The sequence below is a fragment of the Oncorhynchus gorbuscha genome, linkage group LG16, assembly GCF_021184085.1.
Source record: "Oncorhynchus gorbuscha isolate QuinsamMale2020 ecotype Even-year linkage group LG16, OgorEven_v1.0, whole genome shotgun sequence".
Classification (NCBI taxonomy): Eukaryota; Metazoa; Chordata; class Actinopteri; order Salmoniformes; family Salmonidae; genus Oncorhynchus; species Oncorhynchus gorbuscha.
In genome coordinates, this window is record NC_060188.1 from 25,216,568 (window position 1) to 25,338,515 (window position 121,948).

At 44.0% G+C, this 121,948-nt stretch overlaps 4 protein-coding genes across 13 annotated transcripts in view; 3 read left to right on the forward strand and 1 right to left on the reverse strand.

The window, feature by feature from the left end:
• Nucleotides 1-11,399, forward strand: part of LOC123999354 (serine/threonine-protein kinase 17A-like) — a 16,435-nt gene extending 5,036 nt beyond the window's left edge. The window contains exons 2-7 of the mRNA XM_046305018.1: nucleotides 1,571-1,783; nucleotides 6,885-7,029; nucleotides 8,020-8,146; nucleotides 8,275-8,323; nucleotides 8,498-8,677; nucleotides 9,403-11,399. Of these exons, the coding sequence (XP_046160974.1) occupies nucleotides 1,571-1,783; nucleotides 6,885-7,029; nucleotides 8,020-8,146; nucleotides 8,275-8,323; nucleotides 8,498-8,677; nucleotides 9,403-9,688 (1,000 nt within the window). The 3' untranslated portion in view covers nucleotides 9,689-11,399. The remainder of the gene's footprint in view (nucleotides 1-1,570; nucleotides 1,784-6,884; nucleotides 7,030-8,019; nucleotides 8,147-8,274; nucleotides 8,324-8,497; nucleotides 8,678-9,402) is intronic.
• A 10,192-nt stretch (nucleotides 11,400-21,591) lies between these two features.
• On the reverse strand, nucleotides 21,592-46,988 carry LOC123999207 (V-type proton ATPase 116 kDa subunit a1-like). 4 transcript variants are annotated; one of them, XM_046304745.1, is made up of 22 exons: nucleotides 46,661-46,988; nucleotides 45,001-45,174; nucleotides 42,982-43,060; nucleotides 42,767-42,864; nucleotides 42,524-42,664; nucleotides 41,745-41,827; nucleotides 40,567-40,693; nucleotides 40,224-40,306; nucleotides 40,000-40,093; nucleotides 37,219-37,431; nucleotides 35,771-35,921; nucleotides 35,266-35,405; nucleotides 34,560-34,729; nucleotides 34,353-34,443; nucleotides 34,081-34,199; nucleotides 33,627-33,843; nucleotides 33,377-33,484; nucleotides 33,155-33,265; nucleotides 31,176-31,193; nucleotides 30,496-30,613; nucleotides 30,203-30,374; nucleotides 21,592-22,721 (listed from the first exon to the last, which is right to left on the reverse strand). In XM_046304745.1, the coding sequence occupies exons 2-22, from the start codon at nucleotides 45,115-45,117 to the stop codon at nucleotides 22,628-22,630; spliced, it is 2,544 nt and encodes an 847-aa protein (XP_046160701.1). In that variant the 5' UTR covers nucleotides 45,118-45,174; nucleotides 46,661-46,988; the 3' UTR covers nucleotides 21,592-22,627. The 4 variants fall into 4 exon arrangements, with proteins under 4 accessions (XP_046160701.1, XP_046160702.1, XP_046160703.1 ...); XM_046304746.1 differs by having other exon boundaries at nucleotides 42,536-42,664; nucleotides 46,661-46,986; XM_046304747.1 differs by lacking the exon at nucleotides 31,176-31,193.
• A 6,400-nt stretch (nucleotides 46,989-53,388) lies between these two features.
• On the forward strand, nucleotides 53,389-75,157 carry LOC124000620 (caveolae-associated protein 1-like). The gene is made up of 2 exons (XM_046307135.1): nucleotides 53,389-54,243; nucleotides 72,203-75,157. Exons 1-2 carry the CDS (start codon nucleotides 53,740-53,742, stop codon nucleotides 73,052-73,054), a joined length of 1,356 nt encoding a protein of 451 aa, XP_046163091.1. The 5' UTR covers nucleotides 53,389-53,739; the 3' UTR covers nucleotides 73,055-75,157.
• Nucleotides 75,158-77,924: 2,767 nt separating this feature from the next.
• On the forward strand, nucleotides 77,925-104,572 carry LOC123998591 (signal transducer and activator of transcription 3-like). 7 transcript variants are annotated; one of them, XM_046303569.1, is made up of 23 exons: nucleotides 77,925-78,140; nucleotides 87,589-87,738; nucleotides 93,183-93,519; nucleotides 93,618-93,699; nucleotides 93,890-94,023; nucleotides 94,886-95,037; nucleotides 95,284-95,442; nucleotides 95,677-95,769; nucleotides 95,900-95,959; nucleotides 96,076-96,105; nucleotides 96,227-96,320; nucleotides 97,092-97,139; nucleotides 97,293-97,376; nucleotides 98,437-98,535; nucleotides 98,717-98,852; nucleotides 99,038-99,090; nucleotides 99,193-99,287; nucleotides 99,541-99,680; nucleotides 99,846-100,064; nucleotides 100,246-100,288; nucleotides 101,160-101,222; nucleotides 102,490-102,587; nucleotides 102,707-104,572. In XM_046303569.1, exons 2-23 carry the CDS (start codon nucleotides 87,611-87,613, stop codon nucleotides 102,763-102,765), a joined length of 2,406 nt encoding a protein of 801 aa, XP_046159525.1. In that variant the 5' UTR covers nucleotides 77,925-78,140; nucleotides 87,589-87,610; the 3' UTR covers nucleotides 102,766-104,572. The 7 variants fall into 7 exon arrangements, with proteins under 7 accessions (XP_046159525.1, XP_046159528.1, XP_046159529.1 ...); XM_046303572.1 differs by having other exon boundaries at nucleotides 102,731-104,572; XM_046303573.1 differs by having other exon boundaries at nucleotides 93,923-94,023.
• Nucleotides 104,573-121,948: the final 17,376 nt, after the last annotated feature.

The following is a 121,948-nucleotide window of genomic DNA, read 5'->3' on the forward strand; positions in this document are numbered from 1 at the left end:
GCCCTAGCAATCCTCACTAGGGCTGGGAAGCAGTGAGAGTGAAGAAAGGGGAAGGAGGAACAGCCCACAGGGAATGGGCTTGTGCCAGCTAACATCCAGGAGGAATAGCAGGCTTAGGTTTACAGTACAGCCAGCCTGGAGGTAAGATGTAAGAAAATGACCAGCACCAAGTTTACACTCCCTCTCCATACAGACACTGCTTTTAATAGCAGAACTGTAGGGATACCATTGTCTACCTGTGCAGTTTTTATGAATGGTTGCCTTTCACTGCCAGGCTCTGTCTGGCCAAAAACATTGACTCTAAAAAAGTGTCTGTATGTCAAGTAACATGGCAGAAACAGTTGTCAGTTGAACCAGGGAAGCGAGGGAAGGCCAAAATTCACTAACAGGGATGCCAAATGATTTGGTAAGTGAAGTTGCGGACTCAGTTTTTTCAGAGGTTAGGAGGACTCTGCTGTGGCCTCCTGGACCCACTTCTCCCCGAGTCCAGCGCCAGGGAAGTGGGTGGTCCTGGTCCTAGTGCAGGGGCTGCCATGTTTGCTGGTCAGCCTGCACAGGCCTTTGTGTGGCTGTCCGAGGAGATGTAGGGTCCTGCTTAAGGTCTGGGTGGAGGCGTTTGGGAATTCCATTTGTCCCCCGCTGCTGTCAGCTGTAAGAATGGGAAGTGTACAAGGCTCCGTTATCGCCCTGGGATAGTGTTTGTAGAAGGATGGACACAGTGGGGTGATTCTACACATTGGATTTCCTGCCCACACCCGCAGCCTGACCCACAACACCTCTGATGAATCCATCAATGTATGCAGCAGCAAATGGAATGCTCAGATGGTATTCTAGAATTGTGGTTGTACGTTCCTCTTTTCTTTTCTCTGGGGGTGGGGCTTGTGGACAGACAAGCCCAGCTGTTGCACTCCTCTCTTTATGTTGACTTAAAGAGTGCTATTAGTCTTATCACCACTCAGGAGTGACAGTTGGGGCCCATCTCCTGCCCGTCATGGAGCTTGTAACGCCAGGGTAGTGGGTTCGATCCCCGGGACCACCCATACGTAGAATGTATGCACACATGACTGTAAGTCGCTTTGGATAAAAGCGTCTGCTAAATGGCATAAAAAATAAAAAAAAATAAAGGAAGAGGAGAGAAGGAAATCTTACTACACTGATGAGGGAGCCTATCACTTGGTGCTCATCATCAGTCCTACATTGCATAACAATAGTTGATTAACTCCATGTGTATCCCTCTGTTTTGTAATACCACTCAGTCCACCTCTTCATTTTCCTTGGTGGTCTTTCAGTGGCCTGTGCATCCTACCTATTGTAATCTGTTTCACTGCACTGCATTTATTTAATTTTTTGCTTTATTGGTTGTGTCATAATTGTTTGGAGCTCTCAGTGCTGTAATTGCTGTTTATCTCTCCCATGATTACTCCCTGCAGGTTCATGGCCAGAGTCAATCAGATTTACCGATAAAACATTGAAGACAACCAAATCAAATGTGTAAGCCGCCTGTAAGTGAAACTGTTAATTGTGTTTCTGATTATTCAACATCCATTTCCCCCACTCTATCTTTTCCCAGGGGAAAGTTCGCTGTGGTGAAGAAGTGCATTGAAAAGGCGACAGGGACGGAGCACGCTGCCAAGTTCTTGAGGAAACGTCGGAAGGGCGAGGACTGCCGCATGGACATCCTCAACGAGATCGCTGTTCTGGAGTCAGCCAAGGCTAACCCTTATGTGGTGGCGCTGCATGAGGTCTACGAGACCAACTCTGAGATCATCCTCATCCTCGAGTGGTGAGTAAACTCGTACGCGTCAAAACGCAAAGACCATGGAAAAAGGTGGTGTGCACAGTATGTGAGTGTGTGTTTGGACCTCTGCACCGCCCTTCGCTCATGTCGCCAGTGATGGGAGAAAATGCTGGTGATGGTAATCTAGAAGACCCTTTAAACGCTCCGTACATGTTGATGCTCCACCACAATGCAGCACTGGCAGGAAAAATGGGATGAAATGATAAGGTTCCTAATGAGGGGGAAATGAAAACCCATTATGCGCCATTTACCGAAAAAGCATTCCGTCTCTGCAGGTTTCTCTCTTTCTGCGTAGTTTCGAGAGGTTTTGATGCGGTCGCCTGAGTAAAAATGTATTCTGCTCATATAAAACATGGGATTTTTTTAATGTCCTCTTTGTTTCAAAACCGCATGAGATCTTGCGTGGACAGGATGTTGAGTGGCGCAAATGTCAGAGCGTTGAATTTGTTGAAAAATGGTAGATTACATCTCCAGTCTAACCCTCACACGTCAACTTCCTGTGTTTGCACTCTTACTGCTGAGGATGCAGCTGCGTGTCACTCAAGAGTTTCTCACCTTTAAAATCAGCTGCACGAACACGCATGCAAACACACGCAGGCCTGCTTGAACCTTGTAACCTTATAAGGAAATGACAACTCCCCTGTGGTTGGTCGCTGTGCTCACAGCCACATCTCTCCGATTCTTGTTACCTCGCCTGACTGATTGTGTCAGTGCTTCTATAAACAGACGGACGAAGATGGACCAAATTACTCAATTTTGAAGATTCTTGAGAATAAGTATTTGTCACGTTATACATTTTAAGGAAAAACTAGCATCAGTCAAATTATTCCATCATGCTTCAAAGCATCCATTCCATCCAAACACAGGTGAACCAGTCAGCATCTGAGCTGCATCCATCTGATCAACAAAGTAATGAGGTCAGGGTGGAAGGAAAGACTGTCTGGTCTGGTGTAATATCCTTTGACTACTACCTAGCGTATGTGTCATGGCTGTCCTCCGTGACCACTCTGGTCTCATTCTAATTAGGAGCCAGAGATGGTAACAAGCATTGTAATGATCCCCAAGCCCCATTACAAATAGACAACATCCCACCAACCAGTTCATCTAGAAGACCAAAAGACTGTGTCCCCTCCTGACCCTGGTGGGTGGTTTATGACCAGACATCTCCACCCATTCCCGTCCTAGACATAGAATTCTCCCGCAGAACAAAAGGTTCCCTATAGTGGGGGGTGGTGGTATGTGCTTGGCCTTGGACCCTAGTTCGAAAGAGGAAGCAGAGCCACTATTTCCTGCCTGCAGGGGCAGGCACTGGTCCATAGCCCTGCACTAGCTGCCAGATAACTTTGCGCTTCCTTGTGCAGTCGTCCTTTGTCTGTCTGGAAGTTTTGGAGATTCTTCTAGGCCTATGTTCATCCAGATCCCAGTAAAGGTTATGGTTCCTAGTGAAATCCCCTACTAACCTGGTAATCTGCAGCCATTGAGATGCTGTTGCAGCCTGTATGACTGTGAACTCTTTGCCTGTTAAAGGGCTCTCTGACCTCAGCGTGGGCTAGCTTTGCTGCAAACCAGAGAATAATGTTCCATTTCCTGTGGGTTTACATAGAAGCAGTTAGTAATGCTTCCAAAAGTAGAAAACACACACACACACACACACACACACGCATACACTCACACTCATACTCACACATTGGTCTGCACATAGCCACAACCACATCCCCACGCAACGTATGAGAAATGGAGCGAGAAACAAACTTTTCCTCATCAGTAAGTCTAAACCCAGTCTGTGCGAGCACCACACATAATGACTAGTCTAACCGAAAATGCCACTTTTAATGAGAAATGAACCTGCGTCATCTTTGCCTAGAACGCATTCTGACGGTTTAAACATAATGGTTTTCTGTACTAGGGGCACAGTCCATGGCCTGCTTCTGATGGTGGCGAATAGTTGCATGATATTATATATTATAAATAAATGTCTTCAATGGTTCTCCAACAAACATATTAGATTTGTCATCTGTGTGTTCCCAACTCTCTACATGTCTTGTCAAGGAAACCCATGATGTTACCAGAGATCAAACAACCCTCTAGGATGAGACTAAACATCTTACGTTTTTGTCATATTGACAAATACAGTATTGTGCAGGTGCATTTCTAGAGGTCTACATTATATGTGGGAAAATGAGATGAACCAAGTCACCCGACGTTTGTTTTTCAAGGTCAGTGTATGCACGGTGACGGTTTTGCCCAACCCTCAGTCACTACATATTTGTTTATCTGGCAAACAATATGTTACACGTTTTGTGAATACTGTACTTAGCCGTTTCACCTCAGAGTCTTTGAACTCATGACACTGCAGTAAACTCTGAGGTAACTTCAGATAAGAGGAACTCAAAATTCTAACCAATTACAGGCAATCGGATAGTCTTGGGAATGGCAGTCGGGTCCACAGATTGCCCGGCCAATCATAACCCGAGAGCAGCTTTAAAGCTTTACAGGGTATGTTGATGAAAATGTAGCACTTTGACTCACTCAAGCTTGATCTTTCAGCGCTGACAGACTCATTCCTGAGGTTATTTTTTTCTAGAACAGTTTTTCAGCCCCTCTGTAATTGGGAAGGAGGATGATGTTTTTTTTCTCCCCCTCTGTCCTCTTAATTCTGCTTTCATCCTCAAGTGTAACTGTATCTGATGTTTTTGTGTGGGTTTTGAAACATCTTACTTACATAATGCAAATTGAAACCCTCACCTCCAGTCCATGTCAGCCATTTATCTTTGTCACTTCAAAATGTATGCAGTCCTCTAAGTAAATGGATTATATACTTTGACACATCTCCACTGTCTAACATGGACTGCAATATATTCTTCAGAATCTTTTTAGGAACAAGTAAAAGTGTTTTTGAGGATGAGGGCTGTCTAATAAATTGTATTTCAATTTTCTAAATGGAAAAAGCTCCTTGAACAACTGTTTGTACGGAGTTCTCTTCGTTCTAGTAAAGGTTTGACACATAAAGTCTCCTGTAACGGAGGATGAGTGTTGTCACAGCATAGTCTCATCTAAATGATGACAACTCTGCAACCAGAGTCTATGTACTGTGCCGAGTACACAATGCAGTCAACACACAGGCACTGTGAGAAGTGATCAGTAGTATGCTTTGAGGTTTGGTAGCTGGCCAGCAAGAGTAAAATGCCTATTCCTGGAGATCTTAAGCCCAGACTAACCAAGTTAGCCTGTGAGAATGCAGCCAATATTGTGAAGCACATACGTAAATACACACTCTGTCCCACATCCTCTCATTGGGAAGTCATGGCTCGTCGGTCTTCAGCTCATTCTCAAGTAGCTCTTTGCCCGCCCTCCGCCCAACCTTAATGTTCTGCGGGTGACGGCTACTGTGAATCTCTTTTGATGGGACTCTGCACAGTTATTCTGTCTTAAGTGGAAGGGAAACCATTCCATGTCATCTGTCTGCTGACTGACAGTGGGGAGACTGATCCACTGAGGCATAGAGGGAGAAATGAGACCATACAAACATGATGGCAGGAGATGTATCAGATCTTTCCATAGTGCTTGGAGGGTATGTCCTCAGTCCATTTAATTTCTACAGGATGGCTCTTGTTAGTACTAAAAGCCTTGTCTCCTCCTCCTAGATGAGAGTTTATTGAAGTATTTTGGAGGGTATTTTTGTTTTCGCCTTTTGGTAAATAGTTAAAACGGGGAAAGGAAGGGGTGGGATAATTTAGACCTATTTGAGTCAATTGTATTAAATTGAGACCCAGCACATGGAACAGACGAATGATGAGTGGCACAATCTCTCTTTTTATCATGTTTGTTTTTTTTTTTAATCATGCAGTTGTCAGCAAGCATAAATCAAAGCCATGCTTCCAACGACACACTGATGTCTCTCATTTCCTCTATCCTAAAACTGGTCAACTAGGACTGCTATGCATATTTGGTATACATGTGTACTGTAGGGACTTTGGTCCCCTTCTTTTAGTAGTCTTCCACCAACACTTTTTTTTGGGGGGGGGGGGATCGATCAAAAGACGGCCAGCATTAAATGTGTGGAGCCCCAAGCGAAAGGGGATTTATATGGTGCAATGATGGATATCCAGAAAAACACAATCTCATATTTCCACAGCTGAGGACAGTAAAGGTAAGGATGCAACAGTGCGGGGCTACCCAGGGATTAGATGGTGTGGTTATGTAACAGTTATGCCCGGGCCATGGTCACAGATAAAAAGCATGTGTGCTGACTAAATCCCCCACACATGGCTGTGCTATTTGGCAAGCGTCCTCTCTCCAGGCTTTTCATCTGCTTTGGAGTAACATCCAACATAAATCTGCCATGTCCCGGGCTGCATTGCTTACCACTGTTACACAAGCATGACAAGAATTGACAAACCGGGCATTTACCTTAACAAAAATCAGATGTCAGCATTTTAATTTGTTAATTGGCCTTTCTATTTTCTAAGTGGATCCCAAAAAATAGGACAACCCCCCCCCCCCCCCCCCACACACACCCTCAGTGTGCTGTCACTGTCTCAAGTCTTAGGTAACTCTTTATTATACGACAGGGATCTCTAGTTCGATAGATTTTGAAATTCTTTCCCCTTCGTTTTTTGTTTTTGACTTGTCTGATCTGGAATGTGTAACTCTGGAAAGCCTTATCCGGGACTGGCACTGACTGATATGGGTCCTCGTATCTCGAGTCAAAGCTGAGGTCAGGGAGGCACCATTTTTTTTCTTCTGATTTCCGTGTGGGAACGTCGGAGTGCCACAGACAGGAGTCACATGCTTTGTGTGTGGATGTGGAGCACGGACCCTGTTCCCAAGCCCAAAGTACAATAACCACAGGGCCAGTTGTGTAACACTTCAATGTGTATGTGATAACGGGATAGGGGTGGGATTGGCATTTTCGCCATGTTTGAGTTGATAGTTGTACAAATGCAGTGATTTACAGTGTAAGGGTGTAGACTTCAAGAGTGTAAATGCTCAGTAAAAACTACAGATATGATAAACATGTACTGTTTGTTGTTCATCTCATCACTATGGGTCTATTTTGATCCTCCTTTGCCGCTGTGTTTTCCAGTGCTGCCGGCGGAGAGATCTTCAACCAGTGTGTGGCGGAGAACGACGAGGCCTTCACAGAGAAGGATGTGATCCGGTTGGCCAGACAGATCCTCACCGGCGTGGCCTGTCTGCACAGCAACAATGTGGTCCACTTGGACCTGAAGGTCAGTAGAGAGCTCTTCTCGGAACCCAAAACCAAATCCGCTACTAGTTACGGCTGTCAAAGCGAGACTAGTGAAGAAAACAGGACACCCCTGGAATGGGAGACTGTTTCTCAACTGGCATATTTCTCCCCTTCAGCAATGAGAACCCCTTAATGTGGCAGAGCATTAACTCTTCCTGTATTCTAGCAAATAAAGACGCCCATCCTAGTTACTCTGTTAGCTTTTAACGAGTGACCACTGTTTGTATGTGAATGCTGCGTAGTTTTTGTCCTGTAGTTCCTGCTCTTACATATGAACCCTGTCAGGGTCTGGTTTCTCTCTAGAAGTTATTTTGTAAATACTGCAGGGTTGTGTAACAGAAGACACAGAACAAAAGCTGGAAGTCTTATAGGTCTGTTTTATGATGTCAAAAACATTTGTATTGTTGATAATGATGAATAAAAAAACTGTTTTGGAACATGTTAGAACTTGGCAGGCAGGTTATATATGAAGATGGACTTTATGAGCAGGTTGTGATACAGCCCGGGATCGAACCTGGGTGTGTAATGATAGCTCTAGCGATGCAGTGCCTTAGACCGCTGTGCCACTTGGTCCCCCAAGATGTCCTGGCCAAAGGCCCCCAGGTCAGGAATCTAGCCAGTATGACCCAGAGGTTAAGCATCGTATATGATATAGGAGCCATCTAATGTGATAGGCCCTCCAAGACATCCCACCTTTCCTAGGAATCCTCTAATAGGCTAAGGGGGATAAACCTGGTTTAGGGATATTGAATCTCTCTGAGGCTGTACACTCTGTGGGTTTGGCTTATTCATGTAGAGGTAGATTAGACTCTTTAGTGGAAGGCCTTGAGGCTCAATGACTACTCAACTGATTAACTATCTATCAAGCATGGTATATGACCTCTGACTGTAAATTCACTTACCACACACTCTTTGGATTTGGTCTAATTTGGATTTGGTCTAATCTGTCTATCTCGGTCTCGCCCCTCAGCCCCAGAACATCCTGCTGACCAGTGCCATCCCACTGGGTGATATCCGCATCGTGGACTTTGGCCTGTCCAGAAGCATGGACAGTGTGACAGAAGTCCGAGAGATCCTGGGCACCCCGGAGTATGTGGGTGAGTGAGTCCTGCCTCCTGGCTTCTGCAGTCAGATTATATCAATAAGGAAGATAGATAAGCAATTCTAAACCTCAGTACTGTAAAATGTTTATTAGGACTAATTTGCATTGTCCATGCTATTCCAGCTCCAGAGATCCTGAACTATGAACCCATCAGCATAGCGACAGACATGTGGTGAGTATGAGCTAAAGAGACCGTGTCAAGCAGATATCAGTTCGTGTCTTCAATACATCTTGGTTTTTCCAGAAGCCATAAAATATTGATCACCAGCCAGCTCCACAGTGGAAATGTGAGAAAAATACTTCCCCATGTCTTGTAGTCTGACACCTTTCCCTCCTCATCTCTCAGGTCCATAGGGGTCCTGACCTACGTCATGCTGACGGGCGAGTCTCCGTTCCTGGGGGACAACAAGCAGGAGACCTTCCTGAACATCTCCCAGGTCAATGTGGACTACTCCCAGGATGCCTTCGAGGGTGTCTCCTCCCTCGCCATTGACTTCATCAAGACCCTGCTGCTCAAAAACCCCAGGTGAGAAACAGGATCGGTTCAAGACTCCACACTCAATCAGTTCAGTGCCACAGCCCGACAGATATTCTCCCACATGTCCCATAGTGAGTTCAACACTGATTAACAGGTGAATGATGTCATTCATACTGCTGTTTGCAGCACATCCTCGTTAAGTCTCCCGATGCGCGGTAACGTATATTAATAATTTAACATAAGGATAATGGTCCTTGTTACGTTTCGACTATTAACACATTCTGTGTCACCACTGTCCCTATTTGATCAAGTGTTCCAGCACAGAAGGGCTAGATACTGTATGTCACCATCATGTCTCAATGACAAACAGCAGTAGTCTATCGCTGTGATCCAAGGGCCATAATCTTCACTCAATTTAATTGCTGCAGATTATCGGCAGTATAATTTTCTTTTTTTTTAAGTGGAAAAATTCCTGTGTGTCTGAGTAATCCCAAAAAGAGGAAAAGACTGGGATGAAACAGTGGGCTTTGGTGGTTTTTCCAAAAGACTGTGTCAGGGAAAGAAGAGTGTCTGAGGGAATGGGAGGGACAGGAAGTTATATAACTGCATATTTGTCACCTTTTTACCATTAGCTTTCCTTTACATATATTCACATTAGCTATTTCAGTTTTACTTTCAAAACTGATGAACAGAAGCTTTAAAGTCCTTGCTGCCTAGACATTGATGATTGATTGGAGATCTGACACGCATCCTCTCTGTCTGTGTGTCCACAGGAAGAGAGCCACTGCAGCGGAGTGCCTTAACCACCCCTGGCTGACTGGACCAGCTGACCTCTACACCCAGCTCCACGCCAGCTCTCTACCCTCATTGGACGAGCCTGAGACCAGCCAATCAGAGTCTGAGCCTGAGAGCCCGGCACCCTCCCCAGAGCTGGAGAGCATGGGTTCGTACCTGATATGCCCTGGTCAGGTAGACCTGAAGACAGGCCGCAATGCCTTTTCCTTCACTTCTGAGCCCTTCCCCGCACTGCCAGAGATCCAACAGGAGCTCATCTGCTGAGGAAGGGCTCCACTAGACACTGTGTGTAGTGACTGACTGGACTGCTGTCACAGAATGGACACTGTCTGGAAGCCAGTGAGACCTGGTCTGGTCCTACGCAGGGCCTCCAGCTCTGTTAGACTCTGTATGTGTGCTGCTGCTACTACTGCGATGGATGTGTGATATCTGTCTGAGCTCAGCTGACCGTGTGCAGTAAATCCATGCGTGTTTGATGCATGTTACCCTGTGCTGATAGTGTGCTGATGCGTGGCGTCTGGTAATGAGCCACACTGACACACTTTAATGCATCTGCAGCGAGGGTACTTTAACTGTATGAGTGCTGTGAATGGAAGGAGTGGGCCAGTTCTTTGTGCTCGGCTATGAAGACTAGAACAGTGGGACTGACTTCATCCATCACTTGGTCTGGTCTGCACTCTCAGTGAAGGAAGTCCTGCTTTGTCCCAGGCTGGGTTGATCCCTTGTTGGCTCTCACCTTGGCTGCCCTTCATGTTCCACTCCCTCACCGACCTTTGAACCAGGACTTCGCCTCTCCTTTGTGAGGATGTAACTGCTGAGAGGAAATGACGTTGGCCAACAGGAAGTTGGAACCACTTTGCTTTTTGTTGAGGTCTGAACCTTGTATGCCTTTCATGATGATGTTGATTATGAAGGATGCCAATGATGTTAGACAGATGTCCCTAGATGAGATGCTGCCTACGCATCAAAGGAAAACTGACTGACTGTGTTAGGGGAGTGCCCTCACAGAAACCAGTCAGAAGGGTTAAATAGTCTTCTCTGATTTTGTTTGTGTTCATATGACCACTTCAGGCCTCCAAACATAGAAAGCCATCTCAATCACCACATCTAATTAAATCACATCCTTTGTTTAGTGTAAGGACATCCTTTGTTTAGTGTAAGGACAATCTTTGCTGTTCAATTTAAAGCACTTTTTATTTTAAAAATGAACTACACAAATGATCAAAGTATTAACCAAAGTCTTGATGAAATGGCTCAAAAAGCACAGTTTAGTTGAATGACTAAGACACAAATGTACATGGCCACTTCCCACCATCTGTTAATATATTTGCATCACCCGTTTCCACCAAGTGCCATATAGTTCACCTGCTGTGTTGATGTTTCTGTTTATTCTTATGAGATTTTTGTTGTTGTTGCTATTGTTGCACAATTTCCATGTACTCCTGTTTAAAATATCAGTTTGCCATATTGGATATGTCACAATATATTTCCCTTCAGGCTTTGTGAACAGTTGTCTTTTTGAAAGGAAGTGACTAGGATTCAATGATGTCATAATTTTGAATTGTGGCGTTTAATGACAGTTCAATGAATTGCAACCAATTGAAAGGCTTTGAAGAAAGCTCCTTTGGATATGTGGTGTTTGAGAGTGAAGAGAAATTACTCTTGAGGACTTCTCAAAAATTACTGAAGTGTGTATTGTTTGATAGTGTAAGAATAATCTGTAAAATATTTTAAGATCCATAATGTGTGAACATTTTAATAATTATTGTATGCCTCTCCTTTTTTTTCTTTTTTTAAAATCTCGACTCTGTACTTGTGACTTTCATTCCTGGTTACTGCTCATGAATTTCAGGCAGGTTTGCACTTGTGTCCAGGTGGACGTTACATTGAAATTAATAAATGTTGATGGCATTCCTCGCAAAAATGTATCAAACAATAAATGTACATTTTGTATTAAACTATTCATCTTGATGAATTTACTTCATTGTGTGGTCTGTTTAGGCATGGAACAACCCCTGCTTGGCTTGTTCCCTCAACCACAAAGCTTAAGTCTGGTCAGAATGCATTTCCTTGTACAAAGGACCGGGGAACCATTGAGACTCATTATAACCTTATTCTCCTCTTGTGTGCTGAATATCAAGTCTCTCCACTTGAAATAAATTCCTCAAACTACAGTATCTTTAGTTTACACTGAAGACCATTTCCCAAGTGTCTGTCTTTCCTGTTTTTGGTACTTTTGTTGGAAACAAGTTAAATGTAGCAAGAAGAGCTGATGGGTTTCCAGAAATATCTAGCTACTCTTCACAGGAAATACCAGTGTCACTTAAAGGGACATGCTGCACACGTGTGTGTGTGTGTGTGTGTGTGTGTGTGTGTGTGTACACACACTGTTTAACCTTCTGCAAGGTAACAAGGGAGACAATGTCCCTGCATGCCAACATTCTGGATTCTTGCTTTAATGTGCTCTTCCGCGGAGGGTCGTCACTAAGTCCAGCTAGCTCCACTCAGGCCGTGTTGAGCTCTGGACAGACGGAGAGACGGGCCCTGCCTGGAGTGACCGTTTCCCTTATATCCTGCTCCTCAGACCTTTGGAATGCAAATGTTAGTAACTTTCCCTCTCACTTTATTCACCCGTGTTAATATAGCCTTTGTTTTCTCAGCAGGAGTGGCTCTGTTCTACACCATTGCTATTTTTTTCACACCTACCAACCCCATACACACATTCACACCCTCGCACGCACACATTATGCAAACCATGACAGAGGTAATAGTCATAGCCTATGTTGCTGGGTTTCACACAGTTGCGGGACATTGTGTCCTGATACCTGGAAGACGGCCATTGTGAGGATTTTAAAAATGAATTCAAGTGTAGTTCTATCAAGACCAACGCCTTCACGGAAGAACTACAGCTCAAAACCACTGGACCAATACAGATGAATAAAGTCAAGCTTCCATAGACCCTAAGATAACCTGCTCTGGAGGAGAAGCAGATGCAAAGGCTTTGGCATAGAGGTTTTCCTTTGGTTTATCAGTCCTGGCCATCTTATTCTACCATAGCAGGACATAAATTGATTCAATGATCTGTTACAGCATCTAACTCATCTCTGTTGCCCTTCCCCTTCACATCTCCAGCCATGATGTTAGTCGTACTCTGTGTGAACTGTGTTGCTGATGTACAAAACAAAATGTGGCCGTTCCGTTCGGAAAATGTCAGACGTCTGAATTCTAAATCGTTCCTGCTAAAAGCAGCCAGCGAGCTTTTTGTTCCCTGGTAACCAAGCATCCTAAAAGAGCAGAAGTTGTCACAACCTTGATCCCTGAGTTGAACATGTAACAGGGAATCAGAAAAGCAGAATGTGGGGAAGAGGAGGAATCTTTTGTCTTCCCATATAGACACCATTGACTGAACTCAACATCACCAGTTACAAAACCAAGATTGACCATGTTTGACAACAGGTTGGAATTAGGGATATGGACCACTGGACCGGTGTTCATTTGAATTGTTTGAGCAAAGAGCAAATACTATGCAAATAGAATGTTGGACTTTGTTCCATAAGATCATATCGATATGATGTCTCGAGAGATCTTCCTTATGAGATTAGTGTGAAGGCTGTTCGTATGAAAGACCAAGCCAACACATGGCCTTACCATGCTCTATTTCAATACTTAAGGACATTTAGCAGCTGACACCATGGGAATACAATGGCCCAGACTCTTTTCTTTTATACCCCTGCCTACTTCCTTATTTCTCTTTTTTTGTTTGTCTTTATCTGTCATGTTTCTCTGGTGCTCTTTCATCTTTCATTCATCCCGTTCTCTTCCATCTCTAGATCTCTGTCTTTCATCTTTCATTCACCCCGTTCTCTTCCATCTCTAGATCTCTGTCTTTCATCTTTCATTCACCCCGTTCTCTTCCATCTCTAGATCTCTGTCTTTTATCTTTCATTCACCCTGTTCTCTTCCATCTCTAGATCTCTGTCAGTCTTTCATCTTTCATTCACCCCGTTCTCTTCCATCTCTAGATCTCTCAGTCAGTCTTTCATCTTTCATTCACCCCGTTCTCTTCCATCTCTAGATCTCTCAGTCTTTCATCTTTCATTCACCCCGTTCTCTTCCATCTCTAGATCTCTGTCAGTCTTTCATCTTTCATTCACCCCGTTCTCTTCCATCTCTAGATCTCTCAGTCAGTCTTTCATCTTTCATTCACCCCGTTCTCTTCCATCTCTAGATCTCTCAGTCTTTCATCTTTCATTCACCCCGTTCTCTTCCATCTGTAGATCTCTGTCAGTCTTTCATCTTTCATTCACCCCGTTCTCTTCCATCTGTAGATCTCTCAGTCAGTCTTTCATCTTTCATTCACCCCGTTCTCTTCCATCTCTAGATCTCTCAGTCTTTCATCTTTCATTCACCCCGTTCTCTTCCATCTCTAGATCTCTCAGTCAGTCTTTCATCTTTCATTCACCCCGTTCTCTTCCATCTCTAGATCTCTCAGTCTTTCATCTTTCATTCACCCCGTTCTCTTCCATCTGTAGATCTCTGTCAGTCTTTCATCTTTCATTCACCCCGTTCTCTTCCATCTGTAGATCTCTCAGTCAGTCTTTCATCTTTCATTCACCCCGTTCTCTTCCATCTCTAGATCTCTCAGTCTTTCATCTTTCATTCACCCCGTTCTCTTCCATCTCTAGATCTGTCAGTCAGTCTTTCATCTTTCATTCACCCCGTTCTCTTCCATCTCTAGATCTCTCAGTCAGTCTTTCATCTTTCATTCACCCCGTTCTCTTCCATCTGTAGATCTCTCAGTCTTTCATCTTTCATTCACCCCGTTCTCTTCCATCTGTAGATCTCTCAGTCAGTCTTTCATCTTTCATTCACCCCGTTCTCTTCCATCTGTAGATCTCTCAGTCAGTCTTTCATCTTTCATTCACCCCGTTCTCTTCCATCTCTAGATCTCTCAGTCAGTCTTTCATCTTTCATTCACCCCGTTCTCTTCCATCTGTAGATCTCTCAGTCAGTCTTTCATCTTTCATTCACCCCGTTCTCTTCCATCTGTAGATCTCTCAGTCAGTCTTTCATCTTTCATTCACCCCGTTCTCTTCCATCTCTAGATCTCTCAGTCTTTCATCTTTCATTCACCCCGTTCTCTTCCATCTCTAGATCTCTCAGTCTTTCATCTTTCATTCACCCCGTTCTCTTCCATCTCTAGATCTCTGTCTTTTATCTTTCATTCACCCCGTTCTCTTCCATCTCTAGATCTCTCAGTCTTTCATCTTTCATTCACCCCGTTCTCTTCCATCTGTAGATCTCTCAGTCAGTCTTTCATCTTTCATTCACCCCGTTCTCTTCCATCTCTAGATCTCTGTCTTTTATCTTTCATTCACCCCGTTCTCTTCCATCTCTAGATCTCTCAGTCTTTCATCTTTCATTCACCCCGTTCTCTTCCATCTGTAGATCTCTCAGTCTTTCATCTTTCATTCACCCCGTTCTCTTCCATCTCTAGATCTCTCAGTCTTTCATCTTTCATTCACCCCGTTCTCTTCCATCTCTAAATCTCACAGTCAGTCTTTCATCTTTCATTCACCCTGTTCTCTTCCATCTCTAGATCTCACAGTCAGTCTTTCATCTTTCATTCACCCTGTTCTCTTCCATCTCTAGATCTCTCAGTCAGTCTTTCATCTTTCATTCACCCCGTTCTCTTCCATCTCTAGATCTCTCAGTCTTTCATCTTTCATTCACCCCGTTCTCTTCCATCTCTAGATCTCACAGTCAGTCTTTCATCTTTCATTCACCCTGTTCTCTTCCATCTCTAGATCTCTCAGTCAGTCTTTCATCTTTCATTCACCCCGTTCTCTTCCATCTCTAGATCTCACAGTCAGTCTTTCATCTTTCATTCACCCCGTTCTCTTCCATCTCTAAATCTCACAGTCAGTCTTTCATCTTTCATTCACCCCGTTCTCTTCCATCTGTAGATCTCTCAGTCAGTCTTTCATCTTTCATTCACCCCGTTCTCTTCCATCTGTAGATCTCTCAGTCAGTCTTTCATCTTTCATTCACCCCGTTCTCTTCCATCTGTAGATCTCTCAGTCAGTCTTTCATCTTTCATTCACCCCGTTCTCTTCCATCTCTAGATCTCTCAGTCTTTTATCTTTCATTCACCCCGTTCTCTTCCATCTCTAGATCTCTCAGTCTTTCATCTTTCATTCACCCCGTTCTCTTCCATCTGTAGATCTCTGAGTCTTTCATCTTTCATTCACCCCGTTCTCTTCCATCTCTAGATCTCTCAGTCTTTCATCTTTCATTCACCCCGTTCTCTTCCATCTCTAGATCTCTGTCTTTCATCTTTCATTCACCCCGTTCTCTTCCATCTCTAGATCTCTGTCAGTCTTTCATCTTTCATTCACCCCGTTCTCTTCCATCTGTAGATCTCAGTCAGTCTTTCATCTTTCATTCACCCCGTTCTCTTCCATCTCTAGATCTCTCAGTCTTTCATCTTTCATTCACCCCGTTCTCTTCCATCTCTAGATCTCTCAGTCTTTCATCTTTCATTCACCCCGTTCTCTTCCATCTGTAGATCTCTCAGTCAGTCTTTCATCTTTCATTCACCCCGTTCTCTTCCATCTGTAGATCTCTCAGTCAGTCTTTCATCTTTCATTCACCCCGTTCTCTTCCATCTGTAGATCTCTCAGTCAGTCTTTCATCTTTCATTCACCCCGTTCTCTTCCATCTCTAGATCTCTCAGTCAGTCTTTCATCTTTCATTCACCCCGTTCTCTTCCATCTCTAGATCTCTCAGTCTTTCATCTTTCATTCACCCCGTTCTCTTCCATCTCTAGATCTCTCAGTCTTTCATCTTTCATTCACCCCGTTCTCTTCCATCTGTAGATCTCTCAGTCAGTCTTTCATCTTTCATTCACCCCGTTCTCTTCCATCTGTAGATCTCTCAGTCAGTCTTTCATCTTTCATTCACCCCGTTCTCTTCCATCTCTAGATCTCTCAGTCTTTCATCTTTCATTCACCCCGTTCTCTTCCATCTCTAGATCTCTCAGTCTTTCATCTTTCATTCACCCCGTTCTCTTCCATCTCTAGATCTCTCAGTCTTTCATCTTTCATTCACCCCGTTCTCTTCCATCTCTAAATCTCACAGTCAGTCTTTCAGCTTTCCTAGAAGCTGCTCCCTCACACCTTACATAATGGGGAAATGATTTTATTCTTATGTTCCTGATTAAAGTTTCATTACGGTGTGATCATGTTGATGTCAGAATAGTCAAGAGGGTGGGGGGTTCACAAAACAATCCCTGCTCGGGTCCTTGGAGGGGTTAGGAGGCTCGGCTGCCTTAGGATACTCCCTCTCTCCACCCCACCCCCTTTACGCTCTTCTCTCTCAGGACCTGCTCACCTTTTAAATATCAGAACTTGTATCAGTTTGACAAGCTTCGTATGTGAACAATTATTAAGGCATTGTTAATGGTACAGCAATTAGATTCCAGTGAACAAGCCTGTCAATCTATCAATCCCTCGTCACATCACAGGGCATTCCATTCCCCAGGCCGACAAATGATCCAACTGTGTTCCAGCAAATGACTCTAGTTGCCCTCTAGTAGCTCAAGTCTAGCCTACAACATTGACAGTTCCTTGACATACCAATTAATCTGGTATGTGCCTGTTTGTCTGGCCCTCTCCAATTAGTTTACTTGTTGTGTTACATTCCAGCATTGACCTCAAGTATCTCATGTCATCAAGTGCAGTTCACAGGAGACTGAGAGAAGACTCACTGAGAAAAGACCCAGAGGTTCATATCTTTGTGTGTCATGGCCAGTAGTGTTTCCTATTGATAACAAGACCAACCATGGCACATGCAAATACTGTTCCTCTACTGTGTAGTGACGTTCTGCTTGTGTCCTCTGTAGATATCAACTAAGACAAAATAAAGAGAAAATTGCTTTCACAAGTTAAGTCACGCTTTGAAGAGAGAAAAATAAAAATGTTCAGAGAGCACTGAGCCTATCCTAACCACGGGTAATGTGTTTCTCATGGCGAGGCATTCTCAGCCAAGACATTGAATGCCTTTGGTTAAGCACAGATATTTATTCTTTCTCTGGAAAAAAATCTTAAGAACACAAAAGCATTTTAAACAAAAAGTTGCTAGGTCAGATGGCTGAGGTCTGTTTTTTCTCCGTCTGTGGCAACTGCATCCTGCCACAACATGGAAGAGGCAGGCAGCATTGACAGGAATGACAGGAATGATATTATTGAACTTGGTGATACTCAACTCAGGGGGATCTTCTCAACTTCAACTCAATACCTTTGAAAAGGCCACAATCAAAACAAGAGGCACAGCTAAGCCAGTCCTTATAGGGTTCATTTTCTGTGTGGTGGGTAAGCTCACTGACAGCAATAAAAATACTGCCAAATACAGTTGTTTGGGCGCACGCACGCACACACCCACAGTGAACTCTGTGGGCTCATTGTGACTCTACTAGCGTGTAAGGGAGTCCAGTGTTTCAGAGTGAGGGGGAACAGAACTGAATCTGGTGGTCTGGATCATTCAGAGCTCTTAGTCATTTCCATCCCGATCGCATGTACACTGTTCACTCTGGGGTTCTGGGGTCGGGGAACAGTCAAGTACACAACACACTCTCTAGCTGCTATAGGCTGATACTGTTGGTCTTTCCCTCCTCTCCCGGCCTCTCATGCTCCAACTGTCTTTCTCAATACCGCTCTACCCTGTGACTTCTTCTACTCTGCCACGCTTGTAGTTGTCAAAGAGGAAGGGAACAATAAAACTCTGGCTTCCTGGATTTAATTGCAAGCTATGACTTGCGATTCGTCAGTGACGTGACATAACATGCCCATGTGAGTTGAGGATCAGACTATTTACCATGATGTTTCAGCTGGTGGCTGGCATTAGCTGTTTTTGGTTCTGGTTTGGTGACATAACTGTCATTTTGTGTGTGCGTAAAGGAGAATGGTGACAATGTTGTGCTGCGTGATGATATGATGGCCACGGCAGCTGGTATTACTGGTTCTGTTCTGGGTGTGTTGATGAGGAGGCAGGGAAACCAATAAACCTGTGTTCTTACAATTTAGAACCAGCTGATTTATCAGGATATCATGGAAGAACTTGTTGGAACCCTCTAAGAATACTTCCAAGGTTGCTCGGGGGTCCACCGGACACCGTCATCGTTTCATTTGTGTCTGCAGCTTCTTCCTCCTCCACTCCACCGCCTTCCCTCTCTGTTGTTATGTAACTCACTCCCACAGAGGTGTGTTTGTGCATGCGTGTGTAATGCCGTCATTAGAGTCAGATGTTCATATTGTGAGAAACTTCCTGATGTAATCGGCCAAATCGTTGTGCACAAAAAAAAACAGCTGATAACAATGGCGAGGCCAGACAGGTCGTGGAAAAGTGTTTCTGTAACAATGTTATCAGAGCTCTTAGCAGTAATAACACTATCGCGAGGAAAAGACCCTAGCGCTCAGAATAGTGGGTTTCTCTGTCCCGGCCTCACCTGGGCGTTTAACATACCTAATGTACCAGTCACTCACGCGTCTAACACTCTCCTTTATCATCTCACCTGTCTCTCCGACTCTACCTTCTTACACCATCCGTCAGCTGTGCCAATTTAAGGAGTTTTTTCTTTAACCTGTCTCAGGATAAACTGACAGATGGTACATTATTTAAGTTTTTAAGAGGTGGCTACTGCTGTGGGGAAAGAGAGGGGCCTTCAGAGGAATGTCAAGAGGTAACAAGTCTTACAATTCCCAGGACAAATTGTCTCGTCTTTCCTCCTCTGTTATTCAATGGCAAACAAACAGGAGAGACTTGATTTCTTCAATCAAAGTTTCTGTTTTTAAGTCAGATATTTTACTTGAAAGATACGTTATCCTGGTCAAAATGGGTAACATGCTATGGTTAGTCCATGTTCCACAGTCGGGGTCATTAATGATCCTGTAATTCACAGATCATTTTACTCCCATTACTGAGTAATGCCTGTGGTTTATAGTGGTGCCTTGGATTAAAGCTAGAATAGGATTTCTCCATCATTTCAATGTGCCTGCAACTCAGACAGTAGAAGCAGATGCACATTGGAAAAACTAAACAATAACTGGGGCTAGAAATGATTGGATGTGTGTGCCGCCAGTTTTTCACCTCTAAGAACCTTGTGGTTGGCTGAGCACTGGGGTTGTCACCTCCAAGGTTCATTGGCCCCAATTGTGGGAGGGAAGAAAAAGTGCCGACCTAAAGAAAAGCATATGATCAATCGAATTCCGAGTCACAGATTGTGGTAAACAAAAACAAAAAGCTTCCGTAAGCCTGTCAAAAGTATGTTAAAGGGGTGTTAGAATCAGGCTAATGAGTTTAGCAAGGTACACAATGTTCCAATTCCATGCTGGAGTACACTGCCGTCCCTATAGACCTGTGTACTGTACACACAGGCCACACACACACACACAGACAGGCAGTGTACAGTACACACAAGTGTCTAAAAATAGACTGTGCAAATACTGTTATTCAACAGAATACTGGGCTTTGAAATGGGGGGGGGTGATACCCACCACAGAGCTGTGACTGTGCACATATTTGTTTCTAATTGATTATCACATCTTGAGCCTGTAAGTCCCTATATCTTACTGTACCTGGATCAGTGGATGTGAAGAGATTTGAGAATCAGAGCCAGTACAATTACAACAGCTGTAAAAGCATATTTTGACCCAGGAGAAATCTCTTGTAACCATACTAGAAAAAGAACATTCCAAAGGAGATTATTTGTGGCCAGTTAAAGAACACTGTATATTTTAATTTGGTAAAGGAGAAAAATAAACTCATCCTTACTTTCTGCTTTGAAACATGACCAACGGGGGGCTGGTGATGTAAACACAGTGGGGATTCTAGGTCTCTTACGCAAGTCAGCTCTTACTGCTGCTTATCCATGACACGCTGGGAAATAAAAGTTGCAACAAAAAAAAAGTACACCAAATAAACAACTATTATTACCTTGTGCTGTTATGACAGATGGGGGGCTAGTGTCGAGGGCCCTAGAAAACAAATATTGTCAGGAGAACACAGTGTTCCCTCTTGTCTGAGGACTACTGTTTAAAAGGGCCCTTTACAGTAACACATGGATCAGAACCACACTAGCCTCAGGGCCACACCATGTAGACAGAGACCCCATAGATATAGTTCAATTGAGGAGCCCCTCGACATGTCTTCCCTTGTGATAAACCAGGTCAGGTTTAATTATGGGATTTTTTTGGGGGGGGGGGCTTCATTTTCAAGCTGTCTTCCACAGGGCTAGCTGTGCAACAGGAGAAATATCTAGTGTGCACTTAAGATGTTTGGAGAAATAATATCATAAACACAATCCCCTGCCATTATAAATCTTAATCAGGCCAATCCATTATGCAATGAAAAGTGGTTTACTATAAGAAAATACCTATTATGTGAGAGCGGATGAGTACCTTGATGTGCTACAGTAAGTGCCCAGCCGTTTCTGGACTCATTTTCTTTGGTTAGCACGGAGCTTTAAGATATCACATTCCAGTACACATGTAGAGCAGGTCATTAAAATAATTGAGGTGTCACAGAGACGTTTTAGCTGATGTTAAGACCTTTTTACACATCGGATTCTGGTAGGACAGCCAAGGAAAAGTTTCCTTCCGTTGACAGCTAGTTTTGAAGAACAGAGCACTGTCTACTAAATAACATTTACCTTACTGGAATGATTCAAGGGAATAAGCTTTTACAGTGAGAATGTGTTTGGCTGCTTGACCAGTGATAACTCCAGTCCAATAGCTCCATCATGGGGACTACTGAGAAACTAGACACGGATGCTGAAAACCATACCTGCACTACACTCAGTAACCACCAGAAAGTGCCCTTGGCTTGGTTGTTGTCATCCCTGTATTCATATAGCCTGTGCTAAAACCTTGACGTTTGTGACTGTATATTGAAAGCATGCATAATGCAATAACCACTTGCCATACTACCCCCCCCAAAAAGTGTTGGAATTGAATGCAAGTGTGGTGCTAGCATTCAATTAATTATCCACTGAACAGCATCTTACACCCTTAAACACTCAAAAACCCAACATTAATTTACTTGATCTGTTAACTGCTCACTTGAAACATATGACCCTCCACCGATCCCAGCCAGAAGAATTGTAAAATGTGTTTAACCAGCTCTTTCCTGTTTAATGACAAACACATATAGAAAGATTCTCAATGCAACCACCATCATATACAGATTTAGTTGACGTCAATACACGGATCCCCTTTACATATTCCTGTTGTGTGGTTTGTCCTTCCCTCTCCCCTCATACGGCCTTACACTCATTGTGTAAACACTTAATGAGACAGGTGTGGAACAAAAAACGAATCAACACACAATGACCAATAATCTCATAGTCACAGATTATCACAGAAAATCCAGCTACTTTCTACACTTCAGAAATACTCCACACTAATATGACACGTGACAGACAGGTTACCCATAGTTCACTGCACATCACAGATATGTAGTCCAAAACAGTGCAGTCAGTATAGAACACATCAGGTCAAAATGGCAGAAAATGATAGGACGTGTCGAGATATACCTCTGATACGGCATCACATAAAGAAGAGTCATTGTATGGTAAAACGCAATCCCTTTAGACTTTTTTACAGTAGAGGTCGGTCTGATTTTATGTGCTGCAGAGAATGTGTGGGTGAACATTGTGTATTAATATGAGCAGCAACGTGAGAGGGAGATGTTGGTAAGGACAAGGGACAAAAAAAACAAACACTTAAAGACCTCCAGCCTTTACTGGATTAGAGCCTGGTGCAATTTTCTCTCATTTTCCATGGACATCTGTAGAATAACTCAATTTTAGACTACCGGAAAGCTAGTCCTCATTTACAATGATCAGAAGTGCAATTTTCATAGGGAGGTTCAAACACATCATTGGACAGGTTTCACGACAACAAAACACATTAAATAATTTATCGAACAAACAAAACAATCACGGCACCAGGATATGAAATACAGATGTGATTAACTTCAGATTTTCAGAAAGAGCTATTTTTATCCAAGATCCTGACCAGCGAGCTCAGAGTTAATCACACGGGTTCCTGTGCAACGCCCAGGGTGGGTGGAGTCTACCTTACACCAACATCACATTGGCTGTCAAGAGGAACAGGGAGGGTTTTGGAGCAGTGGTCAGGACAGTGTTCAGTCCTCAAACCTTCCCTCCAGAATGCTTTCAAAGGTGAACGGGAGGAACTTGAAGCCCTGGCCTACGTAGAACTTATTCTGGAATTCCACCCTAGAGAGAACAAGAGAGGCGACAGTTAACATCAGGCATATTACAATAAGAACCATCAGTCAATGCAAAGATCAATGCTGCACAGACATACTAGTCTAGCACCATCAACGGTTATACAAAGATCTTTTGAAAGTAAGTCTGAGGAGTCCCTTTAAACTAGTTTCTTTGAGGTGCAATATAGGTAGCCCTTAATGATTGTATCAAGCCAAAGCCAGATGGAGATGGCGAGATGACCCCTGCTCTCCATTCCACAACCTCCCTGTGTAACCCTTTGTATCACACCCACGTTAAGGCCTAGACCTGGTCCTCAGAAGTGAAAAACAACCCTCTTTCCATCTCCCCATTTATAAAATCTCCCTGCAAACTAACGGCTGGATAACCTTTCAATGGAGGAAGCAGACATGCTCGTCATTCCTCCCTATGTCTGGAGGTAGATGTTCATCTGAGTAGGCTGGGGCTCTAGAATATTCCACTAAAATATGCTTACAAGAGAAAGTAAATCTTTAGCGCCATTATGCTGTCCGGGGGTGTCCTCAGATGGGGCCACAGTGTCTCCTGACCCCTCCTGTCTCAGCCTCCAGTATTTATGCTGCAGTAGTTTATGTGTCGGGGGGCTAGGGTCAGTTTGTTATATCTGGAGTACTTCTCCTGTCCTATTCGGTGTCCTGTGTGAATCTAAGTGTGCGTTCTCTAATTCTCTCCTCTTTCTCTTTCTTTCTCTCTCTCAGAGGACCTGAGCCCTAGGACCATGCCCAGGACTACCTGACATGATGACTCCTTGCTGTCCCCAGTCCACCTGGCCGTGCTGCTGCTCCAGTTTCAACTGTTCTGCCTTATTATTATTCGACCATGCTAGTCATTTATGAACATTTGAACATCTTGGCCATGTTCTGTTATAATCTGTTATAATCTCTGTTATAATAGCCTGGTTCCTCTAAGTTTCTTCCTAGGTTTTGGCCTTTCTAGGGAGTTTTTTCTTAGCCACCGTGCTTCTACACCTGCATTGCTTGCGGTTTGGGGTTTTAGGCTGGGTTTCTGTACAGCACTGAGATATCAGTTGATATACGAAGGGCTATATAAATCAATTTGATATGATGTAGTCAACTAGCACTACTTTCCTTCAGAACATTTAAGGCAAAGAAACAAAAGAAAAAGTGATCGGGTTTGTGTTTCTATGAATCTGAGATCGTAATTTCTCCCTAGACTGAAAACTGATTTACAGTGAGCGCCAATAGTATTGGGATAGTGACAAATGTTTTGGCTCTGCACTAGAGGTCGACCGATTATGATTTTTCAACGCCGATACAGATTATTGGAGAACCAAAAAATCCGATACCGATTAACACTTATTTTAACAATATAATACATCAATAAAATCAATTTAGCCTCAAATAAATAATGAAACATGTTCAATTTGTTTTAAAAGTGCAATATGTGCTATGTAAGAAAGCTAACGTTTCAGTTCCTTGCTCAGAACGTGACAACATATGAAAGCTGGTGGTTCCTTTTAACATGAGTCTTCAATATTCCCAGGTAAGAAGTTAAGTTGTAGTTATTATAGGAATTATAGGACTATTTCTCTCTGTAGAATTTGTATTTCATTAACCTTTGACTATTGGATGTTCTTATATGCACTTTAGTATTGCCAGTGTAACAGTATAGCTTCCGTCCCCCTCCTCACCCCTACCTGGGCTCGAACCAGGAACACAACAACAGCCACCCTCGAAGCAGCGTTTACCCATGAAGAGCAAGGGGAACAACTACTCCCAAGTCTCAGAGCGAGTGACGTTTGAAACGCTATTAGCGAGCACCCCGCTAACTAGCTAGCCATTTCACTTCGGTTACACCAGCCTCATCTCGGGAGTTGATAGGCTTGAAGTCATAAACAGCGCAATGCTTGACGCACAAAGAAGAGCTGCTGGCAAAACGCATGAAAGTGCTGTTTGAATGAATGTTTACGAGCCTGCTGCCGTCTACCACCGCTCAGTCAGATTATATGCAACGCAGGACACACTAGATAAACTAGTAATATCAACCATGTGTAGTTAACTAGTGATTATGATTGATTGATTGTTTAAAAAAAAAAAGTTTAATGCTAGCTAGCAATTTACCTTGGCTTACTGCAGTCGTGTAACAGGTAGTCTCCTCGTGGAGTGCAACAAGAGGCACGTGGTTATAGCGTTGGACTAGTTAACTGTACGGTTGCAAGATTGGATCCCCTGAGCTGACACGGTGAAAATCTGTCGTTCTGACCCTGAACAAGGCAGTTAACCCACCGTTCCTTGGCCGTCATTGAAAATAAGAATGTGTTCTTAACTGACTTGCCTAGTTAAAGATTAAATAAAGGTGATTTCCGATTGTTATGAAAACTTGAAATTGGCCCTAATTAGTTCTGATTAATCGATCGACCTCTACTCTGCACTCCAGCATTTAAGTTGAAATGATACACACAAATGTCATACCCTCCACAAAACGCTAACTTCCCCTGTTATTGTGTGAGGCTTGCATGTCTTGGGGGTATGATATTTGTGTGTCTAACTTTCTCCATCATCATCATTATTCACAATTATCTGTAATTATGGTAGCATCCACATTAATGTAGAAGTGTTTAGAAACATATATTCTTATTTCCAATAAAAGTGATTACAAAACCATTCATTTCTATTGGGCACAAAATGATCTGAAACAACCAAAACAAACAGCGAATGCATCCAACAAGCTGTAGTCATTGTGTACTAGGAATATGGGTCCAAACGTTTGACTACACAAGTGAATTTGTCCCAATACTTTTGGTCCCCTAAAATGGGGGGGGGGGGGGTGTACAAAAAGTGCTGTAAAAAAAAAAGTGCTCTCTCCACTGGCTTCCAGTTGAAGCTCACATCCGCTACAAGACCATGGTGCTTGCCTACGGAGCTGTGAGGGGAACGGCACCTCAGTACCTCCAGGCTCTGATCAGGCCCTACACCCAAATAAGGGCACTGCGTTCATCCACCTCTGGCCTGCTCGCCTCCCTACCACTGAGGAAGTACAGTTCCCGCTCAGCCCAGTCAAAACTGTTCGCTGCTCTGGCTCCCCAATGGTGGAACAAACTCCCTCACGACGCCAGGACAGCGGAGTCAATCACCACCTTCCGGAGACACCCGAAACCCCACCTCTTTAAGGAATACCTAGGATAGGATAAAGTAATCCTTCTCACCCCCCCCCCCCCCTTAAAATATTTAGATGCACTATTGTAAAGTGGCTGTTCCACTGGATGTCATAAGGTGAATGCACCAATTTGTAAGTCGCTCTGGATAAGAGCGTCTGCTAAATGACTTAAATGTATGTAAATGTAATTTCTAAAATGTTTCACCTGATACAGATGAAAGTACCCTAAAATGGGGGGGGGGTGTACAAAAAAGTTCTGTAATTTCTAAAATGTTTCACCTGATATGGATGAAAGTACCCTAGAAATTAAAGCTGACAGTCTGCACTTTAACTACAGTCATTGTATCCTTTCAAATCCAAAGAGCTGGAGTACAGAATCAGTATTTGATTGAAGCTAAAATGTCAGAATCTAAAATATACCAAGAAGTGTTTAAGGGATGACTCCTCTCTCAGCTACTGGAGGAATCGCTTTGGCTGGATCAAATGGTTTTGAAATAGGAGCAAGTGGGTATGCATGTTAGCCACAGCTACATTTACTACTGCTATACATTTGACAGACGCCTGACATTACCATGGCAGTTCGAAAGCAAATTTACAACTGTGTTAGTGGCCACTAAGAAAAATAAGTTTGATTTATTTATTTAAAAAAATGTTATTTCGAAGGCCTCATGTCTTATTTGCCCTTCAGTGAGAGTGGAGCATTAGATTCCAATGTGCTGGGTAAATATAGTGATGAGGGTCTGTGTCAGTGCTGTTGAGAGGGTGCCAGTGCATGATCCCTTCCAGTTCAAAAGGGCTGTTCTGAGACACCAGATGTTTCTCCATGATGGAAAGCATCTCACACACACAATCCTCCACTGCTTTATGGGATGCAGAGATTCCAGGTTCCTGGCCAAAGAAAGAGCTGGAGGTGAGAGCTGGATAACCACAGCTCCCAGTAGCACCGGTCTGCTTAATACCAGTGGGACGGAGAGACAGGCCCTGTTTCCATTGAGACGCACACGGTTGTGGGCTCAGACGATGCCCCGAGAAACTAGAGCTAAAACGTCTGTTACCATAGTTACACCAGCAGGGGGCGCTACAGGGCTGAGCCACACCTCCATGCCCCCTGACAGAGGAGGAAACAACTGAAGACATGCTCCTTCCTTCACAGGGTGGATATCACAGGGTAACAGAATCATGGATTACAAAAAGAAAACCAGCCCGTCGTGGACGTCTTGCTTCCAAAAAAATTAAACAACTTCTTTGCGTGCTTTGAGGACAATACAGTGCCACCCACGTGGCCCACAACCAAGGACTGTGGGCTCTCCTTCTCCGTGGCCAACATGAGTAAAACACTTTTTTAAAGTGTTAACCCTCACAAGGCTGACGGCCTAGACGACATCCCTGGTTACGTTCTCAGAGCATGCGCAGACTAGCTGGCTGGAGTGTTTGCTGCTGCTCGCTCTTGCTGCTGGTGAGTCTCTGATCCACCTCTACGCAGACGACACCATTCTGTATACTTCCGGCAGTTCTTTGGACACTGCTAACAACCCTCCAGGCAAGCTTCAATGACATACAACTCTCCTTCCGTGGCCTCCAATTGCTCTTAAATACAAGTAAAACTAAATGCATGCTCTTCAACCGATCGCTACCTGCACGTACCCGCCTGTCCAACATCACTACTCTGGACGGCTCTGACTTAGAATACGTGGACAACTACAAATACTTAGGTGTCTGGTTAGACTGTAAACTCTCCTTCCAGACCCATATCAAACATCTCCAATCCAACGTTAAATCTAGAATTGGCTTCCTATTTCGCAACAAAGCATCCTTCACTCATGCTGCCAAACATACCCTTGTAAAACTCACCATCCTACCAATCTTCGACTTTGGTGATGTCATTTACAAAATAGCCTCCAATACCCTACTCAACAACTTGGATGCAGTTTATCACAGTGCAATCCGTTTTGTCACCAAAGCCCCATATACTAACCACCATTGCGACCTGTACGCTCTCGTTGGCTGGCCCTCGCTTCATACTCGTCGCCAAACCCACTGGCTCCATCTACAAGACCCTGCTAGGTAAAGTCCCCCCTTATCTTAGCTTGCTGGTCACCATAGCATCTCCCACCTGTAGCATGCGCTCCAGCAGGTATATCTCTCTGGTCACCCCCAAAACCAATTCTTTCTTTGGCCGTCTCTCCTTCCAGTTCTCAGCTGCCAATGACTGGAACGAACTACAAAAATCTCTGAAACTGGAAACACTTATCTCCCTCACTAGCTTTAAGCACCAACTGTCAGAGCTGCTCACAGATTACCGCACCTGTACATCGCCCACCTATAATTTAGCCCAAACAACTACCTCTTTCCCAACTGTATTTAATTAATTTTGCTCCTTTGCACCCCATTATTTTTATGTCTACTTTGCACATTCTTCCATTGCAAAACTACCATTCCAGTGTTTTACTTGCTATATTGTATTTACTTTGCCACCATGGCCTTTTTTGCCTTTACCTCCCTTCTCACCTCATTTGCTCACATTGTATATAGACTTGTTTATACTGTATTATTGACTGCATGTTTGTTTTACTCCATGTGTAACTCTGTCGTTGTATCTGTCGAACTGCTTTGCTTTATCTTGGCCAGGTTGCAATTGTAAATGAGAACTTGTTCTCAACTTGCCTACCTGGTTAAATAAAGGTGAAATAAAATTTTACAAAAAAAGACTAATTCAATCTCTCCCTATCCCAGTCTGCTGTCCCCCAGTTCAAGATGGCCACCATTGTTCCTGTTCCCAAGAAAGCAAAGTTGACTTAACTAAATGACTATCACACCATAGCAATTCACTTCTGTCATCACGAAGTGCTTTGAGATACAAGTCAAGGATCATCTCTTCCACCCTACCCGTCAACCTAGAACCACTTCAATTTGCTTACCGCCCCATTAGGTCCACAGACGATGCAATCGCCACCCAACTGCCCTCTCCCATCTTGACAAGAGGAATACCTATGGAAGAATGCTGTTCATTGACTACAGCTCAGCATTTAACACCATAGTGCCCCCCAAACTCGTCAACCCTGTGCAACTGGGTACTGGACTTCCTGACGGGCCACCGCTAAGTGGTGAAGGTACTTCGCTGACCCTCAACACTGGGGCCCCACAAGGGTGCGTTCTCAGCCCTCTCATGTACTCCCTGTTCATCCACGACTGCATGGCCAGGCACACCTCCAAGTCAATCATCAAGTTTGCAGACGACACAACAGTGGTAGGTTTGATAACCAAAAACGACGAGACAGTCTACAGGGAGGAGGTGAAGGCCTTCGGAGTGTGGTGTCAGGAAAATAACCTCTCACTCAATGTCAGCAAAAACAAAAGAGATGATCGTGGACTTCAGGAAACAGCAGAGGGAGCACCCCCACATCCACATCAATGGGACAGCAGTGGAGAAGGTGGAAGGTTTTAAGCTCCTCGGTGTACACATCACAGACTAACTGAAATGGTCCTCTTATGCAGGTGAAGAAGGAGCAACAGCGCCTCTTCAACCTCAGAAGGCTGGGGGGGAAAAAGTGGTTTGTCACCGAAAACCCTCACCAACTTTTTTCTCTTATTTTTTCGAGAGCATCCTGTCGGGCTGTATCACTGCCTGGTACGGCAACTGCGCCGCCCACAACCGCAGGGCTCTCCAGAGGGTGGTGCGGTCTGCACAATGCGTCACCAGGGCAATAAAGATCATCAAGGACAACAACTGTTCACACCGCTACCATCCAGAAGGAGAGATCAGTACAGGTGCATCAAAGCTGGGACCGAGAGACTGAAAAACAGCTTCTATCTCAAGGGCATCAGATTGTTAAACAGCCATCACTAGCACAGAGAGGCAGCTGCCTACCTACAGACTTGATATCATTGGCCACTTTAATAACTGGAGCACTAGTCACTTTAAGAATGTTTACATATCATATGTATATACTGTATACTACACTATTCTATCTACTGCATCTTAGCCGCTCTGTCACTGATCATCCATATATTTTATATATTCTCATCCCATTCCTTTACTAGATTGTGTGTATTAGGTTTTGTTGTGGAATCGTTCGATATTACCTGTTAGATACTGCTGGACTTTCAGATCTAGAAGCAGAAGCATTTCACTACACTCACAATAACATCTGCTAACCATGTATATGTGATCAATAAAAATGTGATTTGACCCAAGTCAACGAGTACTCCAGACTAGCAGAAGATGGAGCCCTCCACAGCTTACAGTAGCTGTTAAGTGCAGGGAAAGTTCTAGAGACCTTAGTTTGAGACTCCTCAGACATTGTCTATGTGCAAGAGATCAGTGTGTCTCTCACCAGTGCAGACGCAGTGCGTGCAGGAAGGCAGACAGGCCCTCCATGATGAGCAGGATGCAGACAGTGAGGACGGCGAAGGCCCCGAAGATGATGGACAAGGCAACGAAACCCCCAAAGCTCCTGGAGGACAGGCCAAGGTGCATCACCATGGTCCACAGAACCTCTGACAGCTCTGTTGGAAGAGAAGGAAATCAACTGTTTTTCTGTACCCTTTCAAAGAGAAACCAAAAAGGGTAGAGGGTGAGACACAGCGAGAGAGAACATGAGAGAGAGAGAGAGATTTATGTACTCACGTGCGTGGGCCAGGCTGAGGGCCCATAGACGTAGGTAGGAAGCTGTGTTGGAGATGCAGCCCAGACAGTATTCTATGGTGTGGATGGCCTGGTGCACAGCCACGTCCCCAAAGTTAAACTGGAGGAGGGAGAGAGAACACACACCCAGTATGAACCTCTAGGTGACAAGGACACAACAGTACAGGGACCAGGAGACCGGTCCAAATGAGGTCCGGGGCAATCTCTAACGACAGTAAAGTTCATGGCTAAACGGTACCACATTGAGGAAGACATTCACCAGATTAAAACAGCTCCAGAAACAGCAGCCTGACCCACTAGTCAGACCTCTGTAGCAGAGGTCTCCCAAGAAGCTCCTTCCTTACAACCCATGAACCAGACAAATGATGAGCTCTGCAGGATATGCCATGCTGGTGATGGTAGTACCACCTCATGATCGGGGCAGACAGGAAGCACTACTAGTCTAAGGGTGTGGCCAAGTGTGCGGCTGCGTGTTAGAAGAATCCCTTGAACACCCGGAGACAGCAAAAACTCAGACCACACACACACACAGTCAACAGCCTCAGGGGACAGAACACACACATGTAGGACAGAGATACACACGATCACACACAAGCAGAGGCATAGAGAGACTAGCAGGACATGCGCTTTGGGTAAAGGGATGGGGGGGGTGCTTGGCTTACCACTTCCTCCTCGGTGGCCTTGAAAGCGATTGACAACGAGTTAGGTTTGTTAGTGACAGGACATCAGAACACAGTGATGAGAGAAACAAGAGAAAACAATGACATTAAACATAGGAAGATGTATAATATAGAGAAGGTAATTAGGTGTTGCAGTCATCACAGGCATTGGATCAAAACTACTGACAAAGTTTCTTAAGTGGCTGCATAAAAACATTATGGCACTGGTATCTAGGTGATGCATAACCATTCCTCCAGAAGCATGCATTTGTGCATGCCTAGTACTGTGACAACATTCTACTGTGACATTTCCAGATATATCTATAGGCCTTTGGTCTTTGGCATATTGTTGTTGTGTGTGTTTGTGGTTGCTAGGGGAGACAGTGATGGGGAATGTAATGACCAATGGGGTTGGTGACCCACTTCTGACAGTGACAGCAGGTGGGACTGGGCTGTTTGGGTTACACCCTGCTCAGCCATTCAGGAAGGCTGGTTAGAAAAAAGGCTAACTAAAGCTTTAGCCTAGTTAACGGTAATAAGCCATTTACCATATCGCAGACCAAAGACGGTATTTCCCAATTTAACACAAATTAATGAATTACGCTCTGTCGTTTAGGATTAACACAGTTAGCGTAATTTGGATACTTGACCAGATGACCGGAGCAGTTTATAGGCAGGAATTCATTAAAGGTGGCCTGTTATAATGAGTTCCTCCATGTTAAAACAAAAATGCTATATTTACTGTTTTAGTTACTTAGCACCCTGCCTGCCTGAACACCTGCTGGCCAGAGGGAGGAGCTGCACAACTCTAAACACAAACACTGTCTGGTCAGTGAACTGGAAATACACTATGCAATTAATAAATGGCTTGAAACGGATTGCATGGTGATACATGCAACCACTGCAATTCATTCAGCCTTTTGTTAATGAGCCAGAGCTCACATTATCAACATGAGATGTAACATGGCTCTAAAACGTCTTGGAAATGAATTTTTATTTTATCTTTATTTAACTAGGCAAGTCAGTTGGGAACAAATTCTTATTTTCAATGACGGCCTAGGAACAGTGAGTGGGTTAACTGCCTGTTCAGATTTGTACCTTGTCAGCTCGGGGGTCAAGCTTGGTTACTAGTCCAACGCTCTAACCACTAGGCTACCCTGCCGCCCCAACATATTACAATTAAAAGATTTGTTCCTGCACAGCCCCGTCCACTGAGTCACATAGAGATCGCTTCTAGTCCATGACCTTAAGAGTTTATAGTGGCATGGACTGTAGACTAACATTGCTAAATAAAGTAACCTCCAATCAAATACAATTCCTCTCCACTTTAAAGCCAACAATGATAGGAGAGGAATCTGTTTGAGGCGCTTTGAAAGCTGCTCTATAAATCCTGGGTCCTGGAACCATAAAAGAGCAAACTGTTTGTAAACAGCCATAACTGCTTCCTGCGAGCTACAGAAACAAACTGACAGCTTGTCTGGTTTGAGGTTCACAGGAGCCTATTGTATCGTTTCATATGTTTATCAGAAACTCCTGAAAAGGTGAGGGAGAGAACACAGAACACTCCCACAGACTTGATTCAGTGTGACCGTTTACTGTCTAAACATTCAACTACATTTTTGTAGGTATTACAATAACGCACATGTTGAGTAATAAGAGGTGCTGGATTAGCTTTGTGGTCCGTTTCATTTGCTCCTGCCATATCCCACTTCTATAATGAATACATATTCTATGCTACTGTTGGTGAAGCAGGGAATATGAGAGCTCTGGTAATGTAAAGTAAATGGGTTGGGTTTCTATATGTGGCTGATGACTTCATTACTCAAGGTTATGCCATCTGGGCTCGGTCTGGATCATATTGCCTACAGCAGTATCTAATGGAGTCCGCCATTGGGCCAACATTATAATAGACTACTCTGGTCACATACTTCATATGTGCTAGGCCAACAGAGTGGAGGCTAGGGGGCATCCTGGTTTCTCACCTCATGCTCGTCGTTCTCCGAGTGCTGGGAGAGCTGGTCATGCTGGATGATCTCAGCCTGGTCCTCCGTGGGGCCGTTTCCCACCCGGATCCCTCCAAAGTTCTGGGTGCCCTGGAGGAACAGACAAAGAGGACGACAGGGGTTATTGCTGGGGTCACAAACTCTACACTCCAGATCCCAATGGAACAAGTGTGTGTGGGAGGGCAGATGTTACTACAGTACCAAGTTCTTCTTCCAGAGGTACTGTCGCCGCAGAACCAGGGTTTTCACTATCAACATACAGGGAACACACGCCAGGGCTATCAACACCAGCAGCGTCTGAATAACCATCTGTGGAGGGGAAGGACGAGAGAACGAGGGATGTTAGATGCGTATGAGGCGTCACACATTATCCCACCAGAAAATGGCTCCCTCAAATTGTTTTTTTTATAAAGGGCAGATTGACAGATGAAAGGATGGATGGAATGATCACCTGTCCTCTGTAGAGGGGTTGGTTGGTGGGGTCGTTATAGTTGAACAGGAACATGTTGATGAAGGCGATGAGAAGACTAGGAGCATTTCTGGAGGTGTGAGCGTCGTAGGCCAACCACTTATAGAAGACCAGGATGACCAGGTAGCCAAACAGACTGGCCATGAACACAATCTCTGGGATGAAGCCCAGGTAGATGTTCAGGGGTTTTTTGAAATACCTTCAGAAAACAACAAGACATGTTCACCATCAGATAAAATAGTCATGTAGACAGGAAACAAACTGTCATGGTTCCTTAAAAAGTTAGTTTGGGATAAAAAAAAAGTAAAAAATAAAAAAGCACCCCACCACTTATTTTGATAGACAGCAGAGGGATAAGGATGGGGAAATATAAACCCTTTCAAATGCATAGACAGTGCTCTAAATACAAGGACTGTAGCTTCTAAGCGTGACTCACAGGTGGTTGAAGAGACTGAGAGACACTCCAAACAGCATGTGGATGACCCCCAGGATCACTGACATCTTCATCTTGAAGGAGTTGAGGAAGGTCAGCTTGTTGGTGGCAATGTTCCAGATCTGAAGAACACAGTCAAACAGTTAGAAGACAATGAAATCAGGATGATAGAAATGTAACACATTACAATTATCAAAATAACACTTTTTTTAGCTCACTATCCAGCTTTATTGTAAGGGGATTTCAGCTTGTTGTCACAGAGACTGAGTACTCACTGGGTCAATGCCAATGGGGTAAGGTCCATTGAAGACTCCTCTTACTGCAGGGTCCAACTGTAAAACCTTGTTTTCATCCAGTGTCTGAAACCTGAGAACATCAAACATGGCATGAATCATCACTTCAGAGGGCACTGCCAACAAGGTACAGGAAGTAAACTAATCTAATCCACAGACAGTACGAGACCGATAGAGAGGGATACTTACGACCAGGTGAGGTTGTTAGCGCGGAGGTCGAACATGGGCCTGACGCTCCAGCCAGAGCCAAACAGGTTGAGGGACTTGGAGAAGCAGTCGTTGTAGATGATGCCGGTGTAGATCGAGAAGATGCCCATCAGTAGGATGATGTAGCGCCCAGCAAACACCATGCTGAACATCTACACAGACAGGAAGTGATACTGTTTGAATCCAACACCATGTTGAACATCTACACCCGCAGACAGGAAGTGACACGTTACACTGTTAGAATCAAACTATGGCCACGTTCTGTTGCAAAACACTGTAGAATGTTGCAGGCAGAAAAAACATAAATAGAGCCGAAGTGATTCCTTATTCTACATGTCAGAGGCATGTTTGTTCTACATATAATATTTTTATCAGAATGTTCCAAAATATTGCGTCCTGCTGAATGCGCACCACGCCGAACATCCGCAGACCAAAAAGTGATACTTTACACACGGTTAGAATCTGGTCTCAGTTACATTTTGTTTTAGCCATAGAGGATTTGGTTATTTATTCACACTCAAAAGTTAAACTGGCCATCATGATGACACTACAGTGTTAGATTCTATGGCCCTGTCTAAAGCAGAGAGGTAACCAAGCCCTGATTAGTTCCCAGTAATGGAGCTAGAGGCTGGATAAGGGGTGAGGGATGGAGCTGATGGGCTGATGGCAAGGGTAGTGATTTCCCTACCTCGTTGTCGTTCTTCTGGGCGACCAGGCGGCTCTCTCTCAGGACCAGGTAGAGGGCAGCGCAGGTCATGAGCACCCCATGGCCCAGGTCCCCAAACATGACAGCGAATAGGAAGGGGAAGGTGATGATGGTGTATGGGGCTGGGGACAGGGAGGGAATCATGAGCGTACACATTGTGGAATGGGAGAGTGAACCCACCCAAGCTCACACCGACACACGTACCAGTGATACACAATACAGCATGATCGACAGTGATGGGGTGATAATGGGGGAAATAGACTTGGCACCGGGGGTGAACATTTATCACCTGCTTTGGCTCAGTGATCTAGCCAGCTGGATACATATACATTATGTGAGTTATGAGATCCCTACAAAATAAAAGTCTGCTGCCTAGTGAGGTACATGAAACAACAATGCCTATCATTTGAACAATAGGTAGTTGAATGATAAAAGGGAAATAAAGGATAGCGAGAGAGAGGAGGTTGATCGTGTCAGATGTGGTTACCTGGGTTCATCTCGCGGTAGTTGCCGATACCGTAGGCGTCTACTATGTTCTGGAAGCCCGAGGTGAACTTGTTGGTCTTGTTGAAGGTGGGCGGGGTCTGCTTAGTCTGCATCCTGTTGAGGATGGAGGGGACGGTGGAACCACTCTTCTCCTGGAGACCAAGACAGAAAGACTGTCAGAGAAACACACTCAGAATGGTCAGGAGGACAACAATAGAGCTCTGTTAACCTCTCCAGGGAGTTGAGGTATTCAGCCCTACAAGGCATTGAGAACAGCAGGAGTTGCCCTGCCTGCTCAATCTCCCATGAATGTGTCTAACAAAGGGATGTTGCATTGTTCCAGCCAGAGTTTGACTGTCAGCTGGCCTGGGATCTCCTCAGCACTCAGGAATGAGAGGAATCCTCCTGCTTTCCCCATTAGTCTGTAGACTGGGCACTGGGACCTTCCATACCGCCATCACTAAAAGTTCTGCAACAACGTCAATAAATCAGATTAATATGACAGGTTCATTTCCACAGCTGATTTGGAGATTCATCTATCATACTAGATGTATCATCTGATCTCCCACGCCTGCTGTGTGTGAAAGACAACAGCTTGTCCAAGGGATGGTTCGATGGCTGAGGTAGAAGCAGAATCATTGTGTGTATATTGAGGGCAGTATATCCCTGTGTTTGTCAACGAGGCACATGGTCTGGATAAGAGCGTCTGCTAAATGACTTAAATGTAAATGTGTAAAAAAAGCCTGGTGGGATAAATGCAGCATGGAGACTGAATGCTGTGCGTGACAGGGTTAAGCCCTTACTGGCATGAACAGGGCAACAGAACAGGACTACAGAAGAGGACAGGACTACAGAAGAGGACAGGACTACAGAAGAGGACAGGACTACAGAAGAGGACAGGACTACAGAAGAGGACAGGACTACAGAAGAGGACAGGACTACAGAAGAGGACAGGACTACAGAAGAGGACAGGACTACAGAAGAGGACAGGACTACAGAAGAGGACAGGACTACAGAAGAGGACAGACAGCATGACGTCCTGATACCGCTGGAATCTCGCCTCATGATGGGTGTACAATCCTCACATACCCAGCACTCACGCAGTGCCTCTCCATGTCCTGTTAGCAACGTCTCTCAGTCTGGATCGGTTAAGACTTAATGGCCTAGCAGAGTCCAGGCATAATGGCCTCAAAGCTGAGTTAACTGGTGACTATGAGGCTCGCTGGTTCGTAATGTCTTAATGCTACGTGTCCTCCATCAAATGAACTTGACCTAAACAGTATAACAGACATGTGCCATTAAATAGATATGGAATGAACCCATTCCCACTATTTTCAACCAGAGCCCTATGGACTCTAAAAAGGTAATAGGGTGCTATTTGGGACGCAACTTAAAACTTCCTGTACCTCCCCCATGCCTCTAGTCGAGACAGATGTCCTCTCGACTCACCGTGCCTCTCCGCAGGGCGAACTGGATTGAGTCCATGTCTGACACGGGGCACCACACCTCGGCGATCAGACACTTCTGGGTGACATCGATGTTGCACAGGTTCAGGGTGTGGTAGATCGCCTTCATCTTCCTCACCTTGATGAACCACACTCTAACAGTCTTGGCTGCAGCTTGCAGGACCCGCTGTCTGTGGTCCTCAGTCTGGTTCAGCACCTGTAGTGGGGAGGGAGATCAGGGTTTGAGACACGAAGACAAGATGCGACTAGGATGCTACTGTAGTTGAAACCTTGTGTGGCTGTGGTCAGAACATATCCAGCTGTGTAACTAGCTCAGGTGCTCTGTCCTAGACAGTCTACCGACTGTTCAAGTTTGCATTCAGTTCTCAATTAACACAGTCGCACTCAGCATTTAAACAAAAAAAGGTATGCGCCTAAACTGACCTCAACTGGAAAACAGATGCAGGCCTAGATGTAGGCCAGGGTCGGAGACTGTGGAATCAGGACAATCCTCTAGTAGTTTCCACTCAAAGCTAAAATTGTGTGGGGAGTGGCATTGTTCTACATAGTGTGCCTTCCCTACATGCCCAGAACAGCATGTGCTGTTACAATGAATCAGGTTCCCCTTCTTATTTGTGGAGGTGGTTCACATTAATAGAAGGCTTTGCTGGACAGTGTGCACTATGTGATCAAGTTTGATAAGGGGTTATATCAGACCCAGCGTAGCAGGGTTTCCCGTAAGAGCCGGCGGAGGCGTTCTCAGGTATGCAGCACTGACTCATATCAAGTTAATGTCTTATGATCAGCGGATTGCTAACATGCCGCTACCCTACACCCACGTTGTCAAAACCCTCTCACGCCCACAAACACACACTGTTCACTCCCAAACTAGCGGGCCTGGCATTTCCCCTCCACCCTCGCCCTTCTCGCTTGTCGACGACTATCCCGCCCCCGTAGCGACGGGCATAACAGTGGACCCTCAAACAGCGAGGCAAGCATTCCCAGGCACTTACTGGCAATGAGAGGATGTTAAAATTTCTGGCAGACAGGGGGCCTGCCAAACGTAATGCAGAGTCTCTCACGCTGTCCACACTGGGGTCTGTAACTAATCCTGAACCACAGAGATTCTCAACACACACACACACTGAAACACACATATACACACACACCACTGAAGCACAGATATACACACACACACACATCACTGAAAAACACACACACACCACTGAAGCACATATATACACACACACACCATTGAAGCACACACACACCACTGGGCATCTGTCTATCAGAGAGAAGTGCATTGTGAGTGATTTTTTATTTATTTTTTACTTCAAGCTAACCCCATTCCTGAGAATGGGCGTAGTAAATGTGGTCACTATGTGAGTGTAGGTGGCTAATTGGCTGAACTCTGTGTAAACCACCCTGATGATCAGCTGGTTTCCCATATGCAAGGCGAGTGAGGGTTCCTCCTAGCCAAACAAGGAAAGGATGCCTCCTGTCCATCCAAGTGCAAAGCGTCTGCGCCACCAGACTACGTAGGGCTTTGGAGCAGAACTGGGTATTCCCAGAGGGAGTATTGAGTTTCTCTTCGTATAGGGATGGTGTTGCACCATACACTGCTGCTGTTCCACGGAAGGCTAAACTGAAGTTCTGTCTGTGTGGGCTGGACTTCTAAAGACCACAGCTCACATGTTGCTCAACAGCTGCAAAAAAAACAGAAAACACTGAGACAGGCATTGTTCCTGGGTCACCAGACACAGTTGGCACAAGGAGACAGGGTGTTAGACACTGGATTATAATACCAAAGAGGTGGTGTTTGTGTTGGGATTGGCCTTCACTCCCAGTCCCGTGCCTGTTTTTGCCCCGTTTTAGAGCGGTGAGTCACTGTGCCAGGTTTAGAGGTGCTCTTCCAAAGGCAGGCCAGAGGCAGATCCAGTTCAGCCACCTCATGGGCCTGGCACGGCACGAGTGACAACCGTTTCTGACCTCTCCCTGTAGCCTTTTCACACCCAGCTCCACCCAGCCCATTGATGCCGACGCCCACTACCGCCGAAGAGGTTGAGTGAGTCAAACACTGAAGCCAGAACGTTTGAGATATGAACACTGCAAACAGACAGAAGTTAACTAAATTTGAAGGCCTCCCTAATGTGATCAACAAACATCCTCTGTGGTTTTGTGTGATAGATAAAATACCTATTACTGCACCACTGCTGGGGGAACTAATCTGGTATCAGTCTTTCCCTCCACTTAATCATAATTTGGCTGAGGGCTTGATGGCTCAATACAGAGGAAATGGCAGAAAGAGGAACTGAAACTTCCGCAGACATTGAAGCAGCAAGACGCAGAGCAAGAATCCTGACTACGCAAAAGTGTAACGTTATCAGAAAGTTAAATAAGGTCTATCCAAAAAGCACATCAAAAGATGACTCATGTCATGTTGGAAAATAGAAAGGTTTCTTTCCTCAAACTAATGACTAAAAACACCTTCGAGTTAGCCACATACCTCATGTGGTTACCTACCACTCCCCTCCACCACAGCCTCTGGCAGCTGAGTATACAGTTACAGGCAAAACAGAACACTAATCAGAAGCCATGATAGAGCCCAGATCAAGTTCACAATGAAAACAGATGAAATATTGAGGAACTAATTCACTTGAAAATGTAAGGATCTGTTAGATTTAATTTATGTAACAAGACATGATGTAAATATCTGTTCGTTTTGGCTGGCGAGCTGACTGTGTGGACTCCCTGTCTGTGTTACAATAGGCCAGGCAGGTCGTACCATCTGCAGGTCATCGATACGAGTGGCCACCCCTGCAGCCATCTCCTTCCTCTCCTGGGGGGTCTCTGGACAGGGGTACAGTGACGCTCGGAACCTGAGAGGTGAAGGAGAGAGGGGTTGATCTACCCAGAGTGCCTGGAGCGGAACAGAAAACCAATTACAACATTCCTCTGTCTAGATTAGTTAGCGTTTCTTGAATTTCTCAACCAATCATAGCCCCTCACCCTTCACATATCTTCTTAACCCGAGTCTTCAGCTGATCTCCTTGGAAGAATATGATGAAGACAGACTTATAGACCTGGTCACCCTGTAGGGAAAACATATCAACAGGAGTTAAGTGAAGAGGAGACTAAACATTGCCTTATAGAGCAGAAATATCACTATCATAAAGAGTATGGGTGAGGTAGCATGAATAAGGAGATCAATGGCACTCATATGACAATCACAATGTCACCAAGCGGTCATGGTACAACAGTATACCACTGAATAGGTCACAAAATCATGCACAGTTTTTGTTCCCCTAAGCCCTCCAGATTATTATACTAGTATCAGTGAACAGTTACTGACCGTGGCAGGGTCCTCCAGTGAGTCTTCAATGTCTGCCTGCCTCAGGAACACGTTACCACGGCAAACCCTCCACAGCATCCTCTCAAACGTAGGGATGCGCTCCCTGCTGATCACCCCAGCAACAAACCTACAGGAGGACGATAAGGCATGGATCAGCATTTACAGTAGAATAGCTACAAAATGCATCTCATCTCAAAATAAGGTGTTTGATGTTTGCAATGAGTCAGGTCCCTAAATGGCAGCTCAAGTTGGAGCTGGTCCAAGATCAGTCCGTAATGTAATGGCATTACAGAATGAAACCTGGGCACATAAGGACAGAGGTCATTGATTTTGTTTGTTCACACTGGTGATGGGCGCACTACTGATGAAAACATACTCTCTGGATAGTGGTGGATATAGGAATGGGAGCTGAGGGCATGGGAGCCATGGAGGAGCATCTAACAGACATCAGATGGGAAGCCCTAGGGCCTTGGAACACTGCATCTGTACCAAGCAATCCATTAAAAAATTAGCGCTAAACTTTGCCACAACCACAGTATTGAGCTATTTTAGTTACAGTTTTCTGAGAATGATTTTTTCACCCCATTTTCTGTTGAAATTGTCCCCGATTTGCTTACACCTTATGACATTTAATCAAATCTATTTTCTTTGCCTCTGTCTGCAAATAGATGACAAACTGATGTCACCCCTCTTCTAGAAAGCATGTGTCCACATCAATGTGTTGCTGGTGTTTGCATGCTATGTAAACTGCTTATCATCAGTCTGATTTGTCTATCTGCTCACTCTGTCCACTACTGAAGACAGAACCCTGATAAACAGAGCTACATCTTACTGCCAGGCAACATGCTAGAGTGGTAACACCTGTAGTAGTACTGGCCTCTTATCAACCATTAAAAGTCATTAGGAAACAATTGTCCACCAATACTGACAGGGCATGTGGGCTGTCAGCTTAGGGACGGAGTACGCAGAGAGACACAGAGCACCGCCGCACACACTCCGTCAAGTGACCTTAGTGGCCCAACTAATCTGACAGCCTGAGCTTGTGTGGGCCAAACTATTTAGGTGTTACACTGACTGACTCCACCTCCAGGAAGTAATGTAATGACAGTCTTTTCATTGACCTTTAAGTCTTGAGGAGATGGCTAATGCATCCTTAATAGAGTGGACCAAGGACTCACCCCAGTCTGAGAGGAGGACGGGTCCCTACTTCAGTGGGATCCATCAGGGTCGACGACTCCTCCAGCAGGTTGGGGTCCTCCATCTGCAGCGGAGTGGAGAGAACGACAACCAATACATTTAGACCAAGATATTTACAGCCAATTAGACATATGATAAAAAAGCATTAGCAATGCATCCCTGTTTTCAGGAACAACTGGCTTGCTTTGTTGGGGAACTATTTACACCCTGGGAAGGTTTGACAGTTCAGTGGGCAGGAGAACGATATTTCACATAGGCCAGGCTCTTCAGAAAACATAGCAAACAGCTAGCTAGGGTTTATATGAAGAGTAAATTATTGGCAAAAAAGGCTACACATTCAGCTGAATGATTTACCCCCATGCAACCTCATAAGCGCTTGTAAAATAGGCGATAACATTTTAAGTTCAAGTAGCTTTGCTTGCAAACTCAGTGGAGTGGAGTTGATGCAGGTCAAAAGTACAGACAGTAGGTAGTCTCGTCTCTGTCATATGTGAATGACTATCTGTGTATGGCGTATTACTCTGCTATGTAACCTAGGTGCATCTTTAAACTTGAATAACTGGTCTGGGGTTGGGGATGTAATTACCAAACCGTTATAAATACACAAGCCAATTGCTACCATATACTGTACAAACGATGCAGACATCAGACCCATACTAAGTTAACATAATCCTATGATTCACTATGAAGTCCGCAAGGGGCCTAGTCAGTAAGGCAGGCACAGAAACGCTGTGAATATATAGCGAATTGGTTTGTGTACAGTGGAGTTGACCTCGTCGAAGAATTGTTGGGTGCGGCGCAGGATATGCTTGAGCTCCGTCAATTCTAGGAAGTTCTTCTTCAGGGCCTCCTGGTTGGTGTTGATCTCCTTCAGCTCATTCTCCAGCTTCTCAAAAGTGGCCTATAGAGACAGAGTGTGATGGGGGGTTAGTGAGCTGGGGACTTGGTGAGTTGAGCACTTTGTAACCAGAGTGGATTCTTAGTGAGAACGGAGTGAAGTTACCTCCAGGTCAATCATGTCCCTAGGGAGGGGGACCTCTGGGTTCTCTCCCGTATCCACCATTGGAATGTTGGCTTTCTTGATCTCCTTCTCCACAAACCCTGTGAGAGAGCGAGATGACTGGGTCTGAGTAGGGATAACTAATAGCAGTGATACTGTCGTAAATATGGGGGAGTATAATGAGTGAAGCAATGGGTTAAACACTTGAGCTCACTCACGAAGCTTGCGGTCCATCTCCTCACATCGACGCACTTCATTGACAAACTTGCGCTGAAACACGTTCACATCTGGGTTCAACTGTAATGCAAACATGTAAACTATTCAAAACCTTTTGCCATCGCAGGGATAAAAATGCCTTCAATCCATTTGCCATTATCTGTCATATACAACTAGAGACAAACATTGTGTTGTAACACTAAGATGCATTCAAAGAAATTGTAGCTTAGGCTACTTCTATAAAAATGCATTAACTTATCCGGAAACCTCAGAGCGAAGACAGAATTGCTAATATCTTCTGAAAACAGCTAACTGGTGTCCGCACTATCATTTGATCTTATGAATGAGGAGAGGTAATACAACCAAATAAAGGGTATAATAACAACATACTGGGTACAACAGCTAGTCCCTTTCAGTGTTTCCCCTAGGATTTATTTCAGAACGTGTGGCAATGTTGGTGTGGGGGATGGGGAGAATGTCCTTATGCTGGGGCAGTCTGGGGGCATGCACAACCGTGAGTTTTGGGGGGGGAGAACGACTGAGAAATTCACTTTTGGTGACTTTTTTTAAAAGGACATTTTACGGCAAAATGCATTGAAGTTCAATAATGTTGACACCATCTAAAATATAATTTTCCCTTTAAAAGCACTTTAGCCTATCTGACGCAGCTTCAAATACATTGGCTGAAACATGGCATTGCCCATCTGTATTTACCTAATTGAAAAACACCTAGGACTCAATGAGTCAAATGCTACAAATATACACCGAGTGTACAAAACATTAGGATCACCTGCTCTTTCCATGACACTGACCAGGTAAATGCTATGATCCCTTATTGATGCCACCTGTTAAATCCACATCAATCAGTGAAGTGGGGGAGACAGGCTAAAGTATGTGTGCAATTCAAAGGTTGAATTGGTAAGACAAAATATTTAAGTGCCTTTGAATGGGGTATGGTAGTAAGCGCCAGCTGCACCCGTTTTAGTGTCAAGAACTGCAACGCTCAACAATTTCCCGTGTGTATCAAGACTGGTCCACCACCCAAAGGACATCGAGCCAACTTCACACAACTGTGGGACGCATTGGATTCAACATTGCTCAGCATCCCTGTGGAACGCTTGACACCTTGTAGAGTCCATGCCCCAACGAATTGAGGCTGTTCAGAGGGAAAATGGGCTGCAACTCAATATTAGGAAGGTGTTCCTAATGTTTTGTACACTAACTCCAGGGTTTTTTCTGGAACAAAATGGGGCTTAGGTTGTGAGTGTGGACGTGGTCAGTAGCGCCATCTCCAACAGAATATTTGAGGCCCTCTTGGCTACAGAGACAAGTTTTCCTGCAATTCTACACATTTTGCAATGTTCTTATGCTATCGGAGTGATTCAAACATTTTAATTAATGGGGGCCCCCCCATGGCTTTTCCCCCCTTTTTCTCTTAGAAATTCTCCAACTGTCATTTTTATTTTGGTAATTGTAAGTTCTCAAATATGATCTTGTAAAAAAATGTTTAGATCCATTATATTTCCTACATACTTCTTCAGGTTTTAGTCATTTATGTTTAAATTAAAACATTGTCTCATCCCAAAAATGTAGAATAATATTTTTGGGGGAGTGGCGGCAACGATTTAGCAGCAGCAGCCTGCTGAATATGGGAAACACTGCCTTAGTCTTCCCCCGCACCATATGATCCCAGGAGGGATGTCATGTGTGAGCTTTCCCATGCTCAGCCTAAAGGGTCAGCTACGGGCACATGATGAAAATGCTGCAGACGCCACGGTATGTGCTTTCACAACCATCTGACTGATTCGATATTACTACAACAGACTACCATATTCATCTACTTCCTTCCTGAGTTTGTCCTTTGTTAACAGCCATACATTACACTGCTCTAGACCAATATAGCCTGAAGATGGATTGACAAACAGAATAGCCATCAAAATAAGAAAAGAGAGATAATAAGCATAGTCTAGCTCTAAAGCATCACAATGAGGAATGGAAAAAGAGCAGCCTGAACGACTCACATCACGGAATTGCACCATTCCAATCTCTCCCAATTCGCTGACACAGCAGTAGGCAGACTCTGATTGGAGGTAGAGCTGGGCCAGAGTCATCTCCTCACTTCTGAAGAGTTCCCCCATGACGGTGAAGTGTGGTGCACCTGCTCAGTGATCAATGGGATCCTCCTGGATATCTAGCTAGGGTCAAAAAGATTGAAAACATCACCTGCACAGTAAACAGGAGCAGCAGAGTTCCACCAGAAGGAATGAGCCTCCAATGTTTTCAGAAAGACAGCCAACTCTGAGAATACATAGGCCTGCATTGCCAAGGGAGTTCCCTTGTGTTGCTTCCTTTCACAATACAATAGCCTTAACTTTTTTATTTGAAGTGTCATTTCAGAGAAAAAGATCTTGGCATAGACCTGCACCCTCTTCTAAATGTGTGTTGTAAGGATGACCCTAATTGTACAGCAGTAATAAACATTCTGTATTAGTGATGGTTTATACTTAAGCGAGAAGCAGGCATGTTTCAGAAAAAAATATCTAACATCGGAGCACCCATAATCTTTGCAGGAATTCAGTTTGGCTCATTAGTCATTTTGAAACTGGGGAGCCACTCTTCAAGAACCATAATACATGTAAAAGTACCATCATATGTGACAGTGCGATCCTCATTTAGTTTAATCTCCCTATCACATTTTGTACAATCAATGACAGATTTTCGAGCCAAGCCTTTGAGTTTCTCAGTCTAGGCTGCAAAATGACTCAGGACAGACAACAGGTTCACACTATACTCATTAAAAGTAAATTAAACACACATTCATATGTTCTTGAAGTGCAAATGCCTCGAGTGCCATAACAGGTTTAGCTCGCTAGCTGTGGATTAAACCGTATCATGTGATCCGATTTGCCAGTCAAGCAGGATTACATCGTCAGTATCAACACTAACTACAACGGTTGAGCAACTAGTGGGGATACATTTAGCAAACGATATAAACGAAGTCCATGAAAGAGGGTCTCTTTAGTAGGGTCACTGCTTGCTTAGCATATCTGCATGACCAGTTTTTGTCTGCATCCTTGGCAGCTCGAGTCAGGCAGTGAGTCTGATCTAACGTTAGTGTTTGTGTGTTTCGACAGTTGCAACTCGTTAACTAACGTTAATTAACGTTACATAAGAACAAAGCAGTTCGCTATAAAATTCGGTAGCCAGCGGTAGAGTTAATTGTCACCGTATATCGACTATATGAACTGACAATTAATTGTACCGCTGGCTAATTTAGCTAACTAACAAACATTAATAGCAAGCTAGCTAGTTAGCTTGGACGCAGGCGAAGCACTTGTTGGACGTCAAACTTTCTGGTAACGTACGATGGGCTAACGTTGTTCAGCAAAAACAATGTTATATTAAAGTACAAAATTACTAACTAACGTTCTTACTCGACTGACACTCGGGTTATTTGGCTATTTGACCTCTCTTGGCAGAAATCTAACTAATCTTAAATCATAGCTAGCATAGCAAGTTAAACCTAGCTACGGTAACCGGATAACGTTATAGCGAGCTACTGTGCGGTGAATGTTACTGAACCATCCGTAACGTTTGCTTTACTAGCTACAGGGGGAATATATATATATTGGAAACAATGCTGGTATTGAACAAGTAATACTGTCAACAAACATTTCTTACTATTGTTGTAGCTAGCTACGAGTCTTCAGTTCCCGGCTCCCAGTTTTCAACGCTGTTCCACACCGCGCTCAACGAAATATCAGCTGATCAGAGGCTTGGCTACTGCGCTTCACGTCACCTTTGCATAATATTGATGATCACGATGATGCACCCCTCAACTCATATAAAGATAACATTAATTATTGCCATTCACGTTAAAATGTGTTATTTATCAGACGCTCTTATCCAGAGCGACATAAAGGAGCAATTAGGTTTAAATGTCTTTCTTAGGGGCACAATGACAGATTTGAGTTGGCTCGAGGATTCAAACGAGCGACCTTCGGTTACTGGCCCAACTCTGTTAACCGCTATGCTACCTACCAATTAAACGTGTCCAAGCAACAGATCTGGGTGCAGACCCGCCAACTCCAAATTCGAAGGATAAAACATAGTGACTTCAGAAAGTATTCCTACCCCTTAAGTTATTTTCTCATCCATCTACACACAAAACCCATAATGACAAAGTGAAAACATGTTTTAGACATTAAAATTATTTTTTTTAACTGAAAATGGAATACAGAAATATCTAATTTACATAAGTATTCACACCCCTGAGTCGATGCACATTTGGAAGCGATTACAGCATGTTTCTTTAAAAAAAATATTCAAGCTCTGTCAAATTGGTTGTTGATCATTGCTAGACAACCATTTTTAGGTCTTGCCATAGATTTTCAAGTAGATTTAAGTCATAACTGTAACTCAACCACTAACATTCACTGACTCTTGGTAAGCAACTCCAGTGTAGATTTGTGTTTTATGTTATTGTCCTGCTGAAAGGTGAATTAATCTCCTAGTGTTTGGTGGAAAGCAGACTGAAACAGGTTTTTCTCTAGGCTTTTTGCCTGTGCTTAATTCCATAACAGTTATTTTTTTTATCCTGAAAAACTCCCCAGTCCTTAATGATTACAAGCATACACATAACATGATGCAGCCACCACTATGCTTGAAAAATTGGAGAGTGGTACTCAGTAAGGTGTTGTATTGGATTTGCCCCAAATATAACACTTTGTATTCAGGACAAAAAGTGTATTGTTTTAGAGATTTGTTATGCAGTTTTACTTTAGTCCCTTGTTGCAAACCGGATGCATGTTTTGGAATATTAGGTTCGTATTGTGGAGTAACTACAATGTTGTTGATCCATCCTCAGTTGTCTCCTATCACAGCCATTCAACACTGTAACTGTTTGAAAGTCACCATTGGCCTCATGGTGAAATCCCTGAGTTAGGAAGGACGCCTTTATTTTTGTAGTGACTGGCTGTATTGATATACCATCCAAAGTGGAATTAATAATAACTTCACCGTGCTCAAAGGAATATTCCATGTCTGCTTCTTATTTTTTTACCCATCTACCAATATGTGCCTTCTTTGCAAAGATTTGGAAAACTTCCCTGGTCTTTGTGGTTGAATCTATGTTTGAAATTCACTGCTCGGCTAAGGGACCTTACAGATACAGTTGAATTCGGAAGTTTACATACACTTAGATTGGAGTCATTAAAACTCGTTTTTCAACCACTCCACAAATTTCTTGTTTTAACAAACTATAGTTTTGGCAAGTCAATTAGGACATCAACTTTGTGCATGCCACAAGTCATTTTTCCAACAATTGTTAACAGACAGATTATTTCATTTATAATTCACTGTATCACAATTTCAGTGGGTCAGAAGTTTACATACACTAAGTTGACTGTGCCTTTAAACAGCTTGGAAAATTCCAGAAAAGGATATCATGGCTTTAGAAGCTTCTGATAGGCTAATTGACATAATTTGAGTCAATTGGAGGTGTACCTGAGGATGTATTTCAAGGCCTACCTTCAAACTCAGTGCCTCTTTGCTTGACATCATGGGAAAATCAAAAGAAATCAGTCAATTCCTCAGAAAAAAAATTGTAGACCTCCACAAGTCTGGTTCAGCCTTGGTAGCAATTTCCAAACGCCTGAAGGTACCACGTCCATCTGTACAAACAATAGTACGCAAGTATAAACACCATGGGACCACGCAGCCGTCATACTGCTCAGGAAGAAGATGTGTTCTGTCTCCTAGAGATGAACATACTTTGGTGCAAAAAGTGCAAATCAATTCCAGAACAACAGCAAAGGACCTTGTGAAGATGCTGGAGTAAACCGGTACAAAAGTATCTATATCCACAGTAAAACGAGTCCTATATCGACATAACCTGAAAGGCCGCTCAGCCTGGAAGAAGCCACTGCTCCAAAACTGCCATAAAAAAGCTAGACTACGGTTTGGAACTGCACATGGGGACAAAGATTGTACTTTTTGGAGAAATGTCCTCTGGTCTGATGAAACAGAAATAGAACTGTTTGGCCATAATGACCATTGTTATGTTTGGAGGAAAAAGGGGCAGACCTGCAAGCCAAAGAACACCATCCCAACCGTGAAGCACGGGGGTGGCAGCATCATGTTGCGGGGGTGCTTTGCTGCAGTAGGGACTGGTGCACTTCACAAAATAGATGGCATCATGAGGGGGGTGCAACTATGTGGATATATTGAAGCAACATCTCCAGACATAAGTGAACTGTACTTCTATGTGTGGGGTTCAGAGGTGATGAGGTCGTCATTCAAAAATCATGTAAACCCTATCATTGCACACAGAGTGAGTCCATGCAACTTATGTCACTTGTTAAGCACATTTGTTTCTCCTGAACTTATTCAGGCTTGCCATAACAAAGGGGTTGAATACTTACTGACTCAAGACATCTTTCATTCATTTCTAAAAATGTCTAAAAACATAATCCTACATTATACGGTATTGTGTATAGGCCAGGGACAACAAAAAAAATCTAAATGTATTACATTTCAAATTCAAGCTGTAACACAACAAAATGTGGAAAAAGACAATTGGTATGAATACTTTCTGAAGGCACTGTATCTGACCATGAAGCAGAGGTTTGGGGCAAACGGAGCCATGTATTTATTCTAAATATATAGCTCTGGGGGCAACTATACCAACACCTAGTAGTGTCTGTGATTGTGATGTGGCCCTCAATTGAATAAGTGCACGTAGAAGACGAGATACTGACATATTTCCATATTTCTCTTTCAACAGCTTGTTGCTAGTGTGTGTAGATGGGCCTGTCCTGTGTGAGTAAGTTGGTCTCCGGTGTGCCCATGCATGTGAGATTGCTGGCCTGCCTAAATGTGACTGGTCCAAAAATGTACCACGAACCCTGTAATGAAGAAAATGTATATTTGGAAACAGGAAAGGCCATAAATGTAAGGTTGAGTGACTGACTAGCATTGACCTGACAAGAATGTGTTCGCTTACTGTCATTGGAATTGATTGCTGAAAAATGACAGTGTGCAACTTCACAACGTGGAGGGCCCATGAAGACAATATGCCCTCTGCTGGAGATCTAAACAACAGTGTAAATCACCATACTTTTCATCCTCTTTATGCAAGACATGTAGGATCCCAAGAAAGAGAGTCCACATTGCTTACAAATAGATTTCTATAAGGAGCCGATATTAAGGTGGGGTCTGTTTGGTCTGTCTACCACCGCCTACCTCAGAAACATAAATAACACTTGGAAAAATATAGCGGATAAAAGTCTGTGTGTGTGTGAGTGTACTGCTATATTAAATGAAAAAATATATATATTTTTTATTTTTATTACCTTACTCCGGGTTTCTCTCCAAATTCTCTGTCTCATTTACATTTTGTCATTTACAGGTTGGAGTCAAACAAGGAAATGGTTCCAATTGTTTTTCCACCATTCATTTTTACCATAGGGGTTTTTTGAAATAATTCAAATTATGTTTGTGTCTCGTGTAGGCTTACCTTGGCGTGACGTTTTGATAACCGTGTAAATCTCGCTAGGACAAGGTGACTTTTATCAATATATACCCCCTCAAAAATCAAATACTAATTAGCTGCTAATGTGGCTCTTATAAAGAACTACAAATGCTATGATGACCTGGATGAGACTGCGAATCAAGGCAAAGGTTAAAAAAAATACTATCTAACTTTAACAATGAATACATTGGCTAAATGTATTTAAATGGACAATTCTGTGAACTGTCTTGTCCAAGTTTTAAATTGACACAATACCTGTTAGCAAAGGTGTCAGCTAGAGATGACATGCAGGAGCTTGCACGAATACAAACAGTGTAGCTATTCCCTCCGCAAGGCAATCAAACAAGCTAAGCGTCAGTATAGAGACAAAGTAGAGTCGCAATTCAACGGCTCAGACACAAGAGGTATGTGGCAGGGTCTACAGTCAATCACGGATTACAGAAAGAAAACCAGCCCCGTCACGGACCAGGATGTCTTGCTCCCAGGCAGACTAAATAACTTTTTTGCCCGCTTTGAGGCCAATACGGTGCCACTGACACGGCCCGCAACCACAACATGCGGACTCTCCTTCACTGCAGCCGACGTGAGAAAAATCTTTAAACGTGTTAACCCTCGCAAGGCTGCAGACCCAGACGGCATCCCCAGCCGCGTCCTCAGAGCATGCGCAGACCAGCTGGCTGGTGTGTTTACGGACATATTCAATCAATCCTTATCCCAGTCTGCTGTTCCCACATGCTTCAAGAAGGCCACCATTGTTCCTGTTCCCAAGAAAGCTAAGGTAACTGAGCTAAACGACTACCGCCCCGTAGCACTCACTTCCGTCATCATGAAGTGCTTTGAGAGACTAGTCAAGGACCTTATCACCTCCACCCTACCTGACACCCTAGACCCACTCCAATTTGACCCTGGGTCTCGACCCCGCCCTGCGCAACTGGGTACTGGACTTCCTGACGGGCCTCCCCCAGGTGGTGAGGGTAGGTAACAACATCTCCACCCCGCTGATCCTCAACACTGGGGCCCCACAAGGGTTCGTTCTGAGCCCTCTCCTGTACTCCCTGTTCACCCACGACTTCGTGGCCATGCACACCTCCAACTCAATCATCAAGTTTGCGGACGACACTACAGTGGTAGGCTTGATTACCAACAACGACGAGACGGCCTACAAGGAGGAGGTGAGGGCCCTCGGAGTGTGGTGTCAGGAAAATGACCCCACACTCAACGTCAACAAAACTAAGGAGATGATTGTGGATTTCAGGAAACAGCAGAGGGAGCATCCCCCTATCCACATCGATGGGACAGTAGTTGAGAGGGTAGTAAGTTTTAAGTTCCTCTGCGTACACATCACAGACAAACTGAATTGGTCCACCCACACAGACAGCATCGTGAAGAAAGCGCAGCAGCCCCTCTTCAACCTCAGGAGGCTGAAGAAATTCAGCTTGTCACCAAATGCGGGCTGTATCACCGCCTGGTACGGCAACTGCTCCGCCCACAACCCGTAAGGCTCTCCAGAGGGTAGTGAGGTCTGCACAACGCATCACCGGGGGCAAACTACCTTCCCTCCAGGACACCTACACCACCCGATGTCACAGGAAGGCCATAAAGATCATCAAGGACAACAACCACCCGAGCCACTGCCTGTTCAACCCGCTATCATCCAGAAGACGAGGTCAGTACAGGTGCATCAAAGCAGGGACCGAGAGACTGAAAAACAGCTTCTATCTCAAGGCCATCAGACTGTTAAACAGCCCCCACTAACATTGAGTGGCTGCTGCCAACACACTGACTCAACTCCAGCCACTTTAATAATGGGAATTGATGGCAATTGATGTAAAATATATCACTAGCCACTTTAAACAATGCTACTTAATATAATGTTTACATACCCTACATTACTCATCTCATATGTATATGTATATACTGTACTCTATATCATCTACTGCATCTTTATGTAATACATGTATCACTAGCCACTTTAAACTATGCCACTTTGTTTACATACTCATCTCATATGTATATACTGTACTCGATACCATCTACTGCATCTTGCCTATGCCGTTCTGTACCATCACTCATTCATACATATTCTTTATCCCTTTACACTTGTGTGTATAAGGTAGTAGTTTTGGAATTGTTAGGTTAGATTACTCGTTGGTTATTACTGCATTGTCGGAACTAGAAGCACAAGCATTTCGCTACACTCGCATTAACATCTGCTAACCATGTGTATGTGACAAATACATTTGATTTGATTAGTAGTCTTGCATGATGTCTACTTTGATACTAATTAGCATTTTCAAATCTGAGAGTAAATAGAACATATTGATAAATTCACCTTGTCTGAGAGAGATCTATATGGCTATCAAAACATCACGTCAGGGTAAGCCTACACGAAGCACATCTCTTATTTTAAATGTTTCTAAAATTACCTATGGGAAAAATGTATGGTGGGAAAACAAATGGAACCATTTCCCTGTTTGACCGCTAGGTTTTATGGGTATTATAACACCTCCACTGTTGGGCTCTATTCCCAGTTATAGAACATGTTTGCCAAAACTCTATTCTGACTCCATGTGGTATGATATTTGAAATTACAGATTTGATTAAATTAATTATGCAAGTGACGGGAGCTTAAAACCTTGCACTTAATCTGTGCCAGTTTGTGCCATTGTGTGCATGCCTCCCCTCTGGCAGTCCCTACCCCTTCGGGGCGGGGTCTGCCAGGCTCTGCCCAACCACTAGGGGTGGAGACAAGGGCTTGGGGTTTTTATACCCTCAGGCTGGGCAGGGGATGGGGTGGAGCCCCAGGAGCAGGGGGGCGGGTGGGGTGGACTGGGGGCCGGCTGTAGGAAAGGAAAAGTTTGACTGGGTGGTATCATAGGGAGTCCTGTCATTTGAGTCAGGACACACATGCCTCAGCAGTGAGAGGCTCCACTCCCGTTGGTTGGCCAGCATCCCAGGGCAGACGCAAAGACAGATAGAGAGAGAGAGAGAAAAAGACTGAGACGACTGAGAATAAGAAAAAAAGGAGGAAAAGAAATACAGCAAGAAGACAAGTAGACTTGAAATTGGGAAAAACGCCAAGGAAGTGGAAGTGTCCCTTCATAGAAAGGACAAGTATTTGGATTAGAGTTTTGGTCAGGGTGGCCCCTCACAGTTTGTTCTCCCGGTAGTCTATTTTTATCTTGAGTGAGCGTGAGAGCTGAGCGGTGTGTGTTTGGACTTGACAGCCATGGCAGATCCAGCAGGCTTGCAGAAGGGGCGAGTGACTCTGACCGAGGTGTCTGACGACGACGAAGAGGTGTCTCTGGTGGCCGCAGCGGTCCAGCCCGCCACCGACAGCGATGAAGACGACCTTTCAGAAGATGTGGACCTGGTGCTGGGCTCGGGCACCAAGAGTGAGGCACAGGTCAACGGGGTCATGGTGCTGACTCTGCTAGACAAGATCATCGGGGTGGTGGACCAGATTCAGCAGACCCAGAACGGGCTGGAGACCAGACAGCAGGACATGGAGAAGTCTGTTTCTTGCATCCAGGGAGAGCTGGCCAAGCTGTCCAAGAGCCACACTGGCACGGCCAACACCGTCAACAAGATGCTGGACAAGGTGCGCAAGGTCAGCGTCAACGTGAAGACGGTCCGCACCAACCTGGAGAAGCAGGCGGGCCAGATCAAGAAGCTGGAGAGCAACGAGAACGAGCTGCTCAAGAGACGACACTTCAAGGTTCTCATCTACCAGGTGAGAGTGGGAAACGGAGGGGTGTGTATTCATACCAATGGGCTCTGAGGCCAGGCTGAATACAGGTGTGCTATCTTTTTTTGACCAGTTTGCTTACAGCAGGAAAATAATCCTGCTGGAACAGGAAATGTTAATTAATATGTGGATTATAATTAATGGACATGTTTGTAGGGGTTGATACATTTTTAGTTAGGATAAATCAATGTTTTTAAGTGGAAATTACAAACTTTTAAAAAATCTTGAACAGAATACAATTTTTTTCTGCTGCACAGGAAAATTCTCTGTGGTAACAGAGTGGAAAAATGAAGGTATCATATATGTAGTTTAGTAATGCTTATCCATGAAAGTTATTAGAAAGTGTTAGCAGTGTATCAGTGTTTGAGTGGATTAAAAGATGGATACACAGTCTCTTGTGTATGGTAGATTGTAGCAGTGGTTTGTAGTAGGCTGCTTCAGATGTGAGGTGGAGAAACCTTGTACAAGACCACTAGATTCCACCACAGGGTTGGGTGAATTCTCCATGATGCATGGGGAAATCATGAGCCGGTGCGAAATACACTCTGAACTTTATTATAACGTTACAGCAACTGTTTTAACATTCTCTCACCAGAGTGAGTGACTCTTCACTCAAGGATGAGTTTACCCTAAACTGGTACTGCTCTAGCTGGTATACTTGGCCAAAGCTATTCGGCCTCAGGCTTTCCATGACCAGTGAGTTATTTAGACCAGTGAGGTATTTAGACCAGTGAGGTATTTAGACCGGTGAGTTATTTAGACCGTGAGTTATTTAGACCAGTGAGGTATTTAGACCAGTGAGGTATTTAGACCAGTGAGGTATTTAGACCAGTGAGATATTTAGACCAGTGTTTCTTAGCTCCGAACCTCGAGGAAACCCAGCCGTACACATTTTTGCTGTAGGTCCGGACAAAAACATCTGATTCAACTCATTAGAGGGCTTGGTGATTAGTTGACAAGTTGATTCAGGTGTGCTTGTCCGGGGCAACAATACAAATGTGTTAGGAGGAACTCGAGGACTGGATTAGAGAAACACTGATACAGGAGAGGAAGCTCTTGCTTGAGAGCCGAATGCTGATGCGATGGTGTAATTTATAATTTGAGATGTGTGTGTGTAACTTATACTTTCTACTAAAACATAATGTCAAAGATTTCAACATTGGAGTTACGTGCATGTATCCCAATTTAGGATTCAGCCCTTTCTGAAAAACTCCAAACACTGTCTACCAACAGAAAATCATATTGCACAGATTGGCTATGCATGTCAAGTGTGTTAGTTAGTAGTGATACGCATCTTAGTCCCACTGGACACATACTGGTTGAATCAACATTGTTTCCACATCATTTCAATGAAATTACGTTGCACCAACGTGGAATACATGTTGAATTGACGTCTGCCCAGTGCGGTAGTTTGTATGAATAATGACACGTGGAGTGAGTTCATTGACCTTTCCCAGACCATAGTGTCTCATGGTTGACCAATACGGCTAATGCTATATAAAGCCAGACCTGTGGGACCAAATCATAAGATGACACCATAAACACAGTAGTACCGGTGGTCCACATGTGATTAAGCCAACGCCCGACCTATGACGACTGACTGTGACAGATAGTTGAAAGCCTCAACACAGTGTAAGATCTATTTAGTCCTGAAGCGGTGCCATGCTGCCTATTCATCATGGCCTAACTGGCTGGAAAACCCACAATAACTCTTGTGTGAATATAGAACTGTGGAAAGAGTCAACTCTACTCTACTATAAGTAGCTGTAGCCTACAACTATATGCTCCTCGCAGGGCTAACCAAGCTGCTTTCAAAGCGTTTCTTTTAATTCATTTTGTATTTTTGTACTCACTTTCTGCATTACCATTGATTTCCAGAGTTATAATTGATTTGTTTACAGTATGCGCTTGGGGGTATTTAGCTTCGCTTTACCTGAGCGTATACAGTGAGTGAAGATACAGTACATATATTGTTTCATGCTCAATATAAACTTGAGTATGCCCTGGTATGCATTCCTACGCTCCCCCCTCACATGTATGGCTGTCTCTTTGTATTGCCCTCTCCATAGCAACCAGCGGGGGTACTTTTCCCCTGTGTCTCAATACAGAGTAGCCTAATTACAGATTACCAGGCTGTATACCTCCCAGTCACACCACTCCAGTGTACATACATAAAGTCCTAGTCAAGCAGAGGGATTCCGTTATGATGAGTGAGGGAAAGGGAAGGGAGAGAGTGTGAATGAGTGGCAGAGAGTTGAGTCTGAACAGCCCCTCTCTCTGTGGCAGCCTGCTACTCCATGGGCTGGTGTTTTTTTAGCCTTGCGTGCTGCAATGTCTGTCTAATGGCTTGCAGCTGGCAGCCTCATGGCAGGGCGAGACTTTGGGTAGCTTGCAACCTGGCAGGGGGCAAGTTCAGTGATGTCTTGTCTCCTATTCAGACCTGGCTACAAATACATATGCCTTTGAGTATTTGGTATTTCAAATACTTTTTCTGTGTATTTGAGGATTTTCTGATAAACAGCCCAAAACACATACTTTTATTTGAGTATTTTAATGGTTATTTGTAAAAACCAAATAGTCTGCCTAATTGTATTTGACATCGTTTTCAAATACTTATTTCAAAGACTATTTTCAAATACCTGTGTTAAATGCATGGGAGTGTTTTTGAGTAAGTGTTTTTGAGTATTTCAAATACTTTTAAAGTATATTTCCAAATGCATTAAAATATTAAACTACTTGTCTTTTCAAAGAAAATATATCTGAATACTTACTTTGAATGCATGTGAAAGTAATTGAGTTCTGCTCTTATTAGCTGGCATGATTGCAGTACAGTATATCAACCAGAGGAGAAGTAAGCAGAGGAAGGACCTATTTGGAAAATACATTTTGTCTAATGCCTAAATTATATATTTGGTCTTTTAATCTTTAGAAATGCCTATAGAGGAGGTCAGTATAATGCCTTATAAAACATTGACATATTTGGGAAGAGTGATTACCAAAGACCGCATTGGCTTGCGGTCTTATTGTCAGATCCCTGTCCTGGAATGTCCACTGTGGCACTAGGTTACATTATTGGCATTTAGCAGGAACCCAATCGGAGACGGCCGGTCTTAATAAATTACCTCAGTAAAGGAGGGGCCCCCTGCTGTTTGACACACTGCTCAAATCGCCCAGTCCTGGATTCTGTCTGAGGCATTCTGACTTCTTTTACAGTCTGTGTGCGTGGGAGCAACCCAATGTGAAGTGAAAAGTATTACAACACTTTTTGGTTTCTCTGTTTACTGATGCCTTGTCATTTCCCTAAATTCATGCTTAATCAAGTTCCAAAAAAGCCATGGATGGAGCTGAAAATTCCTGTCACATTTAGTTCCTCATCCTCTCCATCACCTGTGCTTTGCCATTCAAGACAGCTAATACTTACCGTTGAACTGTGACTGTGTTAACCTTGACTCCCATATTACTCTATGAACTTTGACCCCTATGTTACTGAATGTACATTCAGAATGGTGAATGCCACTGCTGTTAATGTCTGAACTGTCAACTGTGACTCCACTCCACACCACTGTAACTGTCTGAACTGTGACTCTACCAGTAGTCAGTCGTATGAACTGTGGCCTTCATGTTGCCGTAGTCCTACACGGTTCAGTCCCAGCTCTATTTATTGCCAGCAACTGCATGGTGTCGGGTTAAAGGATACTGGAGAAGCTCGGCCAGAGAGTGACAGCATGGTGAATCAACACTGGCTCTGAGTCAGGTTTCACTCCTTCCCACTGTCTCTGTGGCAAACGCTCTCAGCTCGTTGGTGTGTGTGTGTGTGTGTGTGTTTTGGGTGACATAGGTCAAGCAGGAAAGATTCCCATCCTCTATTTGAGGACCCTGAGTCCTGTGAGCACTGCGGAGTGCTTACGAGAAAAGGTTTGAAACGTGCTTGTATCTCAATAGCCCTTCTTTGTCTTTGAGCCAACAGCGATAGCTGAGGCTCAGCTCTCCGCAACTAAGCCCAGTTGGGGCGAGGTCATGGTGGATAGCCTTGACTCCCTCCCCTCACTGTCTGATGACGTAGTGTTGGGGGAGGGTGAGTTAGGGGATGATGAGGATGACGATGGGATTAATCTCACGGAGATCCTCGAGATTACGATCACGTTCTCCCGCCCTCTCACGCCAGCTGACCTGACGGCCCGAGTGCAGTGGAGCTGCCCTTCCTCCAATAGAGTTTGGGCTCCTTCATACAGCTTCTGCAAGCGGGCTCAGGGCCCGTCAAGGGACCTATACGACAGAAAGAGACTCCAGTCCCATACAACCCCGATAAAGGAATTGCTCCCTGCGGTACCAGCTTGCCTCAGGGAAGCTGAGAGCTTGTGGGAAAAAACCCATCACTAGCAGAATTCTTGCTAAGGGTACCCCAAGCCTGAACATACACAATATAGTTTTGGCAACTCTCCCATGGTGCAGCCATCACTGGCTCACCACACCAGCCCCATGTGCTGTGTGACTAACGACACCAGCGCCTCACTGCCTCTGTTTTTCAGAAAACTAACATGGTCTTGGCCCAAGCATTTAGAGCTCTCAACGGGACCTCTTTATTGTTGAGTAATATCCGGCTGAGTTACTGGTGGAGGTGAGGAAGAAACTGAACTTGGAGACCCTAGACCCAGATGCTTGGGAGGAGATCTGTATGATTACAGACCATAGCATCCATGCCTCCTGTCGTGTCATCCAAGGATGTGGTCGTACCATGAGGCTAGTGGTGATGGGAGAAATGACACTTTGGCTGAGAATATCCAGCCTAACAGACAAAGGAAAAGTGGACCCCCTGGATGCCCGAGCGATACCAATCCTTTCCCTCTTCATCTTCGAGCCCATTGATGACCAGTGATTTCCCGGTCGGCAGTTAAAATCCTGCATATGACTAGTCCTGGCAGCTATCGTCATGCAGGGCTTATTTTTAATATTTTTATTTAACCTGGTAGATTGACTGAAAACACATTCTCATTTACAGCAATGCCATGGGGAATAGTTACAGGGGATGAATGAGTCAATTGGAAGCTGGGGATGATTAGGTGGACATAATGGTATGAAGGCCAGATGGGAATTTAGCCAGGACACCAGGGTTAACACTCCTACAATGGGATCTTTTGTGACCACAGATAGTCAGGACACCTGTTTAACGTCCCATTCAAAAGACAGCACCCTACACAGGGCAATCAATCACTGCCCTGGGATAAAATAATTCAACCCAAGGAAAGGGGGCCTCCTACTGGACCTCCAACACCACTTCCAGCAGCATCTCCCATCCAGGACCAACCCTGCTTAGCTTCAGAAGCAAGCCAGTAGTGGGATGTAGGGTGGTATGCTGCTGGCTTAGCATATCAGCAATTATCCATCCTCACTTGGAGAGAGTGGCATAGCCAGTGAGAGATAAGAAAAAACAGGCCTGCCAGATACTGATGCACACTCTCTGTTTTTGCAGTTTTTGTCGTGGAGTAGTGACTATATCATTCTCCTGCTCGCAAGAGTGTGAGGAAGATAATTATGCTTGAGAATAACCAGACAGCGGGAGACTGGCTCCTTTTATGGTCTCTCACCACATTTTCCACTCTACCTGTCTGTCCCCAACAGACACATTTGATAGGTACTTTCGAGAGAGTAGGCGGTCCTAGCAAACCCCACATGTGATACATCCCATGTCCATCATCAGAGAACTGGTGTTGCGCAAATAACTTTACGTTTTCAACTGCTGATAGTGTCAAGTGTCAAGTCAAGTGTTCCATGTTCTGTCCGTGCATGTTCCGTGATTTGCCTGTGTGAGTTTGTGCTGGCGTCAACCACAGCTGTTCTTCTCTCGTGTGAGTACACTCTGAGAATAGTCACATCCTTTCATATTACTATCATCAGGGAAACATACTGACAGGGATACTTTATAATTAAACCTGGATCGACAGAAGAACACACAATCCACACACATAATCTCTTTCTTTCTTTCTCTCTGAGGGTCCCAGCAGCAGCTGACAGTGTTGTGGCAGCCTAGGGCAAAGCTACATCTCATGGCCCTCTCTCAACTTCAAATGTCCCTTGACCCATCTTCTATCACCCCACCCTCTCTCCCTCTCCTCCTCCTCTACTCCTCCTCTCCTCCCCTCCTCCAGGGATGCTTCAGAGGTGTCTGTGGACCAAGGCCTTCCGCCCATCTGATCATTGCATTGAGGGTGTAGCATGGACTGTCAGTCCACTCATTCATCTGTTATTGAAGACTCAAGATCACCATACTTTGTGAGGATATGTGTGTCTATGATGGATGAGTCTCTTCAGCATCCCTGTACTGCTCTAGCACGGAGTCAGGGGACAGTGACAGTCCTGTATCACAGGAGACATCCAGCTTCTCAGTTACAACTTGTCTCCCCCAGTCTCTGTCCCCAACCCCAGGCAAACATGGCAGCACTTCAGAACCAATTACCTCAAGCTTGTGACACCTCTATGATCTAGTCGGGGACTAACCAGTCCTCCAAAGACTCACTGTGATAACTGTGGGAGAACCGGGGATGGGTGTGATGATAACGTACAGTAGGGTGGAGAGAGAGGGGAATGGAGAGGTAGACAGCAGACCAAGTTGGCACTGATTCATCCCCTTGGAATCTCCCACCTTCCCTCACTCTGTCTCTCACTCCCCTCCGGGTCAATCTCTCCTGTCATCCATACTCCTACACCCCCCCCTCCGGTTCCTGCAGCTTGTGGAGAGATGTCTGGCAGGCTCTACATTTCACTGTTGTGTGTCAGCTCTTCTGTAGAACACTGGCCGAGAGATTCAATACTAGGTTCATTGTGCGTTTGCGTGTGTGAAACGTTAGTTGACTGCCCCTCTCCCGCACTGTTCACATTTCTGAATGACACACTGACATGGCGTTATGTTCTATGTTGAGTGAAAATTCAGGAGTATTATATCAGTTTTGGTACAGTTCATGTACAGTTTATTTAAAGTCTATCCCTTCATGCCCTTTCACCTTAATTACACTCACCTTATTGTTATTTTTGTTCTAAGATGTCTGCCCGAGTATTCAGGGGATCCTAAATGTTGTATGGACAGAACAGAAGGAAGACCACAGCCATAATAAGCCAGGAAAAAGGGGGAGCCCTCGTTTTGACAAGGAGATCCTACATTCTTGTATGTTTGCGTCAAATAAAATGTTCCTCTTCTTTCCTCCGGTGTGGGTTTTCCTTGAACATCCTGAGTTCACTCCAAACCACAGGCTCTCTCTGTTGGCTCTCCCTCCCATCATCACCATCTTTATCATGGCCCAGGAACAGACTGGAACAGCCTGGAGCCAGCTAGCTACATGGACTGTATCTATTGGCAAAGTGTAGCAGTCTGTGCTCCTCTAATGATTATCTCCCTCTTCTCTCATATCTGTTCTGGCTTTAGGATGAGTTCAGCCAAGAGCACTGAGCTGTCATTCATTTTGTTTTTTCTTTCCCTTTTATACTTGGGAAAGATCAAAAAGCGCTGCGATAGGTGCACTTGCATAGGTTTCACATCACAGTATCATGTATGTAATGTAATCAGGCAATGTATGCCTGATTTCAAATCAACCCCTGGCCCCTAACACAAGACACGGATATAGAAACAGATATACCAGACATGACTGGGTAAGTTCAATCATTTAGCTCCACCTAATAACTCAGAGAGCTTGGTAGACTTTCAGCCTTATTGCTTACACAGTTCTGTCAGATCTAGGAGGGCTTTGCCGTGGTCTGGTCTGGTGGTAGTGCAGCGTGCCGCTAAAACCCGACTACATATGCCCCCCAGCGGCAGTGGTTCTATCCACCTCTCTTCTGTCTTTCTTTACACCTCCCTCTACCGTAAGAGTCCCCGACTAGATTCCGAGTGGATGATCTGGGGCACGGAACATAATTATAATCATTTGTAGACTGCAAATTGACAGAATGAAGCCCAAACACATGTTGAAGATCCCTGCTCCACCCTATCACACCCAGTGGTAAAAGCTATTCTCCTTCTAATAATTTCTTTACAAAGATCAATGGGGTCATGAAGGTTGACAGATCTGTCTCATAGCTAGTATCTGGGTGTCATGGCTGTGTGAAGGCTTGATAAGGGATTGGCTGATAGACAGTGTGACTCTTGCGTACAGGGTTTTATATCACTGCCAGTGGGATATGTGCAGCAGAAAGAGGAACCATGCTATTCCTGAGGCTGAAGGCCAGTGGCCCTCAGACACTGCCAAACTGAACACAGTATATTACCCTGAAACCACTGTAGTGTGTGTCTCTTTGTCCATGCCTATTTATATATTAGCAGTAGACTTTACAACTGGAGCACATGCAGCATTGTTAACAATGTGCATGGTTCACGCTGGGCTCATTTTGATGCTGTTGGGGGCGAGAGGTGGGGTCCTGTTGGGAAACAACATCACTTGTTGTTGTGTCGTCTGACTCGCAGACCCACAAGACTGTTGTTTCCTGCTGCCCGTTAGCTAATTCAGCTCTCATCCTGTCAATGAGTGCATGTGTGTGTACTTGTGAGCGAGTGTATGGGTCAAAGCCTTTACTCTTGCACTTGAGGACCAAATTAAGGGGACCAGATGAAGTCACTGTGAGCTGCACTTATTAAGATATACAAACATGAACTACTCGTATGACCCAGATGTCTACACTGGGCTCAACCGCCCACTGCCCTCTTGGCTTACAGGCCTCGCTCCCACAACAGAAGACATGATTTGCCAGGCAAGCTAAAGGTCAGGGCACCTGTCCATCCGCCACTCAACGTTCCTGGGTTGGTCAACAGATTTCCAGTCCACAGAATTGTGGGATCTGAGGCAACCGCTGAAAACATGTTACTTACTGTACGTTGTAGCCTACGCTCTAGCCGTTACTTCAAAGGCCACTGCCAAGATCGTAATAACTCAGCCAAATTTTTCAGAAACCGTGTAAAAGAAAATCTGCTCTGGTGCTTTGATTATAAATACTCTTGAAACGATGTGGAATGGAATGGCGGAGGGTCCTGTTTCATAGAGGGAGACTTGATTTAGCCACCAGCAGCACAGAACGATGGTGTCAGTGTGTGTGTGTGTGTGTGTGTGTGGATGTGCCTCCGTGTTTCTGTATCTCTGTGTGCACACCTGTGTCTTTGTGATTGTGTACGGCTATTCAGATGTCAACATCAAAACATAGTGCATAACATATTTCTATTCAGAGAGTGTGTCCTGCAGTTCCAGGTGCAGCTGTGTTAGCTGGTGACATGTGCCTGCTGCTCGGACTGTGTGTTCCTGGCGCTGGCCTGTGAGTTATATCCTGTCACTGAGATCTAGGCAGGGCACTGGGTGGGTTATGGCCACTCATAACTCTGATTATTAAACTAGCAGACTGCACACAGAGGGCATTAGACTGATCATGCTTTTTAAATGGTTTCTTATTAAGGAGCTTTCGTGGGTGGATGGAGGGTTTGATACTGGCTTTAGTTGCTATTACTCTTCCTATATGTCACCCTTATTAAGAAACACCACTGCCTAGAACTACTTAACACCTCTCTCTCTGAGAGGGAAGACATTTAAGGTAATAGAACTCATGCCTCTCACACAGGTGTGTTGATGTCAACTATGAGGTATGAACTTCAGCGGTAGAGATTCTGACAACTCTGGCATATCTCATAATAGGACATTAATCAGTCGTCTCGGGTGGCCTAACCTTCCACCAGAGGTGGACGAGGGGAAGGAGAACACGTTGGATGGTGTTGGTCCCCATAACCTCCAGGGATGGTCTGATAAGGTATACCAAAACAGAGGCTGCCACACACCTGACGAGCAGACCAAGGCTGAGAACAAAAGCTCTTCCTCGAATGTCAAACTTTTCCCATTAAAACATCCCCCTCCCTTCCCCAAGGATGTGCCCTTTAGATAAAGCAGAATCAGTTACGCAGTGGAGACAGTTAGAACAAAGGGCAGACTGACATGACGCAGGATTAATGGCTTGATGTGTGTCTTATGTTATTAGGCAGGAACGATGGCTCCATTAATCAGTACTACTGCCCAATGCGATCTGATACAGACTTTATATCTAAACTGTCAACCTGGTGTTAATGTTAGACGCTGGGAGCAGATCCCAGTACAGACATTACAGAATCACTACGTTAGAGAGTCAGACGTGCCAATCCTACAGAAAAACATGTGGAAAGGCAAAGGTTCCATGATGGCTGGTGATGCCATGTTGACAGTGGTTGTAGTTGTAGGGATTCCAGTGGCTGTAGTCATGGAGAGAGGTTGAGGGGATTAGCTGAGCCTTAGAAAGGGATATATCCCTGCCAGACTCCTGTGTGGTGAGGTCACACATAGCTCTGAAAGAAACCCCAAGGAACTCCCTTCCGGTGTCAAACAAGATGTACACCACAATTGTGCCCAAATAGAATACAGGGAACTTTTTCAACCTGGCTGTCTGGAATTCAGTTTGGAAAGGGAGAGGTCCTGGTGGCAAAGGTGTAGGGTGTATTTCCACTGCTTCATTTCATGTGAAGCCATCACAGTTGGGCTATGTTACATTGTTTGTCATAGTGGGATGGTGAGATCAGAGAGGAGCAAAACGTGTTGCACAGAATTCCCTTTGTACTCCTCAACTGCATCATGATGGTGGTCATGAGGATTCCCCAGGATGCTCGAGGTAGACGGAACGAGAACCTGATCTCTGTGCCTTGGCTGCGTCTAATTGAACTAAAATAGTGAGCTGGGATGCATAGACTACCCCACTCCCTTCTGTAACAGCTTCTTGTAAATAACGATTCTCATTATAGTCGTGTGTTAAATGTGTTGAGCCCCAAAATACTATACCTATAGGAGGTTTAAGCAACGGAAATGTACAGTAGCCTGTAGTACATCAGCTGCTAGCACCATGTTTATAACTGCCAGGGGCCCTCCACCCTCTGCTCCTGTCGTAGAAGGGCCCCAGATGGGTCATTGTGAAAGCTGAAGGCACAGCTGCATACTGCAGACTGGGGCTAGACAAGATCAGACAGCTGCCAGAGTGACTCACGAGTCATGCCTCTCATCTCTGCCCCAGGAGGAATGGGGGAGGGAGGTCACGGGCATCTGATTAAGATGGTAGTAGAGGTCATTTATAACAGATGTAGGATCTTAATTTGATTGCGCTTTTGCTACTGAGAATTTTCCTGCACAGCATGAAATGCAAACTTGTAGTATATTCAAGGCTTAAAAAGGATTGTAATTTTCATTTTAAAATGTCAGACTTGATATTCCCTATCGGAAAATGTATCAAAAAAATGTAAATTCATTATAATCCATATAATAATTCACATTTACTTTTGCTGAAGGATTATTTTCCTGCTGTAGTGAAGTGGCTCATATTAAGATCCTACATCTGTAGGTAGATGTCCATTGCCTGGTAAAACCCAAGTAGCACTTCTTACCTCACTAGGCTTCATCTCTTGTTCTTGTGAAATATCTGATGCATGTAGGAGAGTACCAGAGTAAAGGGTTGGCATCAATCCTAATGTCATCCAAACATGTTCTGATCTACATTCCCAAAACTTTTGTTGTGAAAACCTTCAGTTCCATCCAAAAGGGCATGGACAGTCATTTACAAAACAATTTGGTCTGTGACATTCCTTATCTACAACAATTATCAAATCCACATGACATTTTTGATAGGTTATGAAAGACCAACAGACATTAATATTAGGTTTATTTAATTGACATTATAAAATGCTGATGTCATAGGACTGTGACTGATGTCTAGGGAGAGAGAGTCTGAGAGTGTAGCTTTGTGTTGCAGAAAAGGGGCCCTGGGCTTGCTAGGAGACGAAAGAGTGCCCTTATAGCCATAGCTGCTGTAGTTTTTAGCTGTGGTTTGGACAACTATTTGCTCTGTTGTCGTCCATGGCAACTAGTGTGTGCTTAATAATGATCCGCAGTGCCTATGAGTCAGAGGCAGAACACTCAAACTCAGAGAAAAATAACCAAACTAGAAAGCCTTTTAAGGTTTTAATAGTAGGTGCCAAAACAGGATAGGCTTCATGTAGCATCGATGGGGAATGCAGGACATTATATGTTAAGAGGCCTGCTTACCACTGTACCTTCAATTTTCCTTCTCTCTCTCTCTAATAAGTACACACACACTCTCTCTCATTCACTCTCTCTCTCTCTCTCTCTCTCTCTCTCTCTCTCTCTCTCTCTCTCTCTCTCTCTCTCTCTCTCTCACACACACTCTCTCTGTTATTTCAGTCTCAGTCAGTAGAATGCATGACTTGTTTACTGTGTTCTCTGGGCCTCAGGCTGGTTTGCGTGTTTTCAGAATACCTCCTAGGGAGTGTTTCCCTCAGAGAGACGACTCATGAGCAATAGACAGTCGACTTGCCTGGACTCAGCACCCTGCATAGGATACACTGTCATAGCCAACACACACTGTACACAAACACACACAGTATTGCACATAGAGATTTACAGACACTCTTGTTCCACATACACACAAACATGCGTGTGCCGCACGCACGCACACACACTCACTCTCACACACACGCAAGCACGCGCGCACACACAGACAGACAGACAGACAGACAGACAGACAGACAGACAGACAGACAGACAGACAGACAGACAGACAGACAGACAGACAGACAGACAGACAGACAGACAGACAGACAGACAGACAGACAGACAGACAGACAGACAGACAGACAGACAGACAGACACACAGTGTAACCAGTGCTAAATCTCCTCCATCTGCTAGCTTTTCCATGAGCTGTAATTCACCCCCCCCCCCCCCCAGGCCACTCTCCCTTTCAAGCCGAGCAAAGAAAGAGACATTAAAAAACAGAGCTCCCTCTTCCTTTCTGTGAAGACTCACACACACTCAACAAACCACATTCTCCACAGGCACTCCTTCAAGCATAGTAGCGTACACACTCACATGTAGACCAGACTTTTCCACGGCTAGAGTGGGATGAGAGAGGAGGGTAACACAGGGACACTCATGGAGTTTCCATTTCCGTGCTCTCTCCGTTCCCTCTCTCTCTCATTAATCACACACAGGGAGAGCTACTGATGGCTGCGAAGACGTGCATTTCCTTTCCTACATGATTTTAATCAGGCTGCGTCGGGGCACCACCTCGACACAGGAGATGGCGATGCCCTCAATGATGTAGCGTCCTACGTTTGGATGACTTCCCCAGAATGCCCGGCTGAGCAGTTTTTCCATTGCCTGCAGCCTCTTCCTGTTCCAGACTTCACAGCTCCTGATTGTTATTCTGCAGTGAGGCTCTGAGTGAAGGTTCTGAGAGTCAACAGGGTCTGACTCTGGAAGAACCAAGGGCTGGTTGGGGGAAAGAGCTTTTTAATGGGTTTTAGTCTAGACATAGTGGCTGGCTGGCATCAGAGAACTCTGCCCTCTCAATTTGTTCTCTCAGTTTCTATGTGGCATTGTACCGAGGTGGGCGAGGCACCCATCATCTTATTACATCACCCCAATGGAATCAGTGGTAGGCCAGGCCAACATGCTGCTTAGGGGTAATGCACTGTTTGGCTATAGCAAGACTGTTGATATTAGTATGATGATGACAGTTATGTTCTGAATCTAATCTGTCCCATAGAACACCGTACCGTAGCGTTTTAGTACAGTAGTTCCTCCGATGGGGTGTCATCATCCTCCATAGTCGTTTATCGGGCTAATCTTCACACCCCACCTGGGGCGATATTCCACAATGGTGGTTGCCGTGGTGACGTGCTCCTGTGTTTATCTGTTGCCCTGTTGAGGACTGGGAGGAGAGGCTAGGAGGGGAGGGGGCAGAATGTTACAGTGGCTAGTATCCAGGGAATGGTGGATGGAATCCGGAGAGAGGGAAAGGCAAGCCCGAAATAAACACACACACTGCAAGCAGAGTAGGACACAGCACCAGATAAGGAAGCGATGGTCATTTTATGATAGGTTCCACTAGTGCCATTGTGAACATCAGAACAGCACAAGGATTAATAAGGGGAAGGGTGTGGTATTGGTTAATGCTGATGCAAAAATACAGTATATGAAACGTATGAACATAATATCTGCCTGTCAGTGATGAGGTAGGATGTTCAGTATGCCAGAATAAACCAAAGTACGGAATTCAAAATCACAATTTGTCTCAGAACATATGTTGCGGGCTTGAACATCACATTATCCTGTTTAACAGTGCACGCTGCTCCAGTCAATTTGTCTCAGAACATATGTTGCAGGCTTGAACATCACATTATCCTGTTTAACAGTGCACGCTGCTCCAGTCAAGTACTTTTTAAAATGTATTTCATCATTGCAAAAAACACTCACATCTCCCCCGGTACAAGAGTAATGAAAGCTATCACAAAAAGCCTTGGCTTTGCACAAGCTGTGATCCCGAGCTGCTTGTTTGAACTATGATGAAGCAAATAGAAAGTGTCAAGGGATTGTTGCCTTGACGATAACAAGGGGAGAAAGGAAAGTGATACTAATTGAGGTGGAGGAGGGCTAGATGCTCTGGGAGTACACCTACACAGGAAGCAACAAATGATAAAGAACAATTTAATATGTGGTAACAGCAGGGTGGAGAGGTAGGAGAGGACAATGAGTACACCTTTCATGAGATGTTAAAGAAACATTACAAACCTGCTTTCATGTGTCACAATGATGCAAATCTCCACCTTTAACCTTATTACTGTGACGGGTTGCCATGGCATTGTTTTTACATTGGCAGTTCCTGACCGAAATAGTTGATTAAAGCGATACAGATCTGTTCCATCGCAGTGACTCAAATTATGCCCAACTCTGTCAACAGGCCAAACCCAGCTAACGGACGGATTATCTCCCCCAGCCATCGCCTTGGGAATCAATAAGCAGTGTGATTACGCGACACATTGCAAAGTAGACAGGGAAAGGGGAATGACAGTGGAGATGAGCGTTTTATTTTTAGGCAGAGGAAGAGAAATGGAGAACACACAAAGCAAACATGGGGCCTCACAAGTGGCACAGTGGTCTAAGACACTGCATCTTAGTGCTAGCTGTGCCACTAGAGATTCTGGGTTCTAATCCTGGCTCTGTCGCAGCTGGCCGCGACCGGGAGACCCATGGGGCGGTGCACAATTGGCCCAGCGTCGTCCAGGTTAGAGGAGGGTTTGGCCGGCAGGGATATCCTTGTCCTATCGCGCCCTAGTGACTCCTGTGGCTGTCCGGGCGCAGTGCACACTGACACGGTTGCCATGGTTGCCATGATTGCTAGGTGTACTGTGTTTCCTCCGACACATTGGTGCAGCTTCCGGGTAAAGTGGGCATTGTGCCAGCGGCTTGGCTGGGATGTGTTTCGGGGGACGCACGGCTCTCGACCTTCGCCTCTCCGTATGGTAGTTGCAGCAATGAGACAAGACTGTAATTACCAATTGGATACCACGAAATTGGGGTAAAAAAAACTAAGTTGAGATGAGCTCACCAACCCTCAGATAACACAGTTGTGATTGATTACAAGCCGACCTATCCCCATTCCCCACAATGCTCTCAATGTGAGATCACACACACATGGCAGGGGAGAGAGGAAGGTGACTCAGTTCAGACAATCAGGACTGGGCCAGTTTCCCAACATATCTGGACAGTGTGTACAGAGACAGAGAGAGTGTCGAGACAGACAGGGTTAAAGAGTTTAGAGAGAGAGAGAGAGCGATAGAGAAGCAAGAGACACTTGAAGACATAAGTGATACTATAGAATTTTACAGAATGAGTGAAAGTCAAATGTAAATACAATCTAATACGAGGAATAAAATAAAATACACAAGAATGGAGCTATATAGAGGGAGTACCAGTACCGGATCAACAAGGTATTTGAGGTAGATATGTAGATGAAGGCAGGGTAAAGTGACTAGGCATCAGGATAGATAATAATAAGAGTAAATTAAAGAACAGAGTAGCAGCAGCATATGTTGAGTGTAAAAGGGTGTGTGTGTAGTGTAGTGTAGTGTAGGGTGTGAGTGTACATATAGTCTTATGAGTGTGCATAGAGTCAGTGGAAAGTGTTAAGTGTGATGTGTGACGTGAGCAGCGCTATGATGGGACAGGGACAGGGCGGGGCAGTGACAACAAAGACATAGCTATCTCTATGGGTTGCAGGGTCAGAGGGGTATGCTAGGATTAGCATAGGGCAATAGGAGGGATAACATCCTCTGCATATTCCTGGTCTCCCTCAGTGGATATTCAGCAATACAGCATTTCTCTAACGTTGTGAGAGAAAAAAATCACTGAGACGCTGAGTGAGTGGCAGCTGTCAGAGAAGCATAGGTGTCAAGTTTTGGACAGGTGGGCCGTGTGTGAGTATTTGTGAATGTCAGTATGAAGTACTGGTTTTAGGAACAGACAATGCCTTCTCTGATGGGGCGTCCCTTTACCGGCTGCAAGAACTTTCTTGTCCTCTAGATGGAGTGCAAGACTGTATGATCCAGTCCATTGGAAATACTGAGAACATTTGCCGTTATTTTGGTTATACTTGAAACTAGTGTCAGGGTCTTCTCGGCCAAACTAATTGGTAAATGTTCAGTACACAAAATAAGTGTAATCACCAACAGCTTGTGAAAGAGCATGTCATACAGGTTTGTATGGTGCCAAATATTGAAACTAGCATACTGAGCCAACTAGACACAAGCATTTCCTGCTATTGGTAAACTACCTCACTGCACACTCCTACCTCGCTGAATCATTGCGATAACTGTGGTAAATGTTCTCCTGGTGTATCTCATGCATACATACTCTCTCTCTCTCTCTCTCTCTCTCTCTCTCTCTCTCTCTCTCTCTCTCTCTCTCTCTCTCTCTCTCTCTCTCTCTCTCTCTCTTTCTCTCTAATAGGCTTTTCAGTCTTAGTGAGTGTAAGGATGGATACCAACAACCTTTCAAATGTCACTGGTAGTCCTACCTCTTTACAACTCATCTTAGTAGTTATATTACATAACCTAAACCTTTGGTGTGGTTGTCACACAACCGGCAGGGAAACACATAACTAGACATTTGACTCAACCATTAAACTTATTTTTCCACAACCCATTGCTGACGAAGTGTGATTTTCAATCTGACTAAAGTCTCTCACTCTCAAATGTTACATCAGTCACAGTCTGCAGGTTCACATACAAACAGAGGTTTCAGGCAGACTTTATGTAAAGTATTGTAGTCATTCATTCTAGGGTACATATGGAAAGTTTGTGCTATTGGCTGGACAGTATTTCATTGTCTGTGCTGATTTTGGAGTCTTGGTCAGTTTGTATTGTATGACCATTAGATGGGGTTGGCCACCAGTAGCAGTCATGTTTCATATATTTTTTTTCTGCGACTGATAAATATAAAGTTACATATCTGAGGCAAGCCATGAATATGAATAATTTATCACACACATAAATGTCAAATTTCATTTCCATCTCAGAGCCCACATTCATATGAATTGATATTAATTCATTTTCTCTGCCTCTGGCTTTAACGTGACACTTCAATATAATCTCTATAATCATGCAGTCAATTTGAAAATGTGTGTATATATATATATATATATATATATATATATATATATATATATATATATATATATATATATATATATATATATATATATATATATATATATTGGACAAATCCCATTCTGTGAACACATTGTTCCCTATGAATGAACACATTAGGATGGGAACAGCTTATCTCCTTCAGAGCACTGATATATAATGAGGTAGATTTAATATTGTCTTTGCAAACTCATGCTTGAAAACAAATAAAATATAAAATGGTAAAACAGAGTAAAGAAATATGTAATACTGTCCTAGTCTATCAGCTGGCTGCAAAACAGGATCTGCTGTGGTTCTTTTGACCCTAACTGGAGCCTTAAACATAAACGTTCATACTTATCTTGTATGTTGACTCTTCCTGTTGTCTAACCTCATCCACTCTCTCCTTTGTGTCTTCACAGGATGAGAATAAGGCCGCTAAAGCCTCTCTAAAGTCATCCAAGGTGGCAGAGAATGCAGCTGAGGGCTGCTCTGTGGAAGGGGGGCTGGAGCAGATCCCTGAGGAGGAGGGTGAGGCGGCGCTCACTGGCCTCAACTCAGACGAGGAGGTGGAGATCGAGGAGATCATCGAAGAGTCCCGGGCGGAGAAGATAAAACGCTCCAGCAAGGCGCGCGTGGACAACATCAAGAAGGCCTTCTCCAAAGAGCAGAGGGAGAAGAGAGCGCAGAAGACCAAGGACAACCTGGAAAAGACCAAGCAGAAGACCAGGGATAACCTGGAGAAGACCAGGCAGAAGACCCACGACAAGCTAGAGAAGACCAAGCATAGCCTGGAGAAGAAGATGGGCAAGCTGGGCAACAAGATGACCCCCAACATGGAGCGGAAGGAGAAGCTAAAGGGCTCCAAGGAGATGTTGAAGAAGTCTCTGACCCCCGACCACACCGTCTACGCCCGCTCCAAGACGACCGTGTACCGCGTGCCGCCCTTCACCTTCCACGTGAAGAAGTTCCGGGATGGAGACATGGAAGTGGTGCACACAGAGGGCACAGAGATGGTGGAGGTTGCCGAGAATGAGGCCCTGCAGGCGGGAGAGGGAGATGTGGAGGTGGAGGAGCTGGTAAGAGTAGTCGACACCCCAGAGATGGCTGCTGTCCTGGAGTTGGATGAAGAGGAGGAGGAGCTGGTGAGAGTAGACACCCCAGAGATGGCAGCTTTCCTGGAGGTGGCTGAGGACCAGGTGGCAGAGCATCTGATCAGGCTGGAGAGTAAAGTCCCTGTGGTGAAGACAAGCATGAAGACAACCAGCAAATAACTCTGTCTACAGGGCCCAGCAGGATTAGAAGAATGATATGATAGAGGGATGAGGAGAGTAAAGAAGAGGAGAGAAACATACTACATTTGGATGACAGTGACACAGCATGCATGATAAGGACTGTCGGGACAGTGTTCACAATCTATTCATCTTATAATAAAAATAATAATAACATAATATGCCATTTAGCAGACGCTTTTATCCAAAGCGACTTACAGTCATACGTGCCTAAGGAATTAGGAATTACTTTCAATGTAGTATTTGCTGTTCTAGACAAGAACAACAAAAAACTTTAACCAAGGCTCGCATTTTTGTTTCTTCCTTACATATTTTCTTGTCTTTGTGAATGACTCTGGTTGGTCTAGTCTGGGATTTTGCTTGTTGATATAATTGTGTTTATTTTTTTGTTTTTGAAATAGAATAACCACAATGCTAATGGAATAAATAGTAGTTTCTATTGTGATTTGATGTCCAATAATTGCTAACGTAGGACATACAGTACATAACAGTGTATATGGAAATATCCCCCCTAGGCACAGACGTCAATTCAACATCTATTCCACGTTGGTTCAACGTCATTTCCTTGAAATTATGTGGAAACAAAGTTGATTCGACCAGTGTGTGCCCAGTGTTGGGGTATCTTGAGATTTTCTGATTTGATGGTCGGTGGTGATGTGATGTGCAGGTCAGAGAAATTATGTTTTGACAAATGAAGAGTAAGAGCACAATCTGGAAACATCTAAAGATGGTTTCAACGTGCATGGGAAGTGACACAGGGGACCCTCTTTTCCTTGGCTGAAGAGTTTACAGATCAGTTAAACAAATGTTCACAGCCATTTTGAGCAGCCAGATTTCTACTGTATGAGTGGGCATACAAGCTCTGTCAACATGTCAAGGATTTGAAAGGACGAGATAGATAAGATAAGGATAAAGATTAATAAAGCTAGTTTTCATTTTTCTTAGAGAAGCACTATGAAGCTTTCATTTCTGATTGATTGTTTTCGGAGGACCGAGAGGGAGGGTCACGACAAATGCAACATTAAAAAGACGAGGAAAAGACTCACTGATTGGCATATATGGAACTATTTTTGTGTGTGTGTAACGTTTCAGCTACAAATCTTGAGCCAATCAGGGAAAAACTAGTGTACCTTTAAATGATGTTATGGGGTGGATGGGTGCCAGGTGTGTAAAGTAATCCTTCTCTTTAATTATTTCAAAAGTTTTTCACGTATAAAACAGGATCGCAACAGATCCTATTTTTTTGGGGTTTTGAAATGGAGAACGAGAAGGATGAAGGATTAGTGACGACTTCAAAGAGATCTGAATTTAGTTGCATTGTTTTGCCTTCCTTTTTTTAAAGAATGTTTCATAAAGTTTCTAAGTTGTACTATATTGTGATATCTGGAAAATAGTTATCTTACTCTCAGTTTTAAGTTACCAGTGTAACCACCAAACTACCTGGTTGTTACTAGGACTGGTCACTGATGACAGGAGAATTACATTTTGAGCCGTCTTTTAATCAAAGGTTCCTAGTGCCGTCGTTCTGTAGAAGTTAACTTGTTTCACTGTTCTTTTCTCTCACTGTGCTTACATGATAATGTTAATAAAAATACAAATAAAAAAACATGTTTAATTGTACTGACACACATTGTACAAATGTATGCATGTATGCTCACAGTGCTACAAGAATCATGCCTGTACTGTACATATATGCTATAATAAGCACAGAAATAACTGTGTTAACCTGCCACGTTACTGTTACTCCAGAGGCTTCTCTCCTGGAAGAGGAGTCTGTCTGAGATTGACAGAGCCTTGCTTATTGAATCTATCACCATGGCCACAGCTAACGACAGGATATATCCAGCACTTCACCTGGACTGCATTGGGTGCTGTAATTGTGGGGAGACAAAGGAGAGAATCTTGTAGGAACCCCTCCAGCACAGGTCAATGTGCCAGGTGACAGTTAAATGAAAGTCTATAGTGACATACAGAAATGTAAGTGCTATCCAATTTTGTTTGTGCCGGCAGCAAATTACAAGGGATTGTGAATAATGACATGGCAGTTACAAAGGTGAACAAATAAAATACATGTCCTTTCCTGGACCTCAGTCTCTGTCTATTTCAATTACTTGTCAGCTTGTTTGTGCCTGTGTGGTCTGGCAAGGGTCTGATATAGGGAGACGATGGTGATTAGAATGGATGATTTAAGTTTGACGTGAAGTGAGACCAGTAAATGCAATACAAGCTAAAAGCTGTTGTCTCGTGTTCTTTCTCTACCTACAAGACATGCCTCTGGAAAACAAAGTAGTGAGACTATGTACAGAAGGACTGAAAGCACATGTAGAAAAGCTCCAGAAGGCTTTTCTACGTGTCTCCATAGCTCTCTGTGTCTGACCGACCTTGATAAAGGGGCCGGGGTAGGGAGGGGAGGTCTCTGTGGAACACCATTAGGATAATCAATGAGGCAGGAATCTAATTAAGGAGAGTGCTTCCTCTGAGGAGAGTGAGACGGAACACAGAGAGAGGACGTGTGTGTGTGTGTGTGTGTGTGTGTGTGTGTGTGTGTGTGTGTGTGTGTGTGTGTGTGTGTGTGTGTGTGTGTGTGTGTGTGTGTGTGTGTGTGTGTGTGTGTGTGTGTGTGTGTGTGTGTGTGTGTGTGTGTGTGTGTGAGATAGAGAGAGACAGAGTGAGGGGGGGGCAGGGTGATCATGTGGAGGGAGAGGTCAGTGCAGAGAGAAGGAGAGATGGTGCAGTCAGAAAGCAACCTAGGTTATTCCTCAAAAAATCTGTAGGTCTTTGTGCAGTTCATATTTTGTGTTTACTTAATGTTTTTACAAGGCTGAAATGGATTCTCATTACATAAATGCCAAGGCCAATACTGAACACACAGATACATTAAAGACTGACTAAGTTTTTGTCAAACACGAGCTAAGTTTACATCCATCTCTAAACATCCCTCATCTCCCCCAATTAACCGAGGAGATTTATAGCATTTCCTGTCTTCTTCGGGAGAGAATGGAGATACAAGGCAGTGACCGCTCATCTTTCAACTGTTTATTTATTTATTTGCCATGTAGTGTAGTCTCGCAGCATTGTCAGTCAATATGCAGTTTTTTGTAAAATGATCAGACAAACTACTGCAGGTTACCAGGGTTGGGGCCAATTCCATTTAAATTCCAGTAAATTCAGAAAGTAACCAAATTACAATTCCAAATGTTCCTAATTGAAAAGCATTTAAGATCATTTGAATTTCAGTGTACTTCCTGAATTGTCTGGAATTGAAAGACAACTGACCTCAACCCTGCAGGATACTGTACATATCCTGATTACAAGTATAGAGAACGTACCACTGACATTTTCAACTGAACTGAGATGATGATATCTCCCTGTTGTTATGACAGATCAAAAAATGAAGCTGGCTTTTTCTGTTGAATTAAATTACTATTTTTTGTCTAACCACTTATACTTATATATCAATAAAGATATATGATTTACACCAGACTTTACCACTGTGATGATTGAATGGGTCAAAGTTCAACCCAATGCTATGTGAAGTGCAGCCAGTACAGCTCTATTATAGACCATTACTACACTCAGATTAGTCACATGGGGTAAAAAGAGGCCATTCATTTTCTTTGAATGAATTTGCATCATAAAGAAGAAACCAACATGTTCACTTTTCCTTGAAAACCATTAAAACCGACACATTGTAAATAATGACATTGCTCCATAGGCCGATGTTACTCCATAATAAACACTGACTAATGATGCGAAACACCGTAAATTAAAGAGAAGAGTGCTTGAGCTATTGGTCATTAGGGATATAGATTTGAGTCATGCTGCTTCGAAGTATGAGTGAGTTTGTAATGAAAGTTAACATTGTCAACTGTGTTTCCTTGCCTCCGTAGATTACAACAAAGAATGGAAAATTTGGGAGTGGTAGAGGATCCAGAGTTGTAGCTACAGTGAGATTAACTCCATTGGGCATGCGTTTTAGTGTAGGTTTAGTCCTAATCTCAGGAAACCGATCATATTAATTTGGTTTTCACAGCATGTGACCTGACCTGCTATGATTATGATAACCTCAGTAATGTTTCTACTCTTGTTATTTCCCTGCTGAAAAGGGACACTCAAATTATGCTATTAAGTCTCACAATGTACTATAATGACCTATGCCTATAAGGTTAGCTACCTGAGAGTTGACCACTCTCAAATTGATGGGCAATGCCGCACAATAAAAATGTGAATGTTTAGGAGCATAGAACCCTGTAATTCTTAGGTCCCATGAAACCAAGTAAACATGTTGATCAAATATTGAATTATTGCTGAACTGTTTTGCTGTAGCCTGCATTGATGATGATGATGATGAAGAAGACTAGACCCCATTTTTATATGCTATAGCATATAATTTATATGCTATAATTTTGTGAAAGTATCATTTGAATATGCAAATACTAGAATAAAACTGTTTTCAAAGCCTTGGTTAGAGTATTTGTCGATGGCGAATATATATTGATTTGTGTAAGACAGAAATATCAACGTTGTTCACATTTCTTCTTATTACACTTCTGATGACGTCGTCACTGCCAGTAACTCAGATGACTTCCAGTTCAGCTGTTCTGTTGGGGATATTTCTTCTCCCGCTGCAAGGTCATGCTTGTACATGAAATTTTCCCTACAAACGGAGGGAGTGTGTTTTACACGGAACAGCCTCCGTGTCGAGCGCAATAAACACGACACACACAACCTCCCTTTAGCTTTAATCCCGCCTTCTTTGCAATATCCTACACAAAGATTGGACGAAATTGTGTTCTCGTCTTCTGTTGCATCCTAGGTATGTCAATCAACGCCTTCTCGAAGTTTGTCTGCACTCCTGGTGGAATTGGACAACTAGCTGTCAGTGTGTATAGTATCGCGACATTGAAGTAGGCTACGGTTACTGTAGTTCCGATTGTTAGAAATACAGTTTGGTTAAAAGTTCTCGATTGTCCTGTACAATAAGACATTTCGTTCTGGTGGTTTAAGGCTGGTGTCTGGCTACGATTTGACGGGATACTTTTTCTGACACTTTCCCGTGGACAGTAGGGTAAGTAGGCGTTCGCAGACCCCTTTGCTTTGTATTTTTTATACATCATATTGTGGTTGGGCCCTGAGAGTAAAGTTTTAAAACTGTGTTACACAACACATTGTAGTTGTGTGTGGTGGGCGAGCAGCATCAATGTATTATCAGATTGAGGATACACTTCCAATCGGTGAAACTCACTCGACACTAAGTAACTGGAGCGACGTCCTCCATGCTTTTACATAAGTCGCCAAAAGTTTAATCACACTGTTTCGCAAATAGATTAGGCCTACCAATCGTTGCAGCGGTTGTATGTTCTACGTTTGCTTTCAAAGGATAGCATGCGCCGACCGTTTATGCCTAATTATTGTGATGATGTGAATTTTATGAAGTTGAAGGGGAACCATGATGGGATGCTGCCTTCGGTCAAAGCCACATCCAGTGGTGCAGGTTTTGATGGCCACTTTCGTGTGGGCATGTCACGGCCATTTGATCCATCAAACGGTGCTTGGGAAGGTCATCACATCAACCAGGTTTGCAACAACCAGTCTACAGTTTGAGGGATTACAAACGCACACAACCAGTGGCGTGTATTAATGGATGCCAAGGGAAGCCCAAAAATGAAAAATAATAAATTGTCTGTTTCATAATTGTCCTACGTTCAGCCTCTTGCGAATTGAATGAAAGCATCAGAGCGATCAAAACAGTCTGGCCTCGATGGGACAAAAAAAAGTACAAGCAATTAGTCAATCAGCGCAGAGCTCAACTGTGGATGACCCTGGCTCACCAAAAAAAAGTGTAATGGGAAGCCACGTTGGATTTGGAATCACTCCTATCAAATCCCATTGAGAGGACAAGTCATTGACTGAACAACTTGAATTGTTCCATCTCGTTGGGTTGTTGTCCTCCTGTGGTTAGCCAGCAAGCTAAAATTGACCCTTGCCTAAATTAGCCATGGATGAAGATAGGGATTTGGACTTGTGGTTTTACTTCATTCTCAGTACTGGCCAATGATTATTATGAGGATTCGGATCCAACTATTAATTCATACATTGTTGTGCCCCTGGCCTTAGAGGATGGAAACTCAATATGTAGCTAAAAGTAAAACTAGCTAACGTTGCCCATCAATGGGAAGTTAGGCTAGGGAGCAAGCATTTTAGCCAGGTAGCCTAAAATAAGAGTGTTTTATATGACAGTGATAGACTGTTTCATCAACATGAAAGAGAGGAGGATGGCATTGGCGTTTCAATCTACTTACACACACACACACACACACACACACACACACACACACACACACACACACACACACACACACACACACACACACACACACACACACACACACACACACACACACACATCAGAACCATGGACAGCCTCATCATATTTAGCTTACGTTGATTGGACTAAATTGTTTTTGGTATATTTTAGTTGAAGTTGAAATGGTGCTGGAATAGTGGAGGCAGCTCCTGTTTTCTTTGCGACTTGAAGTAACTCTCCATGGTTCTAAATCAATAGTTGTTTAGTGGTCCATGCTATCGGTCATGTAGCTGTTTGTTACATGCCATATGCTTTGTGGACTTCACTGGACAGAGGTAGCTATCCAGTTTTGTGATGAAACAGAGGTGGGGTTGAATTTGTTCTGCCACTGTGTCTTCTATCGTCTCAGCCTTTGGGCCTACAGTACCAGTCAAAGGTTTGGACACACCTACCCATTCCAGGGTTTTTCTTTGTTATTACCATTTTCTACAATAGTAGTAAAGACATCAAAACTATGAAATAACACACATCGAATCATGTAGTAACCAAAAAAGTGTTAAACAAATCAAAATATATTTGATATTCTTCAAAGTAGCCACCCTTTGCCTTGATGACAGCTTTGTGCACTCTGGCCCCTGCGGGCCCCTTTTGCTTGATGATGGGCAGCAGCACATGTCACATGTAAGATAACCCATGTGCCAAATAGTATACAATCACCTATGTGTCATCATTAGTTGTTTACATAGCATTGGCGAGTGACTATAAAGCTGCAAGGTTGTCGCTGATGTTGTTCCTTACTTGTCCCATGTTCTACTGACACTGCACCAGGAAACACATACTGGAATAAAGTAATACATTTTCCTGGAATCTCTTCCTCAAATAATCTTTCCATTGTCCAATGTTCTTGTTTCAGCTTTTGCGGTGCTTTTATGATAACTGAAAGTTGTTTTTCTCTTGGTGTTTCCTGAATATTTTATGTCTAAATATCATTGTTTAAATTGCTTTGTTTTTTAAATATTTTTTTTATCTGGGCCCAGATTATCTAAACATTTCATCCAGAACAAAATGATCATGTGTTGTGTTCCCTGTTTAAAAAGACAAAGACCATAACATTTGGTTGAAATATTGTATCATATAACATGATCTGTGTTGTAGCATATGATGATTTGTTTCCATTTTTCCATTTGTTTCCATTTTCTCTTAAAACTACATCCAAAAATGAGGACGGACCACATCGGAAGGTGGAGCAAAACACAGGATCATTTTGATCTGGAAAAACTGCGCCCTGGTGACTTAAAAGAACTGCTTACTGCATTGAGTCAGACTTTGATACTGTAGTGAGGTGTAGAAATGTGTTATACTTACTCCCTGCCTGAGTTAGAGAAATATGGGGTTTAACAGTTCACTGTGCATCAATAGTACAATGACAATGCTGGTATCAGAAAGCTACAGTAACATTATTTCGGTTACATAGAAAGTTCTAGGCCCTTGCCTAGTTATGGACAGGGCAAGAGGATGTGGCTGCTTTCATGGCCCTCATGACTGACGCTTTCTAGGAAAAGTATCTTTAGCTGAACAACAGACTAGATTCCTTGAAAGGCTGATCCCACCTCCCATGCTGCACAGTACACCACACTCTTTCAGACAAGCGGTTGGCACATGTCTAAACAATGTTTTTAATGGGGTAGCCTACCCATAGTGGCTGCAGAGAGATACTGGTGATATTAAATGTTTTTAATGGGGTAGCCTACCCATAGTGGCTGCAGAGAGATACTGGTGATATTAAATGTTTTTAATGGGGTAGCCTACCCATAGTGGCTGCAGAGAGATACTGGTGATATTAAATGAGTGGTGCCTTGCTGCAGTATGGGAATGTTTCCTGTTCTTGAGACCTACAGTTCTCTCAACACCGGCTCAGTGAAAGTCAGTTCATGTTGACGTGCTTCTGTAGGCCAAGGCTGTAGAGGTCTCCAGGCCTGTCTGGTGTAGTGCCACTGTTCACACAGCTGTGTTGTTAACCCTGGTGGAGCTCTGTGTTTCTGTGGCTCTCTGTCGTCTGCCTGTGCATTCCACCCCACTCTGTAATGGCAATGATGGGACAAGTGTTTCTCAGACAAAAGCTCTGCTCTTTTCAGTTGTGTATGGAGAACTATAGCGAAGCCAGCAGTCTTTATAGGCACTGGTAATGCCCATTTTGGATATGATCTGAATCGTGTGGTGTCCTTTTCATGTTCTAAGTGCGAGTCAAAAAAAGAGGGGATTTCAACACCCACCATCTCGGATCGTTCTGAAAGCATTTCTGTAGTTAGTGAAAGATACGATTTAGCATTTCTAAAAAATAGTTTTGTTAAAGTATAATTTGATCTCTGAGAATTTAAGCACATTTTTTGCACCCAAATTGGCAAAACATTTTTTTATAAGATTCAGATAATAGTCAAATATAGTACCCAACACCAAACTTCTTCCTACCAATGAGTAAGACATGAGACCTCCCCCCAAAATTGCAAAAAGCTACCCATGGATGCAGGGTCTGGTTGAACAAAGGAAGTTTCTGCTTTTTAGTAGTTCATCTATCTTGTCATCTATATTTTATGGGTTTTGACTGGGTTGTCACCTGTTGCCAAAGAGTTGGCTGTTGAGGTACTGTAAATTACAAGCTTAGCTGTTCATTAACTAACATGGGATCCATTTAAGCCCATGCACTTTGTATGACTTGAGAAACTCCAGAAAGAGGAAGTTGAAAGAAAACAACAAGTAATTGAATTAGGTGACAGTTTGAGTTTTGACACATGATGATGAGTCAGCTCAGCTGCTTTGTGTTGTGGTTTGAGTCTGGTTTTTGCACGTAGCACGATCTCACACCAGGGGTGTATTCTAGAGGTCGAACGATTTATTTTTCAATACCCATACCGATTATTGGAGGACCAAAAAAAAAAAGCCGATACCGATTTAATCCGTCTGATTTAAAAAATAAAATCTATATTTTTTAAATGAATTATATATATTTTGTAATAATGACAATTACAACAATACTGAATGAACACTTATTTTTAACTTAATATAATACATCAATAAAATCTATTTAGTCTCAAATAATGAAACATGTTCAATTTGGTTTAAATAATGCAAAAACAAAGTGTTGGAGAAGAAAGTAAAAGTGCAATATGTGCCATGTAAAAAAGCTAACGTTTAAGTTCCTTGCTCAGAACATGAGAACATATGAAAGCTGGTGGTTCCTTTTAACATGAGTCTTCAATATCCCCAGGTAAGAAGTTTGAGGTTGTAGTTATTATCGGACTATTTCTCTCTCTACCATTTGTATTTCATATACCTTTGACTATTGGATGTTGTTATAGGCACTATAGTATTGCCAGCCTAATCTCGGGAGTTGATAGGCTTGATGTCATAAACAGCGCAATGCTTGAAGCAAAGCGAAGAGCTGCTGGCCAATGCAGGAAAGTGCTGTTTGAACGAATTCGTACGAGCCTGCTGCTGCCTACCATCGCTCAGTCAGACTGCTCTATCAAATCATAGACTTAATGATAATATAATAACACACAGAAATATGAGCCTTAGGTCATTAATATGGTCAAATCAGGAAACTATCATTTAGAAAACAAAACGTTTATTCTTTCAGTGAATTGTGGAACCGTTCCGTATTTTATCTAAAGGATGGCATCCATAAGTCTAAATATTGCTGTTGCATTGCATAATTATGTACAATTCTGGAAAATTAATTGTGTCTTTGTTTGGAAGAAATGGTCATCACACAGTTTGCAACGAGCCATGCGGCCCAAACTGCTGCATATACCCTAACTCTGCTTGCACAGAACGCAGTGACACAATTTCCCTAGTTAAAAGAAATTAATGTTGCAGGCAATATTAACTAAATATGCAGGTTTAAAAATATATACTTGTGTATTGATTTTAAGAAAGGCATTGGTGTTTATGGTTAGGTACACTGGTGCAGCAACAGTGCTTTTTTTTCTCGCAAATATGCTTGTTAAATCATCACCTGTTTGGTGAAGTAGGCTGTGATTCGATAAATTAACAGGCACCACATCGATTATATGCAGGACAAGCTAGATACACTAGTAATGTCATCAACCATAGTTAACTAGTGATTATTTTAAGATGGGTTGTTTTTTATAAGATAAGTTTAATGCGAGCTAGCAATTTACCTTGGCTCCTTGCTGCACTCGCGTAACAGGTAGTAAGCCTGCCACGCAGTTTCCTCGTGGATTGCAATGTAATCGGCCATAATCGGTGTCCAAACATGCAGATTACCGATTGTTATGAAAACTTGAAATTGGCCCTAATTAATCGGTCGACCTCTAGTGTATTCATTATGCCTTGCAATGGAAGCCATTTACCGCTTTAAGAACCAAACAGAAGCAAACCAAACAAAAAAAACTTTGCAACAAAATTAGCGTAATGAATACACCCCAGGCAGGGTGATGCACCTGTTTCCATCAGTGTAGTGAAAGAGGAATGAGGAAAGTAAAGGTGACATGTCTAACATGTGAAATGAGTAGGGGTGCCCTCTAACTTTCCTATCTTTCCGTTTCTCAAATAACCTTGTAATGTAGTGGACCCTCACAGCAGAGTTTAGTAGAGCCCTGGGACAACATGTCACTCTAGCCTAAGCTCTCTCGAAATGAGCAAGCCCTTGAGCAGGTATTCAGCCAATATGAATGTCACTCCATAGTCAATACATCTCAATAATTTAAACATCAATGGCCAATACATAATTTTATTTGAACACATCAGGACACACATAGGAAAACGCCCCTCAACATAGAACATAGTAATTACTGAGCATGCAAACCTGCTAGGTATATATGCAGACGTGACCGACCCGGTCGCGCTAGTCTGAACCCGCGGTGGTGAGTTCAGAGCCCTGAACTACGTATCTGGTTTGAGAAGTTAGCGAGAACTTTGGCCAACTAGTTCAACTTGGGAGAACCAGTACCACGAAAGTGGCTCACCTTTTAATCAGGTGCAGGGATGTGAAAAAGTATTTGTGAAAAAGTATTTGCCCCCTTTCTAATTCTCTACTTTTGCATATTTTTTTATGCTGAATGTTATCAGATCTTCAACCAAAACCTAATATTAGATAAAGGGAACCTGAGTGAACAAATAACACAATTACATACTTCATTTATTTCATAAACAAAGGTGTGCAACACCCAATGCTTCTGTGTGAAAATGTAATTGCCCCCTTACACTCAATAACTGGTTGTGCCACCTTTTAACTGCAATGACTCCAACCAAGCACTTCCACTTGTTGATCAGTCTCTCACGTTGCTGTGGAGGAACTTTGGCCCACTTCTCCATGCAGAACTGCTGTAACTCGGCGACATTTGTGGGTTTTCAAGCTTGAACTGCTTGTTTCAAGTCCTGCCACAACATCTCAATTGGGATTAGGTCTGGACTTTGACGAGGCCGATTCAAAACTTAAAATATGTTTTTTTTTTTGCCATCTTCACGTAGACTTGATTGCGTGTTTTGGATCATTGTCTTGCTGCATGACCTAGCTGCGCTTCAGCTCCAGCTCACAGACGGTTATACTTTGACTCATCTGTCCATAGAACATTCTTCCAAGAGTTTTGATGATCAACCAGATGCCTTTTTGGAAAACTTGAGTCAACTTTTTGGATGAGTCCTATTATGTCTGGCGAAAACCAAACGCTGCCTCCCACAGTAAGAACATCAACCTCATGTGGTTTGGGGATGCTTTGCTGCCTCAGCACTTGGACGACTTGCCTTAATAGAAGGAACCATGAATTCTGCTCTGTATCAGAGAATTCTACAGGAGAATGTCCATCTGTCTGTAAGCTGAAGCACAGCTGGGTCACCCAGCTGGGTCAGCTGGGTCATGCAGCAAGACAATGATCCAGACACACACAATCTGGTCTGGTAAACCAAAGTCTACATGAAAAGGGTTAAAAAGTTTTGGAATGGCCTAGTCAAAGTCCAGACCTAATCCCAATTGAGATGTTGTGGCAGGGCTTGAAAACTCAAATGTCGCTGAGTTAAAGCAGTTCTGTGTGTAAAAAATCTAATAAAAATAGTAATGTTAAAATGTCTTATCACATGACACATTTAGTAATGACAGAATGCATTTAAAACTTCACACACAGTAATACTTTTGAATGACTTCAAGGGATACTTTGTCATTGTATCTACTTCTCCAGAGTCAGATAAACTTGTGGATACCATTATTATGTCTCTGTGTGCAGTTTGAAGGAAGTTGCTAACTAGCTGTAGCGCAATTGATAACTAGCGTTAGCGCAAGGACTGGAACTCTGTGGATATCTGCTAGCAAGTCTTGGCTGCAGGCTGACTTCGGTCGTCAGTTGAACGGTGTTTCCTCCGACACATTGGTGCAGCGGGCGAGTGTTAAGAAGCGCGGTTTGACGGTTCATGACTTTCGCCCCTCTCCCGAACCCGTTGGGGAGTTGCAATGATGAGACGAGATCAAATTTGGGGTGAAAAAGGGGGTAAAATACAACGACAACAAAAAGCTTTAGCAAAAGGAATATGCTTGTTCACGCTAGCAACATAACAAACAGTGGCAAACATTTAGCAATTTGTCACTGGTGCTTTCCAGTGCACATCATCACAAGCTTTTTTTGTGTGATCTTGTGGCTCATAACGTCTGCTTGTATTAGATACATGATTTGACTGACTTTTCATCATATTTGTGGAATTGACTTGAATTCTAAAATGTTATTTATTGTCCTTATTCCAGTCTGACAGGAAGTGGACATGGTAAGAAAAGTTCAGGGGAAGTAAACCAGGATTGCAATCAAATCTACCAATTTCAACGCAAATACGAGCAATACAGGTCACAGGCAATTTAAACTCATTGTTTCACCTGTGTAGGACAAGAGGAAGTGACATTTTATAAATGAGGATTCATCCCAAATGGTAACCTATTCTCTATAGTGTACTACTTTTGACCAAGGCACAAGAAAATCTTCCCATTCGGGACGCAACCCTAGGTTTCTCTGCAAAGCAAAATGCGGTTGGAGCACCCGTTATCCAATCACAAAGACCCAATTCCTTGGATAAGTTCTCTTATCTGAATCTGTCAATGGAGCATATTAGATATGATGATGCAAAGAATGGAAGAAATCTCAAATCCTGTGATTTTAAAATGTTACCCTCACTATACAGTCTGTTCCTGTTTCTCTCTTCTGGATGTCCTGACATCTAGCCTACAGTACAACATGGTCTTGCTGCTGTATAGGGACTTGTTATCAGGGCAGTTGTAGCCTCACCACCACCTTGCAAGTTATTGTGCATTTGAGCTACTAGGAGAACATTGTGTTCCTCCCTGTGTCCAGTAAAATGAGAAGGGTGGCAGATGTTTGCTGATGACTGTGTGATCTCTCAGGGCTGGGGGGATGCTCTGTTGTTCTCTACCTTTCACTGGTGGTAATTAGGATTTTGGCAAGGCTTTTAGCAAGTACTAATGTAGGAAGAATACCAGGCCTGGGTTAGCATGGCTGCTCAAATAACTAACTGAAATCATGACCGCTGTTAGTGGAAAATCACTCACTTTGAAAAAATAATTACACTGTTATGAAGGAATGAGGAGCAGCAACATTTTTGTGCCAACTTGCAGACTGTGTCGTCTGAATTACATGGCCTACATAATTCAATGGTTTGTTGACGATGACAACAGTGACATTATATTCTGCTGGTGGTGATTATCAATGATGTGGTTGCTGTTTACTTTGAAGTCTGAATAGTTTTCTTGTAATGAGGGAGACCACAGGGTTTCTGTCTGGCCAAAGGCCAGGGTTTATTTTGGTCTGTGTTTCTCGGTGAAGGCTGTGTGTTGAGCTGAACAGGATGTCTCTGTGTGTTTATAGGAAGCTGGCTGAGGTACCATCAGATACTTTGTCTTCGGTTTCTGAGGTCTTCCTGTCAGGTCGAATATGACGTGTCTATACATGCTCTCATCAGATTCAAGACAATCGGAGTTAGAACAAATCAATTGACCAAGGTATTGGAAATGTTTCAAAGTAGAGGCGTACTGTAACGGTGGCCTCAAGGTTTCGTCCTGCATTGGCTAGCTCTCAAGAGCTGATCGTTGTATCAAGAGACCACAGCTGTTCCCCTCATTAGTATCTAGCTTCCTTGTCTTCCCTGCTTTCCGTTTCTCCCTCAACTGTTTCCTCATGTGTGTCCTATACAGGGTTGTGGAGGCAGCCGGCAGCATGGCCCAGTGGAACCAGTTGCAGCAGCTGGAGACCAGGTACCTGGAGCAGCTGTACCACCTGTACAGCGACAGCTTCCCCATGGAGCTCCGGCAGTTCCTCGCCCCCTGGATCGAAAGCCAGGACTGGTGGGTACTTTCCTAATTCCTGTGGTTCACAACACCACTACAGAATAGGTACCTAGTACCTACAGTTCACTAACACCACTGCTGCTGGCAACACTGTGCAGGATGACATGGCTCATTATTGTGCTTGCTCATTCTGGTTTGATAGTAGTGGGGAAGGAAATATGTCATCACGCTCATTGAATCCTGAATTAGAATTTACAACATCAATCAACATCTCTCATCTCTCAATTCGCTAAATTTATACAAACATTTCGATGGGCATAAATCGTAATTGTCTGTTTGTTATTATTTAGAATTCATTTTGATTTAAGTAACTGTCTCGTGTTTGACGTAGCATTTTAATTACGACTCTATTCCCAATACATTATTCACTTGTCTAATTAAAACTCAGAAAATAAAACCCCTAATATTCCATATGTGAGTGTACCCCTTTAAGATATCTTGTCTCTGGGAACAGGGAAATCCCTTTAACCCAAACTTCTACTACAACAACGAAACCTAATAAACCTAATAATTATGATAATCCCTTCACATCATTCGTTTTAAATCCCTCGACGTTTCATGTAACTCATTCAGTTTATCTCCAAATTGTCGCCCCAAAATATTTTGTACACTGCCATACACTAAAACCACTGTGATAAACGTGCACTGTCCCTTTAAGATAAGACATTTACTTCTTCCACGTAATGAAAACAGATCATGTTTTTAGAATATGTTAACTTCTTGTTCGAATTCACTGGCGTTACCTAACCAAACATCAATACTCGGGAACACAATCACAACTTTTTACGATTCAACTATTCTTACCTATTTTATAGTCCAAAGTAGTGCACTATATAGGGAATAGGACTCTGGTCTAAAGTAGTGCACTATATAGGGAATAGGACTCTGGTCTAAAGTAGTGCACTATATAGCCCAATTGAATGCCTAGCAATTCCGTTGCTAGCTGTAGCATCTTTTCAGACTATCCTCATGATATTCAGCTCCTTTAAAAAAAAATGTATTTGGAACTTTTAGCCACTTTTGAAAAGTAACTCTAAGCTATAATGCACACATTTTCCCATCTAAATGCCACAACCCATCTTCGCTGTTTAAATTTGAGGAACGATGTTGTTCAACGTAAGACGACGCCGCAAGTCAGCCTGCCTCTGTAAAATATATATTCCCTATTCAGATTGAGTTCTGCTTTAAATTCCATCAACAAAGTAAAACCAACCAAACTTCTCAACTCTCTATACCCTAACATTTAAACGTACCATGTTCTGTGCTAAATTTATCGTATGTCAGTCGATTCGTAAAAAAGACACATCATCCTGGTGGCACAAACCTGTATCGTATCTCTCCGTTATTCCCTACATTTAACTAGGTTTAGGTGACTTTCTCTTCTATGATACATTTATTTAAATACGACTCCCATCTCAATACATTATTCCAGCAGATCATTTTGGGCAAAATGGCGTATTACATCGAAATTGTCTCGCCATTATTTTTAATGACTTCTTTTCAATTCAATCTAAACAACATATTAAATGTTCAGTTCATATCTTATACAAACACTAGCGACCATATTTTTTCAGGCAAACCATACAAATAGATGAATTACAATCTAAAATCAATTTTAGTCTATCGGTTTCAAAGCTGAAATACAAACCTTGGTGTCGCGCTACTGAAATGATTGAGTTTCCCCGCCAATAACTATATTATTATAATAGTCTGTAGTCGCAAACTTCGACACGAGAATTCTCAGAAAATCATCCTAATTTAAAACCCTTCCTGACTATTTTAGTAATATCAGCTTCTATTCAGGTTCTTTGTCTGAGTCAGATTTTGGACGTCTCCCTTCCATTCTCTTTGTTCTCCTATAACGGTAATCTCCCGTTAGTTCTGGGACCTCCTTGGATCTCTATTTGTGTTTTCTCCTTTATGGAAACCTTATCAAGAGCTTTGACTGTTGAATCAGATATTAGGTCTTACCTATACAACCATAAGCCCAGGGGTCGTAAATCCCTAGTTAATATCTTATTTTCCGGTTGTGTCAGAAGGCTTTTAAAGAACGCTAATAATCGTTATCTCACGCCACTATTTCTTAGGCTTCCCTCTCGCATGGAGCCTCTTGTCTATAGATTTGGCTTTTATCCCATTTCTCTAGATTTTGGTTTTCCCTCTCCTCCTCATTTGGATATTTCAGTACTATTTGTTGAATCGGAACGATGATCAATACTCCCACAATTCAAATGACCATTCCAGTTATCTTGTCCGCATATAATTCCCTTCCTGTCCTATCTATCCCCCAGCACCTATTTAATATCCCGTCTTAATCCTGGGCGAATATGCCTCTCATGATTGTCTGTGTATATATTTCTATGACCTATGTAAGTGTATTTATCGTTACACAGTTATTTTAGTTGCTCTTCTGTCTGACTATGTGTGTGTCTCTTTAATGATAATCAATGTGTATGGGATTCTATACATTTACATTTACATTTACATTTAAGTCATTTAGCAGACGCTCTTATCCAGAGCGACTTACAAATTGGTGCATTCACCTTATGACATCCAGTGGAACAACCACTTTACAATAGTGCATCTAAATATTTTAAGGGGGGAGGGGGTGAGAAGGATTACTTTATCCTATCCTAGGTATTCCTTAAAGAGGTGGGGTTTCAGGTGTCTCCGGAAGGTGGTGATTGACTCCGCTGTCCTGGCGTCGTGAGGGAGTTTGTTCCACCATTGGGGAGCCAGAGCAGCGAACAGTTTTGACTGAGCTGAGCGGGAACTGTACTTCCTCAGTGGTAGGGAGGCGAGCAGGCCAGAGGTGGATGAACGCAGTGCCCTTATTTGGGTGTAGGGCCTGATCAGAGCCTGGAGGTACTGAGGTGCCGTTCCCCTCACAGCTCCGTAGGCAAGCACCATGGTCTTGTAGCGGATGCGAGCTTCAACTGGAAGCCAGTGGAGAGAGCGGAGGAGCGGGGTGACGTGAGAGAACTTGGGAAGGTTGAACACTAGACGGGCTGCGGCGTTCTGGATGAGTTGTAGGGGTTTAATGGCACAGGCAGGGAGCCCAGCCAACAGCGAGTTGCAGTAATCCAGACGGGAGATGACAAGTGCCTGGATTAGGACCTGCGCCGCTTCCTGTGTGAGGCAGGGTCGTACTCTGCGGATGTTGTAGAGCATGAACCTACAGGAACGGGCCACCGCCTTGATGTTAGTTGAGAACGACAGTTTGTTGTCCAGGATCACGCCAAGGTTCTTAGCGCTCTGGGAGGAGGACACAATGGAGTTGTCAACCGTGATGGCGAGATCATGGAACGGGCAGTCCTTCCCCGGGAGGAAGAGCAGCTCCGTCTTGCCGAAGTTCAGCTTGAGGTGGTGATCCGTCATCCACACTGATATGTCTGCCAGACATGCAGAGATGCGATTCGCCACCTGGTCATCAGAAGGGGGAAAGGAGAAGATTAATTGTGTGTCGTCTGCATAGCAATGATAGGAGAGACCATGTGAGGTTATGACAGAGCCAAGTGACTTGGTGTATAGCGAGAATAGGAGAGGTATGTATTTCTCCTTTCTGGAAACTTCCTCAATATATTTGACTTTTGATCGGACATTACATTTCACCCGTAAGATATTCTCCTTGGGACTTTCAATGTTAATATCTCATATCTCACTACTCTAGACTAAGTTTCTCTCTCCTCCTCTTTAGATATTAATTTCTTTCAGCATTGTACAGGTTCAATTTTTCTGTTCGCCTAGAATTGCCCTGCCTTCTCACCAAGCCTAATTTATCCTCGCCTGTTTCAATATATCTATCTGCTACTGATGTTTTAAATTCTACTGCCAATCATCCATAGGAAACCTATTGAAATATACATCATAGAGTAGACATTACCATTTTTAAGTCGACATTCGTTGGTGGGTGGACCAGCAGTCATCTTTGTGGTAGTAATTACACTGAACAAAAATATAAACGCAGCATGCAACAATTTCAAAGATTTTACTGAGTTACAGTTTATATCAGTCAATTGAAATAAATTCATTTGTCCCTAATCTATTGATTTCACATGACTGGGAATACTGATATGCAACTGTTGGCCATAGACACCTTAAAAAAAAAAAGTAGGGGCGTGGATCAGAAAACCAGTCAGTATTCGATGTGACCAGCATTTACCTCATGCAGCGCGGCACATCTCCTTCGCATAGAGTTGATCAGGCCATTCTAGTAAATCTATTTCTATGATTGAAATGACACCCACCCTGTATTCAACAGCATGTTGTGTCTCAACCGACGGCGGCACAACACAAACACCTCAGAGGATCTGAAGTCGGGTCTAAGATACAACGTATGAACAAAATCGGAGTTTACACGTAATTGAGGTTAAAGATTAAAAAAAAAAATGTTTTTATTAAGAAAACAAATAAATTAATAAACAATCGTTTGACAACACTTTTAAATTATATCAAACTCAACCGTTGATATTTTCCATTGGTGACGATATGGATGCCTCATGGTGTGCTGGGGAAAGCCAAATGGTTCAACTTTGAGCATGTTTTGGCATTCAGGTCCAAACAGTCACTTTCTGACAGCTTCTTCCTTTGGCAGACATGTATGGAACATTTTGTTTAAAGCAAAAGGGATGCTGTCAAATAGTGACTTCAAATGGATTTACCCAAAGCTATTTCAGTTCCCAAACTTCCTTGTTACCGTAAAAGTCTGTGCTCCTAATGCAAATATCTTTCTATCTTTCCTGCCAAATGGTTCTTAGTTTCATACCAAAGCAAGTTCGATTCAGTGGGTCATATTTCCATATGACATGGATACCAGTGCATTCGGGAAAGTAGTCCGGCCCCTTTCCCTTTTTCCACATTTTGTTACGTTACAGCCTTATTCTAAAATGGATTCAATTAAAACATGTCCTCATCAATCTCCATGCACCCCATTCAACCTGACAGAGCTTGAGAGGATCTGCAGAGAAGAATGGGAGAAACTTCCCAAATACAGGTGTGCCAAGCTTGTAGCGTCGAACCCAAGAAGACTAGAGGCTGTAATCACTGCCAAAGGTGCTTCAACAAAGTACCGAGTAAAGGGTCTGAATACCTATGCAAATGTGATATTTCAGTTTTTTTTAAATATACTTTTGCAAACCTTTCTAAAAACCTGTTTTTGCTTTGTCATTATGGGCTATTGTGTATAGATTGGGGGGGAGAAAAAACAATTGAATCCATTTTAGAATTAGGCTGTAACGTAACGTGGTCTGAACACATTGCATTTGGAAAGTATATCATGTCTTATCTGTGGATTTAGTTTTTACAATTTGTTTGACTTATAACTAGAGGCTGGGTTGTTACTATAGGTTGTTCTCAATACCCTACCTGGTTAATTAAATCAAGATAATAAAATGAAAAAACCGTAAGCTTTCGCTAAACCCCTCTCTATATGCTCTATGCAGGGCGTACGCAGCGAACAAGGAGTCCCACGCCACGCTGGTGTTCCACAACCTGCTGGGGGAGATTGACCAGCAGTACAGTCGCTTCCTGCAGGAGAACAACGTGCTCTACCAGCACAACCTGCGGCGCATTAAGCAGCACCTGCAGTCCAAGTACCTGGAGAAACCCATGGAGATCGCCCGCATTGTAGCCCGCTGCCTCTGGGAAGAGCAGAGGCTGCTGCAGACCGCCACCACCGCCGCACAGGACGGAACGCCGTCTCACCCGTCTGGCACTGTGGTGACGGAGAAGCAACAGATCCTGGAGCACAACCTGCAGGACATCAGGAAGAGGGTGCAGGTGAGACTGCATGTTTAGTCAGAAGAATGTGCTTTTACACAGGCGTGTTTTTTTTTATACCTCATTTGATTGACATGCTTTGCTTTGCTTTGCTATAGGATATGGAACAAAAGATGAAGATGCTTGAGAATCTCCAGGATGATTTTGACTTCAACTACAAGACCCTTAAAAGTCAGGGTGGTAAGTTTCACTTTTAATATTACATACAATTCTAGATGTATTTTTATAGAATTTTATCTGAATTTCTGGATAAGATACGAGTCTGTTAGAGGCTCTAATTTTATACTCCTACTATTTATTTTGCTTGTTGTTTTGAATCTCTGGCCCACCATCAAATACTACCAAATATCACTGACTCTTAAATCTACAGATAACCCACCCAACTCCTCTCCTATTTGCTCAGAGTTGTCCCAGGACATGAATGGGAACAGCCAGGCGGCAGCCACCCGGCAGAAGATGTCTCAGCTGGAACAGATGCTGAGTGCTCTGGACCAGCTCAGGAGGGTAGGGCCCTTGTACACCCCTCCATAGTGTCCATCTGACCCTACATCGTACACCCCTTCTTGGAGGGTCCGAATACCCTGAATCAAGATAGTCAGAATTTCTGCGATAAGTCGGCTAGGCTAGTTGACATTCTGCTTGAACTACATACGTGTGTGCAGTAAATGACATAAACCTGCATATTTACATGTTTGTTAAATAGAATTGGGTTAGTCGTTCTGTAATTCTCTGCCCCAAGCAGCCTGCTTCCCTATCTGTTGCCCCGACATAAACATTTGGACTCCGCAGCAGTACCTTTCACTACACATGCAGAGATCTGTGATATGTGTGTTGATATTAATGTGTGCCCGTTCATTCATTTTCAATTGAGTTAAACTAATATTCATGCTGCCGTCAGGCACTCAATATTTATGAGCAAGATGAGGAGGGCGATAATAGCTGTCTAATATTGGAGAATGTGGGGCTGGAGACTATTTAGTTCTAATTTCCCCGAGGCCAAAATTGTAAAACAAATTCACTAATCATGTTGTCTAACATGATAATCATCCTAAGAATCGTGTGCAAGATATAATCATAGCCTCGACGTTCGAGAACCGGGCCAGCAACCGGAGGGTTGCCGGTTCGAATCCTAGTGCTGGCAGGGAGTGAGCTGGCAACCGGTGGGTTGCTGGCATCAATATCTCAGGTGCAAGGAACTTAACCCCCTAAACTGCTCATTGGGCGCTGCACTGCGGCTGATGTCCATCTCGTGTGGATTAATAAAATGTATCTTATCTTAAAAGTACTTCTAGAGCCCCCTGAATATCACTTTAACACTGGTTACATCAGTGTCTGAAGGATGTGCTGTTGTCCCTCTCTGTTGTAGCAAATCGTGACTGAGATGGCAGGGCTGCTGTCAGCCATGGACTTTGTCCAGAAGAACCTGACAGATGACGAGCTGGCTGACTGGAAGAGGAGGCAGCAGATTGCCTGCATCGGAGGACCACCCAACATTTGCCTGGACCGCTTGGAGACATGGTCAGTTACCATTAGCAGCCTTTACTTTCCACGTTAAAATCATTTTATGTGCCCTCCCCATGACCGTACACTATCTCCCCCAACACTCATGTAGAGTAAACGTCAGAATGGTGAAGAAGGAGAAGTTGCTGTTATTGGTAGTCGATACAAGACACCATAAGATTAAATTGTAGTTTCAAAATTGTTTAACGAACAAAGTAGCACTGCCATAATGACTGACCTAGATGAACCTTTTGTGACCTCTAGGATTACTTCCCTGGCTGAGTCTCAGCTGCAGATCCGCCAGCAGATCAAGAAGCTGGAGGAGCTCCAGCAGAAGGTGTCCTATAAGGGAGACCCCATCATCCAGCACCGGCCCGCTCTGGAGGAGAAGATAGTGGACTTGTTCAGGAACCTCATGAAGAGGTGGGGAGCTTCTCTTTTAGCTTCAATATCTATCACATGTCCAGATGGTTTGGATATTTATTATAGGATCGAATTTGCATAATATTCAGATGTTTCGGATACATGGCATAGCCTTTGGCAAATTATGCAGATATTTTGACATTGTATTATGATGAGGCTTCAGAGTTTTGTCGATCACAGACTTCCACCGTTGTGCTCTAATGCAGCACCTCTTATCTGGTCACTGTGTTGCAGTGCGTTCGTGGTGGAAAGGCAGCCTTGTATGCCCATGCATCCAGACAGACCACTGGTCATCAAGACAGGTGTGCAGTTCACCAACAAAGTCAGGTAAGAGGAGCTGCGGGACAACTCAATGCCACCAGTTGATGACTATGTTGAATACCAAACGGCCTTATTTGATGTCTTTGGCGTTTGCTTTATGTGCTCTCACCAAATGCTATTTTCCAAATCCTTTCAGATTACTGGTGAAGTTCCCAGAATTGAATTACCAGCTGAAGATCAAAGTTATTATTGATAAGTGAGTTTTGCATGCCTTGCGTCCGTCACTCCCACGATCATGTGTGATTTGCGTAGAACACAACGATCGACTCAGTCCCAGGGAAGTTGTGAATTGACCTATTGTTTGTTTCTCAGGGAATCTGGGGACGTGGCTGCCATTCGAGGGTAAGACACTTTTATGTTACGTTGAAACCCTTTGTCTCCTAAGCTATCAATATTAGAACGTCCCTTTTGCCATGGAACCTGTGAATAACCTACCCTACCTGCTCTACTCTGCTTCTCCCAGGTCTCGAAAGTTCAACATCCTAGGTACCAACACCAAGGTGATGAACATGGAGGAGTCCAACAATGGCAGTCTGTCAGCAGAGTTCAAACACCTGGTGAGTGTATGTCTGTCTGTCAGCAGAGTTCAAACACCTGGTGAGTGTATGTCTGTCTGTCAGCAGAGTTCAAACACCTGGTGAGTGTATGTCTGTCTGTCAGCAGAGTTCAAACACCTGGTGAGTGTATGTCTGTCTGTCAGCAGAGTTCAAACACCTGGTGAGTGTATGTCTGTCTGTCAGCAGAGTTCAAACACCTGGTGAGTGGATGTCTGTCTGTCAGCAGAGTTCAAACACCTGGTGAGTGGATGTCTGTCTGTCAGCAGAGTTCAAACACCTGGTGAGTGGATGTCTGTCTGTCAGCAGAGTTCAAACACCTGGTGAGTGGATGTCTGTCTGTCAGCAGAGTTCAAACACCTGGTGAGTGGATGTCTGTCTGTCAGCAGAGTTCAAACACCTGGTGAGTGGATGTCTGTCTGTCAGCAGAGTTCAAACACCTGGTGAGTGGATGTCTGTCTGTCAGCAGAGTTCAAACACCTGGTGAGTGGATGTCTGTCTGTCAGCAGAGTTCAAACACCTGGTGAGTGTATGTCTGTCTGTCAGCAGAGTTCAAACACCTGGTGAGTGTATGTCTGTCTGTCAGCAGAGTTCAAACACCTGGTGAGTGTATGTCTGTCTGTCAGCAGAGTTCAAACACCTGGTGAATGGATGTCTGTCTGTCAGCAGAGTTCAAACACCTGGTGAATGGATGTCTGTTAGTCAGTATAGTGGTGAGTCTAGTGTGATACTGTACAGTATGTTGCTTGACTGATAACTGCCCTTCTCTTTCAGACCCTGAGGGAACAGCGGTGTGGCAATGGTGGCAGGACCAACAGTGATGTGAGTCCCACACGCAATCTTGAATGCTCCTTTTCTTATGGTGACTGATCTAACTGTTAACTTAAACCTAGAATTTGGGGAAGTGTCATCCGTATTGTTAGTAGCAGTAGCATCAAATCGACCTATAACCCTGACTGTCCTGTTCCTCCCCAGGCCTCCCTGATCGTTACAGAGGAGCTCCACCTCATCACCTTTGAGACAGAGGTCTACCACCAGGGCTTGAAGATCGACCTGGAGGTGAGACCTAGCTCCGCTCTCTACCTGTGTGCACACAGGCTGCGTGGGGAGTTGCTGTTGTGCTTCCTAACTCCCAGATGGTCTTTGTCAAGTCTCATTATGGCCACACCAAACGCTCAGCATGTAGTCCCCTAACTCCACCTTAATCCTACGTCAGCAGCAAATACACGGAGATTAGATATTTAAGGCCACGAGTTGGCTCTGCCACACACGCGAGCCAATAGACAAAATAGTCATTATCATTAGCTTGATGGCGCCCTAGGCTTCCAGGGGCCTGGCTCTGCTCTCCCCATGCAGAGAATACTAATGAGCTGATTCAGTAATCAGACTCCATGCTTCCCTACTGTTGCTGCTCCTCGCCCCATCACCCGTCCCATCCACCCCCGGCCGGTGGCGCGAGTCCAGGGGTGATCCGTCTCTGACCCGCTCAACACCTCCCTTAGTACCACCGTGGTTCCTCCCTCTGATTTCACCGTAGCTAGCCCAAGCCCCCTGCTGGGACACAGGAATCATTCATCTAATGGTTATGTCCTGCAGGGCTTAGTGCTTTGTGTTGAGCTCAACACTGCGGCGATGCCCCACCCTGAACACAGCAGTGTGAAAATGCATTAGCCAGGATAATTAACACATTAGCATTGAGAAAAGGAGGGAAATTAGCGTGCGGGCATTTGAGAGAGAGAGAGAGGGTTTGGCACTCCCACGTTGTGAAGTAATTTACCACAACACTCCGTCTTCTATAAATGACACCATTTAGCGAGGCGAGGGGTGCTGCTGTGTGATTTAAGACTTAATTCTCAGTGAGGGACTAAGCACTGCCATCTCACTCAGAACATGGACAGCTTTTCCTCCCGTACGGCCGACTACTTTGTCACAGCAATCCAAAAAATAATAGAATTAAATGTATGTGTTAAATGGCATTTCATGTCAGACTTGAATAGAATGACCGAACAGCCTAGGTTAGTGTTGAAAGCCTGGCAAAAGCTTCTGCTCCATACGTATATGCTAATTGAGCCTACGTCCAGGTTAACATCCCTCATGCGTTTTCTCTATGGTCCATTAGACCCATTCTCTACCAGTGGTGGTCATCTCCAACATCTGCCAGATGCCCAACGCCTGGGCCTCCATCCTGTGGTACAACATGCTGACCAACCACCCCAAGGTAAGACGGCTGGCGCCACCTCACGTTAGACCGCTGTCCTGCAACTTCTGTCCGCCAAATAGTCTCATTGATATCATCTTTCCTGTGTCATACCTTCTTTGCATTGGCATATGTCTTGGAGAGGGTTAAAATGTGTACGAAATCCACCTTGACCTCCTCTTCCTGTTGTCATGTCCTATAGAATGTGAACTTCTTCACTAAGCCTCCGGTGGGGACGTGGGATCAGGTAGCGGAGGTGCTGAGCTGGCAGTTCTCCTCCACCACTAAGAGAGGCCTAACCATCGAGCAGCTCACCACCCTGGCTGAGAAACTACTAGGCGAGGAACCTTTCTGTCTGCAACTCTACCTTCATCTGGATTGCATGGCTCCAAAGCAATAGAATGATGTCTATCACAGAACATTGAATGAGAGTCAGAATGAGTGTCCACTCCAGTAAATATATTTCTATGGCATGTCTGTATGGCGTCAATGCCTACTAAATGTGTTTGTGTTGTTTGTCTAGGGCCGTGTGTGAACTACTCTGGATGCCAGATCACCTGGGCCAAGTTCTGCAAAGTATGCCCTTGCCCAATCAGTCTCTATTGATATGTTGTTTTAGCCATCTATCTGTCGTAAACGGCTTCACTTTGAATTGATTAGTTCCTCCTTTGTCCTCAGGAGAACATGGCGGGTAAAGGCTTCTCTTTCTGGGTATGGCTGGACAACATAATTGACCTGGTCAAGAAGTACATCCTGGCCTTGTGGAATGAAGGGTGAGAGGTCGCTTCTGTTTGTTTACCCACTTGTTACTGGAACAGCTGGGCAAAGTCCAAGTTGGAAGGAGTGGAGTTCATGACATTGAGTTCATACTGTTATACTGAGCCTTTGAACCCTAGATAGCAGGAATCTGGATTGAGGAGGAGTACAGGTTTTAGGGTTAATGCACAAGTGTAATGCAGTTAAATTGTCTTTCTCTGTCTTATCTGGTGTAAGTGACAATATAAAATGTCATTTCTCTCTGTGCAGGTATATTCTGGGTTTCATCAGTAAGGAGAGGGAGAGGGCCATCCTGAGCCCTAAGCCTCCTGGTACCTTCCTGCTGCGCTTCAGTGAGAGCAGTAAGGAGGGAGGCATCACCTTCACCTGGGTGGAGAAGGACATCAGTGGTAAGAGGAGAGAGCGTGTTGGGCTGGTTGACGCTCTCTGTCTTTCTCGCTTTCCTATTGTGCGTGTCATTTGGTCTTTGTCTGAACTAAGTAATGTGCACCATAATCTCATTATTGCTCTTGTGACATGGTTTCATATCCCTCTCATTCTCTCTGTGTCTTTAGGGAAGACTCAGATCCAGTCGGTGGAGCCTTACACCAAGCAGCAGCTCAACAGCATGTCCTTTGCGGAGATCATTATGGGATACAAGATCATGGACGCCACCAACATCCTGGTGTCTCCACTGGTCTACCTCTTCCCAGAGATCCCCAAGGAGGACGCCTTCGGGAAGTACTGCCGACCGGAAGCTGCTCCAGAGGCTGACCTCGGGGACCCGTGTAGTAGTAAGTCAATCAGGAAGTTGAGCGTATTGTCATGGAAACTGTGAGATGAGTTAACGGTAGGAGATCTGGAAGTACCTCCACAATGAATACTTCTTTACCGTTCTGGAGGTTGGTGATTTGTGAGATGGGGAATATTTTGATCTGTGTGTACGTTAAAATGTGTTCTGGTTTTCTCCCGCAGCCATTCAACCATATTTAAAGACAAAGTTCATCTGTGTAACCCCGTAAGTATCCACTTTCCTTGAGAGTTGTTAGTGCTCACTTCCCTCCAAGGAGTTAATGCTCCTAAGTGACTTCACACTAGGTTGTGTAAGGGAAACTGGGACAGTCATGTTGCAAACTGTAAAACTTTTTATCTTCTACAACATCCCCTTGTTGGCTTCTTGTAAGGGTGGGGAGGGTGGGAGTTTTACCCTGGAAGAGTGGTTCCCAGATCGTCATCACCAACAAACTGACAGACGGATTCACTATTAGTCAGTGTCTTTCCCTTATTTATACAGGCATTGGTCTGACCTGGGGACAGTGGAACAGGAAGCACAGGACTGTAGGCAGGCAAGAGCAAAGTGTACACATCTCTCTAGACAAAGCAGAGTGGAGGAAGCAAGTAACGATGCCCAGACAAGCATACAGATCACTTTAATATGAATCGCTCAACACAATAACACCACTAGTAGAACCAAAGAGAAGGCTTTCCTTGCACTTCTAGGGGGAGAGACAGTGTGTGTGAGGTGTTCTGAAGTCCATTCAGTGCTCTCTATTCCGGGACGGAGAGGGCGTGTATGAGTTTAGCAGAGGGATCAGAAGGGTGTGTATACTGGCTAATCCAGGGTTGAAGGTACTGTTTACGGGGGGGTGTAGCAGCGTTGGAGAGGTTGAGAACCTGACCGGTCTCTGTAGGATTAGATGAGTATGTGTATTACATAGGTAGAGGTGTCTGTTTGGTGGAGGGGGGTGTTGGAGAGGATTGCTCAGTGAGATCCTGACCTGTCTCTGTAGGATTAGATGAGTATGTGTACTACATAGGTAGAGGTGTCTGTTTGGTGGAGGGGGGTGTTGGAGAGGATTGCTCAGTGAGATCCTGACCTGTCTCCGTAGGTGCCCTTCCGTGTTCATGGACTTTCCGGACAGCGAGCTGCTTGGGAACGGGATATTCCCTGGGTAGGCAGTGGGGGGGGGCATGTAGGGCTGTGTGTGTGTGTGTTTCTCTGCGTATGTGTGTGAGAGGGTGGGTAAGACTCAGACAAGGAATGGTGTAATAAGTCTCTCGGCCTCCTCACCCCTTCCCCCCCTAACGTTTTGTTTCCAACTCACTGTCGCTCTCCTTGGTTCTAACACCACAGAATCTTCCAGTCATATTGTATGCAGCCATTTTGAGTTGGGTTCATTCTACTCAAAGATGGCTTCCCTTTCCCAGTCACATCCTCAGTAGATCATTCACCTTTCAAACTCCCTGCAAGTCTACGTACTGGTGTCATGACCACTCCATTAAAATCAGTCCACACACTAGCCATGTTTAGTTTACAGCTTGAGAATGGGTATCAAAAATGGTCTACATTTCAATGTCATTATGAACGGGCTAGAACAGCAGGAGGGGATAAGAGGCTGTGGATTGAAAGGCTGTAGACTGAAGTTCTCATTAGAAGTGCCTTCAGTGGAGATGAACTCCTAAAGCCCGAACGTTGATCCTTCCTTTAGTTCTCCACCGCGGGACGTTGAGGACGGGCTCGTGGTAATGGCTGGAGCGGAATCGGTGGAATGGTATTAAATACATCAAAACACATGGTTTGATGCCATTCCATTCGCTCTGTCCCAGTCATTATTATGAGCCGTCCTCCCCTTAGCAGCCTCCACTGTTCTCCACATATGACTTTATAGTAGTAGGTTGTTGTGAGACGTCATTGCACTTTTAGAATGGAATGTCTGTCGGGTGTAGGGGGTTTTGGTGTGTTTCTGCCCACTGGCCTGCTCTAACAAACTAGATTGTCTAGAATACTTGTCATTAACATTCCCACTAACTATCCCAGCATCCTTATGTGACAATGTGCTCAGTGCTGCCCCCAAGAGGATAAGTCATTTCTCTCTCATTCACACATTACTGCTCTCCTTTCTTTCTGCTACTGTCATCTAACTCCAGTCATTCGTTTGCCACTGGGAAGCACATTGACACATAGTGGCTGAACTGTCCTAACCTGTTACTAATCCGACCCAGTCAACACTGAACTACTTGATTCATGTATTTCAACCTGTAATAATGTGGAGTATTGTCCTTTTCTATGGTGACATAACAGCAGTGATGATGAAAATGACTTGCGCACTGGAAGTAGACTGACCGTTAGCTTATCGCTTGTGGTAAAAAGGACAGAGGTCTAATCACTATGACGTCTGTGTGTTAACATGTCTCTTCTCCTGTATGGTCTTGTTGCAGCACTAACTCTGGTAACACCAGTGACCTGTTTCCCATGTCCCCTCGCACCCTGGACTCTCTGATGCACAATGAGGCTGAGGCCAACCCTGGCCCGCTGGGTAAGTCCTGACAGACACTAATACACGCGCACACACGCACACGCACACGCGCACATGCACATGCACATACTCGTACTGTGCTTGCATGTGAGGCAAGGTTTAACTTGTTTTAATGGCAGCCCTCTTGCTTTCTGTCTTCCCAGACTCCCCTCACTCTGGACATGGAGTTGAGCTCTGACGTGGCGTCACCCATGTGAAGAGACGAATGAGCCAGACTCATTTTAAATCTTTTAACTCCCCGTTTTCTTCAAAAATCTATAATCCACAGGTACTTCTGTCCCATATTGTGAAAGGGAACGAGATGCATTACATTTAGCCACTTGTTTTGTTCTTTACCTTTCACCTTAACGTCTAAACACACCTACAGTGTCATTGAGCAAAATGGTACGCAGAATCATCTGGATATGTGTGCAACAAAAGTTCAACATTCACCTTCTGCTACCATTTCTGTCAAGCAGTCTGCGCATACAGTTTGATGCCTGCGTTAGATAAAGGCAAATTCAGCATTCCATTGGAAAGGAATGTACTTTAGGTGTACCAAAATGCAATGACGCTATCGGTGTGATCGAGGCGTTGGTTTCAATGTTTCGAAAAGCCATGTCTCACTTCCTGTGGGTGTTTCACAAAGTACTTTATTTAAATTGTAGATTTTTTAATACAAAGGTATATTTTTGTTTCCTCGACTTTCTTTTAAAATGGTTTTGATCTCCAACCTTCATTTATGAACCAGCGCTTGTTTTTATAAGAATGTCTAAAGAGGAAGATTTCTGTCTAGCTTTTCAAAGATAAGTTATTTGTTAGCTTCATAGTTCTCAATGACCTATTACATGATAACATTTTTGGTAGTCTGTCTGTCTGTGTCCCATGTCATTCTCTATTGAAGGGGACACCTGTATCTTTATTTGATTGAGAAATATCCTGGTCCATTCTTTCCAGTTGTATCTTATTCCTTATTACATATTACAAAAAACCTGCATCTAGAATCTCACGAGTCAGTAATATGTGTTTGTTAAAACCAAGGAGATGAGAACCAAGGTGACTAGTGAATTTGTTAATTGAACATTCATTCATATAGGTAATTTATGTGAGTGGTGATGGTTTTTGTTTTAGGTGTCTGAAATGGCATTGATAATGGCAGGATATTTCTCTGACCTTCTCCCCTGGGTTCAGCTCAGCCCTGCTCTCAGCTGACAGGCAGCTTGTCTCAGTTGAAGGGAAGATACTGATTTCTTCCCTGGATTGTAAAGTACGTTGATGTTTGTCATGAATCTTGCCCTGAGCAATTTCCACTAGCTGGACCAGCTGCAAATTCAAAATTGGCGATATAAAAATCTATGAAAAGAAAAAGTAACTTTTTTCCCCCCTTAATTTAAGGTTGGGGTTATTGGTGTGGGTTAGGGTTGGGTTTAAAATCTGATTTTATGACTGGCTGTGCCAGCTAGTGACCACTGCAGAGCTCCCTCCAGGACAAGATTGATGACAATGAATGCCAACCTGTTATTGTAGATAGAAATGTACATTATTCTTTGGTGTTTTGAATTCATACATACCCCTTTATCCTTCATAGTTTGTCATAATGAGAATACCATTTGTTGTTTTCATTAAACCATAACAATAGAGATGATCATTGCCGCAGTACTGCACTAGTCTTTGCCTAAATGGTTTATGTAGTGCCTTTCTCATACTGTATGAATGATTTATTTTAAGCGAACACTTCTTGAATGTGTTGACCTTGTTTTTTTTGTCATTTGCATAATGTTAGTATCAGTTTCAAGTGATATTTCACTTCTGTTTGACTGTATATGCGCATGATGTGATGCCACATCACACAACCCCACACCTTGTCCATCACTTCCTGACTTAAGTGCTCAGTTGAATCGGTAATTGAGTTCACTCTGTAGATGTTATTTGAAAAAACATATCTGTAAATTATGCTGTAATTAATCTTATATTTGTTTAAAAATCATAAAACAAAAAAAAATATATCTCATGGACTCATGTTTGTCTATCTTGATTGAGGTCTTATGATTTTTTTTTTTTTAAACCTGTGAGCCAGTTGCATATCTTAAATGTATATTTACATATGTGTTTGCAAACAAGCTCTCATACCTTGCAGCTCTGTCACTCGGTCGAATATGGTAGTGACGAGATGGATTTTGGCCGACATTCTGCAAATTTTCTCATCGTTTAAACATTTGATGTTCCCAAAACTAGAATCTGTTTTGAACAAAGGTTAAACTAATTATTTTGAGTGCAAAGGTGAATTGCACACAAGCACTTCACAAAGTAGGTGTTCCCTAAAGGAAATATGCAGATGACGGTAGATAGGATCTCGCTAGCTCGTGCTTAGCTCTGCCCAACTAGCTTGTTTTGCCCACTGGCTCATTTGTTCCTGTTAGAAACGACAGGCTGTGGTCTATTTTGGTTTAGCTATACAGGTATTTGGTGGTGCCCCAAAATGGTGATAAGCCCAGTCATTTTGGACAGAGGCTAACTACTGTTTAGTCTAAATTATGCTATATTGTCTGGAAATAAGATGAAATTGCAAAGTAGTCTAATATTTAGTAAGAAACTATTTTGCCAGCATTTCTTTAGGCAGTGTTGTCATTTGCTAGCAGTTTGTCAACAATAGCTAACAACGATGCTAACACTAGCTAGAATCCGGTGGCCTCCCTTCAACTTCAGCTAGCTAACATACTGCATCTAAAGTCAATCTGGTGACATCACAATGATGACAAAAGATTGTCCTACTAATTAGTTTGAATGTCATTGTATTTCCAAGCCACGAATGCACTTGACAGAATCTTCATCAGTGCTCATTGACAAGGCATTGAGTAGAATGTTAAGTCAGCCATCAGTCCAAAACAGTCATGAATATGCAGAAGGTCAATTATATAGCTACACATAATTTGTCTCCTGACTGCATATCCTCTGAGTATCAGTGATGCCATTTTAGCAACTTTTCAGTCTATCTTGGCAACTTTTTTTTCCAAACTGCACCTAGCAACAAATTTAGCAACTTTTAAAAATGACTCAAACGCTAAAAGGCACGCGATTTCCCTCTAAACGAAACAAAAACGATGTTCTGTCACAACACACGTGCCTGGCTGCAAAAGTGCAGCAGCAGACCAGCAGCAATTTCAGCAAATTGCAAATCATTGTTCGCTGATTGCAGCAGCAGTAGTACGGGTTCGACGAGCCAAACCCAATGACTGTAGTTGCTCACGAATGGTTGATCTTGAACAGAACTTACAACATCAATCAACATGTCTCAATCAAAATTGTACAGAAAAGAGTGGGAGTCTGTACCTGAACAAATGTCAAATCATATTTTTTGCCGAGCTGGCCAGACAATTATTATTATTATTTTTTACAAATCAATACAGAAAGTAGATGAGGGAACACAAGTGTGTGTATATATAGATTATAAACAATGGACAATCGAGCTAGGGGGTACAATATCACATTACAATTACACAAGGACCTTAAGGGACATACACTTACAATTCTAACTGCTTTTTTTTGTTAGTAGAGTATTTAACTGTCTTAAAATACAGTTCAATTTATTTTTGAAGGGTAAGAACATGTGTTTTTATGTTTGTAAATTTACATTTGTATGAAATTTGGCCAAAAGAATAATGAAATTAATTACATAATGTTTCAGCTTATTTCTATCGTATATAAAGAATCCAAGCAGTAAATCTCTCCACAATAGTGTAAAAATCTTCATAAATGTGTTTAATTATAAATCTACTGATGTCTTGCCAGTTTTTTGGCATTGTATTCATGCAACACTGTTTCTGTGTGGTCATTACAAAAGGAGCAATTTGAGTTGATGTTTTCCTTAAACTTCTTCATATAGTGGTTGGCAGGATAATATTTATGAATAATTTTAAAGGAATCTTCCTTAATTTTGTTAACAAGTAGGTATGTGTGTGGCAACATCCAAACTTTTCCCCAACAGATATTATCAATAAATCCATTCCAATAAGGCATGACATCCTGCTGAAACAAGGTTCATATCGCTCTTGTTGAATGGACCAAAAGAGAAACAAATCTTTCCTACTGATGGGTCAACAGAAGGTAGGCTCTGAGGGTCAGGTCTTGACACGTTCCTGAATAACATAGCAACACCTGAGGGAATGGCATCTAAAACAATTGCAAAATCTTTAGGTGTTACAGGGACCTTGTAAAGTGATAAGAATTCCTTATAACTGAGTAAAAGACCCTCTGCGTTTACCAGTTGGCTCACCAATAGGATATTATTTCGGAACCAATATTCTAAAAACAAATAAGTATTTTTATACAATATATCCCTATTATTCCATATATAATATGTGTGGAGAAAAATTGTGTATAAATTAAGGACCATAACAAGAAAACCTGCTGATGAAAAGCAGAAAGTTTCACTGGAATTTTGTCAATATTATAATTGCAAAACAACATGAAGTTAAGGCCACCAAAAGTAAAGAAGACATGATGAGGAATAAAATTCCAGATAAGTAAGTAGTAAGGCTAATATCTTGTAGTCATTATCAAGAAGACAAATTGGACGCCAGTTATCGATGAGCAGCACTTCTTTTTTGGTATTAACCCCTGACTCATTGTAGGAGGGAGAACATTGTTTTTAATACTCTCTAAAAATACTTCAAATAGGAAGGGAGCTACTTGTTCAGAAAATAATTTGTAAAATTCTGATGTAATTCCATCAACACCTGGTGATTTATTGTTCTTTAGATGTTTGATAGACTCTATAATCTCTTCAACTTTGATGGGTTCATCACACGGTTTAAATCAAATCAAATCAAATTTATTTATATTGCCCTTCGTACATCAGCTGATATCTCAAAGTGCTGTACAGAAACCCAGCCTAAAACCCCAAACAGCCAACAATGCAGGTGTAAAAGCACGGTTTAGATTCTATATCACTGATAGAGTGAACATTATAGATCTAATAAAGGCTCCTTCTGCTTTTAATTTATATATATTATCCTGTTTATTTTGTAACTCAATTAGTTCCATCTTCTTCTCCCCCGATAGGTCGGCTGGGGACCTCTGAGAAAGGGAAGTTATCTTAATTGATCACCTTTTCCTCCTCAGCTCTTCTGGTCTTAGCAAGAATACTACCATATTTTCCAAGGTATTTGGACACCTCAAATTTAAAGAGCTCCCAGTTCTTGCATTAATATTTTTCTTCACAAGCATTTTCCCAAATGTGTGAGAGCAGATCTTTAACCTCAAATTGAACTATATCATTATTTAATAATGATCTATTTAGCTTCCAGTAGGATGCTCTACCAAGGTTCGTATCAGGGGTAAATATTTTGATATCAATGTAAATGCCCTATGGTCTGTGAGGGGAGTAGTACAAATATTTGTAGTAACACACTCACTATCAATACATTTGGATATAAGCCAAAAATCTATTCTGGATTCTCTGGAGCCTGTTTTGTTACTCTAAGTGAATGATCTGTCGGCCGAAAACCTCTCTCTCCATATATCAGTAAGATCAAACTTTTCCATAAAAAGTATTAAACCCAAATTCTGATTGGTTGGCCTACCTGGGGGCCATCTACTGTATCAGTTGAATTATCTACAGTAATGTTAAAGTCCCCTCCTATCAATAATAACAAATTGGGACATTTAGGTAAGGGGACACATTCCGAGTGTAGAATATTACCACCAAAGGTATTTTTCCTTGTAGTGACATCGGCGGAGCGTTCAGATCCATGAGAAAGTCAAATATCGTTGCCCCACTGTGACCTCCAGAAGTTGGCATCAGCTGAAATTGAGTGAGAATCTTCTTCGTAAGTTTGTAAACAAAATAGGACTTCCGGTCATACAAGAACAAACTAATAAATTGAAGTACCTGAGTATTCCTGAAAAATAGTCACCTGGTGCTTGTTAGGTAAACAACATAAGGACAAGGAGAATACCATGGCTGAAACCATCAACCTGTTCCTTCTGGTGAAATTTTAAGGAGGAATATGGATTTCTGAACCGTTGATGAAGCCTCGTCCTCCGATGAAGTAAGCAGCATTTCCCTCATTTCGTGCTGTCTTGATCGTTGGCCACAACTTGTTCCTTCTTTCTATGTCCTCTGGGCGAGATGCTCGGTGAAACGCATACCATGGCTCTGAAGGAAGGCGTTCTTCCTAGCAGCTTTACATACAGCTTCCCTGTAGAATCTGGCATTGAAGAGGATGATGATACCCCTAGGTCCTGAATCGTTTTGCTGTTGCTTCTTGCCGAGGCGATGCACAACGTCCATGGTATCACCAACTTTGTTCTTCTCTGCAGGCATAACTTCTTGGCAGATGCGGATAGCCTCTCCTCGCACATCTTCATTCTCCACCTCTGGCAAGCCGTAGAGTCTCAGGTTCCATCTTCTTGTGTATTGTCCCAGATCAGTGAGACGTCTATGGTAGACATTGTTATTCTTTTCCACACCTTTTTAAACCTTTGCCACTCTCGTTTTCACATCCTTGATTTCACCACATGCAAACTCCAGTCTTTTTCAAGCCTTCGATAACCATTGTGTTCGCGCCAACCATTTTCTCAATGGCGTCAGACCTGGAGTTGATGAGTATGGAGAGGGTAGCCACTATGTCAGAGTTCATGTTGGGGTTTTTTGGAGGGTGGAGGTTTGCACGGAGTAACTGGTAAAGAGGGGAATTCGTCATCTTCAACAGCATTCGAATGCATGATATTATCCATAGGCCAAGCGTAGTTATGGCAGTTGTCTATAAGCACGTTTCTCTCTTGTTGATTAGCAATAGAACGGCTAACTTCTTCCTTTCTTTTTTGTCATGACTTTTGATAAGGGTTGCGTCAATCGAATCTGGTATCAGGATAAGTATAACACTGAGTCACCGATTGTATACTATGTACTTTTTATTAGCTAAGCAATAAGTGGTAAATGCGGATTTCGTATATACGGGCTCTCTATCACACCTCGCAGGGCAAACAGAGAACTGACTTGTTCCTGACAAAGTTATTATAATATACTCTGACAGAAGTAGTTCCTGCTTCCAGTAGAGACTGGGCATGGTTCAAACTCACTCAGCCTATTGTTGATTGTTGGCGCACGAGCTGGTCCCAACCCCCTAGGCGCTTCAGCGGTCAGTCGTTGTACATTTACATTTACATTTAAGTCATTTAGCAGACGCTCTTATCCAGAGCGACTTACAAATTGGTGCATTCACCTTATGACATCCAGTGGAACAACCACTTTACAATAGTGCATCTAAATATTTTAAGGGGGGGGTGAGAAGGATTACTTTATCCTATCCTAGGTATTCCTTAAAGAGGTGGGGTTTCAGGTGTCTCCGGAAGGTGGTGATTGACTCCGCTGTCCTGGCGTCGTGAGGGAGTTTGTTCCACCATTGGGGAGCCAGAGCAGCGAACAGTTTTGACTGAGCTGAGCGGGAACTGTACTTCCTCAGTGGTAGGGAGGCGAGCAGGCCAGAGGTGGATGAACGCAGTGCCCTTATTTGGGTGTAGGGCCTGATCAGAGCCTGGAGGTACTGAGGTGCCGTTCCCCTCACAGCTCCGTAGGCAAGCACCATGGTCTTGTAGCGGATGCGAGCTTCAACTGGAAGCCAGTGGAGAGAGCGGAGGAGCGGGGTGACGTGAGAGAACTTGGGAAGGTTGAACACTAGACGGGCTGCGGCGTTCTGGATGAGTTGTAGGGGTTTAATGGCACAGGCAGGGAGCCCAGCCAACAGCGAGTTGCAGTAATCCAGACGGGAGATGACAAGTGCCTGGATTAGGACCTGCGCCGCTTCCTGTGTGAGGCAGGGTCGTACTCTGCGGATGTTGTAGAGCATGAACCTACAGGAACGGGCCACCGCCTTGATGTTAGTTGAGAACGACAGTTTGTTGTCCAGGATCACGCCAAGGTTCTTAGCGCTCTGGGAGGAGGACACAATGGAGTTGTCAACCGTGATGGCGAGATCATGGAACGGGCAGTCCTTCCCCGGGAGGAAGAGCAGCTCCGTCTTGCCGAAGTTCAGCTTGAGGTGGTGATCCGTCATCCACACTGATATGTCTGCCAGACATGCAGAGATGCGATTCGCCACCTGGTCATCAGAAGGGGGAAAGGAGAAGATTAATTGTGTGTCGTCTGCATAGCAATGATAGGAGAGACCATGTGAGGTTATGACAGAGCCAAGTGACTTGGTGTATAGCGAGAATAGGAGAGGGCCTAGAACAGAGCCCTGGGGGACACCAGTGGTGAGAGCGTGTGGTGAGGAGACAGATTCTCGCCACGCCACCTGGTAGGAGCGACCTGTCAGATAGGACGCAATCCAAGCGTGGGCCGCGCCGGAGATGCCCAACTCGGAGAGGGTGGAGAGGAGGATCTGATGGTTCACAGTATCGAAGGCAGCCGATAGGTCTAGAAGGATGAGAGCAGAGGAGAGAGAGTTAGCTTTAGCGGTGCGGAGCGCCTCCGTGATACAGAGAAGAGCAGTCTCAGTTGAATGACTAGTCTTGAAACCTGACTGATTTGGATCAAGAAGGTCATTCTGAGAGAGATAGCGGGAGAGCTGACCAAAGACGGCACGTTCAAGAGTTTTGGAGAGAAAAGAAAGAAGGGATACTGGTCTGTAGTTGTTGACATCGGAGGGATCGAGTGTAGGTTTTTTCAGAAGGGGTGCAACTCTCGCTCTCTTGAAGACGGAAGGGACGTTGTAGTTGTGTAGAATATCTATGTGCTCATGCACTCGATACAGTTATCACACACCTGGCTCCTGTTATCTAACAAAAGACTGTTTGTTCCTGTTTTTATGTTATTCTGTATTTTTCCATCCCGAGAAAGGCCCATGGCCCTGAAACTGTTGACAATGTCTCAAGTCAGCTATGTTGAATAACACATACACCCACACAAGCCAACAGCAGATAATATTCAATCCCATATGATATGGTAATGGGCTATAGTGCATAACACATAATCCTCACATTTTGCATGGACATGCCGAAATAAATCATCCAATTATTATTCCAGTAACAGGAAAGGTCTTATATTTTGAACAAATAAAAATAGTAATGACTTGTTTTTTTCACAATCTTTCTGAAGTTTGGTACGGAGCTCGGTAAAAAATAATCTGTTCAAGCCGCCATCTTGGCACCTCCTCCAGCTGGCCGGTCAATTTGAGTAACGTTATTGTGTATTCAACGTAATGACGCAATGACATCACAACGTCATTTAGCAACTTTTAGCAACAAATCAACCTGCCTCTAGCAACTTACCATGAAAATTAGTTGGCAACAAATCTTGCTTGATCCTTAAAGCGTCCACATGCTTCCTAGCCGAAACAGTTCGGTAGAGTTTGTGCATATTATTATGACGATATTTTGTGACGTTTTGGACTTCGGTGAGGGGTTTTTCAGCTGTTTGGGCACACAACATTTGTTGGTGAGGCAAGCCGAAATATAGCCGGAATATACGCCCCTTCATCGGTGATTGGTCAACAGTAGTATCTGTTGTCATTCAGCGAGAGACGATTCGTTTTCATGCATATTTTTTCATTGAAGAATACTGCACCAAGAATTTAGTAAGATCTCGACAGTAACGACTAATTTGGACTATTTTGAGGAGGTGGCTACAGCGTCTCAAAATGGACAAACAGTACTATTGCCGCGTTTTTCCCATTCTTTACGCAAAGGTCTTTTAAGGGAGTATGTGAGTGCACTCACAAAATATATTTTATCTTTCATCTTTATTTAACCAGGCAGGCTTGTTGAGAACATGTTCTCATTTACAGCTGCGACCTGGCCAAGCAAAGCAGTGCAACACAAACAACAACCCAGTTACACATGGAGTAAATAAGCATACAGTCAATAACAGAATAGAAAATAAAGAAAGTCTATATACAGTGTGTGCAAATGGTGTGAGGAGGTTAGGCAATAAATAGGCCATAGTAGCGGAGTAATTACAATTTAGCAAATTACCACTGGAGTGATAGATGACCAGATAATGATGCGCAAGTAGAAATACTGGTGTGAAAAAAGAGCAGAAAAGTAAATAACAACAATATGGGGATGGGATAGGTAGATTGGGTGGGCTATTTACAGATGGGCTATGTACAGCTGTAGCGATCGGATAGCTGCTCAGATCACTGATGTTTAAAGATAGTAAATATAAGTCTCCAGCTTCAGCGATTTTTGAAATTCGTTCCAGTCATTGGCAGCAGAGAACTGGAAGGAAAGGCGGCCAAAGGAGGTGTTGGCTTTGGGAATGACCAGGGAGATATACCTGCTGGAGCGCGTGCTACGGGTGGGTGTTGTTATCGTGACCAGTGAGCTGAGATAAGGCGGAGCTTTACCTAGCATAGACTTATAGATGACCTGGAGCCAATGGTTCTGGCGGCGAATATGTAGCCAGGGCCAGCCGACTAGAGCACACAGGTTGTAGTGGTGGGTGGTATAAGTGGCTTTGGTGACAAAACGGATGGCACTGTGATAGACTGTATCCAGTTTGCTGAGTGGAGTATTGGAAGTATTGGAAGTATTTTGTAAATGACATCGCCAAAGTCGAGGATCGGTAGGAGGGTATGTTTGGCGACGTGAGTGAAGGAGGCTTAGTTGGGAAATAGGATGCCGATTCTAGATTTAATTTTGGATTGGAGATGTTTAATATGAGTCTGGGAGGAGAGTTTACAGTCTAGCCAGACACCTAGGTATGTGTAGTTGTCCACATATTCTACTTTAGAAACGTCCAGAGTAGTGATGCTAGTCGGGCAGGTGGGTGCGGGCAACAAACGTTTGTAAAGCATACATTTGGTTTTACTAGCTTTTAAGAGCATTTGGAAGCCACGGAAGGAGTGTTGTATGGCATTGAAGCTCGTTTGGAGGTTAGTTAACAGTGTCCAAAGAAGGGCCAGATGTCCAAAGAAGGGCAGGTGTCTTCACTGACATTTTCAACATGTCCCTGATTGAGTCTGTAATACCAACATGTTTCAAGCAGACCACCATAGTCCCTGTACCCAAGAACATAAAGGCAACCTGCCTAAATGACTACAGACCCGTAGCACTCACGTCCGTAGCCATGAAGTACTTTGAAAGGCTGGTAATGGCCCACATCAACACCATTGTCCCAGAAACCCTAGGCCCACTCCAATTTACATACCGCCCAAACAGATCGACAGATGATGCCATCTCTATTGCACACTACACTGCTCTTTCCCACCTGGACAAAAGGAACACTTACGTGAGAATGCTATTCATTGACTACAGCTCAGCGTTCAACACCATAGTTCCCTGAAAGCTTATCACTAAGCTAAGGATCCTGGGACTAAACACCTCCCTCTGCAACTAGATCCCTGGACTTCCTGACGGGTCGCTCCCAGGTGGTGAGGGTAGGTAGCAACACATCTACCACACTGATCCTCAACACTGGAGCTCCCCAGAGGTGTGTGCTCAGTCCCCTCCTGTACTCCCTGTTCACCCACGACTGCATGGCCAGGCATGACTCCAACACCATCATTAAGTTTGCAGACGACACAACAGTGGTAGGCCTGAACACCGACAACGACGAGACAACCTATAGGGAGGAGGTCCGAGACCTGGCTGGATGGTGCCAGAATAACAACCTCTCCCTCAACGTAACCAAGACTAAGGAGATGATTGTTGACTACAGGAAAGGGAGGACCGAGCACACCCCCATTCTCATCGACGGGGCTGTAGTGAAGCAGGTTGAGAGCTTCAAGTTCCTTGGTGTCCACATCAATAACAAACTAGAATGGTCCAAACACACCAAGACAGTTGTGAAGAGGGAACGACAAAGCCCTCCCTCAGGAAACTAAAAAGATTTGGCATGGGTCCTGAGATCCTCAAAAGGTTCAGTGTCAGAGGAAGGCCCTAAAAACTGTCAAAGACCCCAGTCACCCCAGTCATAGACTGTTCTCTCTAATACCGCATGGCAAGCGGTACCGGAGTGCCAAGTCTAGGACAAAAAGGTTTCTCAACAGTTTTTAACCCCAAGCCATAAGACTCCTGAACAGGTAATCAAATGGCTGCCCAGACTATTTGCATTGTGTGCCACCCCCCACCAACCCCTCTTGTAAGCTGCTCCTCCTCTCTGTTTATCATATATGCATAGTCACTTTAACTATACACGAATGTACATACTACCGCAATTGGGCCGACCAACCAGTGCTCCCACACATTGGCTAACCGGGCTTTCTGCATTGTGTCCCGACACCCACCAACCCCTCTTTTACGCTACTGCTACTCTCCGTTCATCATATAAGAATAGTCACTTTAACCATATCTACATGTACATTCTACCTCAATCAGCCTGACTAACCGGTGTCTGTATGTAGCCTCGCTACTTTTATAGCCTTGTTACCGTATATATACGTTATTTTTCACTGTCTTTTTACTGTTGTTTTATTTCTTTACTTACCTATTGTTCACCTAATACATTTTTTGCACTATTGGTTAGAATCTGTAAGTAAGCATTTCACTGTAAGGTCTACACCTGTTGTATTTGGCGCACGTGACAAACTTTGATTTGATTTATACAGAATGGTGTCATCTGCGTAGACGTGGATCAGGGAATTACCTGCAGCAAGAGCGACATCGTTGATATATACAGAGAAAAGAGTCGGCCTGAGAATTTAACCCTGTGGTACCCCCATAGAGACTGCCGGAGGTCCGGACAAAAAGTCTTCCGATTTGACACACTGAACTCTGTCACAGAAGTAGTTGGTGAACCAAGCGAGGCAGTCATTTGAGGAACCAAGGCTGTTGAGTCTGCCGATAAGAAAACGGTGATTGACAGAGTCGAAAGCCTTGGCCAGGTCGATGAAGATAGCTGCGCAGTACTGTCTTTTATCGATGGTGGTTATGATATCATTTAGTACCTTGAGCGTGGCTGAGGTGCACCCGTGACCAGCTCGGAGGCCGGATTGCACAGCGGAGAAGGTACGGTGAGATTTAAAATGGTCAGTGATCTGTTTATTAACTTGGCTTTCAAAAACTTTAGAAAGGCAGGGCAGGATGGATATAGGTCTATAAAAGTTTGGGTCTAGAGTGTCTCCCCCTTTGAAGAGGGGGATGACTGCGGCAGCTTTCCAATCATTACGGATCTCGGACGATACGAAAGAGAGGTTGAACAGACTGGTAATAGGGGTTGCAACAATGGTGGCGGATAACTTTAGAAAGGGAGGGTCCAGATTGTCAAGCCCAGCTGATTTGTATGGGTCCAGGTTTGCAGCTCTTTCAGAACATCTGCTATCTGGATTTGGGTGAAGGAGAAGCTGGGGAGGCTTGGGCAAGTAGCTGCGGGGGGTGCAGAGCTGGTGGCCGGGGTAGCCAGGAGGAAAGCATGGCCAGCCATAGAGAAATGCTTATTGAAATTCTCGATTATCGTGGATTTATCGGTGGTGACAGTGTTACCTAGCCTCAGTGCAGTGGGCAGCTGGGTTGATGTGCTCTTATTCTCCATGGACTTTACAGTGTCCCCAAACATTTTTGTGTTAAAGCAACAGGATGCAAATTTCTGTTTGAAGCTTTGCTTTCCTGACTGACTGTGTGTATTAGTTCCTGACTTCCTTGAAAAGTTGCATATCGCGGAGACTATTCGATGCTACTGCAGTCAGCCACAGGATGTTTTTGTGCTGGTCGAGGGCAGTCAGGTCTGGAGTGAACCAAGGGCTATGTCTGTTCTTAGTTCTACATTTTTTGAAAGGGGCATGCTTATTTAAGATGGTGAGGAAATTACTTTTAAAGAATGACCAGGCATCCTCAACTGACGGGATGGGGTCAATATCCTTCCAGGATACCCGGGCCAGGTCTATTAGAAAGGCCTGCTCGTAGAAGTGTTTTAGGGAGTGCTTGACAGTGACCGCGGACCCATAGCGGATGCAGGCAATGAGGCAGTGATAACTGAGATCCTGATGGAAAACAGAAGAGGTGTATTTGGAGGGAAAGTTGGTCAGGATAATATCTATGGGGGTGCCCATATTTACGGATTTAGGGTTGTACCTGGTGGTTTCCTTGATAATTTGTGTGAGATTGAGGGCATCTAGCTTAGATTGTAGGACTTGTCATGTTTTGTCATAGATTGTCATGTCTTGTCCCGGTGCTCCCTCTTCTATTCGTTTCCCCCTGCTGGTCTTATTAGGTTCTTTTCCTCTTTCTATCCCCCTCCCTCTCTCTCGCTCTCTCTCTCTATCGTTCCGTTCCTGCTCCCAGCTGTTCCTCATTCTCCTAACTACCTCATTTACTCTTTCACACCTGTCCCCTATTTTGCCCTCTGATTAGAGTCCCTATTTCTCCCTCTGTTTCCGCTTCTGTCCTTGTCGCATCCTTGTTTGATGTTTGCTGTTCTGTGTCCTTGTTCCGCCCGTGTTGTTTTGCCTTCTTCAGATGCTGCGTGTGAGCAGGTATCTATATCAGCTACGGCCTGCGTCTTCCCGAAGCGACCTGCAGTCTGTGGTCGCATCTCCAGTTGTTCCCCTCTACTGACTTGAGGATTTCAGTTTTCCTGTTTTGACTTTACCTGAGATAATATCCAGGATTATCGTTTTTGTTAAAGACTGGAATAAAGACTCTGTTTCTGTTAAGTCGCTTTTGGGTCCTCATTCACCTGCATAACAGAAGGATCCGACCAAGAATGGACCCAGCGACTACGGATTCTCGCAACTCAGCCGTCGAGATCCAGGGAGCGATGCTCGGCAGACACGAGCAGGAATTGTCTGCTGCTCGCCATGCCGTTGAGACCCTGGCCGCTCAGGTCTCCGACCTCTCAGGACAGTTTCAGAGTCTTCGTCTCGTGCCACCAGCTACTTCCTGGTCTTCCGAGTCTCCGGAACCTAGGGTTAATAACCCACCATGTTACTCTGGACAGCCCACTGAGTGCCGCTCCTTTCTCACCCAGTATGATATTGTGTTCTCTCTCCAGCCCAACACATACTCAAGAGAGAGAGCTCGGATCGCTTACGTCATATCACTCCTTACTGGACGGGCTCGGGAGTGGGGCACAGCTATCTGGGAGGCAAGGGCTGAGTGTACTAACGAGTATCAGAACTTTAAAGAGGAGATGATACGGGTTTTTGATCGTTCAGTTTTTGGGAAGGAGGCTTCCAGGGCCCTGGCTTCCCTATGTCAAGGTGATCGATCCATAACGGATTACTCTATAGAGTTTCGCACTCTTGCTGCCTCCAGTGACTGGAACGAGCCGGCGTTGCTCGCTCGTTTTCTGGAGGGACTCCACGCTGAGGTTAAAGATGAGATTCTCTCCCGGGAGGTTCCTTCCAGCGTGGATTCTTTGATTGCACTCGCCATCCGCATAGAACGACGGGTAGATCTTCGTCACCGAGCTTGTGGAAGAGAGCTCGCGTTAACGGTGTTCCCCCTCTCCGCATCTCAACCATCTCCTCCCACCGGCTCAGAGACTGAGCCCATGCAGCTGGGAGGTATTCGCATCTCGACTATGGAGAGGGAACGGAGAATCACCAACCGCCTTTGCTTCTATTGCGGTTCTGCTGGACATTTTGTCATTTCATGTCCAGTAAAAGCCAGAGCTCATCAGTAAGCGGAGGGCTACTGGTGAGCGCTACTACTCAGGTCTCTCCATCAAGATCCTGTACTACCTTGTCGGTCCATCTACGCTGGACCGGTTCGGCAGCTTCCTGCAGTGCCTTGATAGACTCTGGGGCTGAGGGTTGTTTTATGGACGAAGCATGGGCTCAGAAACATGACATTCCTCTCAGACAGTTAGGGGAGCCCACGCCCATGTTCGCCTTAGATGGTAGTCTTCTCCCCAGTATCATATGTGAGACACTACCTTTAACCCTCACAGTATCTGGTAACCACTTTGAGACCATTTCCTTTTTGATTTTTCGTTCACCTTTTACACCTGTTGTTTTGGGTCATCCCTGGCTAGTATGTCATAATCCTTCTATTAATTGGTCTAGTAATTCTATCCTATCCTGGAACGTTTCTTGTCATGTGAAGTGTTTAATGTCTGCTATCCCTCCTGTTTCTTCTGTCCCCTCTTCTCAGGAGGAACCTGGTGATTTGACAGGAGTGCCGGAGGAATATCATGATCTGCGCACGGTCTTCAGTCGGTACAGAGCCAACTCCCTTCCTCCTCACCGGTCGTATGATTGTTGTATTGATCTCCTTCCGGGGACCACTCCCCCTCGGGGTAGACTATACTCTCTGTCGGCTCCCGAACGTAAGGCTCTCGAGGATTATCTGTCTGTTTCTCTCGACGCCGGTACCGTGGTGCCTTCTTCCTCTCCCCGCCGGAGCGGGTTTTTTTTTGTTAAGAAGAAGGACGGTACCCTGCGCCCCTGCGTGGATTATCGAGGGCTGAATGACATAACGGTTAAGAATCGTTATCCGCTTCCCCTTATGTCGTCAGCCTTCGAGATTCTGCAGGGAGCCAGGTTCTTTACTAAGTTGGACCTTCGTAACGCTTACCATCTCGTGCGCATCAGAGAGGGGGACGAGTGGAAAACGGCGTTTAACACTCCGTTAGGGCATTTTGAGTACCGGGTTCTGCCGTTCGGTCTCGCTAATGCTCCAGCTGTCTTTCAGGCATTAGTTAATGATGTACTGAGAGACATGCTGAACATCTTTGTTTTCGTTTACCTTGACGATATCCTGATTTTTTCACCGTCACTCGAGATTCATGTTCAGCACGTTCGACGTGTACTCCAGCGCCTTTTAGAGAATTGTCACTATGTGAAGGCTGAGAAGTGCGCCTTTCATGTCTCCTCTGTCACATTTCTCGGTTCTGTTATTTCCGCTGAAGGCATTCAGATGGATCCCGCTAAGGTCCAGGCTGTCAGCGATTGGCCCGTCCCTAAGTCACGTGTCGAGTTGCAGCGCTTTCTCGGTTTCGCTAATTTCTATCGGCGTTTCATTCGTAATTTCGGTCAAGTGGCAGTCCCTCTCACAGCCCTTACTTCTGTCAAGACGTGCTTTAAGTGGTCCGGTTCCGCCCAGGGAGCTTTTGATCTCCTCAAGAAGCGTTTTACATCCGCTCCTATCCTTGTTACTCCTGACGTCACTAAACAATTCATTGTCGAGGTTGACGCTTCAGAGGTGGGCGTGGGAGCCATTCTGTCCCAGCGCTTCCATTCTGATGATAAGGTCCATCCTTGCGCGTATTTTTCTCATCGCCTGTCGCCATCGGAACGCAACTATGATGTGAGTAACCGCGAACTGCTCGCCATCCGCTTAGCTCTAGGCGAATGGCGACAGTGGTTGGAGGGGGCGACCGTCCCTTTTGTCGTTTGGACTGACCATAAGAACCTTGAGTACATCCGTTCTGCCAAACGACTCAATGCACGTCAAGCTCGTTGGGCGTTGTTTTTCGCTCGTTTCGAGTTCGTTATTTCTTATCGCCCGGGAAATAAGAACACCAAGCCTGATGCCTTATCCCGTCTCTTTAGTTCTTCTGTAGCTTCTACCGACCCCGAGGGGATTCTCCCTGAAGGGCGTGTTGTCGGGTTGACTGTCTGGGGAATTGAGAGACAGGTAAAGCAAGCACTCACTCACACTGCGTCGCCGCGCTTGTCCTAGTAACCTTCTTTTCGTTCCTGTCTCTACTCGTCTGGCTGTTCTTCAGTGGGCTCACTCTGCCAAGTTAGCTGGCCACCCCGGCGTTCGGGGTACGCTTGCTTCTATTCGCCAGCGGTTTTGGTGGCCTACTCAGGAGCGTGACACGCGCCGTTTCGTGGCTGCTTGTTCGGACTGCGCGCAGACTAAGTCAGGTAACTCTCCTCCTGCCGGTCGTCTCAGACCGCTTCCCATTCCTTCTCGACCATGGTCTCACATCACCTTAGACTTTATTACCGGTCTGCCTTCGTCTGCGGGGAAGACTGTGATTCTTACGGTTGTCGATAGGTTCTCTAAGGCGGCTCATTTTATTCCCCTCGCTAAGCTTCCTTCCGCTAAGGAGACGGCACAAATCATCATTGAGAATGTGTTCAGAATTCATGGCCTCCCGTTAGACGCCGTTTCGGACAGAGGTCCGCAATTCACGTCACAGTTTTGGAGGGAGTTCTGTCGTTTGATTAGTGCTTCCGTCAGTCTCTCTTCCGGTTTTCATCCCCAGTCTAACGGTCAAGCAGAACGGGCCAATCAGACGATTGGTCGCATATTACGCAGCCTTTCTTTTCGAAACCCTGCGTCTTGGGCAGAACAGCTCCCCTGGGCAGAATACGCTCACAACTCGCTTCCTTCGTCTGCTACCGGGCTATCTCCTTTTCAGAGTAGTCTTGGGTACCAGCCTCCTCTGTTCTCGTCCCAGCTCGCCGAGTCCAGCGTTCCCTCCGCTCAGGCTTTTGTCCAACGTTGTGAGCGCACCTGGAGGAGGGTCAGGTCTGCACTTTGCCGTTATAGGGTGCAGACTGTGAGAGCCGCCAATAAACGTAGGATTAAGAGTCCTAGGTATTGTCGCGGTCAGAGAGTGTGGCTTTCCACTCGTAACCTTCCCCTTACTACAGCTTCTCGCAAGTTGACTCCGCGGTTCATTGGTCCGTTCCGTGTTTCTCAGGTCGTAAATCCTGTCGCAGTGCGACTGCTTCTTCCGCGACATCTTCGTCGCGTCCACCCTGTCTTCCATGTCTCCTGTGTCAAGCCTTTTCTTCGCGCCCCGTTCGTCTCCCCCCCGTCCTTGTCGAGGGCGCACCTATTTACAAGGTACGGAAGATCATGGACATGCGTTCTCGGGGACGTGGTCACCAGTACTTAGTGGATTGGGAGGGTTACGGTCCTGAGGAGAGGAGTTGGGTTCCATCTCGGGACGTGCTGGACCGTTCGTTGATTGATGATTTCCTCCGTTGCCGCCAGGTTCCTCCTCGAGTGTGCCAGGAGGCGCTCGGTGAGTGGGGGGTACTGTCATGTTTTGTCATAGATTGTCATGTCTTGTCCCGGTGCTCCTTCTTCTATTCGTTTCCCCCTGCTGGTCTTATTAGGTTCTTTTCCTCTTTCTATCCCCCTCCCTCTCTCTCGCTCTCTCTCTCTATCGTTCCGTTCCTGCTTCCAGCTGTTCCTCATTCTCCTAACTACCTCATTTACTCTTTCACACCTGTCCCCTATTTTGCCCTCTGATTAGAGTCCCTATTTCTCCCTCTGTTTCCGCTTCTGTCCTTGTCGGATCCTTGTTTGATGTTTGCTGTTCTGTGTCCTTGTTCCGCCCTGTCGTGTTTTTGCCTTCTTCAGATGCTGCGTGTGAGCAGGTATCTATATCAGCTACGGCCTGCGCCTTCCCGGGCGACCTGCAGTCTGTGGTCGCATCTCCAGTTGTTCCCCTCTACTGACTTGAGGATTTCAGTTTTCCTGTTTTGACTTTACCTGAGATAATATCCAGGATTATCGTTTTTGTTAAAGACTGG

Coding starts and splice junctions, on each gene's coding strand:
- LOC123999207 (XM_046304745.1), bottom strand. CDS start 45,117: ATGGGGGAACTCTTCAGAAGTGAGGAGATGACTCTGGCCCAGCTCTAC. Junction 34,200..34,352: donor ACCCCATTGGCATTGACCCA/GTGAGTACTCAG, acceptor TGTGTTCTTCAG/ATCTGGAACATTGCCACCAA. Junction 33,844..34,080: donor CTCAGTCTCTTCAACCACCT/GTGAGTCACGCT, acceptor TGTTTTCTGAAG/GTATTTCAAAAAACCCCTGA.
- LOC124000620 (XM_046307135.1), top strand. CDS start 53,740: ATGGCAGATCCAGCAGGCTTGCAGAAGGGGCGAGTGACTCTGACCGAG. Junction 54,244..72,202: donor TCAAGGTTCTCATCTACCAG/GTGAGAGTGGGA, acceptor GTGTCTTCACAG/GATGAGAATAAGGCCGCTAA.
- LOC123998591 (XM_046303569.1), top strand. CDS start 87,611: ATGGCCCAGTGGAACCAGTTGCAGCAGCTGGAGACCAGGTACCTGGAG. Junction 95,038..95,283: donor CTGGACCGCTTGGAGACATG/GTCAGTTACCAT, acceptor TGTGACCTCTAG/GATTACTTCCCTGGCTGAGT. Junction 95,960..96,075: donor ATCAAAGTTATTATTGATAA/GTGAGTTTTGCA, acceptor TTTGTTTCTCAG/GGAATCTGGGGACGTGGCTG.